At 43.8% G+C, this 144,179-nt stretch overlaps 6 protein-coding genes across 12 annotated transcripts; 3 read left to right on the plus strand and 3 right to left on the minus strand.

Annotated features, from left to right (window-relative positions):
* Positions 1-24,355: 24,355 nt before the first annotated feature.
* LOC115149325 (spliceosome-associated protein CWC27 homolog) lies at positions 24,356-69,567 on the minus strand. Of its 3 annotated transcripts, XR_003866845.1 has the most exons (8): positions 69,133-69,567; positions 68,188-68,331; positions 67,944-68,042; positions 67,564-67,844; positions 67,198-67,438; positions 39,781-39,887; positions 25,893-25,992; positions 24,356-24,687 (listed from the first exon to the last, which is right to left on the minus strand). XR_003866845.1 is itself a non-coding variant. In XM_029692099.1 (7 exons), exon 7 carries the CDS (start codon positions 25,933-25,935, stop codon positions 24,757-24,759), a length of 1,179 nt encoding a protein of 392 aa, XP_029547959.1. In that variant the 5' UTR covers positions 25,936-25,992; positions 39,781-39,887; positions 67,198-67,438; positions 67,564-67,844; positions 67,944-68,042; positions 68,188-68,331; positions 69,133-69,567; the 3' UTR covers positions 24,356-24,756. The 3 variants fall into 3 exon arrangements, 2 of the variants coding, with proteins under 2 accessions (XP_029547959.1, XP_029547960.1); XM_029692099.1 differs by having other exon boundaries at positions 24,356-25,992; XM_029692100.1 differs by lacking the exons at positions 24,356-24,687; positions 25,893-25,992 and adding an exon at positions 68,519-68,602 and having other exon boundaries at positions 39,831-39,887.
* Positions 69,568-69,772: 205 nt separating this feature from the next.
* LOC115149326 (protein SREK1IP1) lies at positions 69,773-72,975 on the plus strand. The gene is made up of 5 exons (XM_029692101.1): positions 69,773-69,900; positions 70,292-70,336; positions 71,668-71,826; positions 72,267-72,339; positions 72,444-72,975. The coding sequence occupies exons 1-5, from the start codon at positions 69,888-69,890 to the stop codon at positions 72,607-72,609; spliced, it is 456 nt and encodes a 151-aa protein (XP_029547961.1). The 5' UTR covers positions 69,773-69,887; the 3' UTR covers positions 72,610-72,975.
* A 172-nt stretch (positions 72,976-73,147) lies between these two features.
* Positions 73,148-77,761, plus strand: ppwd1 (peptidylprolyl isomerase domain and WD repeat containing 1). Its single transcript, XM_029692098.1, has 11 exons — positions 73,148-73,343; positions 73,551-73,653; positions 74,052-74,155; positions 74,280-74,400; positions 74,552-74,999; positions 75,200-75,390; positions 75,916-76,105; positions 76,552-76,733; positions 76,889-76,970; positions 77,075-77,257; positions 77,418-77,761. The coding sequence occupies exons 1-11, from the start codon at positions 73,211-73,213 to the stop codon at positions 77,559-77,561; spliced, it is 1,881 nt and encodes a 626-aa protein (XP_029547958.1). The 5' UTR covers positions 73,148-73,210; the 3' UTR covers positions 77,562-77,761.
* A 440-nt stretch (positions 77,762-78,201) lies between these two features.
* On the minus strand, positions 78,202-84,902 carry LOC115149327 (E3 ubiquitin-protein ligase TRIM23). Of its 4 annotated transcripts, none has more exons than XM_029692102.1 (11): positions 84,709-84,902; positions 83,737-83,899; positions 83,423-83,544; positions 82,958-83,236; positions 82,289-82,471; positions 81,780-82,016; positions 81,436-81,570; positions 81,204-81,357; positions 81,012-81,122; positions 80,199-80,323; positions 78,202-79,943 (listed from the first exon to the last, which is right to left on the minus strand). In XM_029692102.1, the coding sequence occupies exons 1-11, from the start codon at positions 84,853-84,855 to the stop codon at positions 79,764-79,766; spliced, it is 1,836 nt and encodes a 611-aa protein (XP_029547962.1). In that variant the 5' UTR covers positions 84,856-84,902; the 3' UTR covers positions 78,202-79,763. The 4 variants fall into 4 exon arrangements, with proteins under 4 accessions (XP_029547962.1, XP_029547965.1, XP_029547963.1 ...); XM_029692105.1 differs by having other exon boundaries at positions 81,204-81,333; positions 81,780-81,995; positions 84,709-84,817; XM_029692103.1 differs by having other exon boundaries at positions 81,780-81,995; positions 84,709-84,817.
* Positions 84,903-85,091: 189 nt separating this feature from the next.
* mzt2b (mitotic spindle organizing protein 2B) lies at positions 85,092-89,646 on the plus strand. 2 transcript variants are annotated; one of them, XM_029692106.1, is made up of 5 exons: positions 85,092-85,263; positions 85,602-85,814; positions 86,190-86,347; positions 87,415-87,561; positions 88,584-89,646. In XM_029692106.1, the coding sequence occupies exons 2-5, from the start codon at positions 85,621-85,623 to the stop codon at positions 88,739-88,741; spliced, it is 657 nt and encodes a 218-aa protein (XP_029547966.1). In that variant the 5' UTR covers positions 85,092-85,263; positions 85,602-85,620; the 3' UTR covers positions 88,742-89,646. The 2 variants fall into 2 exon arrangements, with proteins under 2 accessions (XP_029547966.1, XP_029547967.1); XM_029692107.1 differs by lacking the exon at positions 87,415-87,561.
* Positions 89,647-95,168: 5,522 nt separating this feature from the next.
* Positions 95,169-113,584, minus strand: LOC115149329 (LIM/homeobox protein Lhx5-like). Its single transcript, XM_029692108.1, has 5 exons — positions 113,394-113,584; positions 110,264-110,487; positions 107,942-108,219; positions 98,964-99,129; positions 95,169-96,216 (listed from the first exon to the last, which is right to left on the minus strand). The coding sequence occupies exons 1-5, from the start codon at positions 113,564-113,566 to the stop codon at positions 95,873-95,875; spliced, it is 1,185 nt and encodes a 394-aa protein (XP_029547968.1). The 5' UTR covers positions 113,567-113,584; the 3' UTR covers positions 95,169-95,872.
* Positions 113,585-144,179: the final 30,595 nt, after the last annotated feature.

Here is a 144,179-nt window from a genome sequence, read left to right on the forward strand (position 1 = left end):
TTGTGAGGCCGGTTGGACATACTGCCAAATTCTCTAAAACGACATTGGAGGGAGATTTATGGTAGAGAAATTAATTACATTCTCTGGCAACCGCTCTGTTGGAAATTCCTGCAGTCAGCATGTCAATTGCACACTCCCTCAAAACTTAAGACATCTGTGGCATTGTGTTGTGTAACAAAACTGCACATTTTAGAGTGGCCTTTTATTGTCCCCAGAACAAGGTGGACCAGTGTAATGGTCATGCTGTTTATTCATCTTCTTGATATGCCACACCTGTCAGGTGGATGGATTATCTTGGTAAAGGAGAAATGCTCAATAAATGTGTTCACAACATTTGAGAGAAATAAGCTTTTTGTGCGTATGGAACATTTCTGGGATCTTTCATTTCAACTCATGAAACCAACACTTTACATGTTGCGTTTCTATTTTTGTTCAGTATATATAACATCACACTGACTGTTGTATGCTCTAGCAATGTCTCCAACAGGTCAAAAACACCTGGCTGGCTTAGGGGAAAGTGTTAGGCCCATGACACAACACTTAAGAATGGACATCTCCATTTCAGACATTTCCTGCTTTTCCTAGATATCAAAACTATTTGCATTTTAGAGAGAAGAGCCATGGTGTTGGGTCACAAGGTGTTGCTTAGTAAGGGAAAGGTAAGGTTGGCTTAGGGGAGAGTGTTAGGCCCACGACACAATTTCTGTACATTCAGCATCATTCCATCAAGGGAAATAGAGTATTCTTTCTAACAAAGATATCTACATATATTTCAGGATGTTGTGTATCGCTGAAAATAATCAGAATTCATGTAAATTACAGTTTTGAAAACATAGCGTGTCAAAAACAATTGGTCTCTTGGCACAACTTACCCTGGGTATGGGATAAGTTGAGCCGCGGGACAGGGTAAGTTAAGCCGCCTTCATATTTCTGTACTGAATTAAATATTACCACTACCTTTCTAAAACCATGTCTATCTTTATTTCCCCATACATAATTCAACACAATCACAATCGCTTTTTTGTCTTTTAATAATGTTAAGCATATTTTAACACAGGCTTAACACCTAACAAACACTTTGTACTTTTTTAAAACACTTTCAACATAGTCCAGGCCTTTTTGTTACCTCATAACCCAGTGGTAATGCCTTGCATTATGCATGGGAAGAAAACACTTTTTTTTTTCTCCACTTGACATTGACTCAACATACCTCAAGGCAAACACAGACTATATTAGCCCAAACAGCTGCAAGGATGCACTTTCATGCTAGGTTTAGGACCTCATTGAAGCTTATAGAGACCCCAGCTGATGAATAGAACAATCTTAAAAGTTTCTACTTTGGTTCAGATACAAGCATCACGAAACCTCTAACACAATAAATTCATTTGACTTGGTGAAAATCCGATTTTTGGACCAACTTGCTTTTTCCATGTGGTTTCTTCCTTCACAGACTCCATGAAATGATGCCCTCTTCCTAAATATTTGGTCAAATGATTAATTAATTATAGGGTGGCTGAACTTATCCAACTCTCCCCTACCTGTGTTTTATATTTGTTCCAATGCAAAGGTCTGTTCTAGCATCAATCAACTGAACAGTCGGTGCAGAAAATACAGATACAGTAGGAGAAAGTCGAGAAATACAATACTGTATTTAGAGATAATGAATTATTAGCGTGGTTGGTGGCCGGAGAGGTTTGAGAGGAGGCCAGTGTCATGACTGGAGTCAGATAGTTTTACAGGTGAAAGGTTTTCTCTGAGTTCTGAGGCACTAGTCATGGATGGAGTTCTTCATTCAATCAGTCAGTCAGTCAACACAGGTCTACAGGCTCCACCACCCACACAGTAGAAACACATCAAGTATCCAATCTCTATTCAATCAAACCTGCAATGAAATATCTGGGCCTATATTCCACAATGGTCCACAACAGCAGTTGATGTTGTTAATGCTCACAATTGTGTGACCGAAGCAATGATACAATGAATTCATCAGATGTTCAGTCGTTGTTTTCTCGGAAGGAGAATGCGTGGTCATCCATTTCAATGAGCAGGATTCCCTGTGGGTTCCAAACGTGGCCTCTTCAATTGGGGACCAGAGTCATTCTCAGATTTCAACAGCCTGGTCTCATTTCTGAAGACTTTATTCAGAGTTCAATAACCATACTAACATTATTGCACCAATGTAGTCATTTCAAATAAAACGTCCCCTTTGCAAGAATCGTCTCCCAGAAATATGGTATGAATTCATGCAGTATCTTAAATGGAAATATGGTATGAATTCATGCAGTATCTTAAATGGAAATATGGTATGAATTCATGCAGTATCTTAAATGGAAATATGTTTGCAGTCTCCAGCGGGTGGGTTAGATAACCGTCCAGCGTGCAATTTAATGCAAAATGTTCATTCAGTCCGAGGTAAACTATTTCTTAAATTTCCTTTTTAGAGTTTAACCTTGGTTGTAGTCTTGGCCTTAATTTATTGTTTTGACTGGTTCTTTTCTGTACTTTAATTTAAGATTTTGGGGAAATAGTCTTCACTCCTGATCAGTATCGTCCAATCCCTCTGGTTGTGTGTGGTTTCGTGTGGAGGCAGCCTTGCCTCTATTGGATGCAGTGTCTGGCAAGGCCTTGCAGGGGGAATTCATCTCGGTGTTTGTGTTACTGCTCCAGTACCCCCCTTCAGAAGGAGGATATTATGCTAGATCACATCCCCTGGTTGGCATCTCTCCTGACACATACCCCTCCAGTGGCACTTCAACTGAGGCTCAAATGACATCCTCTGAACCCTATCCCCCTTATAGTGCATGCAGTCCACTAAGCCTTAAGTGATCAAATCAAAACTAGTGTACTACAATAAGGGATCTGGTAAAAAGTAGTGCCCTATATAGCAACTAAGCGGTTGTTTGTGCGTTATAAGATGAGGAAAGACAAGCAGCACAGGAGCAACAGGTTTCAGTCAGCTGTAGGGGCGGAGCTAGTGACTGTTTTCTAATACATCATCCAGGGACTTTTACGAGGGACGCACGCTCACTTGTCTCCATTGTAATGCAAGAAGCACATTTGGACTAAGGAGAAGAGGAAGAAGAGGAAGGAGGGGAGGAAAAAGAGGAAGAGAGAGAGTTAAAACCTCACTGCTGAAAAATACATCTCATAGTGGCAGTGAAATATGATGTGACACACGGACATTTATACAGGTTAATCATATTAAAGAACAGTGGCCCTGCCTGCCTGCCTGCCTCGGCTTGTCTTTAACTATCCCCTCTGTTTTCACCGTGAGGCAATTACAATACAAACACTCAGATGACTAGACCATAGACTTTCAGCACACAGCTCAGGTAGGAAGGGACATTGTGGCAGAGGGTCACAGAGACCCAGACAGACAGAGGTTGTAAAATCACAGTACACGTTGGTCAGAGTCCCTTAATGTAATCATAGTTTCATTCGGGGGGGTTGAAAGAACAGTGCTGGATGATGCACCAAGGTCATACTGTTTTACAATAGGGACACAGGCACACACACAGCTCCTGCCCCATACAGCCAGCTTGCTCCCTCTCACACAGGGTACTTGGCCAGGCTGTGAGGACTCATGGCTAGGGGTTAAAGGTCAGACATGTGAGCCTCGGCACTGCAGGTGTGGGGGTCTAAACATATGAAAGAGCAGTACAGGGGCAAGAGTATACGAGGAGGAAAGATGTATTTCATATGTCAAATGGGTGCTGTGATGGTAGATCAGAAACAAGACCTGTAGAGTCTACTGTAGACTGTAGAGTCATCCAGCCTCTATGGTCTACTGTAGACTGTAGAGTCATCCAGCCCTGTAGTCTGCTGTAGACTGTAGAGTCATCCAGCCCTGTAGTTTACTGTAGACTGTAGTGTCATCCAGCCCTGTAGTCTACTGTAGACTGTAGAGTCATCCAGCCCTGTAGTCTGCTGTAGACTGTAGAGTCATCCAGCCCTGTAGTCTACTGTAGACTGTAGAGTCATCCAGCCCTGTAGTCTGCTGTAGACTGTAGAGTCATCCAGCCCTGTAGTCTACTGTAGACTGTAGAGTCATCCAGCCCTGTAGTCTACTGTAGACTGTAGAGTCATCCAGCCCTGTAGTCTACTGTAGACTGTAGAGTCATCCAGCCTCTATGGTCTACTGTAGACTGTAGAGTCATCCAGCCCTGTAGTCTGCTGTAGACTGTAGAGTCATCCAGCCCTGTAGTCTGCTGTAGACTGTAGAGTCATCCAGCCCTGTAGTCTACTGTAGACTGTAGAGTCATCCAGCCCTGTAGTCTACTGTAGACTGTAGAGTCATCCAGCCCTGTAGTCTGCTGTAGACTGTAGAGTCATCCAGCCCTGTAGTCTGCTGTAGACTGTAGAGTCATCCAGCCCTGTAGTCTGCTGTAGACTGTAGAGTCATCCAGCCCTGTAGTCTACTGTAGACTGTAGTGTCATCCAGCCCTGTAGTCTGCTGTAGACTGTAGAGTCATCCAGCCCTGTAGTCTACTGTAGACTGTAGAGTCATCCAGCCCTGTAGTCTGCCGTAAACTGTAGTGTTATCCAGCCCTGTAGTCTGCTGTAGACTGTAGAGTCATCCAGCCCTGTAGTCTGCTGTAGACTGTAGTGTAATCCAGCCCTGTAGTCTACTGTAGAGTCATCCAGCCCTGTAGTCTACTGTAGACTGTAGAGTCATCCAGCCCTGTAGTCTGCTGTAGACTGTAGAGTCATCCAGCCCTGTAGTCTACTGTAGAGTCATCCAGCCCTGTAGTCTGCTGTAGACTGTAGTGTAATCCAGCCCTGTAGTCTACTGTAGACTGTAGTGTCATCCAGCCCTGCAGTCTACTGTAGAGTCATCCAGCCCTGTAGTCTACTGTAGAGTCATCCAGCCTTGTAGAGTCTACTGTAGAGTCATCCAGCCTTGTAGAGTCTACTGTAGACTGTAGTGTCATCCAGCTCCCACTGCCAAGAAGTAAAATAGAGGAGAATGGTAATGTGAGCATCCCTCCAGCCACCTTACAGTAGCTCAGACAGACAGCTCAGACTGGACAAGGGCAGAGGATATAGTGGTGATGGTTGTGGTGTTGAAGGATCATAATAATGTTATTACCATCTCAGACAGACAGACAGACAGACAGACAGACAGACAGACAGACAGACGAGCAGTATGTCCTGCCCAGAGCGAGCCACAGCACTGCAAGGCCAGGGAATGTTAAGGATTCTGCTGGTGCTGCCGGACTGGACAGTGACATTGTGTTGTCCTCTGTACTCTGTCCAACCACCACTACAGGAAGTCTGTATGTTAAAGCTAAGCTGCTTTTTATTTTCAGAAGAGAAATCTATCAGGCTAATAGCAAGCTCCTTATTTTGAATTTGACTGTTTCATATCTATTTGTTTGTTTTGTTCTCCACAACATTGTGAGCGCTTTTGGAAACAGAAATTGTTTCTTGCCAAGAGCCAATATTGATATCAGCCACTCACAAGCCAAAAAGGAATGGGTCACAACCCATCATTAGCTGGGCTACAGTAGGTAGTCTGAGGGAAGCATGGTGCCTCTCACCTGTTTTACATTAGCAGCGGCAGCTCAGGCGCGGGCCAGGCCACGGCCGGCCGACCAGGCTCATAGTGGAACATTACCTCTCCTTCCTGTTCCATATGAGAAGTTAAGCAGTAACCCAGAAGAGCAGTAAAAAGTGGCCTGCCGGCCAAACTCAGCTCCTGGTCACACATGGTAGAGAGCTACAGCATTTACTCCAACCACTATTTACTCCAACCACTATTACAGGAAGGCAGAGAGGCCTTCCTCTCTGCAAGGGGGTTTGACTGTCACTACTTTCACCACAGCTATATGTTCCTAGCGTCAATCTAATGAAATGACTGGGTGAAGGCAGGTCATTCTGCTTGACAGTTTTAGCTGACAGGGTTGGAACAGAGAGTAGAGGAAGCCCTAAAGACAGACTCAAAGTGCATCCCAAGTTTCAGCCTATTCCCTCTATGGGTCGTTCCACAAGATGGCTGCCTTTTGCATCCCTTTGATATTTTAAGTATAATTGTGCACCAATAATGAATTTTAAAAGCTGGTTATATTAATTGAAGTGCACTTTAATATGGATAAATAACTAAATCAGATGTTTTATATGAATAAAGGCTTGCTAAAGTGCCCTCAGTCAACACTGGGTCACTTCTAGGAAGATTTCAACCCACTTAATCCCACAATATCTCCAAGTTTCACCATCATTGTAAAAACGTAGTTATTTTGCTGAAAAGTATTATTGATACTGTGATTAGCGACGCATTTACATCTGGTAAAGGTAAAGTACAGGTTACGCAAACAACTTGACCTGGAAATACCTGGGCAGCGACGCTCCCATCCAACCTGACAGAGCTTGAGAGGATCTGCAGAGAAGAATGGGAGAAACTCCCCAAATACAGACGTTCCAAGCTTGTAGCGTCATACCCAAGAAGACTCAAGGCTGTAATCGCTGCCGAAGGTGCTTCAACAAAGTACTGAGTAAAGAGTCTGAATAGTTATGTAAATGTGATGTTTTTTTATTTTTAATATATATACACATTTGCAAAAATGTCTAAAAACCTGTTTTCACTTGTGTGTAGATTGATGAGGATTATTTAATTGTTTTTATCCATTTTAGAATAAGGCTGTAACGTAACAAAATGTGGAAAAAGTCAAGGGGTCTGAGTACTTTTCGAATGCAATGTATCCTCCATGCAATTGAGTGTTGAAAGAAGAGATATTTTATAGTTCATTTCTTAAAAGTTAGCAGGTCCAAAAGGCACCACATTTCGTTAAACAACCCATGTAGTGCACTACTTTTTAAGTCACAAGTAGCGCACTATATAGGGAATAGGGTGCCATTTGGGGTGCAAATAAAGACGGAGTCAGGGACTTAATAGAGCTTTAATACTACTTTTCACAACTTGTGCTGGAGAGCTGTTTTTATGATTCCAGTCATGTGTAGTAACGCTGGCTGGCTCGGTCTACTCAGCTGCTGTTTTATCAGATCTGAGGAAAAGTTGACCTTGGGTACAGATTAGAGGTCGACCGATGATGATTTTTCAACGCCGATGCCGATTATTGGAGGACCAAAAAAGTAGATACCGATTAATCGGCCGATTTTTTAAATATATATATATATATATTCAGTATTTTTGTAATTGTCATTATTACAAATATATATATATTATATATATTATATATATATATATATATATATATATATATATATATATATTTTTTTTTTATATATATATAATATATATATATTTGTAATAATGACAATTACAAAAATACTGAATGAATACTTTTATTTTAACTTAATATAACACACAAATAAATGGTTTAAATAATGCAAAAACAGTGTTGGAGAAGAAAGTAAAAGTGCAATATGTGCCATGTAAAAAAGCTAACGTTTAAGTTCCTTGCTCAGAACATGAGAACATATGAAAGCTGGTGGTTCCTTTTAACATGAGTCTTCAATATTCCCAGTTAAGAAGTTTTAGGTTGTAGTTATTATAGGAATATTTCTCTCTATACCATTTGTATTTCATATACCTTTGACTATTGGATGTTCTTATAGGCACTATAGTATTCTCGGGAGTTGATAGGCTTGAAGTCATAAACAGCGCTGTGCTTCAAGCATTGCGAAGAGCTGCTGGCAAACGCAGGAAAGTGCTTGTCACGTACGTTTGTAGAGAAGGACCAAGGCGCAGCATGAGTATAGTTCCACATCTTTATTAATATGTGAAACTTAGCAAGACATACAATAAACTATAAACAAAACGTGACGACAGAGGTGCAACATGCACTAACTCAAAATAATATCCCACAAAAACAGGTGGGAAAAACAACTACTTAAATATGATCCCCAATTAGAGACAACAATGACCAGCTGCCTCTAATTGGGAATCATACAAAAAACACAACATAGAAAAAAGAAACTAGAACCCAACATAGAAATAAATAAACTAGATAAACCCCCCAGTCATGCCCTGACCTACTCTACCATAGAAAATAAGAGCTCTCTATGGTCAGGACATGACAGTGCTGTTTGAATGAATGCTTACGAGCCTGCTGCTGCCTACCACCACTCAGTCAGACTGCTCTATCAAATCATAGACTTAATTATAACATAATAACACACAGAAATACGAGCCTTAGGTCATTAATATGGTCAAATCTGGAAACTATCATTTAGAAAACAAAACATTTATTCTTTCAGTGAAATACGGAACCGTTCCGTATTTTATCTAACGGGTGGCATCCATAAGTCTAAATATTGCTGTTACATTGCACAACCTTCAATGTTATGTCATAATTATGTAAAATTCTGGCAAATTGTTAGGAAGAAATGGTCTTCACACAGTTCGCAACGAGCCAGGCGGCCCAAACTGCTGTATATACCCTGACTCTGCTTGTACAGAACGCAAGAGAAGAAGTGACACAATTTCCCTAGTTAATATTGCCTGCTAACATGAATTTCTTTGAACTAAATATGCAGGTTTAAAAAAATATACTTGTGTATTCATTTTAAGAAAGGCATTGATGTTTATGGTTAGGTACATACGTGCAACGACAGTGCTTTTTTCGCAAATGCGCTTGTTATTAAATCACCCGTTTGGCGATGTAGGCTGTGATTTGATGATAAATTAACAGGCACCGCATTGATTATTTGCAACGCAGGAGAAGCTAGTTAACCTAGTAATATCATCAATACCATGTGTAGTTAACTAGTGATTAAGTTAAGATTGATTGTTTTTTACAAGATACGTTTAATGCTAGCTAGCAACTTACCTTGGCTCCTTGCTGCACTCGCGTAACAGGTGGTCAAGCCTGGTGGTCAAGTCTCCTCATGGAGTGCATGTAATCGGCTATAATCGGCGTCCAAAAATGCAGATTACCGATTGTTATGAAAACTTGAAAATCGGCCCTAATTAATCAGCCATACCGATTAATCGGTCGACCTCTAGTACAGATCCAGGATCAGCTTACCCTCTCCAATTATCTTAACTATTAGGGGGAACAACGCTAAACTGACCTTAGGTCATTCTCTTGGGGAAACTACTGCAGCAGCTTCTGCCTCTCCTCCCTTTCCCATCATTGTTCACCACAGTTAGGGTTGCAAAATTCCGGTAACTTTCCTAAAATTCCCAGAAATCCCTGTTGGAGGATTCCTGGAATCAGAGAGGAACAGAAATGGAGCTGCAAACATCAAAAGGCATGTACGTCTTATGAGAATGGTAATTTATTATCAGTACATGTTCATTACATTGCTCATCAGACATGTTGACATCAATGACTTGGAATGTCATCCATCAACCTTACTACTTTACCTAGGTACCTGGGCATTTCTCACCCCTTCACCTTCCCAATTCTCACAACACAAACATACAGAAGTGTAGGGTAAAAAAAATTCATTCCCGGAAATGTGGGTTCAGATTCCAGTTCAAAATGATAGAAGGATACTATGTCTTGATGACAGAGAGCTTTACATTAACTATAGCTGTCAGGTCACTAGCGTTTCCATTTTATCAGGGATTATGCTGATGGGCTGGAGTCACGTTAGCCCTGTGTTAGCTACATCAGTCCAGATGTGAACAGAGGCCAACAGCTTCTCAATAACAGCTGTTTTGGTGCTTCATGGCATTCCAGGGTTCAAAGTTCACACAGTTTAACAGGAAGAAGAGACAGTTGTTTTGAAGTGGTGGGTTAGAGCGGAAGAGAGGAGTGAGGCCTGGTCTGTCACATGGCTGGGGTTAACCTCCAGGCCTAACTCCTGACCGTCTTCCTCTCTCCGCCGTTTGTCAAACGTGTCTTCGTCCTGCATGATGGCATCCTTGACTTTTCTGGTATGCTCATCAAACTGGAGAACATGGGCCATCCTAAATATATAAGAAGGAAAGAAATAGAGAAAGGTTGACGACTTATAACCAACAGACTAGACCCGGTTTCACTGAGACATTAACACACAGATCCAAAATGGTGAAAGTTGCAAAAACATGGTCAGGTTTCTACTGACTACAGACTCATACCATTCTAACTTCCCCTACAGATATTAAAGCCCCAGTGTCCACAATAAAAACATCAATAATCACAACAAAAAGAGATGCGTCTCCATCGGTTGCCCTTCCTCTGAAGTGGATGTTAAGTCACAACAGGCATCCATGTTATCAAGGATTTTAGAAATTCAGCAACATAAAAATATATTTATATATTTGAGATTCTTCAAAGTAGCCACCATTTGCCTTGATGACAGCTTTGCATTCTCTCAACCAGCTTCATGAGGTAGTCACCTGGAATGCATTTAAATTAACAGGTGTGCTTTGTTAAAAGTTAATTTGTGGAATTTATTTCCTTCTTAATGCGTTTGAGCCAATCAGTTGTGTTGTGACAAGGTAGGGGTGGCACACAGAAGACAGAACTATTTGGTAAAAGACCAAGTCCATATTATGGCAAGAACAGCTCAAATAAGCAAAGAGAAATGACACGAAGGTCGTGAAGGTTAGTCAATCCGGAAAATGTGAAGAACTTTAAAGTTTGTTTAAATGCAGTCGCAAAAACCATCAAGCGCTATGATGAAACTGGCTCTCATGAGGACCGTCACAGGAAAGGAAGATCCAGAGTTACCTCGGCTGCAGAGGATACGTTCATTAGAGTTAACTGCACCTCACATTGCAGCCTAAATAAATGCTTCACAGAGTTCAAGTAACAGACACATCTCAACATCAACTATTCAGAGGAGACTGCGTGAATCAGGACTTCATGGTCAAATTGCTGCAAAGAAACCACTACTAAAGGAAACCAATAAGAAGAATAGACTTGCTTGGGCCAAGAAACACGAGCAATGGATATTAGACCGGTGGAAATCTGTCCTTCATAATACGGTTTATTATTATTTTTGTTGAGTTTAGTCACAATTTCTCAATTTGCAGTAAGTCAGCCAGTCAGATCTGCAGACAGACTTATTAGCCACTCCTTTTGCTCCATCTCTTTCAACCATACAGTTTTTCAATTCCTCATCAATCCATGGAGCCGTAACAGTTCTAACAGTCAGTTTCTTAACAGGTGCATGTTTAGCAATAATTGGAAGAAGCAATTTCATAAATTCATCAAGTGCAGCATCTGGATGCTCCTTATTAATCACATCAGACCAACAAATATTGTATGTTGATCTTTCAACTGACACTGCTTACAGAAATACTTATCGGTTTATAAAAATCGATATTTTAGAGAGAAGATCCCAGGGTTTGGGATTGGAAGAGAAGCAAAGGGTCTGAAATGTCATAAAACGAGGTCTTGACCAAAGCAGGGACTGATTGGCCAATGGCCAGCTACCTTTCAGGAAGATGAATGAAAGCACAGCAATAACACAAACATAGATTTAGCTGTCGTGTTCATCAAGCCTTTTTTTTCTCCGCTTAGTCAGTCCGTCTAATCACTCACAGTGGCCTATATTCCCAGAGCCTCACACGTCATCTACCCAACATCACCTTCTTCTGGAGAGAACACGTATCTTAGATCAGCTGTAAGTCAAATCTTAATGATTTAACCTCTATCAACCTGCTTCCCTTAGAACACACTGACCGAAAAACTCCAATGCATTACCTAATAGGCCAAGCCTATCAGTCAAACAGTTAACATCAAACTACCAGTGTATAGCTACAGAGACCAGGAACTCCATGGGGAGACAGGTAAAGAAAGCGGAGAAAGAGATGACTTCAATGGGGTGAGGCAGGTCACTGGTGTCCATCAGGCGGACTCATCTATCCGGCACAGAGGGATTTGCACCACATGCATAATGCTCCTACAGGGACACGACACACCTGTTTGGAGGGTTCTGATGAAGACCATGCGTCACACAGGGGTCACCGAGCTGAACCCTGGGTTAATTAAAATCAAGATAACATCTTCCCTTTTGTCACCAATTCACAGAAGATGAGAGGTTATTTTATTATTCGGGGTGTATTGCAGGTAGTTGTTTTATTATTCGGGGGAGGTATTAGAGGTAGTTGTTTTATTATTTGGGGGAGGTATTAGAGGTAGTTATTTTATTATTTGGGGGAGGTATTAGAGGTAGTTGTTTTATTATTCGGGGGGGTATTACAGGTAGTTGTTTTATTATTCGGAGGGGTATTGCAGGTAGTTATTTTATTATTCGGGGGGGTATTACAGGTAGTTGTTTTATTATTCGGGGGAGGTATTACAGGTAGTTATTTTATTATTCGGGGGGGTATTGTAGGTAGTTATTTTATTATTTTGGGGGGGTATTACAGGTAGTTATTTTATTATTTTGGGGGGGTATTGCAGGTAGTTATTTTATTATTGGGGGGGTATTAGGAGGTAGTTATTTTATTTGGGGGAGAGGGGTGGGGTATTACAGTAAGTTATTACATTTTGGGGGGAATTACAAGTAGTTATTTTAATTGGGGGAGGGGAGGGGGTATTACAGGAAGTTATTTTAATTGGGGGAGGGGGGTATTACCGGAAGTTATTTTAATTGGGGGAGGGGGTATTACAGGAAGTTATTTTAATTGGGGGAGGGGAGGGGGGTATTACAGGAAGTTATTTTAATTGGGGGAGGGGAGGGGGTATTACGGGTAGTTATTTTAATTGGGGGAGGGGGGTATTACAGGAAGTTATCCAAGTCAATGTATTGCCATACGAGTTGTGTTGTATGCTGTCAGACACCACTGGCAGAACCCCTTTAATCAGCCACTAAGATCATATTGAAATGTTTGTCCTCCTCGTGTGTGTGTTGGATGGAGTGTGTCTGAGTGTGCACTTGAGTTTGTGTGCGAAGCTAAGTATGAGTGTATTTGTGTCAGCTGTCTTGTCTCTCTGTGCATGTGTGTATGTCTGCCTTCAGTGAAGCGGTATGTGTGTGCTCTGCAGTCCCCCTCCTGTGTTCATGTGAACTGGGCAGTAGTAGTAACAGCTCATCTAGGATGTCATGGCTCTATTCTGGCAGACAGGGTTAGGATTAGGCCAACCACTACCATCATTTATCTAGCAGCCTCAGTGATGACAGGCACACAGCCTCACCGCTCAGACTTACTAAAGAACAGTGTGTGTCAGGCTCTGGGCTCCCACCGTTCAGAGCTCCACAGTCTGCTCATCAAACCCACTCTCTACTCAGAGCTCCACAGTCTGCTCATCAAACCCACTCTCTACCCAGAGCTCCACAGTCTACTCATCAAAACCACTCTCTACCCAGAGCTCCACAGCCTGCTCATCAAACCCACTCTCTACTCAGAGCTCCACAGCCTGCTCATCAAACCCACTCTCTACCCAGAGCTCCACAGCTTGCTCATCAAACCCACTCTCTACCCAGAGCTCCACAGCCTGCTCATCAAACCCACTCTCTACCCAGAGCTCCACAGCCTGCTCATCAAACCCACTCTCTACCCAGAGCTTCACAGCTTGCTCATCAAACCCACTCTCTACCCAGAGCTTCACAGCCTGCTCATCAAACCCACTCTCTACCCAGAGCTCCACAGCCTGCTCATCAAACCCACTCTCTACCCAGAGCTCCACAGCTTGCTCATCAAACCCACTCTCTACCCAGAGCTTCACAGCCTGCTCATCAAACCCAAAAGAGGGAGGAAAGAGAGAGCGAGAGAGAGAGAGAGCAACAGAGCCAGACTGACAGAGACATGTCTGTGAGCCTGTGTATGTCTGTGGTGTGTGTGTGTGTGTGTGTGTGTTAGCAGAGCAATCTATAAAATAGAGTTTGTAGACCCAGACACAGTTGGAATAGTTTCTAGTCCCCTGGCCCAGACTTGACTTGGGGAGTCTGACCTGTAGTAATGCTCTAGTTCCTGTACCAGTGCTCTCAGAGTGGCACAGACATCTACTCTACTGGCTGGCGGAGTGTTGTTCTAGACTAGGACTACAGTCCAAATGACACCCTATTCCCTAGCTGGTGCACTACATTTGACCAGAGCCCTGCTAACTGATGTGGCTCACGCAATGGAATGTATTTTTTGTAATGTCAGTTGAGTTGATTCAACAAATCACAGCACAGATTGATGGGTACACTTCCTGCTTTGCTCCCATGGGTAGACTTGCAATGGCCGCCAATCCACCCATTATGCCATTATTGACTTGAATGGGGATGCCAGTTCTATTCATTGTATTTCTATGGTCACAGCTGATTTTCTGATGCTAGCTCTGTCTGGGCAGAGAGACCAGGCTATGCAAACACGCATGCACACTGCTGTCGTCATTGTCTTCAATAAATTGTTATATCTGAAGTATTGGCACAACTTCAGGTGCCAATACACACAGTCGTGTTTTAACTTCCAGCAGCCGCTCCACAAGGCGCCTCTCATGCGCGCACACACACGCACACATACGCAGCAGCAGCAGCAGAGAAGAGAAACATTACATTTAAAAACCTAACAGAAAAAGGCCAGAAAGGTGACTGGCTGGGGGAGAAAAAAATTGATATTCCATATGAATCTGATTTGTCTGACAGAAGGAACAGACTACAGTCTGATTTGTCTGACAGAAGGAACAGACTACAGTCTGATTTGTCTGACAGAAGGAGCGGTGTGAACCAACAGACTACAGTCTGATTTGTCTGACAGAAGGAACGGTGTGAACCAACAGACTACAGTCTGATTTGTCTGACAGAAGGAGCTGTGTGAACCAACAGACTACAGTCTGATTTGTCTGACAGAAGGAGCGGTGTGAACCAACAGACTACAGTCTGATTTGTCTGACAGAAGGAGCGGTGTGAACCAACAGACTACAGTCTGATTTGTCTGACAGAAGGAACAGACTACAGTCTGATTCGTCTGACAGAAGGAGCGGTGTGAACCAACAGACTACAGTCTGATTTGTCTGACAGAAGGAGCGGTGTGAACCAACAGACTACAGTCTGATTTGTCTGACAGAAGGAGCTGTGTGAACCAACAGACTACAGTCTGATTTGTCTGACAGAAGGAGCAGTGTGAACCAACAGACTACAGTCTGATTCGTCTGACAGAAGGAGCGGTGTGAACCAACAGACTACAGTCTGATTTGTCTGACAGAAGGAGCGGTGTGAACCAACAGACTACAGTCTGATTTGTCTGACAGAAGGAACAGACTACAGTCTGATTTGTCTGACAGAAGGAGCGGTGTGAACCAACAGACTACAGTCTGATTTGTCTGACAGAAGGAGCGGTGTGAACCAACAGACTACAGTCTGATTTGTCTGACAGAAGGAACAGACTACAGTCTGATTTGTCTGACAGAAGGAACGGTGTGAACCAGACTACAGTCTGATTCGTCTGACAGAAGGAGCGGTGTGAACCAACAGACTACAGTCTGATTTGTCTGACAGAAGGAGCGGTGTGAACCAACAGACTACAGTCTGATTTGTCTGACAGAAGGAACGGTGTGAACCAACAGACTACAGTCTGATTTGTCTGACAGAAGGAGCTGTGTGAACCAACAGACTACAGTCTGATTTGTCTGACAGAAGGAGCGGTGTGAACCAACAGACTACAGTCTGATTTGTCTGACAGAAGGAGCGGTGTGAACCAACAGACTACAGTCTGATTTGTCTGACAGAAGGAACGGTGTGAACCAACAGACTACAGTCTGATTTGTCTGACAGAAGGAGCGGTGTGAACCAACAGACTACAGTCTGATTTGTCTGACAGAAGGAACGGTGTGAACCAACAGACTACAGTCTGATTTGTCTGACAGAAGGAGCGGTGTGAACCAACAGACTACAGTCTGATTTGTCTGACAGAAGGAACGGTGTGAACCAACAGACTACAGTCTGATTTGTCTGACAGAAGGAGCGGTGTGAACCAACAGACTACAGTCTGATTTGTCTGACAGAAGGAGCTGTGTGAACCAACAGACTACAGTCTGATTTGTCTGACAGAAGGAGCGGTGTGAACCAACAGACTACAGTCTGATTTGTCTGACAGAAGGAGCGGTGTGAACCAACAGACTACAGTCTGATTTGTCTGACAGAAGGAGCGGTGTGAACCAACAGACTACAGTCTGATTTGTCTGACAGAAGGAGCGGTGTGAACCAACAGACTACAGTCTGATTTGTCTGACAGAAGGAACGGTGTGAACCAACAGACTACAGTCTGATTTGTCTGACAGAAGGAACGGTGTGAACCAACAGACTACAGTCTGATTTGTCTGACAGAAGGAACGGTGTGAACCAACAGACTACAGTCTGATTTGTCTGACAGAAGGAGCTGTGTGAACCAACAGACTACAGTCTGATTTGTCTGACAGAAGGAACAGACTACAGTCTGATTCGTCTGACAGAAGGAGCGGTGTGAACCAACAGACTACAGTCTGATTTGTCTGACAGAAGGAGCTGTGTGAACCAACAGACTACAGTCTGATTTGTCTGACAGAAGGAGCTGTGTGAACCAACAGACTACAGTCTGATTTGTCTGACAGAAGGAACGGTGTGAACCAACAGACTACAGTCTGATTTGTCTGACAGAAGGAGCGGTGTGAACCAACAGACTACAGTCTGATTTGTCTGACAGAAGGAACGGTGTGAACCAACAGACTACAGTCTGATTTGTCTGACAGAAGGAGCGGTGTGAACCAACAGACTACAGTCTGATTTGTCTGACAGAAGGAGCTGTGTGAACCAACAGACTACAGTCTGATTTGTCTGACAGAAGGAGCGGTGTGAACCAACAGACTACAGTCTGATTTGTCTGACAGAAGGAGCGGTGTGAACCAACAGACTACAGTCTGATTTGTCTGACAGAAGGAACGGTGTGAACCAACAGACTACAGTCTGATTTGTCTGACAGAAGGAACGGTGTGAACCAACAGACTACAGTCTGATTTGTCTGACAGAAGGAACGGTGTGAACCAACAGACTACAGTCTGATTTGTCTGACAGAAGGAGCTGTGTGAACCAACAGACTACAGTCTGATTTGTCTGACAGAAGGAACAGACTACAGTCTGATTCGTCTGACAGAAGGAGCGGTGTGAACCAACAGACTACAGTCTGATTTGTCTGACAGAAGGAGCTGTGTGAACCAACAGACTACAGTCTGATTTGTCTGACAGAAGGAGCTGTGTGAACCAACAGACTACAGTCTGATTTGTCTGACAGAAGGAGCTGTGTGAACCAACAGACTACAGTCCTGAATGTGGCCTCCTCACTATAAGGTTCATCACATTCTATATCCTCACCCTGTATGCTCTAAAACATTACATTAACATCCCTATATGTCCTATACTTACAACGCATGTGTGTTTTCTATGCATCTGTGAGTTTCTTACACACTGGCAACCCAAGGTTGTGTTGTGTGAAAACATGCATTAGGGATGACAAACCCTTCAGTCCAGCTATAGGCTTGGGTAAAGACAACACTGAAAACTTGACCGTTCTGTATTTAGTTTTAGGTAGTAAAGGAGCAGCAGTATTAGGTCTTGCTAGTAAACAGTGTGGGTGTGGAATGAAAGCCAGTAGACCTAATATGTATCTTCTGTACAGAGCAGAGACTGATGCAGAGCTCAGCCTCGCTGCTGACAGGGCATTATTCAACCCGCTCCTTTGTTGTCCACTGTTAGTGTAGTGCTGTGCTCAGGAACGGCCTTTACAACACGGCTTAACACACACACACACACACACACACACACACACACACACACACACACACACACACACACACACACACTAAGACGAGGAAACAAAGATCTATATAAGAAATAGAAAACATGCCCCTGTTAGAGCCATCTTTTCAATTGTCTGGCAGTCTGTGTTTCTCTGAGATGAAGGAAACTAAAAGCGAAGGCTGGCAATACAGTTACATCTATCTGATCTAGACCAGTTAGTCAGCAGTGGGTCAAGTCATTTAGGAGCCTGTGTTGTGATGACTGGTGTGAGGGGAAAATTCTGTATTCACCTTACTTGTTGGCTATGTAACAATTATTTACTTAACGAACAGTAAGATATTTCTGTCCTGCTAACGCTGTGTGTTTGAATGTTACACCCATAACACTGTGTTTTATGGTCTCCACTCTAGCACCCTGCAGCTAGTCTGGGTGTTGAGGACATGGGTTCTACTAGAGAGAGCTTGAAGCTGACAATTGACTTGTGTTGGTGATAAAAACCTAAAAGCCAGCATTCTATAGACCAGATGTGGTGTGTGTGACTCCAGATAGAGAGAGCCTGGAAGAGTTAAGAACAATGCATCATTATCTCATCTTCCTGGCATCTGGGTAACTAAGTAAAAGACCATCCTGTGTAGATAACCAAGGTGGCTTATGGGAAGGTTAAAAGTGACTGACTAAGCAATCTTGGTATCAGCTATATAAAAACTTTATTTCGTTTTATTTTAAAATATATTTATTGAATTGACAAAGGAAGGAAGAGATAAGAGTAATTTAAGTGGCCTCCCTGTGAAAAGTAGAAGTTGTTTGTTTTGACTATAATAAAAAAAGTATTTATTTATTATTAGTTCACCTGGTAACATAACATTAGGTGAGAGGTAGAGTACAGTAGAGATTCTTGAGGGCTTTCTCAGTTTAGGGAAGAGATGTAGACTAGTTAAGGTGACAAAGGAAGTAAGTAAGTTGGAAAGTAAGGATTTCGGATTTGAATTGATTCAGAATTGGCTGATGTATTTTCTACATTTGGGGCATTACAAGTTCATCTTAAAATAACAGATGTTGAATGAGTGTCAAGCATAGGTTGGTACTAAAAATAGAGTAATTTTGATAAAGAGGATTGATGTAAACTTAATGAGTGTTGACTGTATGTGAATGGTAATATGTTAGTGTTTTTTGATAGCACTCTAATGATGCGATATTTTAGTAATATGAAAGCTGAGGTTTCAATACAAGGTTAAATGATTCAGTGGTATAGAGAAGTTACCAGGTTACATAAGGCCTTTTTTGTCATATGGTTTACCACACACACACAACTTACTGGTTATGAATATGGGTTAGTGCCTATGTACCTTAAAGGGGCACATACACACATATGGACTTTTCAGAATTTTTTTTTTTTCCCTTCTGAGTTTTAATTGAACGTGAATTATTTTGATAAAAATGTACTGAAGAAACTTACTGTAAATCTGGGATACGAATTGTATGACATGTTTGACTGTTTTTTTAGATAATTGGTCTAATAGAGAAAGTAACACTTCCTGACTTTCTAGTTTGGTTCGATCACCCTCACTGGAATGCCGAGAGACGTTGGATGATGATTTAAAGGTCTATTTTTACTATGGAGTTATGGGTACAAGTTTTATGGAGTTATTAAGGGTAGTATTTCGAATTTCATTTGTAGTGTTGTTTTTACACATTAGTCACTATGGTGAATTATGTGTCAAGATGGGGGAATGACCTGTTTTTTGAGTTTTTTGGGATGGAAGTTTACACACCTTGAGTGATATGTAGGGATGTATTGAGTGATATGTGAAGGAGTGTATTGTTGCGTTGTTTGTTCTGTTTTGATAAATCTCATCAGATTGGGTCTGCTGTATGATCAGCATAACTTCCTGACTCTGTGACTGATCCTATGACTGCGATGAGATTGACAGTGTGATAAGGAAGTATAAGCTAATTTGAAACATTGTTTCAACAGAATGTGATAAATGTTTTAACGTGTTTTAGAGATTCGCATTAAGAATATTGGTAGTAGTAATAATTTGTCATATGAACTGAATTGTTGTTCTGATTTGTCCTTTCTTGAAGTTATGGTGGAGATGGTATCTAGATGCATAGGAGGGATAATTTGACCAAACAGGGTGTGGACCTCAAAACCCCCTCTAACCGGCTGAAGAAATGGCGTTCACTATGGCCCTGTTCTGCACCACTTCTATCGAGAGACCTGAGTCTGAGCCAGCAACCGGTGTACAGCATCCAGTTGAAGTTATCAAATGCCTTTTCTCTCAGGAGTGAAAAAGAAGTCCATGTGGAGTGAGCATGGAGAGAGATCCATTCCAAAACGACTCTCATATTGCTGGTATACTGGTTGGCAAATGGATAAGACATAATGAGTAGTGGTGGGGTTCTGGTCAAATCAAATCAAAGTTTATTTGTCACGTGCGCTGAATGCAACAGGTGTTGACCTTACAGTGAAATGCTTACTTACAGGCTCTAACCAATAGTGCAAAAAAAGTATTAGATGAACAATAGGTAAGTAAAGAAATAAAACAACAGTAAAAAGACAGGCTATATTCAGTAGCGAGGCTATATACAGACACCGGTTAGTCAGGCTGATTGAGGTTGTATGTACATGTAGATATGGTTAAAGTGACTATGCATATATTATGAACAGAGAATAGCAGTATCATAAAAGAGGGGTTGGCGGGTGGTGGGTGGCGGGACACAATGCAGATAGCCGGTTAGCCAATGTGCGCGAGCACTCTTTGGTCGGCCCAATTGAGGTAGTATGTACATGAATGTATAGTTAAAGTGACTATGCATATATGATAAACAGAGAGTAGCAGCTGCGTAAAAGAGGGGTTGGGGGGGAGGGCACACAATGCAAATAGTCCGGGTAACCATTTGATTACCTGTTCAGGAGTCTTATGGCTTGGGGGTGAGACATTGAAATTGGGACATTATCATGGCCCATCCACTTTGAACTGTGAAGCTATCTGAAGAAGAAAATGAAGAGAAATGCCAGAAGATTGAGTGCCGGAGAAGAGAGGGGGTTGGTCACCTCTACCTGTAATTGATTTAGACTACACACTGCTAAATGTATAGTGATTTAGACTACACACTGCTGAATGTATAGTGATTTAGACTGCACACTGCTGAATGTATAGTGATTTAGACTACACACTGCTAAATGTATAGTGATTTAGACTACACACTGCTAAATGTATAGTGATTTAGACTACACACTGCTGAATGTATAGTGATTTAGACTGCACACTGCTGAATGTATAGTGATTTAGACTACACACTGCTAAATGTATAGTGATTTAGACTACACACTGCTAAATGTATAGTGATTTAGACTACACACTGCTAAATGTATAGTGATTTACACTACACACTGCTAAATGTATAGTGATTTAGACTACACACTGCTAAATGTATAGTGATTTAGACTACACACTGCTAAATGTATAGTGATTTAGACTACACACTGCTGAATGTATAGTGATTTAGACTGCACACTGCTAAATGTATAGTGATTTAGACTGCACACTGCTAAATGTATAGTGATTTAGACTGCACACTGCTAAATGTATAGTGATTTAGACTGCACACTGCTAAATGTACAGTGATTTAGACTGCACACTGCTAAATGTATAGTGATTTACACTACACAGTGCTAAATGTATAGTGATTTAGACTGCACACTGCTAAATGTAGTGATTTACACTACACAGTGCTAAATGTATAGTGATTTACACTACACAGTGCTAAATGTATAGTGATTTAGACTACACACTGCTAAATGTATAGTGATTTAGGCTAAGAATGCACTGCAATACTGATTTGTAATTATAGCCCTGATGAGGAACTTAATACTAGAATTATGAGATTAATATATTGTATGGTGATATAAATGCACATTCTGCCAGTGTTAAATTGAGCGTTTTGATTTTGGGTGATAAAACCAATGTGAATCACTGAGCAATGTCATTCTACATTTTGGATTTGGAAACTGAATGATTTCCCTGACCTACTCCCTATTCCTGACTACATCCCTGATGAGGACCCCAATTCTGAGCATAAGGACCCAGATGTGGACTCATGTTCCTACTGTATGTACAAGGTGCCCAGAGAGGGGTGTCTGTCACTGATGTAGGAAGGGTTCTAAATGAGGTGGACATTTTTGTCATGCTAACCCCTATCTTTGTGCATAGTGCCAGTGTGATGATTGTTATATTTGCTGTAATGAAGCTTGTGTGTGATTTTATTTTTTATGTTTCGTTTTCTGTTCCAGATTGACTGTGTTTAGAAAAGAAAGGTCTAAAACTCAGCAACGCAAACACAGGTTGTTTAATATGGAAGAAATGTCAGGCACCAGAAATATGTACTTTGTTTAAATTTATGTTTAACAATTACGTGATGCTTGTATCCTTACATTTTTCTAGAAGAAGCTTAGCTTCTTGAGAGGGGAATGTGAGGGAAAAATTCTGTATTCACCTTATTTGTTGGCTATGTAACAATTATTTACTTAACGCACAGTAAGATATTTCTGTCCTGCTAATGCTGTGTTTTATGGTCTCCACTCTAACACCCTGCAGCTAGTCTGGGTGTTGAGGACATGGGTTCTACTAGAGAGAGCTTGAAGCTGACAATTGACTTGTGTTGGTGATAAAAACCTAAAAGCCAGCATTCTATAGACCAGATGTGGTGTGTGTGACTCCAGATAGAGAGAGCCTGGAAGAGTTAAGAACAATGCATCATTATCTCATCTTCCTGGCATCTGGGAAACTAAGTAAAAGACCATCATGTGTAGATAACCAAGGTGGCTTATGGGAAGGTTAAAAGTGACTGACTAAGCAATCTTGGTATCAGCTATATAAAAACTGTGCATCGTCTGTAAAGGCTAGACTCTCAGCCTAACAGTCAGTCAAGACTGGTGGGCTGACAGTCTCATTATTGCAATAATTAATCCATAATAAATAAAGATGATTGTTTGAAGAAATGACCAAGTCTCACACAGTACTGAATTACCACCACACTGGCCATTAACAGACGTAACAGGTCAAAAATCAAATCAAATGTTATTTGTCACATGCGCCGAATACAACAGGTAGACCTTACAGTGTAGACCTTACAGTGAAATGCTTACTTACAAGCCCTTAACCAACAATGCAGTTTCAAGAAAAAAGCCCCCCCCAAAAAACAAGAGATAAAAATACCAAATAATTAAAGAGCAGCAGTAAATAACATTAGCAGGGCTATATACAGGAGGAACCAGTACAGAGTCAATGTGCGGGGACACCGGTGTCGAGGTAATTGAGGTAATATGTACATGTAGGTAGAGTTATTAAAGTGACTATGTATAGATAATAACAGAGAGTAGCAGCAGCATAGAAGAGGGGGTGGGGGGGGCAATGCAAATAGTCTGGGTAGCCATTTGATTAGCTGTTCAGGAGTCTTATGGCTTGGGGGTAAAAGCTATATAGAAGCCTCTTGGACCTAGACTTGGCGCTCCGGTACCGCTTGCCGTGCGGTAGCAGATACAACAGTCTATGACTAGGGTAGCTGGAGTCTTTGACAATTTTTAGGGCCTTCCTCTGATACCGCCTGGAATAGAGATCCTGGATGGCAGGAAGCTTGGCCACAGTGATGTACTGGGCCGTACGCACTACCCTCTGTAGTGCCGAGCAGTTGCCATACCAGGCAGTGATGCAACCAGTCAGGATGCTCTCGATGGTGCAGCCGTAAAACCTTTTGAGGATTTGAGGACCTATGCCAAATCTTTTCAGTCTCCTGAAGGGGAATGGGTTTTGTCATGCCCTCTTCATGACTGTCTTGGTGTGTTTGGACCATAATAGTTTGTTGGTGATGTGGACACCAAGGAACTTGAAGCTCTCAACCCGCTCCACTACAGTCCCGTCGATGAGAATGGGGACGTGCTCGGTCCTCCTTTTCCTGTAGTCCACAATCATCTCCTTTGTCTTGATCACATTGAGGGAGAGGTTTTTGTCCTGGCACCATACGGCCAGGTCTCTGACCTCCTCCCTATAGGCTGTCTCAACGTTGTCGGTGTTCAGGCCTACCACTGTTGTGTCATCAGCAAACTTAATGATGGTGTTGGAGTCGTGTTACAGGGCAGGGGGCAGATGGATGGTGGATGGGCTGCTGTGGCTGGCCCATTGGAACTGGTAGTAGGTTACATCCCAAATGGCACCCTATTCCCTATTCAGCCCATAGGGCTCTGGTCAAAAGTAGTGCACTATATAGGGAACAGGATGCATGGCCCCTGGTCAAAAGTAGGGTGCCATCTGGGATGCAGTGGTAGTGTCGTAGTACTGCTGCTAGCATGCCCAGGGTGGGAGAGAAGCTCTGGTCTTAGATACAGGACAACTGCAGGATAGAGTTGCCCCAAGTAATTCATGATAATAAGTGAATGGATTTTATAGTGCTTTACAGATGTGTAAAGCGCATTAGATTATATGAGTGTATTGAAAAGTGGACGCCTGGTCCAATAGTTAGTGGATAAAGGTTAGATCGGAACCAAGGCACTATGCAAATTCTCTCATCTTTCCATGGTTACCAAATTAGTCAAATTCAATTGTTTGAGAGTACAGGTCATTTTACACTTTGTTCAGGATGTATTAGAAGTCACTAATCATAAGATTAAGATCTGCTGAACTCCAAAAATTAATGTAGGTCTCTCTTGCAAAATATATTTCATCTCAAATCAGACAAAATGACCAAAAAGTCAAGCTTTTTAACTTTGCTTAAATAAAACATTGAGTTTTTAATGTAACCACAACATATCATCCTTTGTCATCATCCTCCGCCAGCTCCTCAGGGTCCTGTCTCAGGGTCCAGGGTCCTGTCTCAGGGTCCTGAGTCCTGTCTCAGGGTCCTGTCTCAGGGCCCTGTCTCAGGGCCCCGTCTCAGGGTCCCGTCTCAGGGCCCCGTCTCAGGGCCCCGTCTCAGGGCCCCGTCTCAGGGCCCCGTCTCAGGGCCCCGTCTCAGGGTCCCGTCTCAGGGTCCCGTCTCAGGGATGGCTGAAGACAGCTTGGACTTGAAACGGTCCAGCAGCGCCATCGTCTACGGGACAAGCAGGTTAAAGGTCATTGGGTCACTAACACAAATCTTTCACCTCAACCCCCGGATGTATCAAAAAGAGAGACATTGCTGGTATTCTATATGTATTTGACTGAATGATGTCATCATTAACGGCATCAACACTGTGATATACAGTAAGCTCCTACTGACCTCATTGAATGATGGAGTGTAGAGAGTGAATGACACCTGATATGAACGGCCCAGTTTGAGTAATGACACCTGATATGAACGGCCCAGTTTGAATAATGACACCTGATATGAACGGCCCAGTTTGAGTAATGACACCTGATATGAACGGCCCAGTTTGAGTAATGACACCTGATATGAACGGCCCAGTTTGAGTAATGACACCTGATATGAACGGCCCAGTTTGAGTAATGACACCTGATATGAACGGCCCAGTTTGAGTAATGACACCTGATATGAACGGCCCAGTTTGAGTAATGACACCTGATATGAACGGCCCAGTTTGAGTAATGACACCTGATATGAACGGCCCAGTTTGAATAATGACACCTGATATGAACGGCCCAGTTTGAGTAATGACACCTGATATGAACGGCCCAGTTTGAGTAATGACACCTGATATGAACGGCCCAGTTTGAGTAATGACACCTGATATGAACGGCCCAGTTTGAGTAATGACACCTGATATGAACGGCCCAGTTTGAGTAATGACACCTGATATGAACGGCCCAGTTTGAGTAATGACACCTGATATGAACGGCCCAGTTTGAGTAATGACACCTGATATGAACGGCCCAGTTTGAATAATGACACCTGATATGAACGGCCCAGTTTGAGTAATGACACCTGATATGAACGGCCCAGTTTGAATAATGACACCTGATATGAACGGCCCAGTTTGAATAATGACACCTGATATGAACGGCCCAGTTTGAGTAATGACACCTGATATGAACGGCCCAGTTTGAATAATGACACCTGATATGAACGGCCCAGTTTGAATAATGACACCTGATATGAACGGCCCAGTTTGAGTAATGACACCTGATATGAACGGCCCAGTTTGAATAATGACACCTGATATGAACGGCCCAGTTTGAGTAATGACACCTGATATGAACGGCCCAGTTTGAATAATGACACCTGATATGAACGGCCCAGTTTGAATAATGACACCTGATATGAACGGCCCAGTTTGAATAATGACACCGGTCTGTTACCTGTGTCTTTCTGCTGGATCCCTTCTTCAGTTTGTTTCCTCATATTTCTTCTTGCCCTCCAGATATTCCGCCACCGCCTCGCTAACCGGCTTATTTTCCTCTATAGGGACACAGTAGTTAGCAGTCTGTTCATAGTTAAACTATTACCAAACTGTCTGTTAACTAACAGACAGTTTGTTAACTAGGAGATCCTCAGCCATGGCTTATTTTCCTCTACAGGAAGTTAAAAACATAGTAATTCATAGTTTGTCTGTCTGGCTTCTTGTCTTCTACAGGAACTTACTACGTTTAGTTATTAAAACAGTTCATTAATGCGTATCCTCGTTAATTGGGAGAATAGTTAATTGGGACAGAATGCAGAGGAAATAACATCCAACATGTAAATAATCATCTGAAGCGCTGCCTCATCATTAGTAAGACAGAGGGTGTGTCTGAAAAGGCGCCCCACTTATTCCCTATATAGTGCACTGCTTTTCACCACAGCCCTATGGGCCCTGATCAAAAGTAGTGCACCACATAGGGAACAGGGTGCCATTTCAAACGCAGCGAGAGACCCGTTGGGTCACAGTGACAAACACAAGGTGAACGGATGTGATCTGAGGGAAAGCTCCACTACAGCGCCTGCTGCGTGGCCAACAGATCCAGCAGGATGAATGATGGGCTCCCAGTTTAACAAGGAAACCCCTCTTTCCTGCTCTGCTCTGTGCCAGATCCAGCCACATCCAACGTATTGGAAATGTTCCCAATGAAAAAGAAAGGAGGAAAAAGGGGCTGAATTCTTCAACTTCAGCCTTGAGACTGGATGAGACTGCAAAGGGAAAGTATACCTCTGGGCAAGGAGGGTTTCAATGAGAAAAACAAGTGGCTCAAATAAGTGGATATAACCTTGTATTATTCAAGCATAACGATACATACAAAGCACAGTAGCAGGTCTACTTACTACTTCAATTCAGTATCTGCACACTGAAATTAACCTTGGTACTTTGCCAAGAGAGGATACAGAATAGAACACATCCAAACTCTGTAGAATGTAGTGCCCTTAAAGAGATAAACATGGAAGCATCCATAAACAGTGTCAGTTGAGATTTGGATGAAGTCTAAATGAAGGACAGAGCGTACTGCCTCTAGTAACGCCGGTTTTGGCCCTGCTCTTTCAAGGTATCAGCTGATGACAGGTGAGGGATAAGCCTGTTAGCTGGCCAAGTGGCCATGGGAAGACAGGAGAGAGTACTCACAGAATATATGAGAGAGGAGAGAGAGAGAAACCTTGAGTGCAATGCTTACTGTTCATTTCTAATATTTTATTGTTGCTGTTAAATTCGTTTATTCTCAGTTTTGTTTACTTCACTTCACTTGCTTTGCCAATGTAAACATATGCCAATAAAGCCCATTTGAATTTAAATGAGATAGAGAGTGTGTGTGTGTGTGTGGTGTGTGTGTGTGTGTGTGTGTGTGGTGTGTGTGTGGTGTGTGGTGTGTGTGTGTGTGTGTGTGTGTGTGTGTGGTGTGTGGTGTGTGGTGTGTGTGTGGTGTGTGGTGTGTGGTGTGTGTGTGAAAGAGAATGAGCGATATGAAAGAGAAAGACTTGAGGAACGTTTCCCACAGCCGAGACGCAACTAACAATCACACTTAGCAAAACACAGAACATGTTAACGACAAACAGTAAAAATCCCAACATGCGAGGGGAGAGAGCAGATCAAGCTGTAAGACCGGTTGATATGAGATGAGAGCGAGACAATCTGGATCAGGACAACCATCATACCCAGTCCACTCTCATCTCTGACTGGCTGACAGGGCCAAGGCTACAGGGGCTATAGGGCCTGAAACCCTTGTACAGGTGCAGGTGCTGAATGAAACGTGGAGCAGAGGGGTAACTGGTGAAACCTGACATAAATTGACTGGAACCAGGTAAAACCTGAGAACAAATTGTCATCTGTGAGGGGTGAATGAAGTGGGGGGTATAGATCACGGCTCAGTGTTGCAACACTGTTTCTATACTAGGTCAAATTCCACATGCAGGCCTTGGGTGTAAAGGATAATCTTCCAATGGATTCTATAAGCTACAGTGGGCCATCTGCAGTTGAAACAATAACAAAGCATTCTTCCTGCCCGTTTTGGTAAAAAGCTGAGGACTGGGGATGGAGAAATTAACCACTCTCAAATTCTCAAATTCATAGACAAAGTTATGGATGCATGGACTGACCATCCATGATATCAACATAATTGTTTTAACTACGCTCACGGCATTTCAAAGTTACATACTTCGAAATCAAATGGGTAAATTTCATAAAATGGTCTTCCCTGTGGCTCAGTTGGTAGAGCATGGTGTTTGCAACGGCAGTGTTGTGGGTTCGATTTCCACGGGGGGCCAGTACAAAAAAATGCATGAAATTAAACGTATGAAATGTATGCATTCACTACTGTAAGTCGCTCTGGATAAGAGCGTCTGCTAAATGACTAAAATGTAAAATAAATGTGTAAGTCCAAAAACGGATGTAGCAACAGCACATTGGGCAGAGAGAAAGAAACCAACTTCTTTGTTCTTTCAATGGTTCATGTTTGCTTTGACATACAGTACGTGTCAAAAGTTTGGACACAAGGGTTTTTCTTTATTTTTTACATTGTAGAAAATAGACATCAAAACTATGAAATAACACATATGGAATCATGTAGTAACCCCCAAAAATTGTTAAGAGTGTGCAAAGCTGTCATCAAGGCATTCTCTCAACCAGATTCATAGTCACCTGGAATGCATTTCAATTCACAGGTGTGCCTTGTTAAAAAGTTAATTTGTGGACTTTTTTCCTTCTTAATGTGTTTGAGCCAATCAGTTGTGACAAGGTAGGGTTGGTATACAGCAGATTGCCCTATTTGGTAAAAGACCAAGTCCATATTATGGCAAGAACAGCTCAAATAAGCAAAGAGAAACGACGGAACATTTGTGCATTCGCAAAAACCATCAAGCGCTATGATGAAACTGGCTCTCATGAGGACCGCCACAGGAAAGGAAGACCCAGAGTTACCTCTGCTGCAGAGGATAAAGTTCATTAGAGTTAACTGCACCTCAGAAATTGCAGCCCAAATAAATCCTTCACAGAGTTCAAGTAACAGACATCTCAACATCAACTGTTCAGAGACTGCGTGAATCAGGCCTTCATGGTTTAATTGCTGGAAAGAAACCCCTACTAAAGGACACCAATAAGAAGAAGGGACTTGCTTGGGCCAAGAAACACGAGCAAAGGACACTAGACCGGTGGAAATCTGTCCTTTGGTCTGATGAGTCCAAATTAGACATTTTTGGTTCCAACCGCCATGTTTTTGTGAGACGCAGAGTAGGTGAACGTCTGATCTCCACGTGTGTGTTTCCCACCGTGAAGCATTACATTTACATTTTACATTTTAGTCATTTAGCAGACGCTCTTATCCAGAGCGACTTACAAATTAATGTATGAATGCATACATTTTTTTTTGTACTGGCCCCCCGTGGGAATTGAACCCACAACCCTGGCGTTGCAAACACCATGCTCTACCAACTGAGCCACAAGGAAGGCCGAGGAGAAGGTGTGATGGTGCTTTGCTGGTGACACTGTCAGTGATTTATTTAGAATTCAAGGCACACTTAACCAGCATGGCTACCACAGCATTCTGCAGCGATACGCCATCCCATCTGGTTTGCACTTAGTGTGACTATCATTTGTTTTTCAACAGGACAATGAGCCAAAACACGCACCCAGGCTGTGTAAGGGCTATTTGTCCAAAAAGGAGTGATGGAGCGCTGCATCAGATGATCTGGCCTCCACAATCCCCTGACCTCAACCCAATTGAGATGGTTTGGGATGATTTGGACCGCAGAGTGAAGGAAAAGCAGCCAACAAGTGCTCAGCATATGTGGGAACTCCTTCAAGACTGTTGTAAAAGCATTCCTCATGAAACTGGTTGAGAGAATGCCAAGAGTGTGCAAAGCTGTCATCAAGGCAAAGGGTGGCTACTTTGAAGAATCTCAAATATATTTTGATTTGTTTAACACTTTTTTGGTTACTACATAATTACATGTGTTATTTCATAGTTTTGATGTCTTCACTATTATTCTATAATGTAGAAAATAGTAAAAATAAAGGAAACCCTTGAATGACTAGGTGTGTCTAAAATTTTGACTAGTACTGCATTTGTGGAAATTAACCATTTCTGACATGAAATAATTTAAAAGTTTTGCTGACTTATGTTTAGTGGCGGCAGGTAGCCTAGTGGTTAGAGCGTTCGACTAGTAACCAAACGGTTGCTGGATCAAATCCCTGAGCTGCCAAGGTACAAATCTGTTGTTCTGCCAGGCAGTTAACCCACTGTTCCCCGGTAGGCTGTCATTGTAAATAAGAATTTGTTCTTAACTGACTTGCCTAGTTAAATAAATAAAATACAATTTACTGACTGGAGAGGACGCACAAGCCTGGCTGGCCTTCCCCTGATCAGCATGAATGAGGCAAACTGGTGTGGAGTAAGGCAGTGTGACCGAATGGAGTCAGCACATAAAATACTGGAGATTTTTCACCATTTTGTGATCTAGATCTTCTGTGTGAATGGGACTCTACTTTGATAATGAATTGATGGGAAGGGATAAGAGAGATGAGCGTGTGGTGGGTGGGGGGGAACCTGCATGTATGTTGACGTTTGGTGTCTCGAGGCGTTAATGTGCTTGTTTTAATCTCTGCGATCAGACGCCCAGGCAGTGATGTCACAGCGTGGGCAGACAGTGAGAAAAGAGCCAATCCGTTTTAATCTCTGCGATCAGACGCCCAGGCAGTGATGTCACAGCGTGGGCAGACAGTGAGAAAAGAGCCAATCCGTTTTAATCTCTGCGATCAGACGCCCAGGCAGTGATGTCACAGCGTGGGCAGACAGTGAGAAAAGAGCCAATCCGTTTTAATCTCTGCGATCAGACGCCCAGGCAGTGATGTCACAGCGTGGGCAGACAGTGAGAAAAGAGCCAATCCGTTTTAATCTCTGCGATCAGACGCCCAGGCAGTGATGTCACAGCGTGGGCAGACAGTGAGAAAAGAGCCAATCCGTTTTAATCTCTGCGATCAGACGCCCAGGCAGTGATGTCACAGCGTGGGCAGACAGTGAGAAAAGAGCCAATCCGTTCCAGTGGCACACTTATTTCCATAACAGCCTTCTGATGTCACAGACTGAGAAGACAGGCAGGCTCAGTCACCTGGCTACTGGAGTCATGGCTATTCTGACTAGCAGCCCCTGACAGGACACACTGATGGGGGACAAAATAAACAACGTAACGTGTCGAGGACAGATGACCTGTGTCTGGGCCTGTCATTTATTAAGAGCTACTTAGTACTGTATAAATCCTTCTGGCTGGAACACTGGGCCGCTGTCAGAGAGGATGGTATGTTAGGCATGTGATCATCATTCCAGGATGTGAGAAATGGTATTTAGCACCCATGATCACAGGTTGAGGCCTATTCTTCAGAGAGATTAAAAAAAACTAGCTCTTCTTTAGATCATAATGCTGTAACTGTTCTTTACCTTCCACTACTTGGTGTGTATAGCCAAGCATAGGCCTGAATTATATGGCCAGCAAAACATACAGGCCTGCTTTACCAGGGAGTAATGAGTCTGACCAAAGCGATCCATAAACAAAATGTTGCTTGTTCTTTCTCCAAACTATTTTTAAGTGCTGTGAGGCCGGGCTGTACGGTACACGGTGTCCTCACACAACTTCAGACATCTAGGCTAAACTCTAAATTCATCCAGACAGTCTCAACTCATTTTAAAGCAGTTGCAGCATGGGTGTGTCTGAAATGGCACCCTATTCCCTATATAGTGAACTAATTTTGAGCAGAGCTCTATGGGCCCTTGTCCAAGGTAGTGCACCACAGGGAACAGGGTGCCATTTCAGACACAGCCCATGAGTTTGTTTTCTCAAAACGCCTAATTTGACGGAGTTCATACAACAGTCTTTTCTAAACATACGGTCAGCCTCTATGTTCGTCTCTACTTAAATACACAAAAGTTCCCAACATTTAGATGTACAATTTTGTCATTTATTTGTGGGGGGAATGTAAACACTTCCTCTACTGAAACGGCACAAACTGACATCTGTAAACTCTACTGAGTGGTGTTTTGGTCTTTAGTCTTCTTTAACGTTGAATTTGAACGTTGAATTTGTAAACCGTTTCAGCAGCAAAGTTCTGCTCTTAAAAATAAATATATGCAAACTATAAATCTGCAGTACTTAGTTGGATAGAATACTAAAAAGAGTATTATTACAAGAAAAACATACACTAGTCTATACTTTCTGGACAGTGAAGTCAAACACCAACTTGGACAACATCCTTCATTCATCAAAATTATCTTCGAGTAGATTGTATACTTCCTCTACTACCCAAGTATAGTATCATTACTATCTAATTTACTTGTAGTGCATTTAAGTTTTAAAAAAGCCTCTGAGGTTTGTAATTTCCACTTTGAAATTTCAGACTTTATTTTACCTTATGAAAAATGTATCAAAAGAAATGTACCCTACAAAAATGTCCATTAATTATAATCCACATAATAATTAACATTTCCTGTTGCTGCAGGATTATTTTCCTGCTGTAGAAACTGTATCGAATCAAGATCCTACCTCTGTAGCAACGACTCTGCTGTAACATGACAATTAAGCCTCTCTGGTTTGCAGATAAGATATGGGGCCTGATTCAATTCCTCCAGATATTGGGTTCCCAGGGTTAGTACACTGCGACAATGCACATTTGTATTAATGACAGCAATGAAACAATGTTTACTATCTAAACCAAAAAGAAACCCAATTGTATGATTCTCTCCCGAGGTGATTTTAATTATATAGGGGTCCAAAGTTACGAGGAGAATCAACTGACACAACGGTCATAACTTTGGTGCCTGTCTCGTGCCTTAATTACTGGAGGCCAACAAGACTCGTATGCTGTGACTACAACTCCTACAGTAGAACTACCATCATTCTAACGGTTATAATATAGTCTGTTTAGAGTGAACAGGCAGTTTCTCAGAGAAGATGTCAGTTCACTTCAGGAGGAACTTCACTGAGTAACAAAAAGCTCAAGTCCAAGGGGGTATTTGGGGTTGGATGGCTATCATTTAGGTTGAGGAAACCATGCAATTATTCTTATTTCACAAGGCATTTAGCCCACGAATACGCCAAATTCTGACCAATCATGGGAATCCCTTAGCAGAGACTTGTGAAGTGTTGGGCTGGGGCCACTCTAGAGGCCTCCTCCCCCGAGTCACGGATGTCTGTTCTGCTGTTCGAGGTGCAAATCTTTCCCTTTGATTTATGAAAGCAAGAAGTGATCTCCTTCCATCTTTCCCATTCACCCCTAGCGCTCTGCCCCTTCGCAGCAGCCCAGGACTTGCAGGCTGAATGATGACTCCCTCGGGGCGCTACACGAGGAACTCACTTCACCCTCTCCAGCTGTTGTCACTAACTACTATATTTGAGTTTGATGGCCATTCTAACTACATTCTTCCCCTAGCTGTCCCCTTGGCCTTGGAGAGCTACAAATCCCAGGCCTGATGTGGGTTGTTATGGATGACAGACACCTCTTCATTAGGGAAGCAGGCTCCTCTCTTTCCCCAATCAATGCCTTTTCAAGACGAGGCAGAAACCTGTGAACTGACAGAAACCTAAGTTAAATCTAAGTCAATTGATGTTTTTTTAATTAATTTCTTCCACATCCACAATTTGACTGACAAGGCGCCATTGAAATACAACACGCTGTGCACACAGGCATAACCTGTATAAATAACTCAGAGTGGTCAAAAGAATGTTGCCACACCATTGAGGGTGGGTATAAAACAGACAGTGACGCTCTTATTTTTGGCTCTCAGAACCAACACTTATTCCAAGAAAGAAAAAACCAGACTAAAGGAGCATGCTATAATTCATCTTGAAAATTGAAGAGATAATAAAAAATAAATTATAACTCAAAAAGGTTCCTAATGTCTCTTTGAGCACTCTGCTGGGTGAATTCTGAGGAGACAGTTGGCTTTTTCATTTCAATATGACTCCTCATGCCAAGAGCGGGTAGTGGCTGCTGCTGTTGCTAGTGCATGAAGGAGGAATGCGTTTGCTTTTGGGACTGAGCACAAAGACATGTAACCTTTGTGGACATAGGAAATCCAGGGGGACCAGATTGAAGGCATGCTGTTAGAAAACAAAATGAGATCCGTTTGTGTCTGGGAACAGATCCGTTTGTGTCTGGGATCAGATCCGTTTGTGTCTGGGATCAGATCCGTTTGTGTCTGGGATCAGATCCGTTTGTGTCTGGGATCAGATCCGTTTGTGTCTGGGAACAGATCCGTTTGTGTCTGGGATCAGATCCGTTTGTGTCTGGGATCAGATCCGTTTGTGTCTGGGATCAGATCCGTTTGTGTCTGGGATCAGATCCGTTTGTGTCTGGGAACAGATCCGTTTGTGTCTGGGATCAGATCCGTTTGTGTCTGGGAACAGATCCGTTTGTGTCTGGGATCAGATCCGTTTGTGTCTGGGATCAGATCCGTTTGTGTCTGGGATCAGATCCGTTTGTGTCTGGGATCAGATCCGTTTGTGTCCGTTTGTGTCTGGGATCAGATCCGTTTGTGTCTGGGATCAGATCCGTTTGTGTCTGGGATCAGATCCGTTTGTGTCTGGGATCAGATCCATTTGTGTCTGGGAACAGATCCGTTTGTGTCTGGGAACAGATCCGTTGCCAGTGAAAATAGCCTCAACTCACACCTAGGACAATAACATGCATTGAATGACGGTTTTCTCTCACTTCAAATTTCTCTCTCACATTGCATTAACATCTAATTTAATATACAATATTTTCCATTCTAAATTACATTAGTGATTTGAGGTGATAAGTTAAAACGAGAACCTTATAGCTAGAAATAGGCAAGACATTTCAGGTCAGAAAAACAGCCGTTTTTAACATATTCTTACAATTACAAACTTTGTGATTAAACTTCAGGGCCGGTATCCACAAAGTGTCTCAGAGTAGGACTGCTGATCTAGGATCCATTTAATCTAATCAATTATGATCTGAACGGACAAACTGATCCGAAACCAGCACTCCTACTGAGCGACCCTTTATGGATACGGGCCCAGGCTTCGTCTGCCACTGGCCTAACTGACCCAAATAGATGGAGCTCCCCTTCTTTGATTTTCCTGGTATTTTGTTGGAGATTGCAGGGTACATGGTGAACATGCCTCCTCCAAACAGTCCATGACCAAGGTGGTGTGTACGTCCCAAATGGCACCCAATTCCCTACATAGGTTCACTACTTTTGACCAGTGCCCTAGTGCGCTATATAGGGAATAGGGTGCCATTTGGGACACAGCTGGCGAGGACTCCATCCAAGCACAACGTGCCCAAGCAGGACCGGAATTCTATTCTCTGAGATTTCATTCTCTTCAAAAATAAGACAAAGAGAAATCTAGAACACTTTCATCTTCTTGTGTGTGTTCATCAACAGTGTGTTCATCAACAGTGTGTTCATCAACAGTGTGTTCATCAACAGTGTGTTCATCAACAGTGTGTTTGGCAAGCTGAAAAAACTATCTAGATTTTTTTGTTGTTGTTCTTGAGCAAACAGCCAACAGTCAGAAATTCAAACCGTCTTTGGGTCTAATGGTCCTCTCCAAATGTCCTTTCTCTTTTGAAAGTATTAAAGAACAATAGCCCTTTCTTTGACACAAGAATGTGAGGAATGTTGACAGGGTATTCAAGTGCATGGCAATGTAGGTATGTTTTGGAAGAGATGTCTCTGTCTTAATAGCAGACCAGTGAGGTCATGATGATACAGAACATCATGTCAGCAAGTTCACTCACCAGATTATATCTGGACTTTCTCTAGAAACTACAGACAAACCCACCACAGCACAGCTGCATCTGGGCTTCTTCAGCATCTGGGCTTCTTCAGTTGACCGCTGCCCAGAGGTTAGGCTGAGGGGTCAGATCTTTGGCTCCCTCTGGGAATTCAATGTGAGGACTGTGACAGACAACAGTCTCCCCATTGGAAGCGGTTTAAAAAGGTCAAAAGGTTTTCCTGAGCCCACACTAATCCTTAGGGCAGAAACCTGCCTTACCATGCAGAGAGGGCATGTTTTAATAAACCAATACTTACTGACCATGTCTGGGTCACACTGATTTTGTTTTTTTAGTAACGGCAAAATCCAAAATTCTAAAAAGGCACTCGGACATCTGAGCTATCTTTGTTGCAGGTGCAAGGTAACAGCTGAATAACCTGAGAAAAAAAAGAAGAAACCCGCTCTTTATTAAACTTTACGTATCGGCCTCAAGGTCTTTGTCAGAGCAAAGTGGAGTGGAGACAAAGTCTGAGTCCAAAATGGCAACCTATTTATTCCCTATACACTGGTCTAGTTTGATCAGGTCAAATAGGGCTCTGGTCAAAAGTAGTCAGAGCACTTCATTGGAAATACGGTGCCATTTCGGTCATGGAAAACGTGTAGCAGTTGCTGTTCCACTGCTTTAAACCCAAAGTCACCATCCATCCGGAATGACGAGAATGAGATAAAACCACCTCCTCCAGTATCTAACCCACCATACCACACAACAGTGCATTCCTCTCCCTCAGCTGAGTCTCAGGATCCACAGTGTTTAAGCAGACATCCAGCCCCATGCAGGCTACTGGCCCGTGACTTCTCTTCTACATTCCATCCTACGGAATAAAGCCTCATATCCAAAACATCCATGTAATGAGAGGAACCTTCAGAGGCTGCTGCCCTGCCAGAGACACACATAAAGGCTTCCTGGATAACCCTGGCTACAGCGTTAGGCTGGATAACCCTGGCTACAGCGGTAGGCTGGATAACCCTGGCTACAGCGGTAGGCTGGATAACCCTGGCTACAGCGGTAGGCTGGATAACCCTGGCTACAGCGTTAGGCTGGATAACCCTGGCTACAGCGGTAGGCTGGATAACCCTGGCTACAGCGGTAGGCTGGATAACCCTGGCTACAGCGGTAGGCTGGATAACCCTGGCTACAGCGTTAGGCTGGATAACCCTGGCTACAGCGTTAGGCTGGATAACCCTGGCTACAGCGTTAGGCTGGATAACCCTGGCTACAGCATTAGGCTGGATAACCCTGGCTACAGCGGTAGGCTGGATAACCCTGGCTACAGCGTTAGGCTGGATAACCCTGGCTACAGCGTTAGGCTGGATAACCCTGGCTACAGCGGTAGGCTGGATAACCCTGGCTACAGCGGTAGGCTGGATAACCCTGGCTACAGCGGTAGGCTGGATAACCCTGGCTACAGCGTTAGGCTGGATAACCCTGGCTACAGCGTTAGGCTGGATAACCCTGGCTACAGCGGTAGGCTGGATAACCCTGGCTACAGCGTTAGGCTGGATAACCCTGGCTACAGCGTTAGGCTGGATAACCCTGGCTACAGCGTTAGGCTGGATAACCCTGGCTACAGCGTTAGGCTGGATAACCCTGGCTACAGCGGTAGGCTGGATAACCCTGGCTCCACCATTAGGAAGAACTGAAGTTTTTGTAGTTTCCTTGCCAGATGCCAAATAGACAGAACAACTGAATTGATTCTAGCTGGGATCCAGTCTCAGCTGAGACCCCATAGTGGGTTCTGAGTGGTACCCAAGATGTGGGAAGCACTAAGTAAGAGGCAGTGTTGGTAAAAAAGACAGTGTGGAGGAGATGAGATCATCTCAACCCCACAGTTCAGTTGGCACTTATGTTACCACAAGACCCCATGGCCCATGTCTTTAGTTGCAAAACAAGACACACACAATCTGGACCTTCTCATCCATAGTTAACTCTGAGCCAATGAGGTTTCGATAATTGTCCAGAAATAGGTTTCATCATCGCCGGGAGTACCGACAAAGACTTAGGAGACCGCCGGCATTATCTGAGGCTACAGTCCTGTGTGGTAACAACGGAAAAAACAACCACTTTGTTGCCCCATCACTTTGGGCAAAGCTGGTGACCAACCTACACCAAGGGCTTTGGTTTTCAACCAAAGGGATAGGCAACTCAGCAATTTGTTACTCAAGCAATTGTGTCTATTTTTTTTACACAAAATGCAGAGCCTTGGATAGAAGAAACAAGACAACGATGTCAGAGACAAGAGGACTGTCTGCTTACATACATTGCCATTAGAGAAAATGTGGCCCAGAGAAGACCACCCTCTTCGAGACTTATCGCACAAAGAGAGATTTAAGAGGACCAAGCCAGAGTAAATAACTTTTGGTAACACTTCACTTTAGAAAAGAGTATAAATGGTAAGGTAAAGAAGTACTTTTTTAACAGTCTATATAAAGTATGCATAAAACCCTTCTATAACATGGTGCCTACAGTGCCTTCAGAAAGTACTTATACCCTCGACTTATTCCTCATTTTGTTGTTACAGCCTGAATTCAAAATGAATTAAATCATTTTTCCCCCCACCCATCTACACACAATACCCCATAATGATAAAGTGAAAACTTGTTATAATTGAAAATGATGTACAGAAATATATAATTTACATAAGTATTTACACCCGAGTCAATACTTTGTAGAAGCACCTTTGGGGCTAGGTCGAAGAGATTTGCACACCTGGATTGTAAAATATTTGCACATTATTATAAAAAATTATTTAAGTTGATTGTTGATCATTGCTAGACAGCCATTTTCAAGTCTTGCCATAGATTTTCAAGCTGATGAAAGTCAAAACTGTAACTAGGCCACAAAGGAACATTCAATGTCGTCTTGGTAAGCACCTCCAGTGTATATTTGGCCTTGTGTTTTAGGTTGTTGTCCTGCTGAAAGTCTCCCAGTGTCTGTTGGAAAGCAGACTGAACCAGGTTTTCCTCTAGTATTTTGCCTGTGCTTCGCCCTATTCCGTTTATTAAAAAAAAAGTTTAACACCCTAGTCCTTGCCCATGACAAGTATACCCATAAAATGATGCAGCCACCACTATGCTTGAAAATATGAAGAGTGGTACTAAGTAAAGTATTGTATTGGATTTGCCCAAAACATAATGCTTTGCATTCAGGACATAAAGTTAATTTCTTCGCACTTTATTGCAAACAGGATGCAGGTTTTGGAATATTTTTTATTCTGTACAGGCTTCCTTCTTTTCACTCTGTCATTTAGATCAGTATTGTGGAGTAACTACAATGTTGTTGATTCATCCTCTGTTCTCCTATCACAGTCATTAAACTCTGTCACCATTGGCCTCATGGTGAAATCCCTGAGCGGTTTCCTTCCTCTCCGGCAACTGAGTTAGGAAGGACGCCTGTATCTTTGTAGTGACTGGGTGTATTGATACACCATCCAAAGTGTAATGAATAACGCCACCATGCTCATATACAATGTCTGTTTTTTTTCTCTACCAATAGGTGCCCTTTGTGAGGCATTGGAAAACCTCTGTGGTCTTTGTGGTTGAATCTGTGTTTGAAATTCACTGCTTGACTGACGGACCTTACAGATTATTGTATGTGTGAGGTACTGCGATGAGGTAGTCATTCAGAAATCATGTTAAACACTATTATTGCACACAGTCAGCCCATGCAACTTATTATGCTACTTGTTAAGCACATTTTACCCCTAAACTTATTGAGGCTTGCCATAACAAAGGGCTTGCCACAACAAAAGGCTTGAATAGTTATTGACGCAAGAAATTTCAGCTTTTCATTTTTTATAAAATATTAAAAAAAATGCATCTAAAAACACAATTCCAATTTGACATTATGGGTAAGCCAGTGACACAAAATCTCAATTTAATCCATTTTAAATTCAGGCTGTAACAAAACAAAATGTGTCAAAAGTAAAGGGGTGTGAATACTTTCTGAAGGCACTGTACATGGCAATTGAAACAGTAATTGAGGTAGTGACATACCCTCGTCTTCCTCCTCCTTCTGTGGAGGATTGGCGAGGTCTTCTCTTCTCTTTTTGATGTCCAGTAGGTCCTTCTTCAACTAGCGAGCCTCTTGACGAAGCTCGTCGCTGTGGAGGGAGAAGAGGAGTTCACAGTCAGGTATACCACAGATCAACAGGTCAATACCACAGGTCGCAGCTATTACTACTGATGTCATCCAGTCAATCATGCGGACTGAAGAGATCCAAGGTTACTAGCTTTTGGCATATGGTCTAATGTCATAGTTTAAATTACCATTTATTTATCCAAACCTTTCTATAGGATAAATAGCAATCCACTGTTGTGGGTTTTGACAAACACTTATTGTTCAAAGACACATACTACAAGCTTCTCACAATATAATTATCATATGGAATGTGTGTGTGTGTGTGTGTTCACTGAGCTGTCGTAAAACAAGCATAAAAACACAATGATCATAGGCAGCACTTCTATACAGTTTAAGGGTTGAAATATGTACATTAAAAACTAGCTTGGCTCGAATAAATCGAGTGGCGCCTTATTAGAAGGGATGTTGAAACGGCCTTCCAAGCAGGCCAGGGTTCTGGCACCACTAGAAGGGATGTTGTGGTTGAGTGAGTACAACACAGTGCCATAAAACTCCTGCAGAGTAAAGTCCATATCTCTCTGGGTAACAAGTTACTGATCCCTACTGCGGCCGTTGACCAAATTAACTTGATGAAGTGCTTGAGACGGGGAAACTGGTGCTCAAACTGCCTTCAATTTGTTCCCAGTTAAAAATACATGCCCTTGGTTTGTTTTTAAATTGTGTCTGGCTGGCTGTATTCATACCCTTCGCAAAGAAGGACTCAGACCCTATTCAAAAATCACTCCCCTTGTCATAACTTGCTTCCTACGTTTATTTCTATAGATTGCAATTACAGTAATAAAAAAAAAACAAGGGGTGTTATCTTCAGATGGACTCAAATAAATGTAAAGATACAGCAGCCAACAATACAGAGAGAGAGGAACAGACTTCAAGACACAAGCAGTGGTATGTACTGGATCTACAAATCAAGTATGTTACAATTACTGTGCTGAGCCTGACTGCACATTCATTTAAACTGCAAATGTTCAATCAAGTGTGATTGTCCAGCCTTTCTGACCCTGAATGAGAAGTCCTCCAACAGTGATAAAGTCAGGCCATTGAGGCCAAGACAGGTCCAAACATGATGGGTGTGCTGGCTGGTTGCCCAAACCCCCAGCTAGAGAAGGAGGGAGGGAAGAAAGGAAGAAGGAAAATCAAGAGAGAGAAAGATCAAGAGATAGAAAGAGAGACTGGAGAGGAAGTATGCTCCCTATGCCAATACTCCTCCTCATACTGTTCCCTTTAACATGACTGAGGCTACAAGGGCCAGACCAGAGCCCTATACTACAAACCAGGTTTGAGGATTTCAACTCAGGATAACTGGTATCACAAAAGTGGCTCACCAGGTACATTTCTGTGGCAACAAATCATTCAGAACTTACCTGCTCCGGGGCAGGCTAACTCAGGGCTAACTCCATTTATCCTAAATGATGAGTCTGAGTCACGAATTGAGGACCAATGAAATCAGATACCCTCCCTCTCACAAAGATTGAGAAAGGACTGATTAAATATTTTATTAATCAAATATTTGTGTAAAAAAAGAGTAATGTTAAAATACCGCTCATATTACACATTTAGTAATGACATCATTTGTTTGCCAAACTGTATGTTCTTCCCACAATTGTATTTTGATATTTTCTAAAGGCAAATTGACAGCCAGAACCAACCATAGATTTTTTATACATAGATGGCAGTTCACATTCAAGTCAAGACTGGCAGTCTTGCAAGTCTACCCATGAGTTTAACAATCAAATTGCCATCCATGGATTCAATGTCTATGGCCACAACGTAACAAGCTGTTCAGAAGCAGCAATATGAGTTGATAGGAGTGGGGAAAGGTGCTTGTGCATTGATAAGCACACCAAAGACGGCATTAACTATAAGAAATAAAATAAAAAACACGGCACTTTAAAAGCCTACTTCACACCATAGCCTGCTGAATTTGCAAGTGAACCTTCATTTTGATTTCAGCACAAATGAAAATGTGGCAATGCCTCACCTATGGATTGATGTTTCAGCACTGTCTCAATGAAGAGTTCGGTGTTCGACTAGCCACGTGTGACAGTTACAAGCCTGCTTGAGTTAATGGCAGATGAACAAGCAATATCCACCGTCGTCGTATGGATGAAGCCTGCCCTGGAATGTGAAGCTAACTGAAGCTGGCTAGCTTTAGAAAAAACTGAGGAGATCTAGCTTCTTCGGGCTAGGGGGCAGTATTTTCACGTCCGGATGAAAAACATGCCCAAAGTAAACTGCCCAGAAGCTAGGATATGCATATGCATGGTAGTATTGGATAGAAAACACTCTAAAGTTTCTAAAACTGTTAAAATAATGTCTGTGAGTATAACAGAACTGATTTGGCAGGTCGAAACCCCGAGCACAATCCATCCAGGGAATTTTTTTTTTTGTTGGGGGGGGTCATTGTGTTTTCCAATGGGAAACCTGATTTATTAGGGCCCAGATTGCAGTTCCTATGGCTTCCACTAGATGTCAACAGTCTTTAGAAATTATTTGATGTTTTTCTTTTGAGAAATGAAGAAGTAGTCCTATTACTTCCATGTGTCACTCAGATGGACTCAAGTCTTTTGGTGCGCGCTCCTCGTTATTTTTCTCCTGTATTGGAAACAGTTTATTCTGTCTTAAATTTGATCAATTATTTACATTTTAAGGTACCTGAGGTTGGATTAGAAACGTTGTTTGAAATGTTTGGACCAAGTTTACAGGTAACTTATTAGATACTTTGTAGTCATGTTGGGCGAGTTGGAACCGGTGTATTTCTGAATCAAACGCGCCAAATAAATAGACATTTTGGGGATATAAAGAAGGAATTTATCGAACAAAACGACCATTCATTGTGTCACTGAGACATTCGGGATTGCAAAAAGATAAAAGGTAAGGCAATTATTATATCGCTATTTCTGACTTTCGTGTCGCACCTGCCTGGTTGAAAAATGGTTTTCATGTCTTTGTATGCGGGGCGCTGTCCTCGGATAATTGTATGGTGTGCTTTCGCCGTAAAGAAATCTGACACAGCGGCTGGATTAACAAGAAGTTAAGCTTTATTTTGATGTATTACACTTGTATTTATATGAATGTTAAATATTTATATTTCTGTAGTTTCAATTTGGCGCTCTGCAATTTCACCGGATGTTGTCAAATCTATCCCGCTAACGGGATTCGAGCATTACGGGATCCCTAAGAGGCTAGCTTGCTTCGTAGTTTACCACTCAGGTATGTGATGTTGGGAGATAACATTTATACACAGCCTGACAGCTTTGTTTGGGTTCCTTTGCAGAGCACAGGTAAAACAGGTAGGTAACACAGGTAAGCTTCAGTCTGGCTGGGCCCAGTCCAGAAACACAGCAAGGAAGCATCTCTCCAAACAATGGCTGCCTTTGTTTCTCCTCACAGCTGCTTCTCTGAACTGACACTTTTTTCTAGTCTTTCTCTCTCCCTCTTCCTTTTATTCCTCCTTCTGTACTTCCCCAGCTCTCCCTAAACCCTCCATTGCTCATCAGAAGCTCTCAGGGGGAGGCGGGGGAGAAATGGAGGCATCAAACTTAGCGACGTCTGATATGTTTGCCTCAGTAAAATGTATTATGGTGATTGACTTGATCCCGTCGTGTCTCTTCCTTGATGGGCTCCCTGATGTGTCCAAGTAGAGGCTCAGGTATGGGAGGTCTATAAGGTACTGTAGGTGTGGCCCAGACACAGCTAGGCATGGTGGAGATGTTTCCCCTCCGTAGGGGCCCAGGTATGGGATGTATACTGTATATGAGGTAGCAAGTTCCAGACACAGCTGGACATGGTGTTGGTTTGTTTAATGTTATTTCTCCTCTTTAGAGGCTCAGGTATGGGAGGTCTATGATGTACGCATGTGAGGCTTGGACACACACAGCCAGCCAGCCAGCCAGCCAGCCATGCATGGTGTTGGTATGTTTTTCCTCTATTGGGTCTCAGGTAGAGGAGGTATTTGAGGTTTGTGAGACTCAAACACAGCTTAGCATGGTGTTGCTATGTTTCCTCTCTCCATCCAGCAGAGAGACTGTCAGAGCTGATTCCAGAGCAGGTCCTCACAGCGGAGGTGGCAGACAGGAGCAGCCTGGATCTCTGTTGGAGGCCTCTGAAAACCGTCGCCTGCCCAGTGCCACGTCTCAGTGTGTCTCAAAACCATCTCTCTGTGTCAGAGATGGGCTGGCAGGCTCATTTCCTGGAAGAGCTTGTTTTGTGGAGCCGGGCTGAGTGGACTCAAACATATGGAGTTAGGGCACGATCAGGTCACATTGGCTCAAGATGAAGGAACTCCAGTCCATCTTAAAATATGGAGACCAGGAGACTATGTTCAATGAACAGTATAATGTTTGCTGATCATGTTAACCATGTAGAAAAATGTAATGATCAATCAGAATGCATTGTTTAGTAATTAAGGACTTAGTCATGTCCAGTTCAGCGAGAGCAGGTACCACAACTTGATGGCATCATCTTAACTGGCAAAACAACTCTGGGCCTGCTAGCTGTTGATACGGTAACTACACAAGCTCTGCTTTATCAACACAAAGATCTGGATGGAGACAGGCCATAGGCTATATATATTCTACTGGGAGGGGAGACACACTTCTGACGGAGTGATCATTTGCTGCTTGTCTTGACACGCTGCCATTTGAAAAACAAGAGACATCTCCAAGGCAACAGCCAAACCATGGCGTGGCTGGCAGCTCCCCGTGCCAATAAAGGAGAGGGGAAACGATGGCAGGAGAGAGGCCAGATAAAGGATTGAAGCCAGAGAGGAGGGGAACGAAGGGAGGGAAGAGACCCAGCCAGCAACACCTGTTCATTCAATCCTGGGGGCTCAGCACATTCCACACAAAGCCCTACAATACTGCTACACTGACACGTTTGTTTCCCTCATTAACACACAGGTAAACTACCTACTCTGGCTGCCTCCATCCGCCTGCCTGTAGAGATGACAGTATCAATGAAGTCGAAAAACACTATTCTTGACCAGACTGGTTGACTTGGCAGCCACCTGCATTGAGAGTCATAAGATAAAATTAGACAACGTGAAAACATTTTAACCCCTTAGAATCGTGGAAATTGGCCTATATGGATAGGGCCAAATTGAAATGTTTCTAACAGAAGCACTACAGTTGTGACCAAATAATTCCTTATTTCTTGTAAAATAAGTTGAAATTTAAACAAAAGTTTTGGTCTCCACTCCTTGTTATTGGATTTTTAACATTGCAGAAACAATTATATTTTTGTAAACTTAAGTTTACAATAAAAAAATAATAAAAAAACGGAATGGATAAAATGATTGGCACCCCTGAGCCAGTACTTGCTTGCACAACCTTTGACCAAGATAACTGCCAACAAATTCTTCTTGTAGCCATCAATGAGCTTGCTGCACCTTTCTGGCAATGTGGACCACTCTTCAGCAGCAAAATGCACTAATTCGTCAATGATAGAGGGGTGCTCTCCACCAACGGCTGTTCTTTGAGAATAGTGCGGAACACGCACTTGAATACACTCATGACTCTACGTGGCCGTTTTACGGGCTCCTGACCAATCACACTTTTTTGTGGTGTTTCGCATTGATCTGAAATTTTTGTACACAATGATTCCGCCATTGTTCCCTATGATTGAAAAGAGCGATTCCTATGATCAGAAGCGCAATCACTAACCTTGATTTGGATTAAGAATTCTACTTCCATGACTCTGCCGCGCAGGACATACTGCTCACCCGGAACCAGGGCCTAATCCACGACACTTGGTAGAGGAAAAGACGCCGCTATAGAGGCTGATGTGCGGGGAGCCTGATGTAACTACGGTGACGTGTAGCTAAATCTCCTCCATCCTATTGCAGAACAAACTAGACAAGTTCCGCTCGAGACTATCCTATCAACGTGACCTGAAGAACTATCAAATCCTATGCATCACGGAGTGGTGGCTGAATGAGGACATGGTTAATGTAAATCTAGAAGTTTTTTTCTAGGCATCGGCAGGACAGATCATCAGCGCCTCGTAAACTCAAGGGCGGGGGAATGTGTCTCTGTTAACAACAGCAGCTGCGCAATCTCTAATATTAAGGAAGTCTCGAGGTTCTGCTCACCCGAGTTAGAATACCTCATGAAAAACTGTAGACCATACTATTTTTCGTAGCTGTCCATTTACCGCCACAAACCGATGCTGGCACCAAGACCGCACTCAGCGAGCTATATATGGCCATAATCCAACAAGAAAATGCTCATCCAGAGGCAGCGCTCCTATTGGCTGGTGATTTAAATGCAGGAAAACTGAAGTCTGGTTTACCTCATTTCTACCAGCATGTCACACGTGCAACTAGAGGGAAATAAACTCTAGATCACCTTAAATCCAATAGTAAGGTGTGGGGACCAAAATAGTTTTAAAATTGTTATTAATTTTAGAACATTTGCCATTGAGGAACTGAAGCAAGCACTCCTGTAGTAATCCAAAAACATTCCATTATAAATCGCAATCTGGGTCAGGCGGGCACATTTTAAAGCGTATTCTACTGCCAACATGGCTAGCTAAGTTATACAATACAATCTTACAGTGTCAGGCTTTCAAAAGGCACTTAAGACAAACAGAGTGTAATTTTGGTGTGCATAGAATGGTCATGAATGCATTCAAGTGCGTGTTCCGCGTCTAATTTTCTTCACAATACGACAAACAGAAACTCATTGTGTTCAGGACAACCCAGGGTATAACTCATGCCATCTTGTAACAGTGGATCAAACATGGAGGTCATAATTGTTGATATTGTAAATTACAGGAGTTTTCAAATATGGAAATGTGAAGCGCACATTTAGACTTATGGGTGTGGTTTGGTTGTACAATATCAAAACAATATTTATTATAATCCTCAACATCTCCTCTTGATTTAAAGCATTGTCCTCACTCCGAGAACAACAAATGTGTAAAAGTAGCCCAGAGGGCTTCCACTTGATAGCACAGCCAGAAGTCAAAATTGGCTAAGGTTAGGCATAAGGTTAGCAGTGTGGTTAAGGTAAAAACACTAAATCACAAAATCACATAGAATTAGGTGGGGTTTATTACTTCGTGGCTGTGGTAACTAGTGACGACACAATTAGTGGGCGGGATGGGGACACGTTTATAATGACTGTCAGTTAAAACTTCTACAGGCTGTGAAGCAGAGAACCTTACCAATTTAGGCGATTATCAATGACACAATCTGCCATATACACGGGATGACAGGGTGTGTGAGTGGAAATGGTTAATTCTATATTACTTTACAAGAAATAGACATGTAACCTAAAGCCTCATATATAGACTAGCTACATATAAAGAGTGTATAGCGTAGTAACTACACATAATCTTATTTCAAGAAGTGGCAAACTGTCACGAACAGCCTCAAAGATTTACCAGAGGGGTGTACTACAAAGCAGCATCAATGAGTTAGACAGCTAACTTGCTTCAATGTTCCAAAATAACTTAACATTTTTAAGAAAAATTAAAATGGGCATGGATTGATTCGATTGTTTCAACAAACAACCAACATTCAAGTCTAAGTTAATGAATGAACCAGAAACTATTTTTATATCTCTGAATGTTAATCAAAGTTAGCTGGCTAACTCTCTGAATGTTAATCAAAGTTAGCTGGCTAACTCTCTGAATGTTAATCAAAGTTAGCTGGCTAACTCTCTGAATGTTAATCAAAGTTAGCTGGCTAACTCATTGATACTGCTTTGTAGTATACCCCTCAGCTAATGATTGAGAGTGAGCCTGAGTGGAGGTGTACAGTTAAAAATAGCAGAAACACCACAAGGTGTGCCCTAGTTTCAGCCTGCCCAATGTGAGGTCTCAGTGGGTATTCATTCAGCCAGATGAAGAATAACACTTCATTGAATAACATATTAGTGAATACAGTGGCCTTGTGTTAGCAGGACCATCCCAGCCTCTCCCTCACACACACACACACACACACACACACACACACACACACACACACACACACACACACACACACACACACACACACACACACACTTAATGAGACCAGGCTTTGAAGAGACGCCAGAGTGCGCTGACTCTCTCCGACTGCCTACCCCTCCCGCCATCAGCCGGGGGGGAGAGTCGAGAGACAGACACCCATCCATCCATCCTCTCCTACTCCACCCCACCCCTCCTTCTTCCCACCTTCCCAACCGGAGGACAATGCCAGCCATTCAGCAGCACCTTTCCTGGAACTCGGACTGTCCTCCCACAACACCATAAGGAGGAGTAGTGAGGAGAAGGAGGAAGAGTGAGTGAGGAGATCAGATGTGGTCAGACAGACAGGCAGACAGACAGAGACAGCCAGTTAGACGTTTGGCTAGGACCAACCTATATACATTAAACTTCCTCCCTCTCCTCTCCTTTTCTGAGCAGAGTGAAGAAGGAACAGGTCCTTGTCACTCCTCTCCGCTGGGTCGGGCGGCTCTCAGCCTCTCAGGGGCTGCCAGCAATTGTCGCTCATTCAGACAATTCAAATAAGCGAAACCTAGGGTGCTGTGGATGATTTACTTTTCATAAAGAAAGCACACAAAGTGACTGGCTACGGTCCAGCCAGCTGCTCTCGCTGTCTCTGCTGCATCAGAGGGCTCAGCCGGCAGCGTTTAACCCTCCAGCGGCCAGAAGGAACCCTCAGCTTAGACAGACAGACAGAGACACAGAGGGAGGGATTCCACTGCCTCAGAGCAGCAGTCTAAGCCAGGTCTCTGGTATACCATAGAGAGTGGGAAGACAACAACATCTAAACATTTTCTGGACTAGACTGAAGCACCAGGCCAGGGCTGGAATCTAGCCAAATGAAAACACACTACTATGACTGCCATAGAGAATTGTATGAATGTGCTGGAATAACAAGGTGTCTGGGTGGACTGACTGACTCCCCTCAGGGGGGTTGGAGGGGGACCCTTCATGGCTTGGTTCACAGCCAAGCAGTACAGTGAGACGGAGAGGGGGGGATCTTACCGCAGCACCAGCACAGGCAGGAATCTGCATGACCGTGCAGAGAAGGAAAGAAGCAATGTGGATCCCTCTGCTACCAAGTAGGCTAAATTCCCCACAGGTTCTTCATTCCATTCAGCAAATCAAACACAAAGAGTGCTAAACACGCACATCTGTTTCCAGAGAGAGAGAGAGCCCCATGCTGAGTAGACATGCTAGGTCAGGCCAGCTGAGATGTGTAGACAGACAGACTGTCAGGAGGGGGTCAGGAACTGGATTACCTCTAGTGGTTCTCAACTAGAGAACAGAGTGCAGTGCTTCCTGACCCCCATGACCTTTCGCTGAGAGTCCGCTGGGTTATGACCAATCACAACAGACAGGTGCAGCCAATTAGCCACACTGTGTCACCGGTGTGTGTGTGTCGAGGGTAAGGCCACTTGGGCTTGGATAATTGGTGTCGTGTCCCAGTTAAAGGGTAACTCCACCACTTTCAACCTAATTTTCATCATCTCCAGCACTATACCAGTGTCTACATGTGAAAACACCACATTTCTATGATCTGTGGTTAAAAAGCTAAGGTCCTAAAAAATGTTTATCTGTGACATCACAGGGTAGAATTAAAAGAATTTAAAACCTGCCACAAGTTTCCAGCCAGATGGGAGGGTTTTTCTTTGCTCTCTACGTCATTATGAATCTCATAGTGTTTCAAAATCACTGTTTAAAATATATCTTAACTTGATGTTGTTAGGAATAATGTTTTAACATTATATATTTTTTTAATGGGTATTATTATGGAGTTGGTTCCCCCTTTGCTGCTATAACAGCCTCCACTCTTCTGGGAAGGCTTTCCACTAGATTTTGGAATATTACTGCAGAAACTTGGTTCCATTCAGCCACAAGAGGATTAGTGAGGTCTTGCACTGATGTTGGGCGATTAAGCCTGGATCGCAGTCGGCGTTCAAATTCATCCCAAAGGTGTTTGATGGGGGTGAGGTCATGACTCTGTGCAGGCCAGTCAAGTTCTTCCACACTACCCTGGACAAACCATTTCTGTATTTCTTTTAAATTTCACCTTTATTTAACCAGGTAGGCCAGTTGACAAGTTCTCATTTACAACTGGGACCTGGCCAAGATAAAGCAAAACATGGGATAAACAATCATACAGTATACAATAGAAAAATCTGTATACAGTGTGTGCAAATGAAGTAAGGAGGTAAGGCAATAAATAGGCCAATAGTGGCGAAGTAATTACAATTTAGCAATTTACACTGGAGTGATATGTGCAGATGAGGATGTGCAAGTAGAAATACTGGTGTGTAAAAGAGCAGAAAAACAAAAACAAATATGGGGATGAGATAGGTAGTTGGTTGGATGGGCTATTTACAGATGAGCTGTGTACAGCTGCAGCGATCGGTAAGCTGCTCTGACAGCTGACGCTTAAAGTTAGTGAGGGAGATATAAGTCTCCAACTTCAGTGATTTTTGCAATTCGTTCCAGTCATTGGCAGCAGAGAACTGGAAGGAAAGGCAGCCAAAGCAGGGGATGAATTTGGGGATGACCAGTGAAATATACCTGCTGGAGTGTGCTAGGGGTGGGTGTTGCTATGGTGACCAGTGAGCTGAGATAAGGCGGAGCTTTACCTAACAAAGACCTATAGATGACCTGGGTTTGGGGTTTGGCAACGAATATGTAGCGAGGACCAGCCAACGAGAGCATACAGGTCGCAGTGGTGGGTAGTATATGGGGCTTTGGTGACAAAACGGATGGCACTGTGATAGACTGCATCCAATTTGCTGAGTAGAGTGGTGGAGGCTATTTTGTAAATGACATCGCTGAAGTCAAGGATCGGTAGGATAGTCAGTATTACGAGGGTATGTTTGGCAGCATGAGTGAAGGAGGCTTTGTTGCGAAACAGGAAGCCGATTCTAGATTTAACTTTGGATTGGAGATGCTTAATGTGAGTCTGGAAGGAGAGTTTACAGTCTAACCAGACACCTAGGTATTTGTAGTTGTCCACAAAGTCAGAACCGTCCAGAGTAGTGATGCTAATCGAGCGGGCGGGTGCGGGCAGCGATCGGTTGAAGAGCATGCATTTGGTTTTACTAGCATTTAAGAGCAGTTGGAGGCCACGGAAGGAGTGTTGTATGGCGTTGAAGCTTGTTTGGAGGTTTGTTAACACAGTATCCAAAGAAGGGCCAGATGTATACAGAATGGTGTCGTCTGCATAGAGGTGGATCAAAGAATCACCCGCAGCAAGAGCGACATCATTGATATATACAAAGAAAAGAGTCGGCCCGAAAATGTAACCCTGTGGCACCCCCATAGAGACTGCCAGAGGTCCGCACAACAGGCCCTCAGATTGACACACTGAACTCTGAGAAGTAGTTAGTGAACCAGGCGAGGCAGTCATTAGAGAAACCAAGGCTGGTGAGTCTGCCGATAAGAAAACGGTGATGGACAGAGTCGAAAGCCTTGGCCTGGTCGATGAAGATGGCTGCACAGTACTGTCTTTTATCGATGCGGTTATGATATCGTTTAGGACCTTGAGCGTGGCTGAGGTGCACCCGTGACCAGCTCGGAAACCAGATTGCCGGTGATCTGTTTGTTCACTTGGCTTTCGAAGACTTTAGAAAGGCAGGGCAGGATGGATATAGGTCTGTAACAGTTTGGGTCTAGAGTGTCTCCCCCTTTGAAGAGGGGGATGACCGCGGCCGCTTTCCAATCTTTAGGGATCTCAGACGATACGAAAGAGAGGTTGAACAGACTAGTAATAGGGGTTGCAACAAACTCGTCATTAAGCTCGAGACCCTGGGTCTTAACCCCGCCCTGTGCAACTGGGCCCTGGACTTCCTGACGGGCCGCCCCCAGGTGGTGAGGGTAGGTAACAACATCTCCACCCCGCTGATCCTCAACACTGGGTCCCAACAAGGGTGCGTTCTCAGCCCTCTCCTGTACTCCCTGTTCACCCACGACTGTGTGGCCATGCACACCTCCAACTCAATCATCAAGTTTGCAGACGACACTACAGTGGTAGGCTTGATTACCAACAACGACGAGACGGCCTACAGGGAGGAGGTGAGGGCACTCGGAGTGTGGTGTCAGGAAAATAATCTCACACTCAATGTCAACAAAACAAAGGAGATGATCGTGGACTTCAGGAAACAGCACAGGGAGCAGCCCCCTATCTACATTGACGGGACAGTAGTGGAGAGGGTGGAGAGTTAAGTTACTCGGCGTACACATCACAGACAAACTGAAATAGTCCACCCACACAGACAGCGTGGTGTGGTGAAGAAGGCGTGGTGAAGAAGGCGCAGCAACCTCAGGAGGCTAAAGAAATTTGGCTTGTCACCAAAAACACTCAAACTTTTACAGATGCACAATCGAGAGCATCCTGTCGGGCTGTATCACCGCCTGGTACGGCAACTGCTCCGCCCTCAACAGCAAGGCTCTCCAGAGGGTAGTGAGGTCTGCACAATGCATGTTGTGCAAACTACCTGCCCCCCAGGACACCTACACCACCCGATGTCACAGGAAGGCCAAAAAGATCATCAAGGACAACAACCACCCGAGCCACTGCCTGTTCACCCCGCTAACATCCAGAAGGCGAGGTCAGTACAGGTGCATCAAATCGGGGACCGAGACTGAAAAATAGTTTCTATCTCAAGGCCATCAGAATGTTAAACAGCCATCACTAATATTGAGTGGCTGCTGCCAACATACTGACTCAACTCCAGCCACTTTAATAATGGAAAAATTGATGTAATCAATTTATCACTAGCCACTTTATATAATGTTTACATACCCTACATTACTCATCCCATATGTATATACTGTACGCTATACCATCTACTGCATCTTGCCATCTTGATGTAATGTATCACTAGCCACTTTAAACAATGCCGCTTTATATGTTTCATACCCTACATTACTCATCTCATATGTATATACTGTACTCTTACCATCTACTGCATCTTGCCTATGCCGTTCGGCTATCACTCATTTATATGTACATATTCGTATTCATTCCTTTACACTTCTGTGTATAAGGTAGTTGTTGTGGAATTGTTAGGTTATATTACTTGTTAGATATTACTGCATGGTCGGAACTAGAAGCACAAGCATTTCGCTACACTTGCATTAACATCTGCTAATGTGACAAATAAACTTGATTTGAACAATGGAGGCGGATAATTTTAGGAAGAGAGGGTCTCGATTGTCTAGCCCAGCTGATTTGTAGGGATCCAGATTTTGCAGCTCTTTCAGAACATCAGCTGTCTGGATTTGGGTTAATGAGAAGGGGGGGGGGGGCGCAGAGCTGTTTGCTGGGATAGGGGTAGCCAGGTGGAAAGCATGGCCAGCCGTAGAGAAATGCTTATTGAAATTCTCAATTATCGTGGATTTATCAGTGGTGACAGTGTTTCCTAGTCTCAGTGCAGTGGGCAGCTAGGAGAAGGTACTCTTATTCTCCATTTGCATACCGCAGCATGCAAATTGCTGTTTGAAACAGCTAGCTTTTGCTTTCCTAACTGACTGTGTGTATTGGTTCCTGACTTCCCTGAAAAGTTGCATATCGCGGTGACTATTCGAAGCTAATGCAGTACGCCACAGGGTGTTTTTGTGCTGGTCAAAGTCTGGAGTGAACCAAGGGCTGTATCTGTTCTTAGTTCTACATTTTTTGAAAGGGGCATGCTTATTTAAGATGGTGAGGAACGCACTTTTAAAGAACAACCGGGCATCCTCGACTGACGGGATGAGGTCAATATCCTTCCAGGATACCCGGGCCAGGTCAATTAGAAAGGCCTGCTCGCAGAAGTGTTTTAGGGAGCGTTTGACAGTGATGAGGGGTGGTCATTTGACCGCAGACCCATAACGGACGCAGGCAATGAGGCAGTGATCGCTGAAATCCTGGTTGAAAACAGCAGATGTGTATTTAGAGGGCAAGTTGGTCAGGATGATATCTATAAGGGTGCCCATGTTTACGGATTTTGGGTTGTACCTGGTAGGTTCCTTGATAATTTGTGTGAGATTGAGGGCATCTAGCTTAGATTGTAGGACGGTCGGGGTGTTAAGCATATCCCAATTTAGGTCACCTTGCAGTACGAACTCTGACGATAGATGAGGGGCAATCAATTCACATATGGTGTCCAGGGCACAGCTGGGAGCTGAGGGGGGTCTATAACAAGCGGCAACAGTGAGGGACTTATGTCTGGAGAGATGGATCTTAAGAAGTAGAAGCTCGAACTGTTTGGGCATAGACCTGGATAGTATGACAGAACTCTGCAGGCTATCGCTACAGTAGATTACAACTCTGCCCCCTTTAGCAGTTCTGTCTTGATGGAAAATGTTGTAATTGGGGATGGAAATTTCAGAATTCTTGGTGGCCTTCCTAAGCCAGGATTCAGACATGGCTAGGACATCAGGGTTGGCGGAGTGTGCTAAAGCAGTGAATAAAGCGAACTTAGGGAGGAGGCTTCTGATGTTAACATGCATGAACCCAAGACTTTTACAGTTGCAGGACTAGGGGCTCCGCAGTAAAATAAAACAATGAGAGCTGCCCTAAACAACAGTATGCAAGGCATATACACACAAGGCCTGAGTTCGAGGTTGGGGCAGACAGATCAACAAAATGAAGTACCGTGTTAATGAACAGTCCAACAGGTATTGGCTGTGTAGCCGAGTGATCATAGGGTCCAATGAGTAGCAATAGATGAAACAGGGCGCTGTTCGGTAGCAGATTACTATGCTAGGCGAGCGGGAGACACGGCGTTCAGGGAGCTAGCAGGCCGGGGCTAGCAGATAGCAGTATGGACCTCGCTTTGTGCATGGGGGCATTGTCATTCAGAAACAGGAAAACTGTGTCCACAAAGTTGGAAGCACAAAATCATCTAGAATGTCATTGTATGCTGTAGTGTTAAGATTTCCCTTCACTGGAGCTAAGGGACCAAGCCCGAACCATGAAAAACAGCACCAGACCAAAAACAGCATTCCTCCACCAAACTTGACAGTTGGCACTACGCATTGGGGCAGGTAGCGTTCTTCTGGCATCCGCCAAACCCAGATTCGTCTGTTGGACTGCCAGAGGGTGAGGCGCGATTCATCACTCCAGAGAATGCGTTTCCACTGCTCCAGAGTCCAATGGTGGCAAGTTTTACACCACTTCAGCAGACGCTTGGCATTGCACATCGTGATCTTAGGCTTGTGTGCGGCTGTGTGCTACAGCACTTGGCGGTCTCTTTCTGTGAGCTTGTGTAGCCTACCACTTCTCGGCTGAGCCGTTGTTGCTCCTAGACGTTTCCACTTCACAAAGACAGCACTTAGTTGACCGGGGCAGAACTTTGACAAACTGCCTTGTTGGAAAGGTGGCATCCTATGATAGTGCCATGTTGAAAGTCACTGAGCTCTTCAGTAAGGCCATTCTACTGCCAATATTCTACTGCCAATATTGCATGGTTGTGTGCTCGATTTTATACACCTGTCAACAACGGGTGTGACTGAAATAGACGAATCCACTGATTTGAAGGGGTGTCCACATACTTTTGTGTATATATAGTGTATGTAGACACTGGTAATGTGCTGGAGATAATGAAAATTAGGGTGAAAAGTGGTGGAATTGCCCTTTAAGTGCGAGTTCCATTGTCTGCAGGGCTGAAGGAATGTCTACTGAAATAACGGTAGACTATCTTGGTGTGTGAATAAAAGTCTAATGACTGTTATTCTTTAACCCTGGAGCTTGATTTAGATGTGGCATTTTACTGCCTGACTGACTGTAAAGTGGTCACCAGGACGACCCAGTAGCTCCCCTAAAAATAAAAAGGTGTACATTGTGTCTTTAGTTGTATGTATGTATGTATGTATGTATGTATGTATGTATGTATGTATGTATGTATGTATGTATGTATGTATGTATGTATGTATGTATGTATGTATGTATGTATGTATGTATCACACACACAACCATTCAAAAGTTTCCGGTCACTTAGAAATGCCCTTGTTTTTGAAAAAAAAAGCTCATTTTTTTGTCCATTAAAATAACATCAAATTGATCAGAAATACAATGTAGACATTGTTAATGTTGTAAATGACTATTGTAGCTGGAACGGCAGATTTTTTTATGGAATATGTTCATAGGCATGCAGAGGCCCATTATCAGCAACCATCACTCCTGTTTTTCAATCCAAGTTTATCCTTTTAAAAAGGCTAATTGATCATAAGAAAACCCTTTCGCAATTATTTTAGCACAGCTGAAAACTGTTGTGCTGATTAAAGAAGTAATAAAACTGGCCTTCTTTAGACTAGTTGAGTCTCTGGAGCATCAGCATTTGTGGGTTCGATAACAGGCTCAAAATGGCCAGAAACAAAGAACTTTCTTCTGAAACTCGTCAGTCTACTGTTGTTATGAGAAATGAAGGCTATTCCATGCGAGAAATTGCCAAGAAACAGAAGATCTCGTACAACGCTGTGTACCACTGCCTTCACAGAACAGCGCAAACTGGCTCTAACCAGAATAGGAGTGGGAGGCCCCGGTGCACAACTGAGCAAGAGGACAAGTACATTACAGTGTCTAGTTTGAGAAACAGACGCTTCACAAGGCCTCAACTGGCAGCTTCATTAAATAGGACCTGCAAAACACCAGTCTCAATGTCAACAGCGACTCAGGGATGCTGGCCTTCTAGGCAGAGTTCCTCTGTCCAGTGTCTGTGTTCTTTTGCCCATCTTAATCTTTTCTTTTTATTGGCCAGTCGGAGATATGGCTTTTTCTTTGCAACTCTGCCTAGAAGGCCAGCATCCCGGAGTCGCCTCTTCACTGTTGACGTTGAAACTGGTGTTTTGTGGGTCCTATTTAATGAAGCTGACAGGTTTTGTGAAGTGCACCAGTCCCTTCTGCAGCAAAGCACCCCCACAACATGATGCTGCTATCCCCGAGCTTCACGGTTGGGATGGTGTTCTTCGGCTTGCAAGCCTCCCCCTTTTTCCTTCAAACATAACGATGGCCATTATGGCCAAACAGTTCTATTTTTGTTTCATCAGACCAGAGGACATTTCTCCAAAAAAGTACGATCTTTGTCCCCATGTGCAGTTGCAAACCGTAGTCTGGCTTTTTTTATGGAGGTTTTGGAGCATTGGCTTCTTCCTTGCTGAGCGGCCTTTCAGGTTATGTCGATATAAGACTTGTTTTACTGTGGATATAGATACTTTTGTACCTGTTTCCTCCAGCATCTTCACAAGGTCCTTTGCTGTTGTTCTGGGATTGATTTGCACTTTTCGCACCAAAGTACGTTCATCTCTAGAAGGCAGAACGCGTCTCCTTCCTGAGTGGTATGACGCCTGCGTGGTCCCATGGTGTTTATACTTGCGTACTATTGTTTGTACAGATGAACGTGGTACCTTCATGCGTTTGGCAATTGCTCCTAAGGATGAACCAGACTTGTGGAGGTCCACAATTTTTTTCTGAGGTCTTGGCTGATTTCTTTTGATTTTCCCATGTTGTCAAGCAGAGGCACCGAGTTTAAAAGTAGGCCTTGAAATACATCCACAGGTACACCTCCAATTGACTCAAATCATGTCAATTAGCCTATCAGAAGCTTCTAAAGCCATGACATCCTTTTCTGTAATTTCCCAAGCTGTTTAAAAGGCACAGTCAACTTAGTCTATGTACACTTCTGACCCACTGGAATTGTGATACAGTGCGATACAGATAAGTGAAATAATCTGTCTGTAAACCATTGTTTAAAAAATTACTTGTGACATGCACAAAGTAGATGTCCTAACCAACTTACTAAAACTATAGTTTGTTAACAAGAAATTTGTGGAGTGGTTGAAAAATAAGTTTTAATGACTCCAACCTAAATGTATGTAAAGTTCCGACATCAACTGTATGCATGCATGCGTGTATATACACTGCTCAAAAAAATAAAGGGAACACTTAAACAACACAATGTAACTCCAAGTCAATCATACTTCTGTGAAATCAAACTGTCCACTTAGGAAGCAACACTGATTGACAATACATTTCACATGCTGTTGTGCAAATGGAATAGACAACAGGTGGAAATTATAGGCAATTAGCAAGACACCCCCAATAAAGGAGAGATTCTACAGGTGGGGACCACAGACCACTTCTCAGTTCCTATGCTTCCTGGCTGATGTTTTGGTCACTTTTGAATGCTGCCGGTGCTTTCACTCTAGTGGTAGCATGAGACGAAGTCTACAACCCACACAAGTGGCTCAGGTAGTGCAGCTCATCCAGGATGGCACATCAACACAAGCTATGGCAAGAAGGTTTGCTGTGTCTGTCAGCGTAGTGTCCAGAGTATGGAGGCGCTACCAGGAGACAGGCCAGTACATCAGGAGACGTGGAGGAGGCCGTAGGAGGGCAACAACCCAGCAGCAGGACCGCAACCTCCGCCTTTGTGCAAGGAGGAGCAGGAGAAGCACTGCCAAAGCCCTGCAAAATGACCTCCAGCAGGCCACAAATGTGCATGTGTCTGCTCAAACGGTCAGAAACAGACTCCATGAGGGTGGTATGAGGGCCCGACGTCCACAGGTGTGGGTTGTGCTTACAGCCCAACACCGTGCAGGACGTTTGGCATTTGCCAGAGAACACCAAGATTGGCAAATTCGACACTGGCGCCCTGTGCTCTTCACAGATGAAAGCAGGTTCACACTGAGCACATGTGACAGACGTGACAGTCTGGAGATGCCGTGGAGAACGTTCTGCTGCCTGCAACATCCTCCAGCATGACCGGTTTGGCGGTGGGTCAGTCATGGTGTGGGGTGGAATTTCTTTGGGGGGCCGCACAGCCCTCCATGTGCTCGCCAGAGGTAGCCTGACTGCCATTAGGTACCGAGATGAGATCCTCAGACCCCTTGTGAGACCATATGCTGGTGCGGTTGGCCCTGGGTTCCTCCTAATGCAAGACAATGCTAGACCTCATGTGGCTGGAGTGTGTCAGCAGTTCCTGCAAGAGGAAGGCATTGATGCTATGGACTGGCCCACCCGTTCCCCAGACCTGAATCCAATTGAGCACATCTGGGACATCATGTCTCGCTCCATCCACCAACGCCACGTTGCACCACAGACTGTCCAGGAGTTGGCGGATGCTTTAGTCCAGGTCTGGGAGGAGATCCCTCAGGAGACCATCTGCCACCTCATCAGGAGCATGCCCAGGCGTTGTAGGGAGGTCATACAGGCACGTGGAGGCCACACACACTACTGAGCCTCATTTTGACTTGTTTTAAGGACATTACATCAAAGTTGGATCAGCCTGTAGTGTGGTTTTCCACTTTAATTTTGAGTGTGACTCCAAATCCAGACCTCCATGGGTTGATAAATTGGATATCCATTGATTATTTTTGTGTGATTTTGTTGTCAGCACATTCAACTATGTAAAGAAAAAAGTATTTAATAAGATGATTTATTTCATTCAGATCTAGGATGTGTTGTTTAAGTGTTCCCTTTATTTTTTTGAGCAGTATATATATATATATATATATATATATATATATATATATATATATATATATATATATATATATATATATATATATATATATATATATATATATAAATACCAGTCAAAAGTTGACACGCCTACTCATAACAGGGTTTTTCTTTATTTGTACTATTTTCTACATTGTAGAATAGTGAAGACATCAAAACTATGAAATAACACATATGAAATTATGTAGTAACCCAAAAAGTGTGAAACAAATATATATTTGAAATTCTTCAAAGTAGCCACCCTTTGCCTTGATGACAGTTGTGCACAATCTTGGCACTCTCGACCAGCTTCATGAGGTTGTCACCTGGAATGCATTTCAATTTATTATTATAATTTGTTTACCTTTATTTAACTAGGCAAGTCAGTTAAGTACAAATTCTTATTTTCAATGACGGCCTAGGAACAGTGGGTTAACTGCCTTGCACAGGGGCAGAACGACAGATTTTTACCTTGTCAGCAAACAGGTGTGCCTTGTTAAAAGTTAATTTGTTTCCTTAATGCGTTTGAGCCAATCAGTTGTGTTGTGAAAAGGTAGGGGTGGTATACAGAAGATAGTCCTAGTTGGTAAAAGACCAAGTCCATATTTTGGCACGAACAGCTGAAATAAGCTGGTGACACGGTCTGTGATTTATTTAGAATTCAAGGCACACTTAACCAGCATGGCTACCACAGCATTCTGCTGCGAGACGCCATCCCATCTGGTTTGAGCTTAGTGGGACTATCATTTGTTTTTCAACAGGAAAATGACCCAACACATCTACAGGCTGTGTAAGGGCTATTTGACCAAGAAGGAGAGTGATGGAGCACTCCATCAGATGACCTGGCCTCCACAATCACCCGACCTCAACCCAATTGGTTTGGGATGATTTGGACGGCAGAATGAAGTAAAAGCATCCAACAAGTGTTCAGCATATGGGGCTGTTGGAAAAGCATTCCAGGTGAAGCTGGTTGAGAGAATGCCAAGAGTGTGCAAAGCTGTCATCAAGGCAAAGGGTGGCTACTTTGAAGAATCTCAAATATATTGATTTGTTTAACACTTTTTTGGTTACGACATGATTCCATGTGTTAATTCATAGTTTTGATGTCTTCACTATTATTCTTCAATGTAGAAAATAGTAAAAATAAAGAAAAACCCTGGAATGAGTAGGTCTGTCCAAACTTTACACACACTGTATATAGACTTTCTTTTTTTTCTATTGTGATATTGACTGTACGCTTGTTTATTCCATGTGTAACTCTGTGCTGTTGTTTGTGTCGCACTGCTTTGCTTTATCATGGCCAGGTTGCAGTTCTAAATGAGAACTTGTTCTCAACTAGCTTACCTGGTTAAATAAAAGGTGAAATTAAAAATAAATTTAAAAAACTCCAAATCAGTGGCATGTCATTAGTAAAAATGTTTTTTTTTTTTTTAAAGCAAGGGGCCTAAACAGCTGCCCTGGGGAATTCCTGATTCTACCTGGATTATGTTTGAGAGGCTTCCATTAAAGAACACCCTCTGTGTTCTGTTAGACAAGTAACTCTTTATCCACAATATAGCAGGGGGTGTAAAGCCATAACACATTCGTTTTTCCAGCAGCAGACTATAATCGATCATTTCAAAAGCTGCACTGAAGTCTAACAAAACAGCCCCCACAATTTTATCATCAATTTCTCTCAGCCAATCATCAGTCATTTGCATAAGTGCTGTGCTTGTTGAATGTCCTTCCCTATAAGTGTGCTGAAAGTCCGTTGTCAATTTGTTTACTGTGAAATAGCATTGTATCTGGTCAAACACAAATTTTCCCAGAAGTTTACTAAGGGTTGGTAACAGGCTGATTGGTCAGCTATTTGAGCCAGTATTTGAGCCAGTAAAGGGGGCTTTACTATTCTTAGGTAGCGGAATGACTTGGCTTCCCTCCAGGCCTGAGGGCACACACTTTCTAGTAGGCTTAATTGAAGATGTGGCAAATAGGAGTGGAAATATCATCCGCTATTATCCTCAGTAATTTTCCATTCAGATTGTTAGACCCCAGTGGCTTGTCATTGTTGATAGACAACAATAATTTTTTCACCTCTTCCACACTGACTTTACGGAATTCAGAAGTACAATTCTTGTTTTTCATAATTTGGTCCGATATACTTGGATGTGTAGTGTCAGCGTTTGTTGCTGGCATGTCATCCCTAAGCTTTCTTATCTTGCCAATTAAAAAGTAATTGAAGTAGTTGGCAATATCAGTGGGCTTTATGATGAATGAGCCATCGGATTCAATGAATGATGGAGCCGAGTTGCCCCCCCCCCCCCAATTTTTTTTTTAAGATACCCCAAAGCTTTTTACTATCATTGTTTAATATTATAGTTTATTTTTATTTAGTTTAGTCACATGATTTCTTAATTTGCAGTATGTTTGCCAATCAGTTGGGCTGACAGACTTATTTGCCATACCTTTTGCCTCATCCCTCTCAACCATACAACTTTTCAATTCCTCATCAATCCAAGGGGATTTAACAGTTTTTACAGTCATTTTCTTAATGGGTGCATGCTTATTAGTAACTGGAATAAGCAATTTCATAAATGTGTCAAGTGCAGCATCTGGTTGCTCCTCATTACACACCACAGACCAGCAAATATTCTTTACATCATCAACATATGAATCACTACAAAACTTCTCATATGACTTCTTATAGACTATATTACACCCAGCCTTTGGAACTTTGGCTTTCCAAGATTTGGCTATTATATAGTGATCACTACATCCTATGGATTTGGATACTGCTTTAAAGCAAATTTCTGCAGCATTAGTAAAGATGTGACCAATCTGTTGATGGGGGGGGGGGACCACCCCCTGGACTGACTCAACAGGCCATGCACCTTAAACCCCCTAACCAATACATTTTTCAGTTAAACTATGACTAAGATTGGAAAAGACTGGTCATGGTTATTCGTTAGCACCATAGTGTACATAGACCCATATGGAAGCGTTTTGCTTCCCCAGTCGGGTTTAACAAAAGTGGCGGCTACCACATGCCCTGCTTTTAGGACTCACTTCAATAGTATTTTTTTTTTTTTTTTTAAACAAACTACCGCAAAGAGGCCCCAGGCACTTCATACAGACTGAGACCTGACTTAATCAATAGGAATGGTGATGATGTGTTGAGCTCAGATCTCTCTCTGGAGAATACTGTGGAGGTGAGTGGGATTGATGTACAGTGGATTTGGAAAGTATTCAGACCCCTTTACTTTTTCCACATTTTGTTACTTTATAGCCTTATTCTAAAATTGATTAAATTGTTTTTTCCCCCTCATATATATATATATATATATATATATATATATATATATATATATATATATATATATATATATATACACACACACACACACACACACACACACAATACCCCATAATGACAAAGCAAAAACAGGTTTAGAAAAAACTAATATCACATTTACATTAGTATTCAGACCCTTCACTCAGTACTTTGTTGAAGCACCTTTGGCAGTGATTACAGCCTCCAGTCTTCTTGGGTATGACTCTACAAGCTTGGCACACCTGTATTTGGTGAGTTTCTCCCATTCTTCTCTGCAGATCCTCTATAGCTCTGTCCGGTTGGATGGGGAGCATTTTCAGGTCTCTCCAGAGATGTTCCATCGGGTTCAAGTCCGGCCTCTGGCTGGGCCGCTCAAGGACATTGAGACTTGTTCCGAAGCCACTCCTCCGTTGTCTTGGCCAAATACAGGTCTGCCAACCTTGTAGCGTCATACCCAAAAAAACGAGGCTATAATCGCTGCCAAAGATGCTTCAAGAAAGTACTGAGTGAAGGGTCTGAATACTTATGTAAATGTGATATTTCCATTTTTTATTTGTAATAGATTTGCAAAAACCTGTTTTTGCTTTGTCATTATGCAGTATTGTGAGTAGATTGATGAGGGGGAAAAAATATTTTATACATTTTAGAATAAGGCTGTAACATAACAAAATGTCAAGTGGTCAATACTTTCCAAATGCACTGTATATAGCTGTATCCTGAGGTTGATATACAGTTAAGCAATAAGGCACGAGGGGGTGTGGTATATGGCCAATATACCATGGCTAAGTATTTATGGTATATTGGTATATTGGCCATATACCAAAAAACCCCAGGTGCCTTATAGCTATTATAAACTGGTTACCAATGCAATTAAAGCAGTAAAATGTTGTCATACTTGTGGTATACGGTCTGATATACCACAGCTGTCAGCCAATCAGCAATCAGGGCTCGAACCACCCAGTTTATAATAATGGATAATGATGTGATAAGTATATACCTGTGTTGTAAGTTTGATAAAGGCTCTTTAAGTTCACATTAAATACTGTCTGCACCCCACCAGCAGTGTGAGTATATCTAGAGAGGTTTGCAGGTTTTTCATCTCTCCTGTAACGTACAGGACCAAATTGAGTTTCCCTCTTCAATTCCAATCCGGGCATTGGAAATATATACTGTATTATGATGACCTCTCTTGTGAAAATAGCACACACCTCAGACTGATTACGTCACTTGATGAGGTAAATGGAATGTTGTCTGGTCACTTGGCAACTATGGGAAGCAATTGCCTGGTAATATGGTAAAGACGTTTTGTGTAGATGTGAAAAATATTTTTGTTTTTCAGCGAGATTGCTAATTTTCACGCCATACACACACACACACACACACACACACACACACACGTGCAGCACAACTGTCCTTCAGTTTTATCCCCTGCAATTGAACATAAAGGAATAACTCGGTGGACAAAACAATAAAATAAACCCTTGTGGTCTAAAACAATATCTCAGAGAAAAGAGAGAGACAGGAGAGGAGATCTGCTCTACAACAATTGCCCCTTTGTCCCAGGCCCAACACTGTACCGACCAGCCTCCTCTTTGATTCTGTGCCAACACAAACCACGGTGCTGGGGTACAGGTCTACAGTCAAACAATCTACACTTGTGTTTAATATACTATAGTCTGTTAGCGTTGGCCTACCTGTCAGTCACACGCACACAGACACACACACACAGCTGACTGGCAGGGCCGAATCCTTATCCCATTGGGGTTAAGAGGCAAAACAACCCGCAGCTAGATAAGAGTTTCTGATAAAGCTGCTGTTGTATGGCAATCAGCACAGTGGCATTGTGAGATTACGACATGGATTACAGGATTCTCTCAGTAACTGATTTTAGACAATGGACTCGAGGTCTGTGATGTATCTATTCAATCTAGATTACAAAAACTGTCCCAACGGTTCTCTACCCGACTCTCACTCCCTTCTCTCTCTCTCTCTCTCTCTCTCCCCGTCGGGGCTTCTCTCGGTCTCGTGCTCCCTTTCGGGGTCCTGTCTGCCATCCTCTCTACTACAGCAGGGTAAGTCATGTAGTGTGGGTGCCAGCATTTCTCTTTCACCTAGCAGGAACTGGCTGCAGTGGACAGGCTGGGTTCATTGATGTGGGGCCAGTGGCCCGAGGTGTGTGTGTTAGCAGCAGCAGCGGGGGAGGTGGGGGTTCTGCTTGGCTGACAGGGTGTCACTAGTCCTCATCAACACCCTAGCATCAGTACCGCCAACCCTCTGATTCATTCATTCAAGGTCACCAAAAAGCCACTGTCTTTAAAATGTTAGTGTGTACTTTTACAACAGATAGCGTTCAATCAATCAGATATGGTGTTTGTCATTGTAATTATCTTGAACTTTGCTACATTAGTGTAGCTAAGTGTAAAGGCTCGCACACATCGCACCAAATGGTGATCTAGAGTTTGTCTGCCGATCATTCAGCACAGTGTTTTAGGGATCACCCGCTGTAGACGTCTTACAGCCGACATTTTTCACAGATTTTCGATTTAAAAGTCGGTGCGCACTCGGTTGGCAAAATGACAGACGCACTCTGTTCAGAGGTGCTCAGTACTCTCGGCCAGCAAACGAACTGGAGTGTCTGAGCCCAGAGACACTCTGCATAAGAGCATCTGCTTAATGACAAAAATGTTAAATGTGGAGAGTGAAGAGTCATTGTTGAGTTATCAGTGTCGGCATGCAGCCTGTCCATCGGATTAATGATGCCCAATGCCATTACTGCAAAGCTGCTGAACCACACTGTTGTATTTCTATGAAGAGGACCTCTGGTATTTTCAGTCATAGAATGAATAGAACATGCTTCCCCATTCAAGTCTATTATTAGTTCTATTTAATCTATTTCTGTGTGTTCAGTAATACTGCGTCATAACGTTTATCACAAGATTCCTTTGAAGGACACCTATTTTTGTTAGAAAAGAGCAAATGAAATGATCTGTCTTTCATCGCTGATTTCCTTGTGAACTGAACCAACCTGTCAGACTGGGCTCCCTTGTCTACGCCATAGGCCTACGCAGTACAACAGCACCTCTGCATGGCTAGTCTACAGAATTACAACTACCTCGTACCACTGATTTGACATCACTTTCTCTTGTACAATAGCGCTACTTGTTGAAATGTAGAGGTTATTGTATAAGAGCTGATGAAACTAAAACTGGACAAGTGTGAAAGAAATGTGATCAGTGTTATTTCCTGAGTTGCTGACCAATAACACAAAGTTCAAAACTTTTGCCCATGACAGTTAGTTTTCCATTTTCCTTTTCCCACAGAACTCTCTCAGACAGTCCTAGCAAAATTCTTGCCTGAGAAATAGTTCTCTGCTAAAAAACTATTTTTGCCCATTTTAATGGAAATCTATTACACAAACCAGGTTTCCATACAAACTTTTTATATGAGCAAATTACATGTCGAGCAAAAGCTAAAAGAAATTTGTCCTCAGAAGAGGGGGGTGGTGGTGAAAGAACTAAACATTTTTTTGACAAATAAAGTACATGTTGAATATAAAAAAAATTTAACGACAGGCCTAATAGAAACAGAAAACGTGTTGGTAAACTTTCCAAATGTCGACAAAACACGCTAGACAAGGTGGGATCTTTTTTAGTCTAAAATTAATATGCGAGAAATGTCGGTTGAAACGCTTTTATGTGCAAATATTGATATAATAACCATTGTATCGAAGTAAACTTGGAGTCACGCAATGACGTGAGGTCCTCCCACCACGACTCAGGAAAGCCTGCAGTTTATTGGGCTACAGATGAAGTCAGTAATGAACTTCACAGGGTGGTGAAAGTGCAAGGTGATGAGCTTGATGCTCCTTTCCAATAAATATTGAGGGTTTTATTCTGGTGAAATGACCATCGATGCTTGGCTGCCGTTTGACCAATAAAAAGAATCTTGCTCCTTCGTCCATAATAATATCATACAGGCTATACAGGTAGAGTATTTGTGAGCTGTTGGCTAGAGTGCACATGCCAATACCAGAGTGGGCATACTCACTCTATAACACAGCATATTCTGAGAAAATCCATCAGTAGAGTTGAAAATGCAATAGAAATTGTATTTTTTTCCGGGTAAATGGAAATTTAACCGCAAAGGGTATTTTTATGTGCACTACATCATCACGCTCAGCCTTTTATCTGCAACAAGTCAATTTGACAGAAACACATCTCTGGTGGGAAAATATTGTTTTTATGCAACAAAAATAATAGAATATTTGCATAAAAATCTGTCGACAATTGGATGGAAACCTAGCTAGTAAGGTACTTAACTGTTATCCAGAAATTATTTTATAATAATATAAAAACAGCTGCATTGGGCGTTTAAGAAAAAGTGGCATAAACTCTGAACACTGATGAACAAGTAACATAAACAATGCTATTATAGCGTAACATGTGAGAAAACATTCCCCAAATTAAAAAAAGGTGTGTAAACGGCATTTAGGCTATGCTGTGGATGGTATATCATTTTTGTGTAATCTACCTGCGGTTGGCCCTCTGCCCTCAGTCCTCCTCGCTGGGGTCTGTACTCTTCTTCTCCTCCTCCATCTTCTTCAGCTTAACTCATGAATTTAATTCATTGCCAAAACAAGATAAGTTGAGGCAGCAGAACATGGTGTCTGTACTACGTCTTAGTGTACTGACTTGTTGACTGTGGGGACAGAGCTAAGCAGTGGATCATCCTTTAGCAGGTCATGACTGCTTTTGCTTTTCCCCTTCAGTGTCTGGATGAAAAGAAACAAGGTGGGTGTATATATCTGACAGACACAGATGGGGTGACACAATACATAAGACGGCGAGCTTGATTTGAAGTGCAGAATAAGAATAACACAGGTCATGTTCTAATTACCTGGTTGACTTGAGTTACCATTTCCTCTTCAGCTTCCTCTCTCCGAATGACAACAGACTAAAGTTCCTGACAAAACAATTATGGTCGACCGTTCATAACTACAGTGCCACGCTTCCGAGTCAGCAACCGATTGAGAGTGAGGAGCAGAGAAAGTGTGTATAATAGTAAATTAAACACTTTGTTGCTTTGGACTGAGATTTCTTGCCCTATTTTTGTCTTCATCCTTTTGGGATTTTTTATGTTTCACGTGGAATGATGTCATCGAAGGGAGAATGTAACACCTGCAGAGAAGATTTAAGGAAACAGAGTCTGGCGGAATTGGAACAAATGAATGGTCAAAGTGCTAAAATACTATTGTGTGATGCAAACCCAACCCATACCTCAGTGGTTCGTAACTTGTGTGGATTTAAAGGTCTTTTCTCCTGATCATATTCCACTTCTGCTAACCTGAGCATGTTGTACATTGTATCACCTGTCACCTGCATTGAGGAAAGGAAGATTCATTTACAGGAAAAGATGGCTTCTAGAATCTGTTTGCTGCAATTACAATTGAGTTGGCTCAGATTACAAATGCTGCATACTAAAAGATTTACAACATGCATGGATCTTCTTTTGGCGTTTTACCTTTCCAAAGATGGTGTGTTTGTTGTTGAGCTCATCTGCCCGGCCCAGGGTGAAGAAGAACTGGCTGCCATTGTCATGGGGCCCTGCGTTGGCCATGGCAACCAGGCCTCGTCTGTTGAAGTGCAGTCTGGAGTGGAACTCATCCTGAGAACATGGGAAAGAACCATCAGAAAAACAAGAATCAGCCCCACTGTTTCATCATTAGTAGCAGTAGTATGGGTGCGTTGGCAAAGGTTCCAAGTAGATGAGTTCCGTTTATGTCTAGTCTATCTTTTTGGGGGGATTGAACATGATCTGAGATAATGAGGTGATGGAGACAGTGAAAGTTAACCTTGAACTGCCTTCCATAGATGGGCTCTCCACCATCCAGGTGCCTGTGGGATCTCCTCCTTGGACAATGAACTCTGGCACCACTCTATGGAATAATATTTTAACTTACTTAACCGGTTGTCCATACGGTTGGTCCTTTTGGTAGTGCTGTGAGACATCACAGGAAAGTATAATTACATCAACTTTTCAAAGTGCTGGTTCAGATTTCTAGCAGAACCGTGTAAACAGGTGCACGAGCTACGCAAGTACGCATGCATCTCGTGCATTTTATATTGTGCATATAATTCAGATGATAGAAATCTGAACGTACTACCAGCGCTTTGAACATTTGATGTAATTATACCTTCCTGTGATATATTGTCTCAAATCCCTACCGCCAAAAGGCCGAACCGCACGGACAACGGGTATTTAACAATCTGGCTTGTAGAGGTCGTAAGAGTAAACTTTCCTGATACAAACGCTCATTTCTGCCCCACGTAGAATTCAATGCAATTCAATGTCGGGTTTCTAGACAAAGATAATTTGTTCTGTATGATCATAGTTTATCATGCAAGCCATTGTAGTGACAGTGAGATATTAATAAGGGTCGTCAGGGGATCAAATGCTTGCGCTCACCTTTCCATTTGATGGAGGCTCTTGAATGTAGATGTTGCTCATTCTGTCGTTGAGATTAACGAACAACTAGAAACCGGAAATCCGTTGTGTTTTTTCAGCAGTAGAAAAGATAGCTATTTTACTTTTTTCGAGACTTCAGCACTCAGTGGTTTGCAAAGATGTAGAGATAAATGTCTACATTTGATGCTAACCCAGATTACTGTCAACCGCCATGTTGTTTAAACATGGGTGCTTTATTTACCCCGAATCAATGGGAGGTGAAGGGTATTTGCCAAGTCAATGCTTGGAAGCATTTTCCCCAAATATTAGTTCGAGGGTGATATTTTTCAAATAGTAACGAACTACTATTACATATGTGTAGGAAAATGACGTAATTACACAAATCTGTTAAAATATAGATTAATCATTATTTTCATATTCATCTCTAAAATTTGGTCCGTGTGTTACATTGTAAACAATCCCACTAAAACATCGCACAGAACATAAGTTAGCTTGAAGGAGGCTTGCACATTTATATCAAGAAAACCCTCATTATGAAAGATGTATGAAAAAGAAGAGAGTCAAAAATACTAGTAAATTAGAATTATTTCTCAAGTTGTGAGTGAAATCCGCTCAAAATGCGGTTTTACCAAAGACGGTAAAGGGAACAAACCAGTTGATATTTCCTACCGGAGCTATTTTGTAGAGGACCCACTGGGAACTTTGTGGTTTGAAATTTATGAACGCAACAAGGTTTTTGTCGATAAAGTGTGATAATGGCTGCATCAGGTATGTTTGATCCAACTTAAAACTAATCGGATGTCATATTATAATGGTAATTGGAGTTAGCTAGCTATAGCCTAACTGTCGAATACTTGCTTTTTTTATGGACTGTTAGGTTAGCTTGCCTTGCACCTCCGATTAGCTAGCATGATTGTGCTCAATGTTTAGATAGCCAGTTGAAGTTATTTCGACAATAGTTTGTGTATGGCAGTTTAGCTTCCCTATTCATTTGATAATAGTTGTGTTATGTTATAGCTAGTCTCAATGTGATTCATAGAAGGAATCCAATTATTTTAGGCGTGGAATATAACGTTACAGGCCTACGTTTTTGCAACACACCAACAAAGCAAGAAGTTGTGACATTTCTAAATGATTTGATTTCTCACTTAATTTGTAGGTCCCAATAAGGACATCAGAGCTGGGTGTAAGAAATGTGGTTATCGTAAGTAATCTTTATTGCTTATATCATGTCTCTAACTCTACATATTCAAGCCTTGTGAATAGTTACAGCATATTATTTGCTGTCCAATGACCCCCGAGTGTGTCAAATCAAATTTTATTGGTCACATACACATGGTTAGCAGATGTTATTGCGAGTGAAGCGAAATGCTTGTGCTAGTTCCGACAGTGCGCTAATATCTAACAATTCCACAACAACTACCTAATACACAGAAATCTAAGTAAAGGGATGGAATAAGAATATATACATTTATGGATGAGCGGCATTGGCAAGATGCAATAGATGGTATAAAATACAGTATATACATATGAGATGAGTAATGCAATATATGTAAACATTATTAAAGTGACAGTGATCCATTTATTAAAGTGGCCAATGATTTCAAGTCTGTATGTAGGCAGCAGCCTCTCTGTGTTAGTGATGGCTCTTTAACAGTCTGATGGCCTTGAGATAGAAGCTGTTTTTCAGTCTCGCGGTCTCAGCTTTGTTGCACCTGTACTGACTTCGCCTTCTGGACGGTAGCGGGGTGAACAGGCAGTGGCTCGGGTGGTTGTTGTCCTTGATGATCCTTTTGGCCTTCCTGTAACATCGGGTGCTGTAGGTGTCCAGGAGGGCAGGTAGTTTGCCCCCAGTGATGCGTTGTGCAGACCTCACCACCCTCTGGAGAGCCTTGCTGTTGTGGGTGGTGCAATTGCCGTACCAGGTGGTGATACAGCCCAACAGGATGCTCTCAATTGTGCATCTGTAAAAGTTTGAGGGTTTTATGTGACAAGACACATTTCTTCAGCCTCCTGGGGTTGAAGAGGCGCTGTTGTGCCTTCTTCACCACACTTTCTGTGTGTGTGGACCATTTCAGTTTGTCCATGACGTGTACGCCAAGGAACTTAAAACTTTCCACATTCTCCACTGCTGTCTCGTCGATGTGGATAGGGGGGTGCTCCCTCTGCTGTTTCCTGAAGTCCACAGTCATCTCCATTGTTTTGGTGATGTTGAGTGAGAGGTTGTTTTCCTGACACCACCTCCGAGTGCCCTCACCTCCTCTCTGTAGGCTGTCTCGTTGTTGTTGGTAATCAAGCCCACTACTGTTGTGTCGTCTGCAAACTTGATGATTGAGTTGGAGGCATGCATGGCCACACAGTCATGGGTGAACAGGGAGTACAGGCGGGGGCTGAGCACGCACCCTTGTGGGGCCCCAGTGTTGAGGATCAGCGAAGTGGAGATGTTGTTTGTCATAATTATACTGTGCTAGATACAGCTGCTCTCTAAAGTACTTCCCTTCATTACTCTCTTCTGTACCCTTGTCATTTCATCAGCGGGCCACCTGACGTTCGAGTGCCGTAACTTTGTGCGTGTGGACCCCCGGAAAGACATTGTCCTGGACGTGAGCAGTACAAGCAGCGAAGAGAGTACTGAGGACGAGCAGGAGGATCTGCCTAACGACAAGCTGGGCCGGGGAGGAAAAGACTCCAAAGGTCAATACAGTACAACAGACAATTTTTTATTACATTTTTATTTAACCTTTATTTTCTCAGGGAGTCGTACTGAGACCACGGTCTCTTTTGCAGATGAGCCCTGAATTACAGAAAATACACACATCAAAATGCAAGCAGAAAGAAAAACACGGTCATAAAAAATAAACACATTCATCAGTAATAAGGTCCTGAATCAGATTTGTGAATTGTCTTAGAGGCACCAAAACATCACATTTAAGAACATTTTGAAGCTTGTTCCACAAATAACAGAACAATAGTTATGTTATAACAGACTTAGCACTGCTGTATTACTCTGTTTTAACACACACAGTTATATGACCAAGTCTTGGCTTCATCACCTGTGTTGCGCTCACTTTTATTCAAGTGTTTGTTTGTTTTTTTGTCTGAATGGTTTTGTGTGTTTGTCCTGATTGCTGTAGGTTCCCAGGAGGACGCCAGGAAAATTAAACACAAGAGGAGGAAAAGTAAAGTCAGAAAGTCTGAAAGGAAGAGGTACGTCACATTGTCTTCTTATTCCAGTATCTATGAGAAATAATTATGTCTAGTCTCAGTGGTGTTGTATGTTTAATAACTGTGGATGTTGTAATTTTTTGCAGGTCCTTTTCATCAAGTGACGAAGAGGAGAGCAAGAAGAGAAAGAAGCACAAAAGCCACAAGAAAAATGGCAAGAAGGAAAAGAAGGAACGTCACAAGAAGAAGCAGAAGAAGAAACATGATTCTTCCTCATCTGACAGCTCCAGCAGGTCCTCTGACACTGATTGAAAAGATGGAACATTTAGGGACAGATTTACTGAGTATTTGCACCTGTCATTTAACAGAGGAATCAAACTAAGACATGAAAATGTATTTAGACACACTTTACCATAAAATATTATACAGTTTTTTTAAAACTTTAATTTGATATTTTGTTCTATGATTTATGTCCTATGGAAAGTAATAGGTGCAGACACTGAGTGTATCTGGCCCTCGCGTTTCACAGATTCAAGGTCTGGTCAATATAGCCTCTGCTACAAATGAAACAATGGACCCACATTTACTGTTACTTGTTTGACTTTGGTGAATGCTGAAAGTATTTTATTTTTTGTTATTGATGGAATTTGTATATTAAAGGTTTTCTATACATAGAAAGCTTGTAGATTATCTGATTTATTAGCAAACCGTTTGAACTTTTTATTTTCAAGTATTGATCTTTCAAGTAAATTACCAGAATGGAAAAGGCATATGAAAGAAAGGATAGATGCAGAGCCATGTACTTTAATTCCACGACAGTACTGCAGGGAGCGGTATTAAGCTATTGAGTTTTTCTCCAAGCCCGCGGTGAACGGATACGGAAACCGAGGGGAAAACAGTGAATTCGGCAACTATGGCGGCCACCACAGAGAACGTAGATCTGAAACGAAAACTAGACGATAATCAGGATGAAGGAGAAGCCGGAGAAGAGGAGGAATGGGTTGGACCCATGCCAAGCGAGGCGACACAGACCAAGAAGAGAAAAGGTTTATGATGGAAAAGCTAACCAGCGACTTAAAACAGCTTGAGCTGGCGAGCTATGTTGCATTGCTGGATGTGTGCTAACTTCTGTGCTCCTCGCTATTAAGCTAGCTAGAGTGCCTATTGTTCAAACAATGTCCCAGAACAAAGCTGAAAATCGTGTTGCTCTCATTGTGCTTGCTTTTAAGAATAGTGTTTTTGTTTTTGTACAGTGCTGGAGTATGAACGTGTGTATTTGGACAACTTGCCATCGGCAGCCATGTACGAGAGGAGCTACATGCATAGGGATGTTATAACGCACATTGTCTGTTCCAAGTAAGTATTGTAACATTAGATAACTAGCTATTGCAGTTTTCTAGCTACAGGTATATGGCTCTTTGTCGATCATCACTAGTTATCACAGCCATAGTCATAAACCCTGCCTATGTCTACAATTGATCTTCTTAACATCGGATTTTGAACCTAACCTTAACAGTAACCTTAACCACACAGGTAATCTTATGCTTAACCTTAAATTAGGGTTTTCATGAATATTTACGATATTGCCAATTTTGACTGCCTGTGGTTCTGTCTTGGTCCCGCATGAGACACTTTCACGTGCTGATTGGTTTACTTCCTGGTACATTGATTTGTGTTTTCCTGGATGCCAAATGTTACACACACCAATGTTGATCAGTCTGCCTCATAAACTCTTGTATTATTTTCATTTCCAGGACAGATTTCATCATCACAGCCAGTCAGGACGGCCATGTGAAGTTCTGGAAAAAGAAAGAAGATGAGGGGGTAGAGTTTGTCAAACACTTCCGCAGTCATCTGGGTACGAATAATGCCTCTGTATGAATTAACATGTATCTTTATGCAACCTCAGACTGGGCTTTAGACTGACTGAAATGTAATTTCAGGGCTATAATTCACTGTTCTTCTTGTTCTATGTGTTACAGGAGTTATAGAGTGTATTTCTGTCAGTGCTGATGGAGCTCTCTTCTGTTCTGTTGGGGACGACCAGGCCATGAAAGTCTTTGATGTGGTCAACTTTGACATGATCAACATGCTGAAGCTGGGGTGAGTTTGCATCTTTTGCTTATTGTTTTTTAAGGTGAAACGTTTAGCAATTTAGCTTGTTTCCTTAAAGCCAAAATATATCCCTTCTCCCGCTTCAAAAACACCATACGAGTTTATGATCTGCCATTCCTCTGCTCTGTGTGTTGTGAAGTTTCCACCCTGGCCAGTGTGAGTGGATCTACAACCCAGGCGATGCCATCTGCTGCGTGGCCTGCTCAGAGAAATCCACTGGGAAGATCTTCGTCTATGATGGACGGGGAAGCAACGAGAAGCTCCACACCTTTGACAAGATGCACTCCTCTCCACTGTCCCAGATCCGCCTCAACCCTAGATACAGGGTTATCGTCTCCGCAGACAAGGCTGGAATGCTCGAGTATTGGACCGGCCTCCCCAGCGAGTTCAAATTCCCCAGGCACGTGGACTGGCAGTATAAGACTGACACAGACCTTTATGAGTTTGCCAAAAACAAAACCTACCCCACCAGCCTGGCCTTCTCCCACGACGGGAAGAAGATGGCTACCATCGCAACCGACAGGAAAGTCAGGATCTTCCGCTTCCTGACGGGAAAACTGATGAGGGTGTTTGATGAGTCGTTATCGGTAAGTGTCCAACTTTCAGAATCGGGACTTTACTTTATTTCATATTGCTATTAATAAACTGTGCTACATCTTGTTATAATTTATCACAAGATACTGACATTGGTAGCGTAGTATTCACCGTTTCCCACATTTCCCCAGTGCATTTATCTGAACTGCGCTCATTTCTCTCATCATGACCCATCTCTGACCTGATCCTGTAGAAGTTCACAGAGCTGCAGCAAATGAAGCAACAGCTGCCAGACATGGAGTTTGGTCGGAGGATGGCGGTGGAGAGGGAACTGGAGAAAGTGGATGGCATCAGGCTGACCAACATCATCTTTGATGAGACGGGTCACTTTGTCCTCTACGGAACCATGCTGGGCATCAAGGTCATCAATGTGGAGACCAACAGGTAGCGTTTAAATGGTCAAAATGGACTTCAGACAGTAATATCCTCTAAAAACACAGTGGTTGTCAGCCACGGAGAGCTACAGGGAGAGCAGGCTTTTTGCACCAAAAAAACACAAATTCAACTTATCAAGTTCTTACATTTACATTTCAGTCATTTAGCAGACGCTCTTATCCAGAGCGACTTACAGTAGTGATTTCATACATTTCATTTCATGCATTTAAAAAAAAAAATGTTGTACTGGCCCCCCGTGGGAATCAAACCCACAACCCTGGCGTTGCAAACACCATGCTCTACCAACTGAGCCACAGGGAACACCTGTGGCTTCTTGATGATAAATTAAATTAATCAGATGTTTTAAGGCTGGATGGAAACATTTTGCACACACTGTTGCTCTCCAGGGCCAGGGTTGTGGACTGCCTCTAACCCTTGCACCAACAATGTTTTCATGAAACCCCTTTATTGTCTTGTGGAAGTGACAAGAGCATTAGTCTAACATGTTTTTATTTCCCACCCGTGTGTGTTCAGGTGTGTACGTATCCTGGGGAAGCTGGAGAACATTCGTGTGGTGAAGCTGAGCCTGTTCCAGGGGGTTGCCAAGGCATGCAACACAGCTCCCACCATCGAGATGAAGGCATCAGACAACCCGGCCCTGCAGAGCACAATGCCAGACCCCACCATCTTCTGTACTGCTTTCAAGAAGAACCGCTTCTACATGGTAATCAACTTTATTTGTCCCTGCAGTGCAATCGTAGCCCGTCCAAAAGAGAAATGGTCTATTACTGTTGCTCCCTTGCAGTGCTATTTATTTGCTATTATCAACTTAGTGGTTCAAGCCCTGAATGCTGATTGGTTGAAAGCCGTGGTATATCAGACCGTATACCACGGGTATGACAAAACATTTATTTTTACTGCTCTAATTACGTTGGTAACCGGTTTATAATAGCAATACGGCTCCTCGTGGGTTTGTGGTATATGGCCAATATACCATGGCTACGGGCTGTGTCCAGGCACTCCGCAATGCGTCGTGCATAAGTACAGCCCTTATACCAGCCATATACCACACCCCCTCGTGCCTTATTGCTTCATTCTTTGCCATATTTTCACCCGCATTACATAATTTCCTCAGCATTGTTGTCACTATCCCTTCTTTTGTCTTGGTAGTTCTCCAAGAGGGAGCCGGAGGACACTAAAAGTGCCGAGTCAGACAGAGACGTGTTCAACGAGAAGCCGTCTAAGGAGGAGGTGATGGCTGCTACCCAGGCAGAGGGGCCCAAGAGAGTGTCAGACAGCGCTATCATCCACACCACCATGGGAGACATCCACATCAAACTGTTCCCTGTCGAGTAGGTCACCCTCTGTTGTTTTAGAGGGCTTCCTTTCCATTTGCAATGCCATGCGTTCTGTCTGTTAACTTTCCTCAGAACCTATACAGTTTTGCAATTATGATATTTTATTGGACAATTTTACTTATGTTTATAGATTACTTTGTGTATCTCAGGTGTCCCAAAACAGTGGAGAACTTCTGTGTTCACAGCAGGAATGGTTATTTCAATGGCCACATATTCCACCGCGTCATCAAGGTAGAACATTTTAATCACTGCTCATTGTTTTGACTTTGTAGTAGTCCGTCACATCTTGTGATTAAGTTCCTATGTTTTGACTGTTGTCTTTCCTCTCCACCCAGGGCTTCATGATCCAGACAGGGGACCCTACAGGGACAGGCATGGGAGGGGAGAGTATCTGGGGAGGGGAGTTTGAGGATGAGTTCCATGCCACGCTGAGACACGACCGGCCCTACACACTCAGTATGGCCAACGGAGGCCCCGGCACCAACGGATCACAGTTCTTCATCACCGTCGTGCCAACGGTAACTAAGGGGCTCATTCTCTGTGAAGTCTGATATTTTACTTTCTCTGCATTCCTTCAGTTGAAGTAGTGTCTTTATCCTTGTTTCATCAAGTATTGTACATTTCTGCATTATGTACAAAGAAACCTAAGTGAACACCTCTCCCTACTTGTCTTTAAAGCCCTGGCTAGACAACAAACACACCGTGTTTGGAAGGAGTGCCAAAGGAATGGAGGTGGTTCAGCGGATCTCCAACCTCAAAGTCAACCCTAAAACAGACAAACCTTACGAAGACATCAGCATCATTAACATCACCATCAAGTAATCATGTTTCCATCTCACCAGTATGTTGTGTACTATTACGTTCCATTTTTAAAGTAAAGTGTTGGATTATTCAAGAATGCATCTTGCCGCCTGTTGCATTTTTTCTCTTGGATGTGAGAAATTAAGAATTTGTTGGTTGCTTAGTAACATGGTTGTCAACAGAGCTGTACTTTGAATAAACCAGTGTCTTATTAACATTCATTACAGAACGTTCAGATAGAAATGTCCATGTTACTGGCAATGGAGTCTGACAGGATATAGAATCATTTTAGTTATCTAGCTGCAACTTTTCTGAATGGGTTGGACCATATAAGCTCCCGAGTGGCACAGCATCTCAGTGCAAGAGGCTTCACTACAGTCCCTGGTTCGAATCCAGGCTGTATCACATCTGACCGTGATTGGGAGTCCCATAGGGTGGCGCACAATTGGCCCAGCGTCATCTGGATTTGGCCGTCCATTGTAAATAAGAATTTGTTCTTAACTGACTTGCCTAGTTAAGGTTAAAAAAGCAACATCCAAACAGTTTATTTAATAGCATCACATTAATTATGATTTACAAAAGCCATTATCAAATCCACGAGTAACGTGTGGATTTGCACTGCGCTTCTAAATGTTTCAAAAACTCATGTCAGAATCTGAGATATCCTTTAACAGAGGGAAGGTTCTTCACACATGCATTTTATTTTTACATCGAAGTAGTAACATTACATAGCAATGAGGAAAGTGAATTCAAACCAAAGGATGGTTCCTCCATACAATAACAGGAGTTGAAAGGTGTTTGGTTAATGTTTTGACTAAGTTTCACATCTACATGTGGGTAACGTTAATGTAACTATCAGCACTCCAGACAGATGGGCTAAAACAGAAGACCATCACAGGTTGTGATGAAAAAATTAAAACCAGGAGTCCTGGTTTCAAAAGAAGCCAGTATCACATTCTGTAGGGCACAACATTCTGGAACATTCAGAAATATAGTGTGTAGATCATCCTCTGTCAATTAGATGAAGGAATCATGTCTAGTCTATACATCTGCAACATGAGTCAAACATTGCACCCTCATGAGCACAACCCAGATGTATTGAAGCGGCAGAAAAGTGCATCCAATGAATTTTGCATGCAAGACACTCCACAAAACAGGTGGGAGAAAGGTTTCATATAACACTTTAGACGTTTCCCACCACAGCTACTACAATATCCCCTACCTACCCACCCACCCAACATAAATAGATTTTTCACTCAACTGCACTATTTAACCAACGTCAATAATAGCTGAACTCAGCTCACTACCGGTGTCATTTCAAGACCTGATGCTGAATTACATGAAATCATCACAAGTCAAGTACATTGGTACCAATGGAAAAAAATCTACAACATGGAGTTTCGCCATGAAATGAATCTCATCTGATCTGCATTGAGGCAATATGGGAATGTGTAGTCTTATAAGCAGGTTAGTTTAGTAAGCTTGAGGGAATCCCTGTTAGCATACCCACGACAGAGCAGAGTACAAAGCATTACGACTAATGATGGATTCACTAGCTGTGGGTTAGAAGCTTATCCGCAGGTTAGGGGTGAGAAGGGTAGAACGGCTATAGAATATAGGGCTAAGGCCTTAGTATGGGGTGAAAGGTATGGGATTTAGGGTTTGGTAGGACTGGGTCTACCATAAGCCAATCATCAGGTAAAAGGTTTAAGAAGATCGTTCTGGGATCTATGGTAAGAGGGTTTTACTTGGTAACAGAAGTCAGTCATCAGGGGAGGTCTAGGCCACGTCCAGCCCCCCTGCAGCAAGGGGAGGTCTAGGCCACGTCCAGCCCCCCTGCAGCAAGGGGAGGTCTAGGCCACGTCCAGCCCCCCTGCAGCAAGGGGAGGTCTAGGCCACGTCCAGCCCCCCTGCAGCAAGGGGAGGTCTAGGCCACGTCCAGCCCCCCTGCAGTAAGGGGAGGTTTAGGCCACGTCCAGCCCCCCTGCAGCAAGGGGAGGTCTAGGCCACGTCCAGCCCCCCTGCAGCAAGGGGAGGTCTAGGCCACGTCCAGCCCCCCTGCAGCAAGGGGAGGTCTAGGCCACGTCCAGCCCCCCTGCAGCAAGGGGAGGTCTAGGCCACGTCCAGCCCCCCTGCAGCAAGGGGAGGTCTAGGTCACATCCAGCCCCCCTGCAGCAAGGGGAGGTCTAGGTCACGTCCAGCCCCCCTGCAGCAAGGGGAGGTCTAGGCCACATCCAGTACACCTGCAGCCACCAGCTGTCGGGACAGCCAGTCCAGGCCCTCGTGGAGCCCCATGCCACTGCGGGCGTCACATCCCTGGATGTGCCAGCTCCTCCCACAGCACAACTTGTGGAGACTCAGCAGCTCCGTCATCTCCTCCACCGACACAGCCCCAGGGACGTCCTGCAGGTGGTAGACAAATCAATGAGCTAATCAGTCAATCAACATGAGTCATTTAGCAGACACTCTTATCCAGAGCTACTTACAGGAGCAGTTAGGGTTAAGTACCTTAGTCATAGACAGATTTTTCACCTAGTAGGCTCAGATACTTACCCCCTGGGCTAATTAATCAATGTGCGCGCATACCTGTTTGTTGGACCAAGGGGTTGTGTGCGCGCGTACCTGTTTGTTGGACCAAGGGGTTGTGTGCGCGCATACCTGTTTGTTGGCGAAGATGAGCAGCAGGGCGTCTCTCAGCTCCTTCTCTGTCAGAAGCTTGGCCAGTTCACTGTGGGCCTCCATCAGCCTATCCCTGTGACAGCTGTCAATCACAAACACCACCGCTGGAGAGCGAAAGGAGACAGAAAAAAATAAGTCAGGGCCCTCTTCACTCAAATCATCCTTACATAACATTTTACAATTCTCTTTTCAAAATCAGTACATTTGTCATAGTTATTGATATACGAGTGTACAAAACATTAGGAACACCTGCTCTTTCCATGAGAGACTAACCAGGTGAATCCAGGGGGAAAGCTGTGATCCCTTATTGATGTCACTTGTTAAATCCAATAAATTCAGTGTAGATAAAGGGGAGGAGACAGGTTAAAGAAGGATTTTTAAGCCCTGAGAGAGTTGAGACATGGATTGTTTGTATGTGTCATTCAGAGGGTGAATGGGCAAGACAAAAAAATGTAAGTGCCTTTCAACGGGGTATGGTAGTACGTGCCAGGCGCTCCGGTTTGTGTCAAGAACTGCAACGCTGCTGGGTTTTTCACACTCAACATTTTCCCATGTGTATCAATGGTCTGCCACCCAAAGGACATTGAGCCAACTTGAAACAACTGTGGGAAGCATCGGAGTCAACATGAGCCAGCATCCCTGTGGAACGCTTTCGACACCTTGTAGAGTCCATGCTCTGACGAATTGAGGCTATTCTGAGGGCAATTCAATAGTAGGAAGGTGTTCCTAATGTTTAGTATACAGTACATGTTAGGGAACCATGTAATATGAAAGAAAGAGGTAAACAGATACCTTGTGTGTTCAGGTAATAGTGCTTCCAGAGAGGCCGTAGCTTATGTTTCCCACCAACGTCCCAGATGGTGAACTTGAGATTCTTATACTCCACTGTCTCCACATTAAAACCTACAGATGACAAGGACGAGGAGTGGCTAGTGGCAATACAATTAAGGTACATTTTAATGACAGACACTGTTGTGGGTTTACCTATGGTAGGGATGGGCTGCATAAATTCATCCTGTTTCAGCTTGAAAAGGATGGTGGTTTTCCCGGCACTATCCAATCCCAGGGTCACCACCCGGATCTCCATCTTAGGGCCGATGTGGACCCGGTTGTCCTGGAACAGAGAAAACAATGTAGTCTAAATGAAGTTACTAATTATTTTTCAATGGAGTGTATGACATTTTGTATTCCTACAGAGTAGAGCAGAGTGCTGTACCTTGGTGAATGTGACGGGGATACCAGCGTCTAGCTGGATGTGGTCAGCCAGCTCAGTGAACTGCTGCTGCTGTTTCTGTAGAGTCTCCAACAGTCTGTTGATCTCCTGCTTGGCCAGGACCACTCTGCAGTCATCCTACAGAGAGACACAGGGAAGACATCAGTCATGACTTAGGAAAATCAAATGTGATTTTCATATCTGATTTCAGACCATACAAAGGTCCTTATGAAGACCTTGGTGGTTCTTATTGAAAATGAGGGCACCATCCAGTGCAAGCAGAGATTGCATTCCTACAGTGTGCTCTAGAGATGTTATGCCCACCAGTGGCCCATTTTGGCTCCTACCTGCTGCAGTGTCTTCTCGCAGTGCAGGCAGGCTGTGGAGACCTGGGACAGTAGGATGGTCATGTCTTCCTGCTGTTGCCGGAGCCAAATGAGCCTTTCCCTGACATGTGCGTCCACTACACTGAGCGCCATCTCCTCCTGTCTGCACAGCGTTTCGTGGAGGTCGGCGAAGTAGGCCCGTACGCAGGACCGGGCGCTCTCTGCTGTGCCTGGGACCTGGGGAACACCCACAGACGACTGAGTCCATCAGGAATACACAGATTACACACGAAATGAAATATACACTATGATAAACCATAAGCAATGTTATGACTTTTTGGAAGGAAATACAATGATGTTTCCCAGGACTTTGAGATGTAGCTACCATAATTTGTAAATACAGTAATAGCTTTACAGCGATTATACCTCAATTACATTTGAATAGCCTATCTATCTATCCACTTTGAAATCTAAAGTTAATCTGTTGTTTAGTATGCAAAAAGTTGTTATCCACAGCCAGCTGTTTTTACATGTTCAGTGTGTGCCATGCCGATGCCATCCTCCACTATCCGTTCTCCTCCCTCAATCTGCTGTACGATCCCAACCAGCTTCCTGGAATATTCCGACACCTCCTCTGTGAACGTCCGGATACAGTGGGCCATGTCCAGGATAGACGCACGGATCTGATTGGCTTCTGCCTCCAGAACTGCATGCTACAGGAAAGAAGCAATCAGCAAGGAGAAATGAACACAATCATAGTAGGGCCAGGACAATCCTCATTAGTATCGTGGCAAGGAAACAAAACACGAAGCGGATTCAACTTCTTTAGGAAAACATTCCTAATGTTGAAAACAAACATAATTATGTTGTCATCCAGAGTCACATTTATTTATTTAGCTACAGTATATCACACAATATTTTACATACAGCAGGTTTTTAAAGCACCAAAGAGTCTGCTTTGTATTATCATTTTTTCCATGGACAAAATATTGCGATACTGGGATCGTCACAGCCCTAAATCACACCACCTGAACTACCAACCAGTACAACGACAGGTGACCATTCATTTAGCTATTCTGATTTGCTTGTCGTCTCTAGTGTTGCTAGGAACGTTGCTTCAGCGATTGACCTGTCAGTCAATAAATACAACAACCAGTGAGGCTACTCCCAGCTGACTCGTCCTCCTCCACCTTCCGTACCTTGTGTCCCTGGTGCTTGCCGTACTCTTTGCACACGCAGCACATGAGCGGCCCAGGCTGGCAGAGCTCCTCCTGACAGACGAACTCGATAGCGTGGACCTGGTGCTGCGGGCATAATGTCTTCTCGTGGGGCTTGTCTGCCAGGGGTACCTGCCGGTGCTTGGCCAGGGTGCGGGTGGAGTGGGTGAGCTGGGAGCAGTCGGCACACAGGTGGGTGGCACACACCGTGCAGTACATAGACGCCGTGTGGCTCTCGTCCTCGTCACAGCGGATTATAGACTGGAGGGGAGGACATACGATAGTGTTACATTTCATGTGTCGTGTCCTTGAGAATTGGATGGATGGATGTGAAAGAACTAGGCAGATCAAAGCCAATTCCCATATAGCTTTCACCTATCCTTTCTGTGTTTTCAGATAATTGCAGATGAAAGATGGGAACCCAGGGTGGGGGTAACCACTGCCTACCTCTCCCATGCCTGTTAGGGCATCCTCTGCCATGCTCAACTGGCTGGACGCTCCATTCTGCAGCCTCTCCAGAAGCTCCAGCAGGGCAAAGTTCTTCTTCAGACCCCACACACCAGAGTCCCCTGAGAGAGACAGTCAATAAAACGCATTCATTCATCATCAAATCATTCACACATTTCCCAGAGGCGATGGACTAAAAGCTTACAAGTAAACAAGTGAGACGTTAGACCTTATATTGTGATGGATGTTACATCACGCTCACTGACACAGGAACACAAAATGCCTGTATAGAAACTAAACCCTATGGAACTCACCCAGCTCTGTAACCTGTCTGTCGAAGGGGCAGCGGATGGCTCTACCATGCAGGGGCAGCCGGGTCAGACAGTCATGACAGACTGTGTGACCACAGAGCAGCAGCCGGGGGACCTTGTCCCCCTGGAGAGAGAAGACATCTTCACACACCCCACACTCCAACACCTGGGGAAAACAACACACATACAGGTCGCGTCAACCACACACATAGGTTGAGTTTACTTAGATGGACCCCTTGTCATTGCATATCAATTCAAAATTGACTTATTTCTGCATGGACTGAGATGGTGTCTGTGTCATGTTTCCCGTTGGTAAATTCATCTGGCTTCTCATGGAACTCATTTGGTTAGTGTAGTGTTGACGAAAAGACACACAGCTAACTACACAATAGTGGTTTGTTATTAAAGTGCGTAGCTAGCTAGTGCGACAACACTAGCCTGCCTGCGAAATCTCCATTTCATTGAAGTTGTCATGCAAAACCGCACAATTTTATGAAGGTGTTAAATGTTATTTTGAGGGTGATTCCTGAATCAACTGCACCCAGCTAGTGACTTTTCAGATGGCACACAATGTTCTACACAAAGAAGTAGCAAGTTAACAAAATGTTAGACTGGGTATCAGCAGTAGCTAACTATAGCTAGCGGCTTAGCGCCTTAACGTTAGCATGCTATGCTGCTAATGAGAGGTGAAGTTAGCTGATGCAGTTGCATGGTTGATACAAAAAACTGTGATCATGGCACTTAACCCAGATGGGGATTCTGTCAGTAATCTTGTGGATTGCATGTCTATTGTCTACGCAGACACACAAAAAAATCCAGGCCGATCGTTTGACAATGCGTTTACGGCCCGGCCGCAAAACAGCAGAATTGAAAGTTCCCCTGATCCGAGCGCCCTTGTCGGTAATTTGAGCAAACGACATATCGCCTTCAAACGTTGTTTATATGCTTATTTAGACGTGCAAGTATTCAACCAACCTTCACCGTGCTGCTTGTGGCCCCCCTGACGTGCCGAACACAGACGTCCATCGTTGCTGCGGTCCCCTGCTTGTTTACACCCACAGCAGCGGCCATCCTAGACCTAGGACTAAACCATTTACAGTTAGTGTGGATTCGAAAATGCATATGCGAAATATCTGTAGGCCACAAAGTTAATTTGACAAAATTGAACTATAAAATGTAACTTTGGTGCTTATTTTGTATTGGATCGATAAGAATTAGAAAATACGTTTCGGTTATATATATATTTTTTAAAGCTACAATGAAACTGGCGACTATCCAAAAACCCTTATATGGACATGGAAGAGTCCGTTATCTGTTCGCGTCGGTTCCAGGGTTTTTAGATTTTAACGTCCTCTTGCGTTTTTTCTGCAACACTTACGCACTTTCCTTTTTTGTATAACCGTGACGTGATTATTCCGCGCCTATGTTTTGAACAACACGAATGACAACCGTCAACGCAAACAGGCTGATCATTCCCCCTAAATAAGTACTACACTAATTCAATAACGTCTACCCCCACTTAGCGCTGAGGTAAGAAGCTTTTCATTGCAATAATGTTATCAGAGTTGAGGTATTGTCAAGCGGATGCCGCGCCGAATAGGGCTAAGTTAGTTAGATAGCGACTTTAGCTACGTTTCGTAGCCACGTTCACAATTCTTGCCAAACAAACATAGATTGCTAGCTAGCTGACGAAGTTGCTAAAATTACATTTAAATGTTGTATGATACTAGAGACGTGCATACCACCAATGAGTGGGCTCATCAAAAAAAATTAAACAATGGAGCAAATGCATGACATTCTTTTGTTGTTGATTGAATTGCTAATGAGATTCCTTCATACTGATCTCCTCCCGCTCTCTTGGCCCCCAGGTAACTGAGGTGACCTGTCATGTCTCACTCTCAGCAGCAGACCGCCCCCGGGCCCCTCCCCACGGCCCCAGACTCCCCTGCCATGGGTGTGACGGTCAGCGGCAACGTTACCAAGTATGCCATGAAGAAGAAGAAGATCCTCAACGCCGAGGAGAGTGAGCTATTTGAGCTGACGCAGGCCGCAGGCATCGCCATGGACCAGGAGGTCTTCAAGTACGTCTGAGAGGGGGCATCTCAATAGTCTAACTTGGCTTCCTTTCCTCATCAATCCTCTCCTTTTCCTCTGATCTGAACACACAATCCCCTGTCTTTCTGTCTGGCCAACAACATTATTCTGAGCTGGTATTTTTAACCCATCTTATACTACAGACCTAGACTCTGACTAATGCATTGATCAGGCCAGTACACTGACTGCTTTTTTTTGTGTGTGTGTGTGTGTGTGTGTGTGTGTGTGTGTGTGTGTGTGTGTGTGTGTGTGTGTGTGTGTGTGTGTGTGTGTGTGTGTGTGTGTGTGTGTGTGTGTGTGTGTGTGTGTGAGAGCGAGTGTGTACACTTTATTCTTAGTTTAATCCTTGTCCTCTCCTGTAGGATCATTGTGGATTTGTTGAAGATGAACGTGGCTCCACTGGCTGTGTTCCAGACACTGAAGGCCATGTGTGCTGGCCAGAGGATAGCTGAAACCTCCATGGGAGACTCCTCCACCACCTCCTACCCCAACACCACCACAGCCCCTACAGAACCCAGAGGTCAGTAGGGTCTGGATCAGGTGGTGAGAGAGCTAAAGAGGGGTTGTGGTTTCCCGTTCTGCAACAATACTGCTTTCTCACTGGTAGTCCAGCCAGAGTATATAGCTCATTGTTTCCTCTACATAATAGTACATGTCTGTCGGGTAGGGACAGACAGGGAAGAGCGTTAATGTTTCTATAGCCTCAGAAGTTATGTTAGAAAGCCTTGGGAATTTCCCTTTATGAAGATGATAAAAAAGGGTGGAATGTGGTGGAGTCAAGATAGAAACTAGTGTCGCGTTTTCCTGTTATCAAAACAATTAAATATTTAGCGTGGATGGTGCTCCAAACAGAAGTTGTGTTTCTGAAACATTTTCAGACTTGCAACCTACATGCATAAGATTGAAAACTAACATCGTATAGCTTACTAAAACGTTGTCTGACGAAGTAGGAAAAGCGAGACACAACGAAATACCTCTCCTGAGGGGAAATGTAATTTCTACTCAAAGCCAATCAAATGTGAGCGTTGAATGCCAGCACTCCCATTGTAATGCAAAAACCAATACTAAAGTTCTCCAGACTTCCACTAGTTTAGTCAACAAGATTTGGAAGGAGAGCCACAGGAGACTCTACCATAACATAACGGTACCTGTATGTCTGTCTGTCGGATAATTATTGTTTTTATTATTTAGGTGGAATAGAAAATATAGATCTCTTTCTGTTGCTTTGCAGCTTTCTGCTTAAACCCTTGTATCCTGCTCAGACAAGATATACCCCCCTTTCACTTCCCCAGCTGAGTCTCTACACCTAATCTTCCAATGTCTCCTATTCCCCTCACTAACTAATACCTTGCTGCTATTCTCTTCTCCACTTCACTCCACTGTGGTCTTGGCCAGCCAGCTGAATAGAAATGAATGGACAAGAGAATAGGATACATTGGCCTCCAGTCAAACAGTAACTTTACAATGTTACCTGTATATTTCAGTTTTCACTCTAACTCCTCTCCAATTCTTCTCTATGTGTGTTTCTGTGTACTTGTGGTGTGTATGCACAAACACTCTGTGTGCATATCTATCTCGCTGCTGAAGAAGAGGACTCTGTTGTGTCTGGCCCTAAAAGCTTTAAGCCCCCTGCACCTCCCCCCACCACCTCCTCCACCACCTCCTCTGCTGGCCCCAGGCCCACCAGGGTCAACTCTAAGATGGTCTACGACACCTCCTCTTCTCATTCTCAAGGTCCCCTTTTCACTCACTCTCCTTTTCTTCCCTCTATCCCTCCATCTCTCTCCAGAAACTCTTCAACCTCTGTTTTTTTTGCCCGTCTGGCTCCAGTACTTCAATGTCTTCACCTTGTGCACTGAGTTTACTTGTAGAGTGTGTAGGAGCTTCACAGTGTGTGTGCGCGTGTGGACTCAGGTATACTCAGTGTATTAGGTACACCACCCTGTTCATGAAAATGGGTTGCTCTTACAGACAGTGAGTCACATGGCCGTGGCTTGCTATATAAAGCAGGCAGACAGGCATCGAGACATTCAGTCACTGTTCGATTGAATGTTAAAGTGGAAAAGCATTGCCTGGTCCGACGAATCCTGGCTCCTGTTGCGTCATGCTGATGGCAGAGTCAGGATTTGGCGTAAGCAGCATGAGTCCATGGCCCCATCCTGCCTGGTGTCAACGGTACAGGCTGGTGGCGGTGGTGTAATGGTGTGGGGAATGTTTTCCTGGCACACGTTAGGTCCCTTGATACCAATTGAGCAACATTTCCATGCTCCAAAGAATTCCGGCTGTTCTGGAGGCAAAGGGGGGTCCGACCCGGTACTAAATAGGTGTACCTAATAAACTGGACTCTGAGTGTATGTGCGTTTGTTCGTTAACCTCATCTTGCTGTTTTTGTGTTTTCTCTACTCATGTAGACTGCAGCCCTATATTTGACAAAAAGTTTTTGACTGCATGGTTTTGAATTTGATTCACCTGCCTGAGGGGGAAGCATTTTCCCCATAGGGCGATTTAGGAAGAGTCTAGACTGAATAAAGTGTTCCATCTTCATTGCTGTCTGTCATGCTCTCATAAGTGTCTCATTGGTCTCTCATCTGAACATGCTCATCTGCATGTTCTTATTGCACCCCAAACACAGCCATTTTGGCTTGCATGACAGCTACACACACACACACACACACACACACACACACACACACACACACACACACACACACACACACTGCTAACCATCCCTCTTGCCCTTCTCTTTGTTTTTGCAGTGCGTAGTAAAGCGGGTGCGGGCCACGGGGAGAAGAGCAGAGAGGGCTCCAGCCAGAGGGTGCCACGCCAGCCCAGCGCCACCAGGGGGCAGAAGACCACCAAGAGCTCTGGAAGCAGCAGCTCCTCCTCACAGATCACCCCAACTACCACCAACTAGACCCCACAGGAAGGAGGGATGACTGATGGGGCACCTCACAAGTCTTAAGTTGCTTCCTCTCCTCATCTTCTTTCCTTCATCTACGTTAACGGCTAATTAATCTCCTCTCCTCCGTGGGTGAATTAAGATAAATGAATATAAGACAGTTGTTTTAGTGAAGGTATGAACCTAGTCCACCATGTTGCTTTCACCTTTCATATGCTTCCACGTCAGATGAGTAGAAGAGGAACCTTGTTTCAGATACAGTATTGAAAGTCAGAATCCGTTTGACCTCTAATGCTTACCTCTTGGTCACCAGTGCCGATTTTCGACCTGCCAAAAGGCTGGGAGAAGTGCCTCTTTGGGTCCAGAGTCCATTGGGATATGTTGGCGTATAATGGTTGGGTTGAGGATATGGGTTGACAGAAACGGTTTCTGGTACAGTACCATGGGCTCATACTTTAGATAGGATATAAACCGTTCTGTCTTATAAGAGGGGTGCCATCTGAAAATACTGTCTTATAATGATGTGTTTTGTGATTGTTGTTGTTTTTATACCATTAACATACATAGAAGAGTTGTCTAAATTGCTCACCGTTACAGCACTTGTGGAACCAAACATTTTCATACCATCTTGTCACAATAAAAAAAGAACACTTTTGGGGACCTCTATACAAGGTGTGTTGGTTGTCTTTGTCTACCATGCTGAAATCCAACACAATACTGGGGCTCTTGTTGTAATTTCTGTTGGCTTAGTGAGAGTTACCAGAGTACAGCCAATTCTGTTGCCTCTCTTGTCCAACACAACAGACTGCTGTTGTATTCTGCCTGATACCCACCAGGAGAAGGTGAGTGAAGAGGCAGCAGTTAATGCTGCACAAGCTGGTCCCAAAATGTTGTCAAAATAAAAAAGAAACCTTTTACAAGCTACTGTGTGTTCTTTTCTCTGTCCACCATAATGAAAGCCATCACAATACAGTCTACTGTATCGTGTGTGTACCTAGGAGATGGTGAGTAAAATGTGGTGGGCTTTGTGATGCTACAACTGGGAAGAGACAGAACGAAGCACTGCACAGGTCACCTCTCTAGGACTTAATGCCTCAGCATTGGTTCAATTCAATAATGTTCTTATTCATACCACTGATATTCTAAAGGTGTCCTCTTCCTTTATCTCTCCCTGTCTGTACATACTGAATAGATATGTTATATGCACTATATCTATTCAGGTTCATGGTTCTGACATCCTCCAGTGAATCTTGTATACAGGACAAAGATTATTACTGTTTGAAATGTGTACTGTTCATCGTCTATTTGACTCTAATAAAGACTTTTCGCCAGTGCAACATTGTCTGTTCAATGAGTTGGGCCTGTAAGGTATGTGGTGACCTTATGGTCTCTCCCTAAACGGCTGGTGTGATGTGGCAATGGAAGACACTGTATTGTCTTCACTCAGGGACAGACTCAAACATTTACTGAGATGTGTCTCTGGTTTCTTTGGCCTCTAGGGGGAACTGAAGGCACATGGGGTGTGCCTGCCAGTAATCTCCCACCAAATCCCGAGTGGCACAGCGGTTTACGGCACAGCATCTCAGTGCTAGAGGCGTCACTACAGACCCTGGTTTGGTCCTAGGCTGATTCACAACCGGCAGTGATTGGAAGTCCCATAGGGCGGTGCACAATTGTCCCAGTGTCGTCTGGGTTAGGGTTTGGCTGGGTTAGGCCGTCATTGTAATAAGAATTTGTTCTTAATTGACTTGCCTAATTAAATAAAGGTTTAAAAATATAATCCAAAATGTAAACCCACACACACACACCCTAAGCATATTATGTAGCTCTAGGATGTATTCAATGAGATGAAACATTCATAACATTGCAGATGTGGTGGCTCAATGTGTGGCCAACACGACTCCATATTTTACATGACAATTATATTCTACGTTCTGTAGCATTTGCCTTTTATCTGACTTTACAGTGACCATTACTTTGAATCTACATTTTGTCTATGTATAATGAAGTAGTGTTTGTTTGTTTGTTTACACATATTTGTGTTTCAGGGACACTTGTGTGCACATTTGTAAAAGTGTGTGTGTGTGTGTGTGTGTGTGTGTGTGTGTGTGTGTGTGTGTGTGTGTGTGTGTGTGTGTGTGTGTGTGTGTGTGTGTGTGTGTGTGTGTGTGTGTGTGTGTGTGTGTGTGTGTGTGTGTGTGTGTGTGTAAGACCCCTAGAGTCAATGTTCGCGCATCTGCGGAAATCTAATTATCATAATAAAAAATCCCCATAAAAATCTGTTTGTTTAAACTAGAGATAGATATCTGGTGTTAATCCACCGCATACAGCCATAAAACCTAGAGATCAAACAGGGAAATGGTTCCAATCTTTTTTCCACCATACATTTTACCCCAAGAAACATTTCAAATAAGGGCCGTGTTTCGTGTAGGCTTACCCTGTTTTGAATACTGTGTAAATCTCTTTAGGACAAGGTGACTTTTATCAATATATTCGCATACTAATTAGCTGCTAATGTGGCTATCATAAAGAACTACAAATGCCATGATGATCTGGACCAGACTGACGAATTGAGGCAAAGGTAAGAATCTCTGGATTAACTCTCTAATGTTAGCTAAATGTAGAAATTAATAAATAGGCTACATTCTGTGAACTGTCTTGTGCAAGTTTTAAATTGCCACAATACCTGTTAGCAAAGGTATCAGCTAGCGATGACGTGCAGGAGCTTGCAGGGATTTGTAGTTTTGCATGATGTCTACTTTGATGTTAATTAGCATTTTCGAATCTGAGAGTAAATAGAGACGAATATATTGATAAAAGTCCCTTTGTCCGAGAGAGATTTACATGGTTATCAAAATGCCATGCCAGGCTGAGCCTATACGAAACACAGACATTATTTTAAGTGTCTCTAAAAATCCCCTCTCTGAAAAATTAATTGTGGAAAAACTATTGGAACCATTTCCTTGTTTGACTGCTAGGTTTTATGGGTATTATGGCACCTCCACTGTGGGGCTCTTTGGCATGTCTCAGATTTATGCTACGTACAGAATAATACAAAATGCTCTGAGACCATGTTGCAGCATCTGAAGGTAGCAGGTACCAGTTAAAACGTTTTATTGAAATATATATGGAAGTAGTTTAGTGCCGCAAAAAAGTGTTTTTCCATGTATGAATCTGTTATTCAGTGTGTTTCTATGGGCTAATAGCAGTAAGGGCTAATTCAATGTTTTATCAAATAATTGTTTTTTGTCCATTTTTTTTTTATTACCTAAAATGGGTCTTAAAATTCCAAATAAAATAGCCCCCCCACCAGGATTAGACTCTTAATGTGTCTTCTTCATAGGGTGAAACGATTTCCCGCCCAGCCAGCAATGACGAGGGGGAGTAGGATAGGGGTACATCCATCAGTATGTGATGAAGGAAGGGGGGTTTAGGGCCTGGGAACCAAGAAGAGGCTGGCGCAGAGGAGGCTTGTGGGAGGAGCTGTAGGAGGAGGGGCTCATTGTAATGGCTGGAATGGAATATTTGGAAAGTTATCAAACACATCAGACATATGGAAACCACGTTTGACTCATTTCCATCCATTCCATTCCAGCCATTACAATGAGCCTGTCCTCATGTAGCTCCTCCCACCAGCCGCCACTAGAATGGGGATGGGTGGGATGGAAAGTTGGGGGGGACAAGCAGGTGATTTATTGCAGTTCCACGAGGGCTCCTCCTCTACTCTGCTCTCTCCCACAACAGCAAGGAAATCAATTACAAAAGAACCAGTGTTCTTTTTTTTTTGCACAGCGCACATGGTTAACAAGGAATGTTTTGGTGAAAAGAAGGTGGAAGTTATTCGAGGTGTTTGTTGCCACACTGCAGCAGGTCAGTCGCTGAGCCCCCGGCCTGTGTGTGTGTGTTTATATACAGCACTGTTTGTGTTGGTGCTCCTATAGAATCAGCTGCTTCCTTCTCTTCTTGCTCCCTCTCTCTCTCTCTCTCTCTCTCTCTCTCTTCTCTAGTTCTCTCTTGCTCTCTCACACTTTCTCTCCCTCACTCTCTCTGAGAGATGGAGTGATACAGGCCTCTGTTGTGGACGGAGGAGAGGAGAGGCTCAGGGGAGTAAACAGGAGTGAAGGAGGAATAAATAAAGGGGACGGAGGGATGCTGGTAATGACCCAGCGGTGGGTGAGGACCATGTCCACTGCTGTGGTGTGTGTGTGTGTGTGTGTGTGTGTGCAGACCGCGGCTTGCTCCAGACTCCCGCAGGGGGGAGGTGTGCATCTGCGTGTGTGCGGAGCCTGTCTCCTCTCACATTACCCCTTACATTAAAACCAGTCGGGGGGAAAATTACTGCAGACCTAAGCCACCGTGAGTCCACCTGGGCCCACGGAGAGAAGGATGCAGCCGGAGGAGGGGATAAAGGGGTGAAAGAGAGGGAGGAGGATAAGGCTGGTGCCCCACTACGAGTGGGATGAAATAGCCTCTAGATGCTGATCTAAAGTCAAGTTTGTGGTTTTCCTCGTAATGGTTCAGGTTAGGGTAAGCTGATCCAAGACATGTACCTTAGGGACAAATTCCACCCTGAGCAGGTGGAAGAGAAGTATGCCCCGTCCACAAACTACCCCCTAGCCCCTACCCCCTAGGCACTAGTGTTGATCTGAAATGATTGGCTAGGTGTTAGTAATAAAGGAAAAGGTTGAGCTTTTATTATTGCTTGCCCAAATAGCATAGAATCCTCTCCTACCAGCAAGTAAGGGTTGGGTGACTCCATTCCTTGTATCAAACAGAGGCTTGAGAAAGCCAGAGCCAATGTAGTGCAAGAGGAGATGTTTAATAATCAGTACTATTTACACTGAAACAATACCCCCCCCCACCCATTTTCCTTCAGCCGCTCGAACGCACACACACTCTCACACACACACACTCTCTCTCTCTCTCACACACACACACACACACACACACGCACACGCACACGCACACGCACACGCACACGCACACGCATGCACACACACACACTCTCTCTCACACACACACACACACACACGCACACGGTGCGTGTGTGTGTGTGTGTGTGTGTCTTGTTCTCTCTCATTTATTATTTCAATAATAGGATAGATATAATAACTCATAGGGAACAGATAGTATGCATTACATTGCTTGAAATCCAAATGCTGTGTATGCGGCTGGTATTTTCTTTGTCACTTGCCCAGACAGAGTACTTGTCATTTTGTGGCTAATTTGTCGTCCTTCAGTTTGGATGTGTGTGTGTGTCTGTGTGTGTCCCTGCATGCCTAAATATGCGTCCCTGAAGCCTAGTCCTAAGGTACACATACATCACACACACACACAGTCACGCACACATCACAAACACTCCTCGACTAACTTGTACCCCCGCACATTGACTCAATACCGGTACCCCCTGTATATAGCCTCATTATTGTTATGTTATTGTGTTACTTTTACATTTTTTATGTTTTACTTTAGTTTATTTCAAAAATATTTTTTCTTTTCTTAAAACTGCATTGTTAGTTAAGGGCTTGTAAGTAAGCATTTCACTGTAAGGGCTACACCTGTTGTATTCGGCGCATGTGACAAATACAATTTGATTTGATTTGACACACGGCTGATGGAAAGCCTTCTCTTTAGTTGTCTTATCTGACCACTAGGTGGCGATGGTTGCCAGGCTGCCAGGCAGACAGATGGATAGCAAGTCACAGATGTTGTCTGGCTCCTCCTTTAGTTTTCTGTCTATTGAAGAAGGAGACCTCAGCTGCTGAAGGACGTTCTCCATTATGGCTTCAATGTTCTTTTGAAAATCATTTCCATTAAAACATGCTTTTTTTAAAAGGGACACTAACAAAGGGAAGATCAGGAGAAGTGGAGAAGGAGAGGAGGAGAGGAAAAGAGAGGGACTGACAGGGGTGCCTGGATGGGCGTGAGGGATATGTGTGTGGAGGGGGCCTTGATTAGAGAGGGGTGGGTGTGGGTGTGTGTGTATGCGCGGCGTATGCATGTGTGTGTTCTGAATAACCATATAGAGATCCTATACGAGAACAGTGAGACCATCTATCAGGAACACCTCACTAGAATTGATGGTCAAAATGGTGAGGAATGTATGTGCATGTATATTGTATAGAATTCCAGAAGAATTCATGTATGTCACTATGAGCCTTTATGAAAGCTGCAGTAGAGTTGTTCAAAGGCTATCAAAGGGATCACATAAATGTTGTCAATGAGAATGTCTTTGGTATCTAACATGTTTATCTGGCTACCGCAAATGACTCTCCTGCCTTCACACTAAACTGACTGTTGTCATCTCTGTCATCAAGCAGATATCTGCTCTGCACTATAGCCCCCTGAAGGGTTTATCTTGTTGGTGTTGAAGCTAAAATCAAAGGTGGTTGTGCTTAGAAACAGTTAAAACACCGAACAAGTGTATTTGTCTGTATTTGCGCTTTGTATTGGAAGCAATATTACAATAGGAGACTGGTGTACCAGTAAAACATCTGTTATGCAGAAGAGGAACTGACCAGTTAGGCCTACAACACTGTGCCTTTAAGAAACAGTAGGCTAGAATAAAAAACCAAGACAGTTTTGAAACCAAAAAATAAAATACATAAATCGTCCCTTTTGGCTTGTATTCTTTCTTTATCTCTCTCTGCAATATCAAGTGTTCTTATCAAGTGTCCTTAGTCTCCATCATTGGATACCTCGATCGCTTCTCAGGGTGCGGGGTGATATGCGGGCAAGACCAACCGCTGAGCGTCTTTCTCCAATCCCAGTTCATTTTTCCCAGAGGTGGGTGGGAGTGTATTTCTACTAACGGGGCTGAACAGGGCAGCGAATAGCACAACAAAGTTCAGATATGTCCAGCACAGCCACCCCATCTTCCATCCTCAGTCCTTCACGTGAAGGATAAGAGTCAGGGGGAACAATTCCATTTCAACTCCATCAATTCAGCAAGTCAATTCAAAAATAGCAATCCGTGAATAGAAAAATCCCCATTAACAAATACATAAACGCCATTTTTAATTCATAACTACTTATTTATAATGTCTTCAAATTCATCTCCCGTGTTGATTGAATCGAAAATGGGAAGTTCACCCTCCCTCCAACGAAACCCTCATCTCTTTCCCAGACCCAGACCCAGGCTCTAGTCTACCAGACGGTGGTCTCTCCCATCTCCTGTCCAGGGTGGGACATGGGGGTGCTGTAGCTGGAGTTACTAGCCAGGGAGAATGGTGGGCTGGGCCCCCCTCCATATGCCTCACCAGGGACAGGATGCAGGGAGCTGGGCAGGCCGGGTTCTGGGCTGGGGGTGTCTGCGTGGGAGATCATGTCCGTGAACCTCTGGTCGTCAGAGGGGTGGTGGGCTGACACAGAGCCCTCCATGGCCCCTCCATGGATGTAGGGGGATTCTGCTGGAGACTGAGCCTGAGAGGAGGGAGGGCCGTGGGGGAAGAATTCGTAGTTTCCCCCTCCGTAGTAGTCACCCTGGTACTCTGTAAGGGGAGAGACGATTTGATTAGAAAACAAATCATCTAATGAGGAAATTCATTGTGCAGCACACAGAAGAAGCAATTGATATAGCAACATTCAAAATCACTGACATTGAATCTCACAGCCTTTTAAAAATGGACCTGCATCTAGGTTCAAGATTTTGTAAATAATTGCATTATTTAGTAGCCTAAGTTACATTCTAACATTTCAAGGAGGGGAAGGGAGCGGTTTAGTTCACTGGTATAGCTGAAAAGTAAAAGTGCAAAACACGCCTACACTTCTTAAATTCACCCTGGTACTAGGTGAAGGGACGAAATGGGTTAGGGAATGGTTTGGTTCACTCTTTCTGTTAAAGTGAAAAAAAAAAAATTTTCTCCTATATTTCCAAGATTTTGAGTGCTTCCACTCATCCTTTTGTGAGTTGACTTTAGAGTTGTTCTTATTTTATTATTAAAAGTGACTCCACTTTAAAAAGGAATTTAAAATCACATGCTCTGCATTTCTGTTAGGCACCATACTCTCTTTCTTTTAGTGGGTATTCTTTATGTCAGTATTACAGAGGGAAAGAGCTCAAATAATTAACCAAAACACATCAAATATATGAACGTCTTGTTTAATGTACTGTATAGTATATGATGTTGTTTTTACTACCTAATCCAACTTAAATCATCAATCTGGCACACACACACACACACACACACGTTGTGTCAAGATCAGTGAAATGTAGTCAGCATTTTATCAAGCTTTGTTTCTAACAAGACAGAGAAATGTTTCTCCTTTACATTACGACATCAGCAGCACGCCAACCTTATGTTACAAACTGTGATAATGAGGGGAAGAATAAATCCACTAGCAATGGAATGATGACCCTGTTTTTTTCTCCAAACTGAATAAACAAGCTAATTATTGAGTCCCACAAACAGAACCCTGCTAGCTACGTCAGACCTTGAGAATCAACCTGAACCTGAAGCAGCCCTGGGAAGAAATGGGGGAGGGGCAGAGAGAGAGGTGTTAGAACAACACACACATATGGACGCACGCACGCACGCACGCACGCACATGCACACACACACACACACACACACACATATACACACACACACACACACACACACACACACACACACACACGCAGCAGTAGAAGACCAGAGGGATGGAGGGAGTAGTGGTGCTAATACAGGTGCCACTGCTCCACCAAGGCACAAAAGGGCATGAAAAGAGGAATGCTGAAAAGAGGAATGCTGAAAAGAGGAATGCTGAAAAGAGGAATGCTGAAAAGAGGAATGCTGAAAAGAGGAATGCTGAGAACGGAGGGAGCTAGGAGCGAGGGATAAAGGTTTTGTCCTCTTCCCTCCCATCTCCCTTCCCTCCCTCCCTGTTCCATCCTTCAAGGCTCCCTTGTAATTACAGTGGACGGACGCTGCTCTGTTCCTGTATAGCAGTGGTTCCCAAACACGTTGGGGGAGTGCGGGTTCCCCCCCAATAATTATTATTATTATTATATACGGTATATATATATTTATAATATTATAAATATATATATACCGTATATATATATATATATATACTGTATAGAATTTATTTTTTAAGGAACTCAGTCCAGCTTTTTACAAGGTGTAATTTGTAAATTGGGAAGTGCATCATCAGTTCCTCTTGTCATGTTAGTCATTGCATACCTTAGAGAAAGCTATTTATAACTTGTCAGCCATGTCAGCTAACGTTGTTTAGCTAGGTTTTTTTAACCCATAGATGTTGTTGTAATGTTTGAGCCACTCAAATGTCACATGAATACCCATTAGACATGGCAAAATGTATAGAATTGCATGACAATTTGCTTTAAAACTGAAAACATGTATCTGCACCCCATGACAAGATTTGTAGAATTGCAGGAAAGAAGTTTTAAACCGGCAACATTTTCTCTCCGCCAAGAAGAGGGGTGTGAACAGTTTGTGTCATGAACGGTGCTTGTGCCCTGAGAAATATACATGGTGCTCTCGAGCGCAGGAGGGGTGCAGGATGTTCCCCAATGCTGGAAGGGGGGCCTGAGTGAAAAGGTTTGGGAACCCCTGCAGTATAAGACTCATTCCTCAGACACATCTCTCTTCAGCAGGCAGGTAGCCTAGTGGTTACAGCATTGAACCAGTAACTGAAAGGTTGCTAGATTGAATCCCAGAGCTGACAAGGTAAAAATCTGTCGTTCTGAACTAGGCAGTTAACTCACTGTGCCCCAGTAGGCTATCATTTTAAATAATAATTTGTTCTTAACTGACTTGTCTAGTTAAATAATGGTTAAATAAAAAAATCTAATAATTCGGCTTTGTACTGACAATTAACTAACAAATGCTCTTGTTTTTATCATTCTATGGTTGTTCACTTCAGCCCATTCCAGAATTCTCTGCCTGAATTTTAACATTATTTTTCCCTTCTAGATTTCAGAATCCTCTACATTGTTCCAGTAGGTCACTTGATGAGCATTCGACACCCTTGTCTCCCCACAGTTTAACCAGAGCTGGACAGCACAGAGGTGGGCAATGGCATTCCTGACGAAAACCATGTCGGGGGTAATGTGTGTTGTGTATCACTAAAATCTTCACCAAGGATCACTTGTAAGCTAACAGTGAGCATTGTCTTCCAACAGGTGGTGTCCTTCTTACTCAACGCGCAGACCAAACCGACAGATTCATAATGTCTGATGTAATACAATGAACAGTGAGTGTATTTTACCACTCAAACAGGGAGTGTATTTTACCTGTGTAGTATCCGTAGGCCCCAGGCCCCAGTATGTCTGGGTCCTCCAGTCGTCCCCCCATGGACCTCATCCTCCGGGGCCCTCTGAAGAAGGCGTGCCGCCGGGCCCCCAGAGCACTCAGCTGCTTCATCCTCCGCTCCTTAGACCGACGGTTCTGGAACCACACCTAGAGTATGGAGTGGAAGAGACAGTGAGTTACCAAATAACACCACAACTATGAGGACAGAGGAAGAGACAGTGAGTTACCAAATAACACCACAACTATGAGGACAGAGGAAGAGACAGTGAGTTACCAAATGACATCACAACTAAGAGGACAGAGGAAGAGACAGTGAGTTACCAAATAACATCACAACTATGAGGACAGAGGAAGAGACAGTGAGTTACCAAATGACATCACAACGATGAGGACAGAGGAAGAGACAGTGAGTTATCAAATGACACCACAACTATGAGGACAGAGGAAGAGACAGTGAGTTATCAAATGACATCACAACTAAGAGGACAGAGGAAGAGACAGTGAGTTATCAAATAACATCACAACTAAGAGGACAGAGGAAGAGACAGTGAGTTATCAAATGACATCACAACTAAGAGGACAGAGGAAGAGACAGTGAGTTATCAAATGACATCACAACTAAGAGGACAGAGGAAGAGACAGTGAGTTATCAAATGACATCACAACTAAGAGGACAGAGGAAGAGACAGTGAGTTACCAAATGACATCACAACTATGAGGTCAGAGGAAGAGACAGTGAGTTATCAAATGACATCACAACTAAGAGGACAGAGGAAGAGACAGTGAGTTATCAAATGACATCACAACTATGAGGATGGAGAGGAAAGAATTACACAACTAGGACCAAGAAAAAGATCAAAGATTGTTATCAGATCAAATTAAGTGAAACTATTTTTCTTTGAGTTTAGATCATTTTCATTTTCACGGAATGAACCAACTTTATTTATACTGCATTTTAGACAAGCGTGTCAAGCACACAGAATGTCGTAATCAAAGTTGAATCAAATCTAACTTTATTTCTAGTCCATTACTTGTCTACAATGGACAGTAATCCTCACCAGATGTATTCATAATCCATTTCACATTAGCGTTACAACACACTTTGCAGAGAATTAAAAACAAATTAAAAACTACATACAAGGAAGTCAAAATGACAAGGTAGTTAAATGACAAGGAAGTTAAAAGGCCCACTCCTATCATCATCAAATCAAATCACCATCAAATTAAATCCACCTTCATTTCAGACCTTCATTGTTATGTCCCTTCCACAGACTTGGAGTGCTATTTAACTATGCTTTTTATTCTCATCCAGGAATTCTAATTCTGTAGCATTGCTCATTTTATGTACGTTCTGCAATGCTAGTTTTTTGTTTTGTTTGCTGTCTTGAGACCGGTGTCAACACAGCAAATAGATTAAAATCCAGAAAATAGCTTTACTCAGGCACATCACCTATAGAAATAAAGGGCTCCACTTAGATATAATTTAGATTACTGGAGAAATGGGAGGAATAGGGACAAAGTGGGATGGAGGCGGTGGAGGTAAACTAACAAACATGGACACTGTCCAACCCAGACACATGATGAAAATGTGTGGCCTCCAACACTCCTTCCGTGGCCTCCAACTGTTAGTAAAACTAAATGCATGCTCTTCAACCCATTGCTGCCCACACCTGCCTGCCCGTCCAGCATCACTACTCTGGACAGTTCTGACCTAGAATATGTGGACAACTACAAATACCTAGGTGTCTGGCTAGACTGTAAACTCTCCTTACAGACTCATATTAAGCATCTCCAATCCAAAATTACATCTAGAATCGGCTTCCTATTTCGCAACAAAGCCTCCTTCACTCATGCTGCCAAACATACCCTCGTAAAACTGACTATCCTACTGATCCTCGACTTCGGTGATGTCATTTACAAAATAGCCTCCAACACTCTACTCTGCAAATCGGATGCAGTCTATCACAGTGCCATCCGTTTTGTCACCAAAGCCCCATATACTACCCATCACTGCGACCTGTATGCTGTCGTTGGCTGGCCCTCGCTACAAATTCGTCACCAAACCCACTGGCTCCAGGTCATCTATAAGTATTTGCTAGGTAAAGCTCCGCCTTATCTCAGCTCACTGGTCACCATAGCAACACCCACCCGTAGCACGCGCTCCAGCAGGTAAATTTCATTGGTCATCCCCAAATCCAACACCTGCTTTAGCCGCCTTTCCTTCCAGTTCTCTGCTGCCAATGACTGGAACGAATTGCAAAAACGACTGAAGTTGGACACTTTTATCTACCTCACTAACTTTAAGCATCAGCTGTCAGAGCAGCTTACCGATCGCTGCAGCTGTACACAGCCCATCTGTAAATAGCCCATCCAACCAACTACCTACCTCATCCCCATATTTGTTTTTGTTTTTCTGCTCTTTTGCACACCAGTGTTAATTGCTAAATTGTAATTACTTCGCCACTATTGGCCTATTTATTGCCTTACCTCCTTACTTCATTTGCACACACTGTATACATATTTTTCTATTGTGTTATTGACTGTACGTTTGTTTATCCTATGTGTAACTCTGTGTTGTTTTTGTCTCAGTGCTTTGCTTTATCTTGGCCAGGTCGCAGTTGTAAATGAGAACTTGTTCTCAACTGGCCTACCTGATTAAATAAAGGTGAAATAAATAAATACAATTTTAAAAAGTGCCTAAAAGAAAAATGTTCAGCCTCTCCTCGTTAAGCAATATGGATGTGAGTGAGAAGCTGAGTGTAGGTTCAGTTCCAACAAGGATGCAGGTATTAAAGAGCCACAGCCACCAACAAACACCCAAAAATCACACTGGAGCTGTTTAGTAATCAGTAATATGGCGGTCAGTATATTTTTAAATGATCCAATATAATCAATGAATCAGTCAATAACACAAAGAAACACACACACTATTTTCTATAGGTTCTCTCCATGTGCCTCAGCAGGTCACTGTACAACAACACAACTCAGCAGGCCTCAATACAACAACACAACTCAGTAGGCCTCAATACAACAACACAACTCAGCAGGACTAAATACAACAACACAACTCAGCAGGCCTAAATACAACAACACAACTCAGCAGGCCTCAATCAAACAACACAACTCAGCAGGCCTCAATACAACACAACTCAGTAGGCCTCAATACAACCACACAACTCAGCAGGCCTCAATCAAACAACACAACTCAGCAGGCCTCAATACAACACAACTCAGTAGGCCTCAATACAACAACACAACTCAGCAGGCCTTAAATACAACAACACAACTCAGCAGGCCTCAATCAAACAACACAACTCAGCAGGCCTCAATACAACAACACAACTCAGCAGGCCTCAGTACAACAACACAACTCAGCAGGTCTCAATACAGCAACACAACTCAGCAGGCCTCAATACAGCAACACAACTCAGCAGGCCTCAATACAACAACACAACTCAGCAGGCCTCAATACAACAACACAACTTAGCAGGCTTCAATATAACACAACTCAGTAGGCCTCAATAAACACAACTCAGCAGGCCTCAATACAACAACACAACTCAGCAGGCCTCAATACAACACCACAACTCAGCAGGCCTCAATACAACAACACAACTCAGCAGGCCTCAATACAACAACATAACTGAGCAGGCCTCAATAAAACAACACAACTCTACCGGCTTCAATGCAACAACACAACTGAGCAGGCCTCAATACAACAACACAACTCCACCGGCTTCAATACAACAACACAACTGAGCAGGCCTCAATGCAGCATCACAACTCAGCAGGCCTCAATACAACAACACAACTCAGCATGCCTAAATACAACAACACAACTCAGCAAGCCTAAATACAACAGCACAACTCAGCAGGCCTCAAAGCATCAACACAACTCAGCAGGCCTCAATACAATACAACTCAGTAGGCCTCAATACAACAACACAACTCAGCAGGCCTAAATAAAACAACACAACTCAGCAGGCCTAAATACAACAACACAACTCAGCAGGCCTCAATGCAACACAACTCAGCAGGCCTCAATACAGCAACACAACTCAGCAGGCCTCAAAACAACAACCCCACTCAGCAGGCCTCAATGCAACAACACAACTCAGCAGGCATCAATACAACAACACAAGTCAGCAGGCCTTATTACAACAATACAACTCAGCAGGCCTAAATACAACAACACAACTCAGCAGGCCTTATTACAACAACACAACTTAGCAGGCCTCAATACAACAACACAACTCAGCAGGCCTTATTACAACAATACAACTCAGCAGGCCTAAATACAACAACACAACTCAGCAGGCCTAAATACAACAACACAACTCAGCAGGCCTCAATGCAACACAACTCAGCAGGCCTCAATCAAACAACACAACTCAGCAGGCCTCAATACAACAACACAACTCAGCAGGCCTAAATACAACAACACAACTCAGCAGGCCTCAATGCAACAACACAACTCAGCAGGCCTCAATACAGCAACACAACTCAGCAGGCCTCAATACAACAACACAACTCAGCAGACCTCAATACAACAACACAACTCAGCAGGCCTCAATACAACAGAACTCAGTAGGCCTCAATACAACAACACAACTCAGCAGGCCTAAATACAACAACACAACTCAGCATGCCTCAATACAACAACACAACTCAGCAGACCTAAATACAACAACACAACTCAGCAGGCCTCAATACAACAACACAACTCAGCAGACCTAAATACAACAACACAACTCAGCAGGCCTCAATGCAACAACACAACTCAGCAGGCCTCAATACAACAACACAACTCAGCAGGCCTCAATACAACAACACAACTCAGCAGGCCTCAATACAACGCAACTCAGTAGGCCTCAATACAACAACACAACTCAGCAGGCCTCAATGCAACAACACAACTCAGCAGGCCTCAATACAACACAACTCAGTAGGCCTCAATACAACAACACAACTCAGCAGGCCTCAATGCAACACAACTCAGCAGGCCTCAATCAAACCAAACAACTCAGTAGGCCTCAATACAAGAACACAACTCAGCAGGCCTCAATACAGCAACACAACTCAGCATGCCTAAATACAGCAACACAACTCAGCAGGCCTCAATACAGCAACACAACTCAGTAGGCCTCAATACAACACAACTCAGCAGGCCTCAATGCAACAACCCAACTCAGCAGGCCTCAATACAACAACACAACTCAGCAGGCCTCAATCAAACACAACTCAGTAGGCCTCAATACAACACAACTCAGCAGGCCTCAATACAACAACACAACTCAGCAGGCCTCAATACAACAACATAACTGAGCAGGCCTCAATACAACAACACAACTCTACCGGCTTCAATAAAACAACACAACTGAGTAGGCCTCAATACAACAACACAACTCCACCGGCCTCAATACAACAACACAACTGAGCAGGCCTCAATGCAGCATCACAACTCAGCAGGCCTCAATACAACAACTCAGCAGGCCTCATTACAACAACACAATTGAGCAGGCCTCAATCAAACAACACAACTTAGCAGGCCTCAATACAACAACACAACTCTACCGGCTTCAATACAACAACACAATTGAGCAGGCCTCCCTCAATGCAACAACACAACTCAGCAGGTCTCAATCAAACAACACAACTTAGCAGGCCTCAATACAATAACTCAGCAGGCCTCAATACAACAATACAACTCAGCAGGCCTCAATACAACACCACAACTCAGCAGGCCTTATTAAAACAATTCAACTCAGCAGGCCTTATTACAACAACACAATTGAGCAGGCCTCCCTCAATGCAACAACACAACTCAGCAGGTCTCAATCAAACAACACAACTTAGCAGGCCTCAATACAATAACTCAGCAGGCCTCAATACAACAATACAACTCAGCAGGCCTCAATACAACACCACAACTCAGCAGGCCTTATTAAAACAATTCAACTCAGCAGGCCTTATTACAACAACACAGCTGAGCAAGCCGCAATACAACAACACAACTCTACCGGCTTCAATAAAACAACACAACTGAGCAGGCCTCAATGCAACATCACAACTCAGCAGGCCTCAATACAACAACTCAGCAGGCCTCAATACAACAACACAACTCAGCAGGACTCATTACAACAACACAATTGAGCAGGCCTCCCTCAATGCAACAACACAACTCAGCAGGCCTCTATCAAACAACACAACTTAGCAGACCTCAATCAAACAACACAACTTAGCAGGCCTCAATACAACAACACAACTCTACCGGCTTCAATACAACAACACAATTGAGCAGGCCTCCCTCAATGCAACAACACAACTCAACAGGCCTCAATCAAACAACACAACTTAGCAGGCCTCAATACAATAACTCAGCAGGCCTCAATACAACAATACAACTCAGCAGGTCTCAATACAACACAACTAAGCAGGCCTTATTACAACAACACAACTCAGCAGGCCTTATTACAACAACACAACTCAGCAGCCCTTATTACAAGAACACAACTCAGCAGGCCTCAACTCAACACAACTTAGTAAGCAGAGAAATGAAACACATTCATCACTGGAGTCAAATAAAGTATTTGAACGGGAACAAAGGAGAAGAGAAACATGTAAAAATGTCCAACATATGGAGCTTCACATTCTAAAAACATAACCCATTTCTTGTTGTGCCTCTGCATCGACACTGCATAATAATGCATGTTAACACCAGCTAGGCTACACCAAAGGCACAATCCCACTGCGTTGGAGATTAACAAACAAAACACACACATTCCTCTCCATGTTTTTCCCATCAAAGACGACACCTGCCTATTGAGAACAATTGTCTAACTGTAGGGTACATTTTTATGGAAATGCTTTCACTCCCCTTGAGAGAGCATTTCTTAGGGATTACCACACACACACACACCAGAGGGCTCCCTGCTCAGGGTGCATCGGCAGTTACTACACAGCAAATGAGGGGGGAGATGATGGCCATGAAACTGGCCACCATCTTGGTTTTATATATCACAGTGCATTACGATGTTGCTAATCAGAAATGAATGGGATCGATTCAGTGTTGTGGAGACATGAAACTGGGAAGGTGCTATGCTACACTACGCATGGCCTGGTCTAAGAGGAGAGGAGAAGAGAGGAGACTGTCTGGCAGTAAATGAGTGAGGACAGAGAGGAGCGAGGGGGGTGTACGATATGTAAATCTGGGAAATCAGTGATAATTACTGTAAGCGCACAAAAAGCCACATCTCAGCTGGCAGAGACGGTGCTAATCACCCTAACACAGTCTGAACCCAGACACCGAGAGAGAGAGAGAGAGAGAGAGAGAGAGAGAGAGAGAGAGAGAGAGAGAGAGAGAGAGAGAGTGCGTGCGTGCGTGCTTGAGAGTGTGTCTGTGCATGAGTTTGTTCATGCGTGTGCGTATGTGTGTGACAAAGATCAGAGAATTATAGAGGTTAAGACTGGAGACCTGAGTGTGTTGGGCAGCAGTGATGATAAATTCCACATTTCCACTTCTAGGACGTAAACAGTAATGTTATGTCCCTCTCACTCACAGTGATCATGATCTCACATCAGCTCTCCCTAACAGAGGTCAATTCAGTTTTCATTTCAGTCAATTCAGGAAGTGAAAAATCCTTATTGAAAATAAAGGAGTATTTTCACTTCCTTGACTGAACTGAACTGCTGCTCCCTAAAACGTCTCCATTGTCTTGGTTGGGATGTTAATAAACTGTTTTACTATATCTACTATATATATACTATAACACCTTCCTGTATCACCTGTTCACAGTATTTCTGTGCAGTGCTCTGGGCTTTTTTTGTAATGTCACTGTTGTTAAATTATTGGCTGTTTAAACCATTAACAGTGCATGGTATTTCCAACATTTAAATGCCTATGGCTACAGATACATACTTAAATATGTACATACTGGAATGCCTATGCCTTTTATACAAAGCCTCTTGTCCCACTTTTGACAGTGCATGCCATCTGGTCATTATACTTTCTTTAAGAATAAATAAGAAATCAACAGAAAATATAATATTCCTGTCATATTATTAAAAAACAAACGTCTTCCATCTTTCATTCATATTATTCAAATCATCATTTCTGTGTTGTTTTAAAGAACAATAACTATCAAACAGGAGTCAATATACAATAGAAGATAAATAGCCTAGCCAATTGCCAATGTGTGATTACTAAAAATGTATTTTAAAGAAATAGCAATCTCAATTATGCTATTTTATCGCATGATAGTGTAGCTAAATATTACAAAAATATCCCAAACGCTATAAACATCTCGAATGAATATTGTGGTTTCTAGACCCCATTCCTATTTCCCGGGGAGGGATGTTCAGTAACTCTCGAGTTGATCTTATGACGATCCTATGGATTTGTCAATCAACATTTCATATGAATGTGTCTTGTTTTCAACGTTTTCATTAAAAGGTATTTTTCTCATATTTTATTCCAAATGTGTTTTTCCCTCCATAGAAAGGTAGATCGGTTATAGGCCTATTTCAATTTACACATAGTTTTAGGGATCTGGACTAGATAATAACCCCATAGTAACCTGTTGTGACATTTCTTCTTCTCACTCTCACTTTGTCAATTAAGTCTTCAATTAAATCTCGCTCTAATTTCAGGGAAAATTTAAATCCAATCTATTCTAATTCATCAAGAATGTCGAAGACAGCAGACAGGCCCACGTTGCTTACAACACCAGTAGTCTATCAAAACCTAGCGGTGCTCATCAAACACAAATAGAAAAAACACATACCGTTTTCTCCACTGGACCTGGGAAATCAACAGATCCACCCAGAGCTTCTATTCTATTCTATTCTATTCTATTCTATTCCATATGGGAATAGACATTTTAACTTGGCCAAATAAAAACCAGACTCTTTATCAACCAAAAATGTATAGTCTCAAGTGAAGTATATAATACTATTCTACCTGTATAACCCGCATGTTGAGTCCCGTCTCCTGGGCCAACTGTTCCCGGATGTGTCGGGTGGGTTTCGGCGTGGCCACGAAGGCAGCCTTCAGCGTCTCCAGCTGCTTGGCTTTGATGGTGGTTCGCGGACCTCGCCGCTTCGTACCCGAACTCTGCTCCTCATTCTCGTTATTGTTCGTGTCCTTATCTGAGCATGTGGAATTGTCCGTCTCTTTTGTGTCGTCCTGCATCGGGTCCTGGAGATCCGGCGATAAACTTCTGTCTGTGCATGATGACACTGGGGAACGAGAGAGAATGGAAAGGTCTCAATCGGAGATATCATGAGGCCTTCTGTGTGCGGCTAGATTAATTCTGTAGTCTGTCTAATCAGAAATAAACCAGAATACGTGGAACAATGATGCCTCACAAAATACAAATAGCCTATGGAAGCCCTTTGACTGTCATTTACATAAAAAAAATACACTTTACCAAGTCCATATAAAACAGTCTAAATGCCTGGATTTACCCATTTAAATCTAGTCACAAATAAAACAGGTGTAACCAACTTAACTCAACCCTGCCCGCGTGTGACCTGAAGCGGATCGACATATGGAAATAGAAATTATGCATGTGACGTGAAACAAAAAGGGAGCTGGACTGCCTATCCAGCGGATCCCCAAGGACCCGCTGCGTCGCACGATAACAGCATGTCATTGTCCGAGGGGATGGCTGTTTGAGAAATGTACCAAACAGGATATTATAGCATTGATAAGCCTTAACTATATGGTCAGATGCATTCAGCGACGCGGAGATGCTTTGTTCTGGAACATCATCAAACACTAGGCTACACATGCTCTATATGCGGTCCATTGAGCCAGCAAGAATGTCAGTAGTCATATGTTGTTCATATTTGAAGCAACAGACACGCAACGAGGGGTTAAAATCAATGTCACGTCTTTCGATGATACACATGTTATCCGTCACCTTGTTGATCTAAAGACAAAATCAAGTGCCAGTGATGGGAGCCTGACAACTCCTCGAACACAATACGCTTTTCCGACAGTTGTTGTTGTTGACTTAGGCCTATTCATTTTGGTTCCAAACACCCAACATATAGGCGTAATCTCTTAGCAATATCAACGTCTTTAAATAATTACATTTTTGAGATATTTGTTTTGAGATAATTAGAGGAGAAGTCACTTGCAGACGAATTCTCCATATAGGCCTACACATGTTTGACCATGTGACGTTAGGTGCTATACGACACTGCAGCTAAAATAGGAAAGTAGAGAATGGAATCAAACAGAATAGAATAAAAAATATGTATCCATATATAAGACTACTTCAACAGCGGTGAGATTGGACGCAGGCGACAGCCTACCCCAAATCACGCAGAGCCAGAGCTAACGCTCAGATACCTACCCTGTCCATGGTTCTGAATTTCCTGACCGAGGTGTGTAGACTCAACTCGGCTACGGAGGCCGGTGGCTATATAGCTTATGCCTCTGGATACTTCTTTTTTTTTTTTTAAAGGTGAGTAACATAGTTTTTCGAATTCATACATTTTAGTTTGCCGTGGGATTTGTAAATATGTGATATAGGCCTATCCCATTTCAGGATGCCAACAAATACATCCAAGCAGTAGTGGCTTTCATATCATGAACAAGTCATTTCATTCTCCACCATAAGCAGTCTATGGTTTTGGTTTGATTGGATGTGTACCAGTGTATGGTAACGTGAGATCCCACGTTGAAACAATCAGAAAATCAACAAAGAAAAACGGTCCCTTATTTTCAGACATCAGTGGGCCTATAGACATTTTCCAAGACCAACAGAACATTGATATGTTTGTATCCATGTAGTAATATAAGAAGACTAACTATTGAAACCCTTAAAGGTCAAATGCAGCCGTTTTTTTAAATCTCAAAATCAAATCATCTCTGGGTAACAATTAAGTACCTTACAGTGATTGTTTTAAATTAAAATTGTAAAAAAAAGAAACAAAAATAGCTTCTTAGCTATTCTTCTCAAGCAAGAATTTTGCTAGGACTGTCTGGGAGTGGTCTGGGTGGGGAGGAGACAATTGAAAAATAGCTGTTATTGGCAGAGAGGTTTGGAACTCTCTTTCCTATTTGTCTATTAAGTCATTTACCACCTGGTGATGTCACCAGGCAGTCCAAAACTCCATCCCACCAAAACAGGCTGAAATGTATTTTCAAACAGCTCTTCCACTAAATGGGCATTATAATCTTTTTCACAAGTTCATAGTATTCCAACTTCATAGTGTGGAACACAGGAAATCACGTTTTTGACTGCACTGGCCCTTTATTAACAATAATTACCTGAATTCAAGTTGACTTCCTTGATCGCCCCTGAGCTCAGGTAGTCTTCTTTACAAACAAATTTATTTTCGTCGATGACATAGAGTTCCTCGCCCGTGGACAGCTGCTTGTTGCACACCATGCACGTGAAGCAGTTGAGATGGAACACCTTGCTGCGCGCCTTGCGCACCAGATCACTGGGAGAGATGCCTTGGAGGCATCCTGCGCACTTCGTCCCAAACCTCCTGAAAAGAAAGCGAGAGGACAGAGACAACAAGCATGTTGATGTAAAATCACTCTGAGACTAAAATACTAAACAACATCCTGAATTTGAGCAGGAAATTGTACAGTTTTTACTTAAGGAAATAAGTAGACGGCGTTCAACCAGCGTGAGTCTTAATAAAGAAAGGACAATTACAGGCCTATAGTGAATTATGCAACTGCGGGCAATGCAGATGTTTTTGTGAGTAGCCTGAATTTAAAATTGCAACCACGAAATCTAACTAAATTTGTCGTAAAGAGATTTTACATAACAAGATAAAAGGCCTGTTTCAACAATGACAACAGATAGATAGCCTTTAATAATAATAATAATATGCCTAATAATAACAATAGTAGTAACAATAACCATCATCTTAATAAATAATCAATAACATACTAAATATATTTGTTTTATTGCAGGCTATTACATCTTTGCCATAATTGAAGAAAGGGTAGCCTATTTCGAAATACTTTTCGTTCAAATCTAACATTCTACTTGATACGAAATAGCCTACAATGTGCGCTAGACAGATTTTCAACATTGAATAGAAAAACATGAATTTTCACATTCTTTATGGAGTTGTTATATTAATAAACCCACGCTAACGCATTAGTGACAGTAAGCACAATGTGACCACGGAGATATCCGAGGATTAAACCGAATAGGACGTTTTTACCGTGAAAATCTCCTGTTAATCCACATTCACCCTCTTCACATGCAAAAACCTTGGTGGATAGATTTTTGTTATTTAGATAGACAGACGAATACAATAGCGTAATTCAACGTCTCAACATTTCCAGGGATAACTCGACAAGGTAAATGGTTGAAATGCCTGTGTTGCATTGAAAGAAAAGGTATGCTAATGTAGGCCTACATAAAGTGATGGAGAATGAGAAGCCTTATTTTGTGTTTCTCTCTCGGATGTGAAATAAATAGGCCTAATCCACCTCATCACGAGCCAGAAACCTCGTCATGCGCCTCATGCTGATTTGGTAATCTCTCTCTCATCAATATGGAGTCGCCTCCAGAGCGAAAAAAAATGCAGGAATTGAAAATATTTCAATTATAATACGAGTGTTGGAGATAGTGTGTGTTTGAGGGTGTGAGTGTTGGAGATAGTGTGTGTTTGAGGGTGTGAGTATTGGAGATAGTGTGTGTTTGAGGGTGTGAGTGTTGGAGATAGTGTGTGTTTGAGGGTGTGAGTATTGGAGATAGTGTGTGTTTGAGGGTGTGAGTGTTGGAGATAGTGTGTGTTTGAGGGCGTGAGTATTGGAGATAGTGTGTGTTTGAGGGTGTGAGTGTTGGAGATAGTGTGTGTTTGAGGGTGTGAGTATTGGAGATAGTGTGTGTTTGAGGGTGTGAGTATTGGAGATAGTGTGTGTTTGAGGGTGTGAGTGTTGGAGATAGTGTGTGTTTGAGGGTGTGAGTATTGGAGATAGTGTGTGTTTGAGGGTGTGAGTATTGGAGATAGTGTGTGTTTGAGGGTGTGAGTGTTGGAGATAGTGTGTGTTTGAGGGTGTGAGAGGGGGGCTGTTGTTTTGGATTTTGGGAAGCGGTTGCACGAGGGCACTACTGAACGAGCGGTTCAGGCAAGCCCCCTTTATTTGAACACTAATGTAGTCTACGAAATCTCTCTCTCGATCCATTTGCAATAGTATCGCTCCACTGTAGCCTTTTACATGCACGGCCCGGGCCCAGCCTCCTCCGGTGCGGCGAGTGCAGGCCACCGCTCTACTTACACAGCAAATGGCCACATTAGGGTGATTACTGTTTCTCCTGGCTAATGGTTGGGCCATTTAAATCCACTGCTTGATGGGAGCTGGCTAATATGATGGTCAAGGTCGTTTGGGGGCAACAATGCCATCACAAAGGCTTAAACACTGGGCCTTACATGTCATTAAACAATTTGTTTGGGGAGACGGGAAAAAGCTGACACAAATAATTGCTATGATGCTACAAACAAGGGCCTGTACTTATCACTGAATTACATGGAACACTTTGAAGAACTGAGCGGATGGTGTAGGTCTAATGGAGAGGTTTTCAAATATATTGGAACAAACAAAAGTGGAAACAGAGTACGGGTTTGAGGAAAATTGAGCTGATTTAGAAATAGATTTAAACTGTCATGTCTGCATGAATGGATTAAGAGAAGTTTGAATATTCAAGCTCACATAATGTTCAGAATATTCCCATAATATGAACTTATAAATACAAGTGATATTATTGGTGTCATAATAACAATTATTAACTAAGTTAATGCTTCGTATTGTCAGAACACACACTTTGTTTCTTTAAAAAAACACATAATGCGGACAAAGAGTGATAACGTGGCCATATTAGGCAATTATTATATGGTTCTGTCAAAATGCTAAATATTGTTGTGGTATTCAAAGTGAACCTATAACTATGATTCATTTATTGGCCTAATAATTATATGATTTTTGTTGCAAAACCAATGTGACACTAATTGCCAAGATGCCAATGTGCCATGGCTGCAATATTACTTATGTTGGCTATAAATATTATTATTTTGAAGTGACATTCTTAAACATTTCAAGTAACTTATATGTATGCTATCTCGCTTATAGGTGAAATACATCCTGTGAAATAGGCCTTGGTAAACCATATCCATTTCCACAAAACAATGTGTAGGCCTACATAATAATATCTGGTTAATTATGTGAGTGACGCTTAAACGAAAGCTATTTTGAGCATTGTGACATGAAATCCCATTTCAGCATTTGATTTGAAACAAATCCACTGACGAACAAAAAACAAGAAAACAAAATCCAGAATGACAACCTTCAGAAGCAGGATGATTATAATTCTCCTTGCTGAGTTTTTGGCAAGCCCTGCTTTTACGCCTGAATCCCCAATCTGAATCCTTACCTGAAAAAGTCAATTTTACAATAGAGCTTCCCATCCCGGGAGAAGCACTTCTCTGTCAGATTACAGTTGCACTCGCAGCACTGGACGCATTTGGCGTGCCAGGCTTGGTCCAACACGTTAAGTAGGAACCGGTCCAGGATGGGCCTGTCGCACCCGGCGCAGTGGACCATCATCCCGCCTGTCTGGAGGATACCGAGGGCCGACCTTCCCACGCGGGCTCCGGTGCTGGGTCTGGGGCCACACGGCTCTCTGCGCAGCAACGTCTTGGCTCCGGGGTTTGGGACAAAGCAGACGCGAATGTTCCGTCAGGTGGGTGGGCGGTGAGAAGACCCTATCCCCTACCGTTTAAAGGCAGGCTATAGGTGAACACTCCCCGAAGTTCCTCTTCTGTACTTCTGGTTCTGGACGCCCCTGTCCTGTTCTGGCACTTGTCACAATCCGGAATCCAGAAGATAGAAAGGTGAATTTAAAAAGCACCTATTCCTCTTCATTGACGGGCTGCGTAAAAATGGTCACCTGAAAAGCCTGTTCTTCCCCACTGTAGAGAATACGTTGCATGGGCTGTAGCAAAGTTATTATTTTGTTGCTGTTGTAAATAGCCCTTTCTTTTATTATTCTGTCATCTTTTGTTTTTAGGTTCCACTTCTTCGCCTCCGCTCACCTCACGTGGACACTTTTCGCATCACTGTGCCCGGCTGTGCTGGCGCGAGGCACGTCCGTATTCAGATTGGGTGACGCTCTACTTTAATTCCTGTGCCTGGGTGGCCAATCAGGACTCAGTTGTCATGGTTATCAATTTAAATAATGGTCGGTAGCCTACCTTCAGGTCGACCTAAACCTTGAACATACTAGCATAAATAGGCTAATAAACTTTAATTCTGCTAAGAGGGACACGTTTTTTTTTTAAGACATTGGCAAATGATGGTCACTCTCGTTTTGTTACTGCCTCGTTACAGAATGGACCTAAACGGCGTAAACAGGTCTATAATCTTACATTTTCTATTTTCCTGCTGTAGCTCCCATCAAACTCGTGGGGTGAATGGATTTTAGGGACTATCCCCATGGAACGCTTCAAGAACTAGGGCACCAACCGACGAATTATAATGGCTAAGCTTGCTGCCTCGGCTGGGCCCTATAAGAAACCAAACATGCTTTTTGTCTAATATCACCAATCAACAAAATCTTTCTCTGATACAATTATGCCAATTAGACATGTTATTTAGGTGAAATTAAAGCTTTGATTGTTTCAATTTAATCCAAATTAAACTTCTGATGACACCAAGGCACAGAACAAAAACCTGCAGATCATCTTCCATTTTAATTCTTATTTTCACCTCTTCTTCGTCCTCTGTCTGTGACAAGATGACCTAGTGGAGTTGATGCCTACAGCCATCACCTTAAAGATTGTAAGACGGCCTACAAAGTGAGGGGGCCGTCTTACATGACATGTACCCGCCTTAAATGACCCTGAATGGGATGCAATGGGAGACGGGAGTAGCTGAACAAGAGTTCAGGCTACAAAACCCTTCCTGCATTAGGCTGTCATTTGGCTCTCTACAGTATGCGTGTGTGTGTGTGTGGATTGGAGGGAACGAGAGGGGAGGGGGACCCAGGCATGCCCTTTCTAATACAGAAAGCTATTTACAGGGAAATGCATAGGATTAAGATAGCGGGCCTCATCAATAGGGAGAGCCTGGTCGCCCGCCGCTTTAACAGAGTATAGCCACCAATCGAGGGGAATTTCAATATTTACCCAGATCATCATTTAAGTTAGTCGAGGCAGTGCAAACATCATGCAGACACTAATGGTTGTTAGTGGAGAGGCGAGGCTGGTTTAAAACTAAGTTTGAGCAATTGTTTTGTATAATGAGTTGGTTAAGTAGCCCAATAGGTGTTCATTTTGGCCACTGCATATTTTCATTTAAGATAACTTTTAAAATCAGAACAAGAACAACATTAACAATTACAACAACATTGGCAACTTTATGCATTCATAATAATATCAATTGAATCGCACATTGTTGCTGTACATAAATAACTCGTCTAAGAATTCGTCTGAAGAAATTAGTGAATTATTAAGGTCAATTCAACAATTATTCAAAGAAAAGTAGCCTGTTGTTTAAGATGAATGTGTAAATAGTCTCATTTATGGCAAGAAGCTACCAATATTTATGTTTTACGAAAAATAAAGGACCATCATCATGTTTGTGTGAGTTTGTATGAATTTTATTATTATTATTACATCCTCATCCTCACAATTTTTCGACATCACCACCACTATCATCATCATTATCATCCCCACCACCACCATCATCCTCATCATCCTCATCAGTACATTTTTTCAACCAAAAGCATACTACAGTGATAAAAGCAGGTCCACAGCATACTGTCATGTTATTACCGAAACTAAAGTTGAGCCAACAGAAACAACATGATAGCCAGAGTGAAGTTGTAGCGCGTGCATGCATGATTATCCATCCATCCATCTGAAGATTGTAGAATGTGAAATGTTTTCCGTGGTGCTGGTTAGTATTAACTGGTGACTCTACATGATAATAAAGTAGTAATTTCTGTACTCGGGGGGAGGCCGTTTAGCTTGTTGGGAGAGAAAGGGAGAGCCCGGGCCGCCGAGGGGACCCCCGCCGCTCTTGGCAGGCGACAGTGGCAGCAAAGCTTGGCCCCGCTCACGGTCTTAATCCCAAAGCTTTTGGGGCTTGCTATTTATTTTTCTTACCGAGTCTTGTTTTCTTGACTCTCCGTTTAAAAACTCCTTAACATTTTGTTCGAATGTTACCAACCTATAGGCCAACTCTCCAGTGCCCTGTCAACAACAAACAAATAAGGTGCACATTGTAGACTTCACAGGCACCTCAATTCACACTTCTGAAAGGGTTACATTTCTCGTTCAACCTGCCAACTGTTGAGGAGTCAACATGGGTTTGTATCTACCTCATATTTTCCTTTATGCCTTTGATGATATTCATCCAACCAGGTATTCACGTATATGATAAGGTGTGTGAAGATAGTCGTATGCTATAGGCCTATCCAAATAATAATACAAACGCTGATTTTAGATAAAATAATTTATTTTGGGGACAAACAAAGCGTTATCACCCTGTACGTGGGAAAAAGAACATATTGGGTAAAGAGAACTCTTGCCACAGCTTCTCTTTCGCCTCTTGTTTGCGTCACACAGGTCATTGTATAGGGACACATTTTATTGTGTAGAGAGCTGTGTTCTCTCCTTTATCCCACCACGTACTGTTCTGTCGCTCTCCATCTCTCTCTCCTGCAAGCCAAACAGTGCCGCGCCATACCTATCCGAGCCATCGCGCTAGGTTTAGGAACTCCTGGAGAGAGAGGAAGCGTCCAAGGTGCAGAAGCTAGACAACCCGCCAATTTCTTGTTTAGCATTTCTAAAAGTAGTGAGCATTGATTCTGAATAGGTCTGTATATTCACCTATATGAATCTATGAATTAGTTGTTTGTTTTCTCCATCAATCAAACGCGTTGGAATGCTTGATATGATTTTATGACAATATGCAGATTATCAACAAGGGATTAGGTGTTGTAATGTATTGACAGAAGTAAACCATTCATACTGGCGTGCCCTGTTATTATGCTATTCTGTTATGATTGTCCAGGTGTGGTATGATGATTCATGGGTTGTACATCTTCTGCAACAGCAGAAAACATTCGTACAACTCTGAATCGGGTGAGGCTTTCAACATTTGAATCTGTTGAGGCGTCATGCACAGCCAGGTCGTTCAAGATAAACGTCGAAGTCGGAATCTATCCATGTCCTGAGGACGTCGGGAAATGCTTTCAAAACCGGCCACTAGGGACAACAGTGAGCGCTATTACCATCATGTCGGCTTGGGTTTTGCTAGGGTGTTGTGGAGCGTAATCCCATGACTCTGGCTCAGACGATTGTGTGTTGAATCCCAGTCATGGACACTGGTTTTTTTATATTTGGTTTTAACCCTATCCCAAACCTTAACCCTTAATTTAACCATTCGGAATGAGTGCCTAAACTTAACCATTAAATTAGAAATTTGATGTTTGGAAAAATGGAATGATACAGTGCAGCAGGAGCAACAAAAACACTTCGAAATTGGACTTTTGGAGAACGTGGATGAAAGACTAATTCTGAAGTGATTTTGTGAGAACTTGTTGGTCATGCATGCATCAACATTTCTTGAAGACGCACTGATTCCCAAATGCAATATCTTTCAATGATACATTCTGTTTAAAATAAACTGTATCTTTACAAAACAATTGTATACAACTGGGCAGGATGTCATACGCCAAAAAAAAGCCTTGGATGTGAAAGAGGAACTAGTCTACTCACGTGACCACACAATGGGAATAAAGCTCTAGAAACATTTTACAATGTGTCCCTAATACCACTGTCTTTCCAGTAAAGGTGGTACACATTGTTACACAGCACAACAAGCAAAATACTGCACATAAGCAAGTGTGGAATTGGAAGAACACACACACACGCACGCACGCACGCACGCACACAGACACACACACACACACACACCATTTTCAAGGACTTTCTTCCTCCAGCTGCAGCCTCCCATCCAGGGCAGGTTGAGCAGCCGTCCCCTTTGTCCACGGTGGCCTTGGTCATATACAACACACAACCCAAGCTCTGCTCTGTCAGTGTGTGTCTGTGTTTGTCTGTGAGTGTCTGTCTGTGTCTGTGTGTGTCTGTGTGTGTCTGTGAGTGTCTGTGTGTGTGTCTGTGTGACAAAGGAGATGATTGTGGACTACAGGAAAGGAGGACCGAGCACGCCCCCATTCTCATTGACTGGGCTGTCGTGGAGCAGGTTGAGAGCTTCAAGTTCTTTGGCGTCCACATCATCAACAAATGAACATGGTCCAAGCACACCAAGACAGTCGTGAAGAGGGCACGACAAAATCTACTCCCCATCAGGAGACTAAAAAGATTTGGCATGGATCCTCAGATCCTCAAAAGGTTCTACAGCTGCACCATCGAGAGCATCCTGACAGGTTGCATCACTGCCTGGTATGGCAACTGCTTGGCCTCTGACCGCAAGGCACTACAGAGGGTAGTGAGTACAGCCCAGTACATCACTGGGGCCAAGCTTCCTGCCATCCAGGACCTCTATACCAGGTGGTGTCAGAGGAAGGCCCTAAAAATTGTCAAAGACTCCAGACACCCTAGTCATAGACTGTTCTCTCTGCTACTGCATAGCAAGCGGTACCAGAGTGCCACGTCTAGGTCCAAGAGGCTCCTAAACAGCTTCTACCCCCAAGCCACAAGACTCCTGCACATCGAATCAAATGGCTACCCAGACTATTTGCATTGCACTCCCCCCTTTTACGCTGCTGCCACTCTCTGTTATTATCTATGCATAGTCACTTTAATAACTCTACCTACATGTACATATTATCTCAGTTACCTCGACTAACCGGTGCCCCTGCACATTTACTCTGTACTGGTACCTCCTGTATATAGCCCCGCTATTGTTATTTACTGCTGCTCTTTAGTTATTTGTTACTTTTATTTATTTAATTTTTTTGGTATTTTTCTTAAAACTGGTTAAGGGTTTGTAAGTAAGCATGTGACAAATACAATTTGATTAGATTTGATTTGATTTGTGTGTCTGTGTGTGCGTGTGTGTGTCAGTGTGTCTGTGTTTGTCTGTGTGTGTATGTCGGTCTTTGTGCGTGTGTGTGTCTGTGTGTCTGTGTTTGTCTGTGTGTGTATGTCGGTCTTTGTGCGTGTGTGTGTCTGTGTGTCTGTGTTTGTCTGTGTGTGTATGTCGGTCTTTGTGCGTGTGTGTGTCTGTGTGTCTATCTGAGTCTGCTCTCCTCAGTCCTGTTGTGTTGTGGGAGCTGGAGGGAAAATGGCATCTCTTTCAGAAACACTCTGCTCCTCCTGACTTCTTTAACGTTCCTCTTTCAGCCCTCCTCCTGCAGCTTAGTACAAGCATTTACAGATGGTAAACAGAGAGAGAGAGAGAGAAGAGAGGAGGATGAGTGTTTAAACTCTTTATATTCACTGAACAAAAACATAAAAGCAACATGCAACAATTTAAAATATTTTATTGAGTTACAGTTCATAAGGAAATCAGTCAATTGAAATAAATTCATTAGGCCCTAATCTATGGATTTCACTTGACTGGGAATACAGATATGCATCTGTTGGTCACAGATACCTTTAAAAAAAGGTAGGGGTGTGGATCAGAAAACCAGTCAGTATCTGGTGTGACCTCCATTTGCCCATTCAGCACGACACATCTCCTTTGCATAGAGTTGATCAGGCTGTTGATTGTGGCCTGTGGAATGTTGTTCCACTCCTCTTCAATGACTGTGCGAAGTTGGTGCATATTGTCGGGAACTGGAACACACGTTGTACATGGTCATCCAGAGCATCCCAAACATGCTCAATGAGTGACATGTCTGGTGAGTATGCAGGCCATGGAAGAACTGGGACATTTTCAGCTTCCAGGAATTGTGTACAGATTCTTGCGACATGGGTCCGTGCATTATCATGCTGAAACATGAGGTGACGGCAGCGGATGAATGCCACTACAATGGGCCTCAGGATCTCGTCACGGTATCTCTCTCCATTGAAATTGACATTGATAAAATGCAATTGTTTTCATCGTCCGTAGCTTATGCCTGCCCATACCATAACCCCACCACCAACGTGGAGGCACTCTGTTCACAACGTTTACATTAGCAAACCATTTGCCCACATGATGCCATACACGCTGTCTGCCATCTGCCTGGTACATTTGAACCTGGGATTTATCTGTGAAAAGCACACTTCTCCAGTGTGCCAGTGGCCATCAAAGGTGAGCATTTGCCCAGTGAAGTCAGTTACAACGCCGAACTGCAGTCAGGTCAAGACCCTGGTGAGGATGACGAGCACGCAGATGAGCTTCCCTAAGACGGTTTCTGACAGTTTATGAAGAAATTCTTTGGTTGTGCAAACCCACAGTTTCATCAGCTGTCCAGGTGGCTGGTCTCATACGATCCCGTAAGTGAAGAAGCCAGATGTGGAGGTCCTGGGCTGACGTGGTTACACGTGGTCTGTGGTTGTGAGGCCGGTTGGACATACTGCCAAATTCTCTAAAACGACGTTGGAGGCAACCTATAGTAGAGAAATTCACTTTAGATTCTCTGGCAACCACTCTGGTGGACATTCCTGCAGTCAGCATGCCAATTGCATGCTCCCTCAAATCTTGAGACATCTGTGGCATTGTGTTGTGTGACAAAACTGCACATTTGTGTGACTTTTTATTGTCCCTAGCACAAGGTGCACCTGTGTAATGATCATACTGTCTAATCAGCTTCTTGATATGCCAAACCTGTCAGGTGGATGGATTCTCTTGGCAAAGGAGAAATTCTCACTAACAGGGATGTAAACAAATTTGTGCACAACATTTGAGAGAAATAAGCTTTTTGTGCGTATGGAACATTTCTGGGATCTTTACATGTTGCGTTTATATTTTTGTTCAGTGTTGTTTAAAAATAAAAGAAAGTCACACATCTCAATAACCAACGTTTCAGCAACACAGTGTCTTCTTCAGGATTTAGGTTTTTACTAAAATAGTTCAACTTAACAAAACACACAATCTGACCATGTCCTTGCAAGATGTTTGAGTCATGAGACAAGAGGAAATTGTGTCTCAAATACATATTGATAGCTACAACTGAAGTAGAATAGTATAATGCATGTGTGAATAGTTGTTAAACTACTGTGGTTTAATGTCATTCCCTGATCAAAACATCAAATGGAAAACACTTTTTGTTCACAGGGCCAAGCAGAGGTGAACGTAACTACATACATTTTCAATAAATATTCGTACCTTGCAGACTTGTCTATTGAGACTGTTGCAGAAAGAAAACTTTTGATTCAAAATGTAGGCAATAGGGAGCGTAAGTAATAGGATGGAGGAATGGAGATGGAGGTAGAGAGACAAAGCGGAGGGTGGGAGAGATGAAGATGGAGGGAGCGAGAGAATAACACTTGGAGGTGAAGGAAGGCCTGATTCAGACGTCTCTCTGTGTCCCGGGGTTCAATACTAAGCAGAGCACCTTCACTCTTTCATTTCCCTCTCTCCATCCCTCCCCCTTCCCTCTGTTCCCTATACCTCACAGAGGGACAGCTGAGACACCTGAGGGGGAACACACCTCCCCTCCACCCCCAAAGGTCTTACACACGCTGTCACACACACCTAATACACACAGCCCCATACACGCACCCCACCATACACCCTCTCAGCATCCCTCCAGCCCCTGACCCCAGGCAGATTCCCTCTCTGGCAAGTATATGCATGCCCCCAACTCCCCCTCCCCATACACCCCACATCTCCCCTGCTCCCCTCCATCCCACCTCTCCAGCCCCCCATGTCCCCTTTCCGTCAGGGCGGCTCCCAGGGGAGAGGTTAGTGTGATTGATGTGTGATTGGTAGGCCTCCCTTAGGGCCTCCCTCTCCGTCACCTCTCCACCTCTCCCTCCACATCTCCACGCTCTGAATTAAAAGGCTGTTTGTCACCTGCGAGTCCTCAGCTGCACAGACCAGGCCTGCAATTTCACAGCACTCAGAGAGAGAGAGAGAGAGAGGCCATTACTGGGGAGGCTGTCAAGGGAGCCATCACTGCCCGGACACACCTGGGGGGCTGTCTCTCTCTCTCTCTCTCTCTCTCTGTCTCTCTGTCTCTCTCTCTCTCTCTCTCTCTCTCTCTCTCTCTGTCTCTCTCTCTCTCTCTCTGTTTCTCTCTCTCTCTCTCTCTCTAAATTCAATTTCAATTCAATTCTCTCTCTGTCTCTCTCTCGCAATCTCTGTCTCTCTCTCTCTCTACCTTCCCTTTCCTTCCATTCCCTTACCTCTCGCTCTTCATTCCTTCACTATCTCTCCCTCACTGAGCCTTGTTTTGAATTGCTGAACCCACCACTGGAGCTATGCAGGGAGGGAGAGAGAGATAAATAAAAAGAGAGAGAATGAGTGAGTAGATAGACTGTCAAACATTATGTACACAAACATAAACATGCTATCTCTGTAGATATGGACAGCATTGTAAATACATATAAACACACCCGCCCACCATAAAAAACAAAACATGCTTTTCTTAACATATTTACACACAAATACTGTATAGGACAACAGACTTGCCATCTTCATAAACATACACACAAATGTAGAATACAACAGGAGTAAACCTTACCGCGAAATGCTTACTTACAAGCCCTTAACAGAGATAAGAAAATATTAACTAAACAAACGAAAGTAAAAAATAAATAAGTAACACAATAAAATTACATAACATTAACGAGGCTATATACAGGGGGTACCGATACCAAGTACCCCCTGTATATAATTTGTACATGTAGGTAGGGGTAAAGTGACTATGCATAGATAATAAACAGCAAGTAGCAGCAATGTAAAAACAAAGGGGGTGTCAATGTAAATAGTCCAGGTGGACTTTTGATTAATTGTTCAGCAGTCTTATAGCTTGGGGGTAGAATCTGTTAAGGAGCTTTTTGGACCTAGAGTTGGTGCTCTGGTACCGCTTGCTGTGCAGTAGCAGAGAGAACAGTCTATGACCCTCTGTAGCTCTTACGGTCAGATGCCGAGCAGTTGCCATACCAGGCGGGGATGCAACTGGTCAGGATGCTCTCGATGGTGCAGCTGTAGAACTTTCTGAGGATCTGAGGACCCATGCCAAATCTTTTCAGTCTCCTGAGGGGGAAAAGGTGTGGTCGTGCCCTCTTCACGACTGTCTTGGTGTGTTTGGACCATGACAGTTCGTTGGTGATTTGGACACCAAGGAACTTGAAACTCTCGACCCACACTGCCAGGTCTCTCACCTCCTCCCTATAGGCTGTCTCATCGTTGTCGGTGATCAGGCCAACCACTGTTGTGTCGTCAGCAAACTTAATGAGGGTGTTGGAGTCGTGCTTGGCCACGCAGTCATGGGTGAACAGGGAGTACAGGAGGTGACTAAGCACGCACCCCTGAGGGACCCCAGTGTTGAGGATCAGCATGACAGATGTGTTGTTGCCTACCCTTACCACCTGGGGGGCGGCATGTCAAGAAGTCCAGGATCCAGTTGCAGAGGGAGGTGTTTCGTCCCAGGGTCCTTAGCTTAGTGATGAGCTTTGTGGGCACTATGGTGTTGAATGCTTAGCTGTAGTCTATGAACAGCATTCTCACATCGGTGTTCCTTTTGTCCAGGTGGGAAAGGGCAGTGTGGAGTGCGATTGAGATTGCGTCATCTGTGGATCTGTTGGGGCGGTATGCGAGTTGGAGTAGGTCTAGGGTTTCCGGGATGATGGTGTTAATGTGAGCCACGACCAGCCTTTCATTGCACTTCATGGCTACCGATGTGAGTGCTACAGGGCGGTAGTCATTTAGGCAGGTTACCTTCTCGTTCTTGGGCACAGGGACTATGGTGGTCTGCTTGGAACTTGTAGGTATTACAGACTCGGTCAGGGAGAGGTTGAAACACTTGCCAGTTGGTCCGCGCATGCTCTGACTACACGTCCTGGTAATCCGTCAGCCCTGCTGCCTTGTGAATGTTGACCTGTTTAAAGGTTTGCTCACATCTGCTATGGAGAGTGTGATCACACAGTCGTCCGGAACAGCTGGTGCTCTCATGCATGCTTCAGTGTTGCTTGCCTCTGTCACGCCTGCTCCCGCTCCCCTTCTCTGGCGCTCGAGGGCTATTTCTCCTGTCCAGACGCTGTCCGTATTCTGTTCCTGTCCGTGGTTATTAAATGTTCACTCCCTGTACCTGCTTCTCGTCACCAGCGTAGATCCTTACAGCCTCGAAGTGAGCATAAAAGGCATTTAGCTCATCTGATAGGCTCGTGTCACTGGGCAGCTCGTGGCTGTGTTTCCCTTTGTACTCTGTAATAGTTTTCAAGCCCTGCCACATCCGACGAGCATCAGAGCCGGTGTGGTATGATTCAAGCTTAGTCCTGTATTGACGCTTTGCATGTTTGATGGTTCATCTGATGGCATAGTGGGATTTCCTATAATTTTCTGGATTAGTGTCCCGCTCCTTGAACGCGGCAGCTCTAGCCTTTAGCTTGGTGTGGATGTTACCTGTAATCCAAGACTTCTTGTTGAGATTTGTACGTATGCTCACTGTGGCCACGATGTCGTCGATTAACTTATTGACGAAGCTGGTGACTGAGGTGGTATACTCCTCAATGCCATTGGATGAATCACAGAACATATTCCAGTCTATGAGTAGAATTCTGATCATTTCCATATTGAGCGAGTCACTGGTACTTCCTGCTTTAGTTTTTGGCAGGAATCAGGAGGATAGAATTATGGTCAGATTTTCCAAATGGAGGGTGAGGGAGAGCTTTGTATGCGTCTCTGTGTGTGGAGTAAAGGTAATGTTGAGTTTTTTGTCTCTGGTTGCAAATGTGACATGCTAGTAGAAATGAGGTAAAACAGACTTAAGTTTGCTTGCATTCAAGTCCCCGGCCATTAGGAGCTCCGCTTCTGGATGAGCATTTTCTTGTTTCTTATGGCCTTATACAGCTCGTTGAGTGCGGTCTTAGTGCCAGCATCGGTTTGTGGTGGTAAATAGACGGCTACGAATAATATAGATGAGAACTCTCTTGGTAGATAGTGTGGTCTACAGCTTATCATGAGATACTCTACCTCAGGCGAGCAATACCTCGAGAATTCTTTAATATATCCTCACAAGGCACCCCGACCTTCTCCCTCTGTATCTCTGCCTTCTCTTCACGCGAATTAATGGGCATTTGGGCCTGGAAAGCAGTATATCCTTCGCGTTGGACTCATTAAAGAAGGAATATTTGTCCAGTTCGAGGTGAGTAATTGTTTTTCTGATGTCTAGAAGCTCTTTTCGGTCATTAGAGACAGTAGCAGCAACTTTATATACAAAATAAGTTACAAACATTGCGAAAAAACATACAAAATAGCACAGGAGCTCGTAAAATGCAGCCATCCCCTCCAGCGCCATTATTTTAATACACCCACTCTCTTATTGATGTACTCACAAATCCTGCCAGGTTAAAAGATACAATGTGAAATTGTGTATACACTCCACTGTCTCTATGTAACACATCCCCTGCTATGTATTGTGTCTACAGTGTTTCACAATGTCCTGCATTTTCATGTTTTATATTATGCTGCAAAGTGAATTGGCCTTTGGGGACAATAAAGATATATTGAATAAAAATGTAAACAACATACAGTCGTGGCCAAAAGTTTTGAGAATGACACAAATATTAATTTCCACAAAGTTTGCAGTTTCAGTGTCTTTAGATATTTTTGTCAGATGTTACTATGGAATACTGAAGTATAATTATAAGCATTTCATAAGTGTCAAAGGCTTTTATTGATAATTACATGAAGTTGAATCAAAGAGTTAATATTTGCAGTGTTGACGCTTATTTTTCAAGATGTCTGCAATCCGCCCTGGCATGCTGTAATTTAACTTCTGGGCCACATCCTGACTGATGGCAGTCCATTCTTGCATTATCAATGCTTGGAGTTTGTCAGAATTTGTGGGTTTTTGTTTGTCCACCCACCTCTTAAGGATTGACCACAAGTTCTCAATGGGATTAAGGTCTGGGGAGTTTCCTGGCCATGGACCCAAAATATCGATGTTTTGTTCCCCGAGCCACTTAGTTATCACTTTTGCCTTATGGCAAGGTGCTCCATCATGCTGGAAAAGGCATTGTTCGTCACCAAACTGTTCCTGGATGGTTGGGAAAAGTTGCTCTCGGAGGATGTGTTGGTACCATTCTTTATTCATGGCTGTGTTCTTAGGCAAAATTGTGAGTGAGCCCACTCCCTTGGCTGAGAAGCAACCCCACACATGAATGGTCTCAGGATGCTTTCCTGTTGGCATGACACAGAACTGATGGTAGCGCTCACCTTGTCTTCTCCGGACAAGCTTTTTTCTGGATGCCCCAAACAATCAGAAAGGGGATTCATCAGAGAAAATGACTTTACCCCAGTCCTCAGTCCAATCACTGTACCTTTTGCAGAATATCAGTCTGTCCCTGATGTTTTTCCTGGAGAGACGTGGCTTCTTTGCTGCCCTTCTTGACACCAGGTCATCCTCCAAAAGTCTTCGCCTCACTGTGCATGCAGATGCACTCACACCTGCCTGCTGCCATTCCTGAGCAAGCACTGTACTGGTGGTGCCCCGATCCCGCAGCTGAATCATCTTTAGGAGACAGTCCGGGCGCTTGCTGGACTTTCTTGGGCACCCTGAAGCCTTCTTCACAACAATTGAACCGCTCTCCTTGAAGTTCTTGATGCTCCGATAAATGGTTGATTTAGGTGCAATCTTACTGGCAGCAATATCCTTTCCTGTGAAACCCTTTTGTGCAAAGCAATGATGACGGCACGTGTTTCCTTGCAGGTAACCATGATTGACAGAGGAAGAACAATGATTCCAAGCACCACCCTCCTTTTGAAGCTTCCAGTCTGTTATTCGAACTCAATCAGCATGACAGAGGGTTCTCCAGCCTTGTCCTCGTCAACACTCACACCTGTGTTAACGAGAGAGTCACTGACATGCCAGCTGGTCTTTTTGTGGCAGGGCTGAAATGCAGTGGAAATGTTTTTTGGGATTCAGTTCATTTGCATGGCAAAGAGGGACTTTCATCTGATCACTCTTCATAACATTCTGGAGTATATGCAAATTGTCATCATACAAACTGAAGCAGCAGACTTTGTGAAAATTAATATTTGCGTCATTCTCAAAACCTTTGGCCACGACTGTAGATAAAAATATATCTACATAAAGAGAGCACATTATGTTACCTGCTGAAATAGACTGTCCGAAATACCAAGTAGACAAAAATATAATGTAGTATAGCCTTTTCTAAAGCTTGAATGAAAGTCTGAAAACCTTGCTTTCCAAATTCGTTCTTTGACCGTAGTGAGTTCCAGCCTTCATGAAAATAACAGAGAGGAAAATAACAGAGGCCTGCACAGTGTATATGGCCCCTATTAACACCTTTATGAGCAATGTTTCAATCCACAAGGATCTTCTTCAGGTCAAATGGACTGAGTGCGTTCCAGCCTTGATCAGAACTTTTATCACCACAGCTTTGTCTTTTTTTCTACTTTAGGAGTCTTGAGTTAGTTGGGAGCATAAACAGTGAGTGGGCCTTTCTGTTCTTTTAGATTTGGATTTAAATTTTTCATGAAAAAGGCAGAAATTAGAAGGCCCAATTTGTGTAGACATTGGTCTTGCAAAAAGTCAAGCTTTTTACCAGATACTGTAGTTGATTAACAACTGTAACGCCCTGGCCATAGAGAGGGGTTTTTGTTCTTTATTTTGGTTAGGCCAGGGTGTTACATTGGGTGGGCGTTCTATGTTCCTTTTTCTATGTTTTTGTATTTCTTTGTTTTGGGCCGTGTGTGTGGCTCCCAATCAGGCACAGCTGAAGCTCGTTGCTGCTGATTGGGAGTCACACATAAGGAGCATGTTTTTCCTTTGGGTTTGTGGGTAATTGTTTCTGTCAGTGTTTTGTACCAGACAGGACTGTTTGCTGTCGGTTTACTCGTTTCTTGTTTTGTATAGTGTTCATGTGGTTTATATTAAATTCTGATAATGAACACTAACTCCGCTGCACCTTGGTCCACTTCTTCAGACGACAGCCGTTACAGAATTACCCACCACCAAGGGACCAAGCAGCGGAAGAGGGAGGTCCGGTTAATGGAGGAGACGCCGGCCAGCAGACGGGGTCGCTGGCGTCGGTCGAGGAAGCCCGGAAGACACCCCCAAGAAAATTTTGGGGGGGGGCTAATGGGGTGGTCCGGAAGGGCAGAGGAGGAGCCCAGACCACTGCTCTCGTGGGGGATGACGGCAGAGGAGGAGACGCAGATGAGGTGGTTTATTGAGGACCTGCTGAAGGAAGATCTGGAGGAGGAGCCATGGGAGGCGGAGTTGCGCGCTGTGTCGCCAGTGCGTCCGCACAGCCCGGTGCGTCCGGTGGACATGCCCAGCACATGCCGTGCTAGGAAGGGCATCCAGCCAGGACGAGTGGCAAAACCGGCTCCACGCTTCAGTTCACCAGTGCGTGTTCACAGTCCTGTCTGGCCCGTCCCTGCTCCCCGCACCAAGTCCACAGTGCATGTCCCCAGTCCTGTCCGGCCCGTCCCTGCTCCCCGCACCAAGCCCAAGGTGCGTGTCCCCAGCCCTGCCAGTCAGCAGTCGTCAGAGCTGCCCGCCAGTCAACAGTCGTCGGAGCTGCCCGCCAGTCAACAGTCGTCGGAGCTGCCCGCCAGTCAACAGTCGTCGGAGCTGCCCGCCAGTCAACAGTCGTCGGAGCTGCCAGCCAGTCAACCATCACCAGAGCTGCCCGCCAGTCAACCATCACCAGAGCTGCCCGCCAGTCAACCATCACCAGAGCTGCCCGCCAGTCAACAGTCGTCAGAGCTGCCCGCCAGTCAACAGTCGTCAGAGCTGCCCGCCAGTCAACAGTCGTCAGAGCTGCCCGCCAGTCAACAGTCGTCAGAGCTGCCCGCCAGTCAACAGTCGTCAGAGCTGCCCGCCAGTCAACAGTCGTCAGAGCTGCCCGCCAGTCAACAGTCGTCAGAGCTGCCCGCCAGTCAACAGTCGCCAGAGAGGTCAGACTGCGCTGAACTGCCGGAGTGGCCAGACTGCGCTGAACTGCCGGAGTGGCCAGACTGCGCTGAACTGCCGGAGTGGCCAGACTGCGCTGAACTGCCGGAGTGGCCAGACTGCGCTGAACTGCCGGAGTGGCCAGACTGCGCTGAACTGCCGGAGTGGCCAGACTGCGCTGAACTGCCGGAGTGGCCAGACTGCGCTGAACTGCCGGAGTGGCCAGACTGCGCTGAACTGCCGGAGTGGCCAGACTGCGCTGAACTGCCGGAGTGGCCAGACTGCGCTGAACTGCCGGAGTGGCCAGACTGCGCTGAACTGCCGGAGTGGCCAGACTGCGCTGAACTGCCGGAGTGGCCAGACTACGCTGAACTGCCGGAGTGGCCAGACTGCGCTGAACTGCCGGAGTGGCCAGACTGCGCTGAACTGCCGGAGTGGCCAGACTGCGCTGACCTGCCGGAGTGGCCAGACTGCGCTGACCTGCCGGAGTGGCCAGACTGCCCTGACCTGCCGGAGTGGCCAGACTGCGCCGAACTGCCAGAGTGGCCAGACTGCCCCGAACTGCCAGAGTGGCCAGGGACGCCCGCCAGCCCGGTGAGTCCTGTGCCTACGCCTAGGGCCAGGCCTCTGTCATGTCTCCCCAGCCTGGTGAATCCTGGGTCAGTGCCGTCAGAGCAGCCAGGGTCGCCCGCCATCCAGGCGCAACCATCGCCGCCCGCCAGCCGGGCGCAGCCAGGGTCGCCCGCCAGCCGGGCGCAACAAGGGTCGCCCGCCAGCCAGGCGCAACCATCGCCGCCCGCCAGCCGGGCGCAACCATCGCCGCCCGCCAGCCGGGCGCAACCATCGCCGCCCGCCAGCCGGGCGCAACCATCGCCGGCCGCCAGCCGGGCGCAGTCAGTGTCGCCCACCAGACCTTCGGCGCGGCCAGGTGCGCCACCGAAGAGGGCGACGTCAAGGGTGGAGCAGAGGCCACGTCCCGCACCTGAGCCGCCGCCGTAAGAAGGCCCACCCGGACCCTCCCCTTCAGAGTCAGGTTTTGCGGCCGGAGTCCGCACCTTTGGGGGGGGGTACTGTAACGCCCTGGCCATAGAGAGGGGTTTTTGTTCTTTATTTTGGTTAGGCCAGGGTGTTACATTGGGTGGGCGTTCTATGTTCCTTTTTCTATGTTTTTGTATTTCTTTGTTTTGGGCCGTGTGTGTGGCTCCCAATCAGGCACAGCTGAAGCTCGTTGCTGCTGATTGGGAGTCACACATAAGGAGCATGTTTTTCCTTTGGGTTTGTGGGTAATTGTTTCTGTCAGTGTTTTGTACCAGACAGGACTGTTTGCTGTCGGTTTACTCGTTTCTTGTTTTGTATAGTGTTCATGTGGTTTATATTAAATTCTGATAATGAACACTAACTCCGCTGCACCTTGGTCCACTTCTTCAGACGACAGCCGTTACAACAACCCACATATGAAAACACTCTGGAGACATTTGCACAAGTCTAAATAAATGTATGCGTCCATAATTTGAAGGCATTGGGACAAACGAATGATGTCTCGTCAGGGGGTGGATCAGGGCAAACACACACGCCTGGGGGAATCTCATCACGCTGATACACACACATTGATTTTCACACACACACAGATACAAACATTGACATGCATAAAGGCACAGGCACACAGGAAGTCAGATCACCACCATGACGATCACATACCAAATCAAATTGTATTGGATGCGTACACAGATGTTATCTTAGGTGCAGGGAAATGCTAGTTTCTAGCTCCAACAGTGCAGTATTATCTAGCAATACAAAACACATATAATCCCAAAAAAAGAAATAAAAGAAATGTAAAAATATCATAACGAACAATATCCAGATTATAAATATATAGAGTACATATAAATATATACAGCATCTCTCTTCTCATATATATATATATATGTGGTATATGGCCAGAATACCACGGCTAAGGGCTGTTCTTAGGCACGACGCACAGCCCTTAGCTGTGGTATATTGGCCGTATACCTCAAACCCCAGAAGTGCCTTATTACTATTATTAACTGGTTACAGATGTAATTACAGCAGTAAAAATGACATTTTTGTCATACCCATGGTATATACCACGGCTGTCAGCAAAATCCAGTCTCAACGTCAAAAGTGAAGAGGCGACTCCGGGATGCTGGCCTTCTTGCTCAGTTGTGCACCGGGGCCTCACACTCCTCTTTCTATTCTGGTTAGAGCCAGTTTGCGCTGTCCTCTGAAGGGAGTAGTACACAGCATTGTACAAGATCTTCAGTTTCTTGGCAATTTCTCACATGGAATAGCCTTCATTTCTCAGAACAAGAATAGACTGACGAGTTTCAGAAGAAAGTTCTTTGTTTCTGGCCATTTTGAGCCTGTAATCGAACCCACAAATGCTGATGCTCCAGATACTCAACTAGTCTATAGAAGGCCAGTTTTATTGCTTCTTTAATCAGGACAACAGTTTTCAGCTGTGCTAACATAATTGCAAAAGGGTTTTCTAATGATCAATTAGCCTTTTAAAATGATAAACTTAGATTAGCTAATACAATGTGCCATCGGAACACAGGAGTGAGGGTTGCTGATAATGGGCCTCTGTACGCCTATGTAGATATTCCATTAAAAATCAGCTGTTTCCAGCTACAATAGTCATTTACAACATTAACAATGTCTACACTTGTCACGTCCTGACCATAGTGAGTGTTATTTTCTATGGTAGATTAGGTCAGGGCGTGACAGGGGGTGTTTGTCTGGTTTTTGTATGTCTAGGTTTTGGTTCTAGGTTTGTATTTCTATGTTGGTATTATTTGGCACGACCTCCAATTAGAAGCAGGTTGTCGTTGTGTCTAATTGGAGGTCCTATTTAAGGTTAGGTTTGTCCCACAGGTGTTTGTGGGTGATTGATCTTCGTGAGGGTTATGTTCCTCCAGCGTCACGGTTTGTTGTTTTGTATTTACTTAAAGTGTTAATTGTTGCATTCGGTTTCACTGATTTAAATAAACATGTGGAACTATGAAAACGCTGCATCTTGGTCTGCTCTTTCAAACTGCCGTGACAACACTGTATTTCGATCAATTTTATGTTATTTTAATGCATTGGGATCTGATTGTACAAGGAAACAATATACAGATTATTATTAATGGACAAAAAATAAGCATTTCTTTCAAAAACAAGGACATTTCTAAGTGACCTCAAACTTTTGAACGGTAGTAGAAATATATATATATATATATATATATATATATATATATATATAGTTGAAGTCAGAAGTTTACATACCTTAGCCAAATACATTTAAACTCAGTTTTTCACAATTCCTGACATTTAATCCCAGTAAAAATTCCCTGTTTTAGGTCAGATAGGATCACCACTTTATTTGAAGAATGTGAAATGTTAGAATTATAGTAGAGAGAAGGATTTATTTCAGCTTTAATTTCTTTCCTCACATTCCCAGTGGGTCAGAAGTTTACATACACTCAATTAGTATTTGGTAGCATTGCCTTTAAATTGTTTAACTTGGGTCAAACGTTTCGGGTAGCCTTCCACAAGCTTCCCACAATAAGTTGGGTGAATTTTGGCCCATTCCTCCTGACAGAGCTGGTGTAACTGAGTCAGGTTTGTAGGCCTCCTTGCTTGCACACGCTTTTTCAGTGCTGTCCACAAATGTTCTATAGGATTGAGGTCAGGGCTTTGTGATGGCCACTCCAATACTTTGACTTTGTTGTCCTTAAGCCATTTTGCCACAACTTTGGAAGTATGCTTGGGGTCATTGTCCATTTGGAAGACCCATTTGTGACCAAGCTTTAACTTCCTGACTGATGTCTTGAGATGTTGCTTCAATATATTCACATAATTTTCCTACTTCTTGATGCCATCTATTTTGTGAAGCGCACCAGTCCCTCCGGCAGCAAAGCACCCCCACAGCATGATGCAGTACCCCCGTGCTTCACGGTTGGGATGGTGTTCTTCGGCTTGCAAGCCTCCCTCTTTTTCCTCCAAACATAACAATGGTCATTATGCACAAAACAGTTATATTTTTGTTTCATCAGATCAAAGGGCATTTCTCAAAAAAGTACGATCTTTGTCCACATGTGCAGTTGCAAACCGTAGTCTGGCTTTTTTTATGGTGGTTTTGGAGCAGAGGCTTCTTCCTTGCTGAGCGGCCTTTCAGGTTATGTCGATATAGGACTTGTTTTACTGTGGATATAGATACTTTTCTACCTGTTTCCTCCAGCATCTTCACAAGGTCGTTTGCTGTTGTTCTGGGATTGATTTGCACTTTTCGCACCATCTCTAGGAGACAGAACGCGTCTCCTTCCTGAGCGGTATGAAGGCTGCGTGGTCCCATGGTGTTTATACTTGCGTACTATTGTTTGTACAGATGAACGTGGTACCTTCATGTGTTTGGAAATTGCTCCCAAGGATGAACCAGACTTGTGGAAGTCTACAATTTTTTTTATGACGTCTTGGCTGATTTCTTTTGATTTTCCCATGATGTCAAGCAAAGAGGCACTGAGTTTTAATGTAGGCCTTGAAATATATCCACAGGTACACCTCCAATTGACTCAACTGATGTCAATTAGCCTATCAGAATCTTCTAAAGCCATGACATAAACTTCTGACCCACTGGAATTGTGATACAGTGAATTATAAGTGAAATAATCTGTCTGTAAACAATTGTTGGAAAAATTACTTGTGTCATGCACAAAGTAGATGTCCTAACCAACTTTCCAAACCTATAGTTTGTTAACCAGAAATTTGTGGAGTGGTTGAATAATGAGTTTTAATGACTCCAACCTAATTGTATGTAAACTTCAACTGTGTGTGTATATATATATATATATATATATCTATATATATAGTACCTTTATTTTACTTGGCAAGCAAGTTAAGAACAAATTCTTATTTTCAATGACAGCCTAGGAACAGTGGGTTAATTGCCTTGTTTACAATGACAGATTTTTACCTTGTCAGCTTGGGGATTTGATCTTGCAGTTACTAATCTAATGTGCTGATCACTAGGCTACCTTCCGCCTCCTATAGAGACTGTAGGGATGATATGTGAATAGAACAGGTGTGTACAGCAGCAGTAGTTATATAGGATAGGCTTAGAATAGAATACAGTATATAGATATTGAGTGGGTAAAACAGTATGTAAACATTATTAAAGTGACCAGCGTTAAATGACTATGGACATAGGGCAGCAGTCTCTAAGGTGCAAGGTAGAGTACGGGGTGCTGGCTGGCTATGGGTGGCAGGTAGCCTAGTGGTTAGAGTGTTGGGCCAGTAACTGAAAGTTTGCTAGTTCAAATCCCAGAGCTGACAAGGTAAAAATCTGTCATTCTAACCCTGAGCAAGGTAAAGTATGGGGTGCTAGCTGGCTAGGGGTGGCAGGTAGCCTAATGGTTAGAGTGTTGGGACAGTAACTGAATGGTTGCTATTTCAAATCCCTGATCTGACAAGGTAAAAATATGTTGTTCTGAACAAAGCAATTAAACCACTATTCCTAGGCTATCATTGTAAATAAGAGTTTGTTCTTAACTGACTTGCCTAGTTAAAAAAATTATTAACAGTGATGAGTTCAGGGCAGGGTACTATTTAACAGTCTGATGGCCTTGAGATAGAAGCTGTTTTTTAGTCTGTATCCCCTACAGGTGTACAGATTTGTCTGCCACACCTCTCTGTATGTAACCAAGTTGTTATTGTGAAAGATCACTTGTTCTCAAAAACGTACCTGGGTAAATAAAAATACGATCCTTTCTCTTTTCCACCTCAGTAATACCTGCTGTGAGATGAAATTAGAAGAAAATAAAAAGAAAGGGTGGATGAGATGGAGGTGGAGGTGGAGATGAGGTGGAGTGGAGGTGGAGATGAAGGTTGAGATGGAGGTGGAGTGGAGGTGGAGATGGAGGTGGAGGTAGAGATGGAGGTGGAGATGAGGTTGAGATGGAGGTGGAGTGGAGGTGGAGATGGAGGTGGAGGTAGAGATGGAGGTGGAGATGAGGTTGAGATGGAGGTGGAGTGGAGGTGGAGATGGAGGTGGAGGTAGAGATGAGTGGGGAGGTGGAGTTGGCGATAGAGGTGGAGATGGAGGTAGAGATGAGGTGGAAATGGAGGTGGAGGGGGAGATGAGGTGGAGATGGAGGTAGAGATAGAGATGGAGATGGGTGGGGAGCTGGAGATGGAGTTAGAGATAGAGGTGGAGATGGAGATGGAGATAGAGGTGGAGATGGAGGTGGAGATGAGGGGGAGATAGAGGTGGGAATAGAGGTGGAGATGGAGGTGTGAGTAAGAGTGAAAATCAAAGTGTGAGTGGATGTCACCCTGCGAGGCTCAGAGTTTCAGCCCCAGTTATTGACCCCTAATGAGGGATATCACCTCCCGCCACTGGCCCATACTAATGAGCTAATGAGCGGGGGGGTGTGCCGCACTTCTGCCCTCACCTACTCCATTAATCAGACTGGAGAAACAGTCAGCAGCCATCACACAACCTCCCCCATCTGGTGGTGCTAATGGAAAGACCGAGGGATGGAAGGTGCTTTTAATTAAAGAGCTCTCTCATGGTGGTTAGTATGGGGAGGAGAGAAGAGAAGAGAAGAGAAGAGAAGAGAAGAGGAGAGGAGAGGAGAGGAGAGGAGAGGAGAGGAGAGGAGAAGAGAGGAGAGAAGCAAAGAGAATAGGAAAGAAATGGAGAGGAGAGGAGAGGAGAGGAGAGAAAAGGAGAAGAGAAGAGGAGAGAAGCGAAGAGAAAAGAAAAGGAGAGGAGAAGAGAGGAGAGATCTCTGCTTAGTCCCAAAGTACCATTTAAGTGGTCCCAGGGCTGTAACTATGTTTTTGAGTCCGCCAAAGCGTTACTTTGACAAGCCTTTTAAGTTGGAGGTAGACGCTAGTATAGTGGGGGTGGGTGCGGTTCTCTTGCAGGTAAATGAAGAGGGTATAGATCGGCCCGTTTCTTCTCCCGTAAGTTCAACTCGTGTCAGTCAAGGTACTTCACCGTTGAACAAGAGACTCTGGCTTTATTGCTAACCTTGCAGTTTTTTGAGGTATATGTGGGCTCCAGTGCCTTGCCTGTACTGGTCTTCACGGACCATAAGCCTTTGGTGTTTTTGAAGCAAATGTACAGTCAGAACCGCCGCCTTATGCATTGGGATCTGATTGTACAAGGATACACTATACAGATTAACTATGTGAAGGGTTCGGCGAATGTGGTTGCCGATGCTCTATGACGGTTTAGTAACTGATGGTTTTTGTTATTGCAAACTGGAAGTTTGCAGGTTTTGTGTTACTTTCCCCAGTTCCCCAGTTTCTGTGTTACGGGTTTATATGTGTTTGAATGTGTGTATTTCAGGAAATGGCTTCCTGAAGTCCAAAGCAGCTGATTGGCCAGCCCCATTGCAGATTGGAGCTTTGACCCCACCCTCTCGTCAGGAGTTACAGCTGTCTGCAATTACCAACTCCTTCTGCAGCTTGAAAATCCAGTGTTCCTTTGAGTAGAGAGAGCTTCTTGGATGTCCTGTGTTGGTTGTTGCTCAGAGACAGTTTTCTTGAAAGTAGTTTGTAGCTGCTACTTCTGAGGTATGTGTGTGCCAATAGGACTCAGTATTTCCATGATCTCGCCATCACGGTTGACAACTCCCTTGTGTCCTCCTCCCAGAGTGCTAAGAACCTTGGCGTGATCCTGGACAACACCCTGTCGTTCTCCACTAACATCAAGGCGGTGACCCGATCCTGTAGGTTCATGCTCTACAACATTCGCAGAGTACGACCCTGCCTCACACAGGAAGCGGCGCAGGTCCTAATCCAGGCACTTGTCATCTCCCGTCTGGATTACTGCAACTCGCTGTTGGCTGGGCTCCCTGCCTGTGCCATCAAACCCCTACAACTCATCCAGAACGCCGCAGCCCGTCTGGTGTTCAACCTTCCCAAGTTCTCTCACGTCACCCCGCTCCTCCGCTCTCTCCACTGGCTTCCAGTTGAAGCTCGCATCCGCTACAAGACCATGGTGCTTGCCTACGGAGCTGTGAGGGGAACGGCACCTCCGTACCTTCAGGCTCTGATCAGGCCCTACACCCAAACAAGGGCACTGCGTTCATCCACCTCTGGCCTGCTCGCCTCCCTACCTCTGAGGAAGCACAGTTCCCGCTCAGCCCAGTCAAAACTGTTTGCCGCTCTGGCACCCCAATGGTGGAACAATCTCCCTCACAATGCCAGGACAGCGGAGTCAATCACCACCTTCCGGAGACACCTGAAACCCCACCTCTTTAAGGAATACCTGGGATAGGATAAAGTAATCCTTCTAACCCCCCCCCCCCTTTAAAGGATTTAGATGCACTATTGTAAAGTGTTTGTTCTACTGGATATTATAGGTGAATGCACCAATTTGTAAGTCGCTCTGGATAAGAGCGTCTGCTAAATGACTTAAATGTAAATGTAATGTATTTTTGATTATTGAAATTGTTCACTTTACGTTAGTTATTATTCTGTTTCATTTGTTCCCAGGGGGGAAGGGGAAGGCACCCAGGGAGTGCTTAGGCAAGAGGCCCGCGGGCAAACATATAGCCGTAGTATGTACTCTGTCTATGCACACTAGGTAAGACCTGGGCGCACCACCCCCTGTAGTTTGGTTAGCGCGCCAGGTGGTGTTAAGGTTAGGTGGGTCGGCAGGTAAGGTAGGAGAGAGGACTCTTTTACTTTCTTTGCTTTGGTTCCATCCAGCTCCTTTTCCCCACATTACCTTGTTAAGGAAATAAATTCCCAGTAAACGGTAATATTCTCTGCCTCTGTCATCCTTACCTGCACCTACAATCACATACCGCTTTCACTTCACGGGGAGTTGAGTGTAGCAGGGTGTTGTGTTCCCTCCAAGAGGCGTGCGTAACAGGTGTCTATATGTATGTGTGTGAAAAGTAAGCCTCCCTCATTTATGATGGTGTTTGTTCTGAGTGTGTCAGGCTGACCTATAATCTCACAGTGACCCTGGAGAGCGGGGTCAGGGTTCAGCTGGTTATCTATAGCTGCCCACGATAGTTTGGGATTGTGACAGGCATTTATATAGGCAGTCAGAGTGAAGGACAGTGGCACCAAGCGAGAGAGAGAGGAAAAAGGGGGGGAGAAATAGATTTATTGTGTAGGTGTGTGGGGTTTGAAATATATTGTTTTTACGTGAGAGGGTGTTTGTGTGTGGGAGAGGGAATGAAAGCGACAGATAGGAGATGGAGAAATAAAGAGGAGAGGTCGATTGTCTCTTTCTCACGATTGACATGATTTCATCAGGTCTGTCTGTAACATTCATCCAGTTCATTATCCTCCTGCAGTAGTCTCCACCGACGGAGCTGAAAAACCCTCTAACCGGTGTTCACAAAATCATATTACAAAATCTAATCACAATAGTTTTTGATGCACCTCAGGAACCCCATCCTCAGAGTATCAGAGCAGCCTCACACTTCCAGAGAGAGAGACTTGGTAAAGCAGTGGGTCGGGAGGCAGGATGTCCGCCTGTGTGTGTGTGTAGATGTGTGGGTAGTGGGGTGCCGAATCCCAAACCAGAGTGTGAATAATCTGGGCTATGTATGTGCCCCAGCTTCCCCTGCTCCCCTGGTTAACCGCTCTGGCGGCCACTTGAATTAGCAGCCAAGGATTATGGGAGAGAGGTTCATTAATCTGAGGGACAAACAACGGCCAGTGTGAATATTTGCACCCAGAAATTGAAAAGATTAAGTCCTATTTGACAATGACTGGCAGGCTCGCCGCCCAGACAGAGGCTACTGTTCAATATTCATATCCTGGCTGTGTGAGAGTGTTTGTGATTGTGTGGAGTGTTTGTTTGTGTGTGGTGAGCGCGTGTGTGTGTGTGTGTGTGTGTGTGTGTGGGGGGGGGGGTGTTGGCATCGCATATGTGTGTGTGTGTGTGGGGGGGGTGACTTCTAATATCGCTCTCTCTTTTTCTGTCTCTCTCACTTACTCTCTACCTCTCTCTCTCCCTCTCCATCAAAATGTAAATGTGGATAATGGATCATTTTCAAATCAAGTAAAATTGTATTTGTCACATGCGCCAAATACAACAGATGTAGACCTTACTGTGAAATGCTTACTTACAAGCCCTTAACCAACAATGCCATTTTAAGAAAATATTTACTAAATAGACTAAAGTAAAATGAATTACATTTGTAAAAAGTACACAAAAAAATAACAATCAAATTAATACAGGGGGTACCGGCACCGAGTCAATGTTGGGGATACAGATCAGTCGAGGTAATTTTACAAGTAGGTAGGGGTAAAGTGACTATGCATAGATAATAAAACAGCGAGTAGCAGCAGTGGAAAAAACAACGAGGGGGGGATGTCAATGCAAATAGTCCAGGTGGCCATTTGATTTTATTGTTCAGCAATCTTATGGCTTGGGGGTAGAAGCTGTTATGGAGCCTTTTGGACCTAGACTTGGCGCTCCGGTACCGCTTACTGTGCAGTAGAAGAGAGAACAGTCTATGACTTGAGTGTCTGGAGTCTTTGACAATTTTTTGGGCCTTCCTCTAACACCGCCTAGTATATAGGTCCTTGATGTCAGGAAGCTTGGCCCAAGTGATGTACTGGGACGTACGCACTACCCTCTGTAGCGCCTTGCGGTCGGATGCCGAGCTGTTGCCATACCATGCAGTGATGCAACCGGTCAGGATGCTCTCGGTGGTGCAAATGCAGAACTTTTTCAGGATCTGGGGACCCATGCCAAATCTTTTCAGTCTTCTGAGGGGGAAAGGTGTTGTTGTGCCCTCTTCACAACTTTATTGGTGTGTTTGGACCATGATAGTTTGTTGGTGACATGGACACCAAGGAACTTGCAACACTCGACCCGCTCCACCACAGCCCCATCTATGTGAATAGGGACATGTTCGGCCCTCCTTTTCCTGTAGTCCACGATCATCTTCTTGTCTTGCTCAAGTTGAGGGAGAGGTTGTTGTCCTGGCACCACACTGCCAGGTCTCTGACCTCCTTATAGGCTGTCTCATCATTATTGGTGATCAGGACTACCACCGTTGTGTCGTCAGCAAACTTAATGATGGTGTTGGAGTTGTGCTTGGCCACACAGTCGTGGGTGAACAGGGAGTATAGGAGGGGACTAGGCACGCACCCCTGAGGGGCCCTGTGTTGAGGATCAGCATGGCAGATGTGTTGTTGCCTACCCTTACCACCTGGGGGCGGCCCGTCAGAAAGTCCAGGATCCAGTTGCAGAGGGAGGTGTTTAGTCCCAGGGTCCTTAGCTTAGTGCTGAGCTTTGTGGGCACTATGGTGTTGAACGCTTAGCTGTAGTCTATGAACAGCATTCTCACATCGGTGTTCCTTTTGTCCAGGTGGGAAAGGGCAGTGTGGAGTGCGATTGAGATTGCGTCATCTGTTGATCTGTTGGGGCAGTATGCAAATTGGATTGGGTCTAGGGTTTCTGGGATGATGGTGTTGATGTGAGCCATGACCAGCCTTTCAAAGCACTTCATGGCTACAGACGTGAGTGCTACGGGTCAGTAGTCATTTAAGAAGGTTACCTTCACTTTCCTAGGCACAGGGACTATGGTGGTCTGCTTGAAACATGTAGGTATTGCAGACTCGGTCAAGAAGAGGTTGAAAATGTCAGTGAATACACTTGCTAGTTGGTCCACGCATGCTTGAGTACACATCCTGGTAATTCATCTGGCACTGCGGCCTTGTGAATGTTGACCTGTTTAAAGGTCTTGCTCCGGAGAGCGTGATCACACAGTTGTCCGGAACAGCTGGTGCTCTCATGCATGCTTCAGTGTTGCTTGCCTCGAAGCGAGCATAAAAGGCATTTAGCCCATCTGGTAGGCTTGTGTCACTGGGCAGATCGCGGCTGGGTTTCCGTTTTTAGTCCATTATAGTTTGCAAGCCCTCCGTCAGAGCCGGTGTAGCGTCAAAGCCGGTGTAGTAGGATTTAATCTTAGTTCTGTATTGATGCTTTGCCTGTTTGATGGTTCAACTAAGGGCATAGAGGGACTTCTTATAAGCGTCCGGATTAGTGTCCCGCTCCTTGAAAGCGGCAGCTCTAGCCTTTAGCTCAGTGCGGATGTTGCCTGTAATCAATGGTTTCTGGTTGGGATATGTACGTACGATCACTGTGGGGATGACGTTGTCGATGCACTTATTGATGAAGCCGGTGACTGAGGTGGTGTACTCCTCATTGCCATTGGATCAATACCGGAACATATTCTAGTCTGTGCTAGCAAAATCAATCAAATATATTTATAAAGCTCTTCTTACATCAGCTGATGTCACAAAGTGATGTATCGAAACCCAGCCGAAAACCCCAAACAGCAAGCAATGCAGGTGTAGAAGCACGGTGCCTAGGAAAAACTCCCCAGGAAGAAACCTAGAGATGAGGGGTGGCCAGTCCTCTTCTGGCTGTGTCGGGTGGAGATTATAACAGAACATAGCCAAGATGTTCAAATGTTCATAGATGACCAGCAGGGTCAAATAATAATAATCACAGCGGTTGTAGAGGGAGCAACAGGTCCGCACCTCAGGTGTAAATGTCAGTTGGCTTTTCATAGCCGATCATTCAGAGTTTCTCTACCGCTACTGCTGTCTCTAAAGAGTTGAAAACAGCAGGTCTGGGACAAGGTAGCTTATCCGGTGAACAGGTCAGGGTTCCATAGCCGCAGGCAGAACAGTTGAAACTGGAGCAGCAGCATGACCAGGAGGACTGGGGAGTCATCAGGCCAGGTAGTCCTGAGGCATGGTCCTAGGGCTCAGGTCCTCTGAGAGAGAGAGAAAAAAGAGAGCGAGAGAGAATTAGAGAGAAACACTGTGGCCCCATCCGACGATACCCCCGGACAGGGCCAAACAGGCAGGATATAACCCCACCCACTTTGCCAAAGCACAGCCCCCACACCACTAGAGGGATATCTTGACCACCAACTTACTATCCTGAGACAAGGCCGAGTATAGCCCCGAATATCTCCCCCATGGCACGAATCCAAGGGGGGGTGCCAACCCAGACAGGAAGATCACGTCAGTGACTCAACCCACTCAAGTGATGCACTCCTCCTAGGGATGGCATGGGAAAGCACCAGTAAGCCAGTGACTCAGCCCCTGTAATAGGGTTTGAGGCAGAGAATCCCAGTGGAGAGAGGGGAACCGGCCAGGCAGAGACAGCAAGGGCGGTTCGTTGCTCCAGTGCCTTTCCGTTCACCTTCACACTCCGGTGCCAGACTACACTCAATCATAGGACCTACTGAAGAGATGAGTCTTCAATAAAGACTTAAAGGTCGAGACCGAGTCGACGTCTCTCACATGGATAGGCAGACCATTCCATAAAAATGGAGCTCTATAGGAGAAAGCCCTGCCTCTAGCTGTTTGCTTAGAAATTCTACAGACAGTAAGGATGCCTGTGTCTTGTGACCATAGCGTAGCCTACGGCTATGGAAACCTGACCTGTTCACCGGATGTGCTACCTTGTCCCAGACCTGCTGTTTTCAACTACGACCGTGGTGTACGTAGCAAAACACTCCTGTAGTGTAGCATCCGCGTCATCTGACCACTTCCGTATTGAGCGAGTCACTGGTACTTCCTGCTTTAGTCTTTTCTAGTAAGCATGAATCAGGAGGATATAATTATGGTCAGATTTGCCTAATGGATGGCGGAGGAGAGCTTTGTACACATCTCTGGGTGGAGTTAAGGTTGTCGAGAGTTTTTATCCTCTGGTTGCACATGTGACATGCTGGTAGAAATTAGGTAAAATTTAAGTTTGTCTGCATTAAGTTCCCCGTCCACTAGGAGCACCGCTTGTGGATGAGCATTTTCTTGTTTGCTTATGGCCTTGTACAGCTCATTGAGTGCGGCCTAAGTGCCAGCATTGGTTTGTGGTGGTAAATAGACAGCTACGAAAAATATAGATAGTGTGGTCTACAAGTTATCATGAGAACGGAGCTCATCCAGTTTATCCTCCAGTGATTGCACTTTGGCCAATAGAACGGATGGTAGAGGTGGATTACCCACTCGCCGACAAATTCTCACATGGCACCCTGATCTGCGCCCCCTGTATTTTCTTATTTACTTCATGTGAATGACAAGGATTTGGGCCTTGTCCGGGAGCAGCATCATATCCTTCGCGTTAGACTAATTAAAGAAAAAGTATTTGTCCAGTTCGAGGTGACTAATCGTTGTTCTGATATCCAGAATCTCTTTTCGGTCATAAGAGACGGTAGCATCAACAATGTGAAAAAACAAACCAAATAGCACAATTGGTTAGGAGCCCATAAAACAGCAACCATCCCCTCCGGTGCCATTCTTCAATCAAGAACGCTATGGGTGATTGGCCAACTGAAAGGACTGAACCAATTTGGCCTTCTGTTAAAAAGAAAAAACACAAAAAAATTGACCAACTTCCCCACAAACATCACACAGCACACTTCACACATCCCCCAACACACATCCCCCAACACATATCCCACAGCAGTCCAAATTCTGTTACTTTGAGTTCACATCACAGCCGAGTGGAGTAGGGACAGGCTTCTGGTGTGGGTGCGCACGCGCACACACAGCACATTAGAGTATAGTGAGTGAGGGAGCTGCTGTGATGTCCTGTGGTTGTGTCTGTCCTGTCAGTCTGTCTGTCTCTCTCTCTCTCAGGAGGTTTTCCTCACCAGACCTGACAAAGCTATTTACCCACCTTGGATCCGTCCTCCCTTCTCGCCATGGCAGACACCATTGCTAATGTTTTCCCTTCTGCAGGAGATCAATATGTTTGGAAGCAGACAAACAACCCTCCTTCGCCATCCAGACACTACCCGTTCAGCAGAAGGCTGCTGGGAGAGCTGACAGCAGATGTACACAGCAGAATCAACAACTAGCGTCAGCTAGCCATTCACCAGAGTCAACACTACACACTGTACCAGAATCAACAGTACAAATACAGGGCTGAGGAAGAATTAAAACAACCCCAGAATCAACAGCTAGCACTGACGCCACAGTCAACACAATACCAGAATCAACAGCTAGCAGCTAGCGCTGCCCCTACAGTCAACACAGTACCAGAATCAACAGCTAGCGCTGCCGCCACAGTCAACACAATACCAGAATCAATACAATGGCCAAGATCTACAGTAAAACAGGCCAGAATCTGGTGCTAATAATCATCCTACACAACAACATCAACAG

This window comes from Salmo trutta, chromosome 15 (assembly GCF_901001165.1).
Source record: "Salmo trutta chromosome 15, fSalTru1.1, whole genome shotgun sequence".
NCBI lineage: Eukaryota > Metazoa > Chordata > Actinopteri > Salmoniformes > Salmonidae > Salmo > Salmo trutta.

Excerpts from the sequence above, each read along its gene's own strand:
- ppwd1 (XM_029692098.1), top strand. The coding sequence starts at position 73,211 with ATGGCGGCCACCACAGAGAACGTAGATCTGAAACGAAAACTAGACGAT. Across the intron at positions 75,391-75,915 it reads ATCAATGTGGAGACCAACAG|GTGTGTACGTATCCTGGGGA; the intron begins GTAGCGTTTAAA and ends GTGTGTGTTCAG. Across the intron at positions 76,971-77,074 it reads TATTCCACCGCGTCATCAAG|GGCTTCATGATCCAGACAGG; the intron begins GTAGAACATTTT and ends CTCTCCACCCAG.
- LOC115149326 (XM_029692101.1), top strand. Across the intron at positions 70,337-71,667 it reads GTGTAAGAAATGTGGTTATC|CGGGCCACCTGACGTTCGAG; the intron begins GTAAGTAATCTT and ends TCATTTCATCAG. Across the intron at positions 71,827-72,266 it reads GGGAGGAAAAGACTCCAAAG|GTTCCCAGGAGGACGCCAGG; the intron begins GTCAATACAGTA and ends TGATTGCTGTAG.
- LOC115149327 (XM_029692102.1), bottom strand. The coding sequence starts at position 84,855 with ATGCATTTTCGAATCCACACTAACTGTAAATGGTTTAGTCCTAGGTCT. Across the intron at positions 82,017-82,288 it reads GCATGGCACACACTGAACAT|TCGTCTGTGGGTGTTCCCCA; the intron begins GTAAAAACAGCT and ends TGATGGACTCAG. Across the intron at positions 81,123-81,203 it reads GCAGCCCATCCCTACCATAG|GTTTTAATGTGGAGACAGTG; the intron begins GTAAACCCACAA and ends TGTCATCTGTAG.
- mzt2b (XM_029692106.1), top strand. The coding sequence starts at position 85,621 with ATGTCTCACTCTCAGCAGCAGACCGCCCCCGGGCCCCTCCCCACGGCC. Across the intron at positions 86,348-87,414 it reads AGCCCCTACAGAACCCAGAG|AAGAGGACTCTGTTGTGTCT; the intron begins GTCAGTAGGGTC and ends TCGCTGCTGAAG. Across the intron at positions 87,562-88,583 it reads CTCCTCTTCTCATTCTCAAG|TGCGTAGTAAAGCGGGTGCG; the intron begins GTCCCCTTTTCA and ends TTGTTTTTGCAG.
- LOC115149329 (XM_029692108.1), bottom strand. The coding sequence starts at position 113,566 with ATGATGGTCCACTGCGCCGGGTGCGACAGGCCCATCCTGGACCGGTTC. Across the intron at positions 108,220-110,263 it reads GGAAGTCAACTTGAATTCAG|TGTCATCATGCACAGACAGA; the intron begins GTAATTATTGTT and ends CTCGTTCCCCAG. Across the intron at positions 96,217-98,963 it reads GGCCTACGGATACTACACAG|AGTACCAGGGTGACTACTAC; the intron begins GTAAAATACACT and ends CTCCCCTTACAG.
- LOC115149325 (XM_029692099.1), bottom strand. The coding sequence starts at position 25,935 with ATGAGGAAACAAACTGAAGAAGGGATCCAGCAGAAAGACACAGGTAAC.